At 38.8% G+C, this 121,896-nt stretch overlaps 7 protein-coding genes and 1 non-coding gene across 10 annotated transcripts in view; 2 read left to right on the top strand and 6 right to left on the bottom strand.

Annotated features, from left to right (window-relative positions):
- LOC122007954 overlaps positions 1 to 684 on the bottom strand; it is a 2,959-nt gene extending 2,275 nt beyond the window's left edge. Inside the window, exons 1-2 of the mRNA XM_042563492.1 lie at positions 234 to 684; positions 1 to 111 (exon numbers count right to left, since the gene is read on the bottom strand). The exon at positions 1 to 111 is cut by the window's left edge and continues 38 nt beyond it. Coding sequence (XP_042419426.1) covers positions 1 to 111; positions 234 to 340 — 218 coding nt within the window. The 5' untranslated portion in view covers positions 341 to 684. The remainder of the gene's footprint in view (positions 112 to 233) is intronic.
- A 10,541-nt stretch (positions 685 to 11,225) lies between these two features.
- On the top strand, positions 11,226 to 14,959 carry LOC122007956 (choline-phosphate cytidylyltransferase 2-like). The gene is made up of 8 exons (XM_042563493.1): positions 11,226 to 11,609; positions 11,878 to 11,991; positions 12,946 to 13,041; positions 13,535 to 13,577; positions 13,676 to 13,831; positions 13,942 to 14,010; positions 14,379 to 14,489; positions 14,619 to 14,959. Exons 1-8 carry the CDS (start codon positions 11,380 to 11,382, stop codon positions 14,712 to 14,714), a joined length of 915 nt encoding a protein of 304 aa, XP_042419427.1. The 5' UTR covers positions 11,226 to 11,379; the 3' UTR covers positions 14,715 to 14,959.
- A 43,213-nt stretch (positions 14,960 to 58,172) lies between these two features.
- On the top strand, positions 58,173 to 59,486 carry LOC122011592. Its single transcript, XM_042567973.1, has 3 exons — positions 58,173 to 58,562; positions 58,673 to 58,849; positions 58,954 to 59,486. Exons 1-3 carry the CDS (start codon positions 58,488 to 58,490, stop codon positions 59,113 to 59,115), a joined length of 414 nt encoding a protein of 137 aa, XP_042423907.1. The 5' UTR covers positions 58,173 to 58,487; the 3' UTR covers positions 59,116 to 59,486.
- Positions 59,487 to 61,269: 1,783 nt separating this feature from the next.
- On the bottom strand, positions 61,270 to 64,588 carry LOC122007957 (nuclear speckle splicing regulatory protein 1-like). Of its 2 annotated transcripts, none has more exons than XM_042563494.1 (6): positions 64,454 to 64,588; positions 64,026 to 64,379; positions 63,836 to 63,958; positions 62,905 to 63,123; positions 62,369 to 62,801; positions 61,270 to 61,587 (listed from the first exon to the last, which is right to left on the bottom strand). In XM_042563494.1, exons 2-5 carry the CDS (start codon positions 64,188 to 64,190, stop codon positions 62,403 to 62,405), a joined length of 906 nt encoding a protein of 301 aa, XP_042419428.1. In that variant the 5' UTR covers positions 64,191 to 64,379; positions 64,454 to 64,588; the 3' UTR covers positions 61,270 to 61,587; positions 62,369 to 62,402. The 2 variants fall into 2 exon arrangements, with proteins under 2 accessions (XP_042419428.1, XP_042419429.1); XM_042563495.1 differs by having other exon boundaries at positions 64,026 to 64,220; positions 64,454 to 64,583.
- A 2,196-nt stretch (positions 64,589 to 66,784) lies between these two features.
- On the bottom strand, positions 66,785 to 71,037 carry LOC122007958 (TSET complex member tstD-like). The gene is made up of 5 exons (XM_042563496.1): positions 70,803 to 71,037; positions 68,529 to 68,642; positions 67,477 to 67,556; positions 67,263 to 67,387; positions 66,785 to 67,091 (listed from the first exon to the last, which is right to left on the bottom strand). The coding sequence occupies exons 1-5, from the start codon at positions 70,853 to 70,855 to the stop codon at positions 67,020 to 67,022; spliced, it is 444 nt and encodes a 147-aa protein (XP_042419430.1). The 5' UTR covers positions 70,856 to 71,037; the 3' UTR covers positions 66,785 to 67,019.
- Positions 71,038 to 71,089: 52 nt separating this feature from the next.
- TRNAS-GCU lies at positions 71,090 to 71,171 on the bottom strand. The gene has a single exon. It is a non-coding gene; the product is annotated as a tRNA-Ser (tRNA).
- A 1,821-nt stretch (positions 71,172 to 72,992) lies between these two features.
- LOC122007959 lies at positions 72,993 to 76,110 on the bottom strand. Its single transcript, XM_042563497.1, has 5 exons — positions 75,875 to 76,110; positions 74,194 to 74,308; positions 74,017 to 74,106; positions 73,326 to 73,424; positions 72,993 to 73,250 (listed from the first exon to the last, which is right to left on the bottom strand). The coding sequence occupies exons 1-5, from the start codon at positions 75,940 to 75,942 to the stop codon at positions 73,152 to 73,154; spliced, it is 471 nt and encodes a 156-aa protein (XP_042419431.1). The 5' UTR covers positions 75,943 to 76,110; the 3' UTR covers positions 72,993 to 73,151.
- Positions 76,111 to 79,184: 3,074 nt separating this feature from the next.
- On the bottom strand, positions 79,185 to 111,228 carry LOC122007960 (alpha-glucosidase 2-like). 2 transcript variants are annotated; one of them, XM_042563499.1, is made up of 23 exons: positions 111,084 to 111,228; positions 110,706 to 110,994; positions 110,223 to 110,291; positions 110,015 to 110,152; positions 109,798 to 109,915; positions 107,810 to 107,892; positions 107,504 to 107,599; positions 106,877 to 107,045; positions 106,658 to 106,800; positions 106,503 to 106,589; positions 106,188 to 106,373; positions 105,196 to 105,363; positions 103,795 to 103,915; positions 103,650 to 103,719; positions 96,917 to 97,004; positions 96,708 to 96,828; positions 96,171 to 96,364; positions 95,977 to 96,085; positions 93,868 to 94,023; positions 80,730 to 80,832; positions 80,384 to 80,557; positions 79,700 to 79,845; positions 79,185 to 79,547 (listed from the first exon to the last, which is right to left on the bottom strand). In XM_042563499.1, exons 1-23 carry the CDS (start codon positions 111,212 to 111,214, stop codon positions 79,354 to 79,356), a joined length of 3,153 nt encoding a protein of 1,050 aa, XP_042419433.1. In that variant the 5' UTR covers positions 111,215 to 111,228; the 3' UTR covers positions 79,185 to 79,353. The 2 variants fall into 2 exon arrangements, with proteins under 2 accessions (XP_042419433.1, XP_042419432.1); XM_042563498.1 differs by having other exon boundaries at positions 106,877 to 107,057.
- Positions 111,229 to 121,896: the final 10,668 nt, after the last annotated feature.

A 121,896-nucleotide genomic window follows, 5' to 3' on the forward strand; every position in this document is an offset into this window, starting at 1 on the left:
TCCGTCATTTCCCAATCGAAAACTGGCTCCTTGTAATCGACCAACACGTCGCCGACGGCGCGAACAAAATATCCCGATGACAGCATCGAAGGCGATCTTGGTAACGATAACCTGAATCATAGCAAGAACCAAAGACACACGGGGAAGACGAGGGGAATCGAGAGCAAATTCAACAGGAAGGGGAAAGCTTCTTCAGAGAAAGATGAGCGGGCGGCATCGCCGTTGCCGAATACCTGGGTTTCTTCTGAGGCGGCCCAGCCTTGGTCTCCCGTATTTTAAAAGACACATCCTCCAATCTCCGCCTCTTTCTTCTTTCATCGAAGCTTCTCCCTCGCATCATCGCCGCCGGCTTCCGATTCGCTCTTGGCCGCGACCACGAACCTTGTGGCGCTCCTTAAATGGCCATGGCGCTTGTCCATTGAGACGGTACGGAAGAGGAGTGCAGATCTTGAAGACGCTGCCGTTGCCGTTTCCGTTGGTAACTGAATCAGTTGAGGGAGAGCCATGGAGCAATTCGTCGTCGGCGGAGGTGCGAGGGACTCGGTCTCCGGGAAGGGAGCCCCGAGGGTTTAATTCAAGATTAATGAAAGAATCGAGGATTTTGATCTGATCTTGCCCGGTTCAAGTAAACCCTGTTAGGTTGGGCCGATATGTGGACCTTGATCCATAATCCAAGCGCTTGAAGATCCGAATGTGTAACAATTGGCAATATCAGATGTAAATTTAACAAAGACATATTTTAAAATAATAAATTACAATGCAAATATGTTAAATGGGTAACTTAGGCTATGTTTATCTCGAAAGATGGAAAGGGAAAGAAAAGGGATGGAAAGGAGAAGGAAAGGAATTGGTAACATAGGGAAAATAAAAAATTAAAAAATAAAAATTAATAATCTTAGTTAATCTCATTGATTATATTAGGATAATTAGATCAATCTCACGAAAGAGAAAAGATAAGAATATATAGGAAATGATAAAAAAAAAAAAAAAAAAAAAAAAAGCGATATGTAAGAAGGAAAAGGAAGGTAAAAAAAATAAAAAACACAGAGTTGGTCGTTCTTTTTCGTGATGCGTCGGCGAAGGAATGGCTCCTGATTGATTATCTTCCACAGTCTCTTGATCTTTGGCGGAATGTCTCTCTCGAGCTCACCGTTGCCACAATCAGGTGAGGAAGGGAATTACTTTTCACTCGATTTAAGTGGTAATAAAAATGATGAATAATTATTCATCCATGAATATATAAATATGTCTGTCTATTAGAAATAAGGAAAATATTTTTTCTATTATTTTTTTTTTGTTAGTTTTTGTTTTCTTCGTTCAAGTAAAGTAAATATATCTTTGTGTGAAAAATTTTCTTTATTTTTTTCTTTGAAAATAAGAATTTGACAATCTCAAGAAAAATGTAGAAGATCAGAAAAATAAATAATAATAATAATAATAATAATAATTATTATTATTATTATTGAAAGTGGTATGGACGCCCATTACCATGCAAACCAATTCATTTAATAGGGTATGGATACCCATTTAATATCAGTTCGTATCATCCATTCGGAATACAAGGTTAATTAAATATTTTTTTAATGTCATGTGTCTGAGTCCCTGACAGTTGTCTATCTATATGTATATCTCTCTCCATGTACAGACCGATATTGAGAGATCGTTAATGTGTTCTCCGTCATGTATTTTCCATCTGTGTATTTATATTTATCTCCTTTCATATTCGTAAGACCGGCTCTAGGGGTCGCTGATGTGGCGATTCCATATTGAGAGATCGTTAATGTAGTAGTGGATCAACATTTAATTAAAAATTTTAATAGTATTATTATACGTATTTAAGTTTTTAGATAAATTATAATGTTGGAAAATTTTCAGAATATCTAAATCATTTACTTTTATTTTAAAATTATTAAATTATATATATAATTTTATTTTACTCTTTTGACTGTTCTCATTCGATATCAATTGTTCTAGTATAACATTGATAAATTTGTCATTTTACCCATCGATTGGGAACTATCTTGTGACCGTGAAACATTCCACAAATTGATTGAATTTAACTTAATTGAAAATGAGTTTTAAAAAATCATTATTTTTAATATAGTATGCCAATTTGATATTTGAAAATATGAATATAATCATAAAAATTAGATGAACACATATAACATAGTTTCTTATCGTTCTGAGTTTTTTAGGTACATCAACCTATTTTAGTTGAAATCTAATATAGACAGCTCTAAATAACATGAAATCAATTCATATGAATTTATCTAGTTCTCTTTTTATCCATACCTTCAAATATTAATTTGATATATACAAATTATTTTTTCAACTAAATCAGATTTTTCCGACACATTTATATTCAAAAAATTATTATTCTTAATATAGTGTGTAAAATTAATATTTTAGGACATTAATATAATAAAAAATAAGACAAACGCATAATACATGGTTCCATGTTATTCCAAGCTCTCTAGGTCGACTAATTGTGATATGATTTTGGTTAAAATCTATTGATGAACTTAGAAAGTTCGCAATGATATGAAACTAAGACATATGTGCTTGTCTAGTTCTCTTGATTATATCTTTAAACATCAGTTTAACATATTATATTGACAGTAATAATTTTTTAAACACCAATATATTCAAAGATCTTATTTATGTTTAAAAAATCACTGTTCTGAATATAACGTGTCAAATTGATATTTGAGTGTATCAATATAATCAGCAAAACTAAATACACATATAGGTCATATTTTTATATTATTTTGAACTTTCTAGGTTTATCAGTCGGTTTCGGTCCAAATCGATTAATTGACTTAAAAAACTTAAAATGACATGAAACTATGTCATATGTATTTGTATAGTTTCTTTGATTATATATATTTATATTCTTAAGTATCAATTTAACGTAATAATAATTTGTTTAATACAAATCTAATTTTTTAATAGTTCGGAGAGAAAAAAAATAAAATTGGAAATATAATGTGATAATTTTAAAATTAACATATATTTCTAAAATAATCCTACATGATTAAGTAATTTGAGGAATTTTTTATTTTTTAAAAAAGTCAACTTACAGTCATCTTTTAAAATCTGTTACGGCATTCTATTTTTTAAAAATAATACATCCTATATTTTAAAAATATAAAGCTACCTTAACATACTCAAATTATTAAGTTATTATAGTTTAAACTATTTTAATATTAATTAAAAGTTGTCAAATGTTAATTAAAATTATTGAAATTTGATCACATACTATTAGATTAATTTTGATAAAAACTATTGTAATGTGAAATATTTTTCATCAAATTATTGTTATAATATCAAATAGTTAACCAAAATAGCTTAGTAAGCTTAATTAAAATTGCTCTCAAAAGAGTAGCTTTACTCCGTTCCATCTCTAGCAAAAATAAAAAAGGCAATGCGTCCACATCAATATATTTTACTTTTCAAAACTATCTGTTTTTTTTCTTTTGTTTTTTTTACTGTTACAGTCATATAAGTAGTTAGCAAGGAAAAAACTAAATATATTATTCGATCACAAAATTGATACAGAGTATAAGGTCTTATATAATTAAGTTAAGAAATTTTAAACTCTATAAGAAAAGAAAAAAGTCCAAATTGTCCTAAAAACTATAAACAAATAAATATATAATCTAACATCTCCCCTCAAACTCACAATGCTACCGCTAGAAGCATTGAGAGTTTGTCGGATAAGAAACGAAAACGTGAAGCAAAATGTGCCTTGGTAAACATATCAGCAATCTGTAACTTTGAAGGAATAAAAGACAATGCGATGGTATCAATCTGAAGATGGTGACGAGTAATGTGACAATCAATTTCAATTTGTTTCGTCCGCTCATGAAAAACTGAATTGCATGTAATTTGAATAGCACTCTGATTATCACAATATAACGAAGTAGGTTGATGAAAAGAGACACTCATATCCGCAAGCAACCAACGCAACCAAACTATCTCGCAAGAAGTTGAGGCTATGGCACGATACTCAGCTTCTGTGGAAGATCTAGAAATAACATCTTATTTTTTTACTCTTCCAAGAAATGAGGGAATCATCAAGAAAAATACAGAAGTCAGTGGTAGATTTGTGATCCGTAGGATTACCATCCCAATTCACATTAGAATATACACGCAACTCAAGAGATGAAGTAGAAGGAAATAAAAGACTTTGAAATTGAGTGCCCCAAAGATACTTGAAAATACGAAGAACAGCAACCCAATTAACTGTAGTTGATACAGCGACAAATTGACTAACCACATGAACAGTATATGCAATATCTGGACGAGACACGGTGAGATAAACTAATCTTTCAACAATAGTTTTGTACAAACTAGGATCCGGCAAAGGTGAGTCGTCAGATAGAGAATATCGAGCATTAGTCTCAACAACTCTATTATCAGTAAGACGAGCACGCTCAAACAGATCAGATATATACTTTGACTCAGATAAAAGAGAACCTTTCGAGGAATAAGCAACCTCAATGCCCAGAAAATAGCGTAGTATACCCAAGTCTTTTATAGCAAAACAATGAGTCAACTCAGACTCCAAGGAAGCAATTCCATCAGAATCATCACCAGTAATAATCATGTCATCAATATATAATGATAAAAGAATACGACTTGCACTCATACATCTAACAAACAATGTTGAATCATGATTACTATGATGAAAACCAAACGAAGTAATCACAGTAGAGAACTTCTCAAACCAAGCACAAGGTGTTTGTTTGAGACCATAAAACACTTTATGAAGCCTGCAAACTTCATCGGGGTTGTGTGAAATACCAGGAGGAGGTGTCATATAAACTTCTTCATGAAGATCACCATTTAGAAATGCATTCTTGACATCCATTTAAGATATTCTCCATTGACAAACAAAAGCAACAACAATCATAGTACAAACAGTTGTCATTTTTGCAACAGGAGCAAATGTTTCTTCATAATCCATGTCATACTCCTGAGAATAACCTTTAGCAACAAGACGAGCTTTGTATCGTTCGATAGATCCATTAGATTTAGTTTTGATCTTATATACCCAACGAGAACCAATAGTATGTTTTCCTGGTGACAATGGAATCAAATCTTATGTATGACTCTGATGCAAAGCAGTAGTTCCTCAGCCATAGCACTTTGCTAAAGTGGGTTACAAACAGCTTCTCTATAAGATTCAGGCTCAGAAAGACAATGAATAGATGCAACAAATGAAGCAAAAGAATGAGAATAACAAGAGTAAGCAAAATCTGATAGTTTAGTAGACTTACGAACATGAGTGGATTGACGACGGTGGAGAGAAGGATCATCCGCAACCTCAGAAGATAATTGGGTAGTGGCAAAAGGAGGAACATGTGGAGCGGATATCTCGGGAACTAAAGTACCAGATTCAGTTGAACAACCAGTAGGATTTGTGGGTGAATCTTCCTCAGTATCGGTATTGAAAGGATCAATACAAAGCGGATCTAATTTTGTCATATTATGCAAACTAGCCGGAATAGAAAAGAATGGAATTTGCTCAAAAAAACACAACATGACGAGAGACATACAATTTTTGACTAAAGGGATCAAAGCAACGATACCCTTTTTGACTAACACCATAACCCAAAAAGACGAAGAGCAAACCAAGAGGCTAACTTATTACGCTCTGTATGTGGACGAAGGACAAAGCAAGTACAATCAAAAATACGCAAAGAGGAATATACAAGAGCATACCTATACAATTTTTCAAAAGGTGACAAATCTGAATTGTGTGAGATTGGAATTCTATTAATGACATGAGCAGCAGTAAGGATTGATTCCCCTCAAAAGGCACTAGGAACACTAGCAGACAATAAAAATGAACGGACTATTTCAACAAGATGTCTATGTTTCCGTTCAATCATGTTATTTTATTCAGGAGTATCTGTATACAAGGTTTGATGAATAGTACCATCAGAAGCAAGTAAATGTGAAAATTAATTCGAAGTGTATTCACCCCTCCCCCCCTCCCCCAAATCACAACGAAAATACTTTATGACACTAGAATGTTGAGTTTTCATAAGAGCTCTAAAGTTATTGAAAATTGCAAGATAATCAGACATGTGTTTCATAAGATAGATCCAAGAGTAACGAGTGCAATCATCAATAAATGAAATATAATACCTTGACCCACCCTTTGTAGGAATAGGAGAGGGTCCCCACATATCAGAATGGATAAGATCAAATAGAGAAGAAGAAAAAGGAAAACTTTTAGAAAATGGTAAGGCAGAAAATTTGGTCAGTTTACAACCACTAAATTAGAAATATCAGAATTTTTTAAATGTCCTAATGCTCCTGTATAGACTAAAAACTGCAAATGAGGTGCTGAAACATGACCTAACCGAAAGCACCACAAATAAAAATCAAAAGATGAACGAATCAGATGAAAAGATGATAAATCCACACTCGAAGCTACAACTTCTGGTAATTTGAGTTGATCTAAAACATAGAATCCTCCTTACTTATGGTCTGTCCCAATTAGCCTCTGAGATTGCGGACCCTGAATATAACAATTGGATGAAGAAAAAGAGATTAGTATCCAGACTCACATAATTGACTAACAGAAACAAGATTTAAAGTAAGACTCGGAATATAATAAATATTAGTAAGAGATAAAGAAGATGTAATAATTGAACCAACACCTACTAATGACATAGGAGTACCATCAGCAGTCACAATAGATATAGATGAACTAGGAGAAAAAGAAACAAAAGATGACAAATTGGATGACATATGATGGGAGGCAGCAGAGTCCAAAATACACAAGGATGAAGATATACCTGAAATACCAGACGACGACAAACCTATATAAGAGGAAGCTGACATGGCAGAGGGCTATGAACCAAGCAACTATTGAAACTGCTCAAACATATATGAATCAGATTTTCATGAAGCATCTGCACGACTAGGCATGATAACAGAACAAATAATTCTCAGAATAACCAAACTGTAAGGATATATATTTGTATCATCCGCAAAAATTGATGTCAGGACGACCCGTGATCACACAAAGAATATAAGGCAGAAAAGGATGTCAAATGTAGAAATTAGTAGTACAGGGCGTCGGTGTCAAAATCAGTAGAAAATGACGTCAGTGTCAAAATTGGCAGCATAGGGCTTCGACACCGAAATCGGTAGAAAAGAGCGTCGGCACCGAAATTAACAGGACATCGGTGCCGAAATCGGCAGAAAATAACGTCAACATCGAAATCGGCAGAAAATAATATCGGCGTCGAAATCGGTAGGGCAGGACGTCGGCGCCGAAATCAACAGCAACAAGACAGAAAATAGATGTTGACGCTGAAATCAATAACAGTAGTAGGAGACAGCAACGACAACAACAACAGGAAGCAATAACAAGGGGCGGTAGAAAAAATTATGCCAGAGAAGGAGAACTTGACTTTGATACCATAGAAATTAAGAGAAGGAAAAAACTAACTATATTATTGGATCACAAAATTGATGCAGAGTATAAGGTCTTATATAGTTAAGTTAAGAAACCTTAAACTCCATAAAAAAAAAGAAAAAAAATCCAAATTACTCTAAAAGCTATAAACAAATAAGTATATAATCTAACACGGCATTCACCTTTCAATTTTAATCAACACAATATAACTACCTTATTTTTATCAATACTAGTCAACATTATATTGTAATAACACTTTGGTTTTACAGCAACACTAATAATACTGTGTTATAATAACTAAATACTTTATCTTTGATCAACATTAGTTAACACAAATCAACATCATATTATAGTGGCAAAAGGTGACTATGTTCGTCCCAGCGCTTCCGGCAATCTGTCCTAAGGCCAACAAGGAGATAAATCACGAGTAGCTACTAGCCTTTGAAATAATGACTGGCGTATAAAGGAGACATTTACCTCGGCGAATCTCAGACTTCGTGATGGCAACACCTCATGCACTAATCACTTGACCGTCCCGAGGAGACAAACAATGTTGACCAAAAATAAAGTACTCACAGATTGTCGCAATTATCAACTATAACAGATACAATATAGTTTATTTGTGTTGATTATAGCAACTATGAATCATATTTCATTTGCTACAAAATAGATAATTTTTTCTGATCAATATTATGTTGTAGCAACTATGAGATCATAATTATAATAATTGTGTATTATAACAAATATGATTTTGTAGTTATTATAATATGAGTATTTTATCTCCTGTCAACACTAGTCTACATAATATTACAATAACACTTCGACTCTGATCAATACTAATAATATCTTATTATAGTAACTATAATTCATAGTTTTTATAATATAGGCATTTTATCTCTAGTCAATATGAGTCAACACATATCAACATTATATTATAGCAATTATGCATCATCTATGCTATATAGATGATTTATTTTTTTGGTCAATACTAATCAACATTATGTTGTAGCATCTACAATATATAACTACTATATAATTATGTATTATTGTATCATAACTACTGTATAATTATGTATTATTGTAGTTATGTAGTCATAATTGTTTTAATTGTTTAGCCGTACGTTATAATTTCGTACATAGCAGTTAGAATCCGTAATTACTACAATAATACTAAAAAAAATAAAAATAAGAAGAATCATTTTGAAAAATAAAATGTATAAAGACGAGATGAGATGCCATTTTATAATAAATTAAAAAAGGACATCCCCTTGAAAAATTCCAATAAAAAGGAAAGCCCTTATAATGTTTGCTTAAAAAAAATTACACAAGAGGAGCTTAATTAAAAGGTTGACTCTATGTTATAATTAAAGCTTTTTTTTTTTATAATTCATGTATTCAAGTTTTTGCCCTGATTAATCTCAGAGATGGATAGCATTTCCTCTTGTTTGCATCGGATAAATCCAAAAGAACAAGTGGTAGCGTCACCTAGCAACCGACTTTGTCATCACGACGAGCTCATTCCATGTCTTCCTGAGAATCAACCCCTAACTATCAAGTTGTCCACTGTGTGTCTTTATCGCTACACTAAACTCAATGGCATAATTAAAACATTTCTATAACATATAAACTTGGCAAATTGCATAAAATATATTTAAAGACAAATTAAATCAATTAAGTGCATACCTATTTGATGCAGGAGCATCCAGAAACACTATCAATTTATATCCTGTGATATAATTATATTTCCTTTTGAGCTATGACGAGAAAAAAATGAAACTACCAACCTCTCTTTTGTATTTTTAAAAAGGACAATCAAGACTATTTATAAGGAAGATAATTAACCTATAGCCTTTTGAAATGATTGTACTCTATTCAAAGTCTAGACAAGACGGAATTACCTAACTGGATCATTGAGACTACTTAAAAGGAAAATAATTAGCCTTCTGACATGGTTGCACTTTATTCGAAGTTCAAACAAGACTGAATTGACTAACTGGATCATCGAGACTAATTACAAGGAAGATAATTAGCCTACAGCCTTCTGACATAGTTGAACTCCATTCTAAATCCAAACAAGATGGAATCAACTAACTAGATTATTAAAATTCTATAATTGGTCTTTTAACTTTTCTTTTATTTATTTTAAAATTTCAAGATTAATTTTATTTTCTAAAAATTAGTTTAGATTTTATTTTTTTTTAATTAGGTTTCTTTTATTTTTCTTCTATTTTTTGCTACTTTTTCCTATTTCTTAAAGTACTTAAAGAAGGATTAGGATTCTTGAAAAAATATGTTAAGTTTGATTTTGATTTGAATAAAATTTATTTTCGTTTAAATCTATTGATGACTACACTTTCTTTATAAATTATCTTTCTATATCTTTCTCAAACCTCTAATTCTAACATCACATCCGGAATTTCTTCCCTGCGTCACTATTGAATTTAAGGCGTCTAACAATTTTAACTAACTAATAAATAACGGAGTAAATATTAAACAAATTAAAGTGAATTACATGTAAGCATAAAATTAAAATTAACCAATAAAAAAACCAAATTAGCTATTAATATTTTGTGTCGGCAGATTAATTTGATTTATTAATCTCAGTATTACATTATAATTAATTTAATGATTAAGTTAAATTTAATAAATATCCATAGAGAGTCCTAATCAATGAAGCTGCCAAATTACCATAAAATACACGTTAGCATATCATTCATTCCAAGTTTATCCTAATAATTCTTATAATTAAATTTGGATTTCCGTGCCCACAAGTGAAAGAACATAATCATTAATGCTTTAATCAACTTGATAAAGAGTGCTTTAACATATAATTTATAATACTTAATAATTTTAATTGAGTTGAAATATTTTTAGTTAATCAAATTTATAGTGCCGTTTGTCTCTCGCTGTGATTGCGTGGGCGATGAGTTGAGCTGCTGAAAAGGCTCGTCACATGTCAAACACGTGTATCGTCACATGTCAAACACGTTTCCGGCTTACTTACGTAGTCCGTGAACCAGGTAGACGGGACCACGTCCTCTTAAAAGGCTCTTGTGTCTCAAGTCCTCGACCTCCGTATATTTGCATGACTGCCACTCTGCCGTACCGCTTCCTAAAGACTATTTAATCGAATATAAATAAATAAATAAATAAATAAATAAATATAACGTAAAATACAGAACCAAATTATTGCTGATAAAAGAGGGATGGTAAACAGAGCGCTCTTACTTTATTAGACGGCATTTTTTTTGTTTTTTTAATCGAACGGCCCATCACACTGTTATTATCTTCTGTGATAAATTCAAATTTTAATAACTATAAGATAATTCCATAATTATTACAATATAAATATTATATGAACAAGTCAGTTATAATAATTATGATTTTCTAATTATTATAATGTAAATATAGATGAATGTATTAAGGATGGCCTTATACTCTATTATAACGATCTTTCTTTTACATTAAAAAAATTAAATACTCAATAAAATATTTTATATTAATTAAAAACTAATTTCAAAATATATTAAAACAATCACTTATCGGATAGCCAACATACGAGGCAACTGTAGCGAATGGTAGCCTTCGTTTAAGGTGGGGGATTGATATGGTGGGGGTGCTTAAAGAGGTGCTCCTTTTAAAATTCCTATAAAAAGAGACGCGCTTTTTATTGTTGCCATTTAAATTTTGCTATCGTTTGAGCGATAGTTTGGTAATTCTCTTATCAGGAAATCAATATTTAGTAAAATATCTTGACCAGTTTGATTGCGTTTGTTTATTAGGTTCATTTTTATTGGGAAAGGGCCGAAGTCAACCGAGCCACCGTTCCTCTGCGTGCGCTTTCGCACGCTCGCTTTGTCTCCCGCTCCGTGCCGTCGTCTCCTCCGCCAGTCCGCCTTGGGATTCTCGTAGCTGGAATTTGCTCAGATTGCACGCCTCCGATGACGAGGTTGCAGAGCAAACGCCAGGGTGACGCTGTGCCGCCTGGATTGGCCGAGGAACCCCCTGCGTCTACCGTCTCCGAGTCCGAGCCGATGGAGTATGCAGCCGTGCCGCCGCCTCAGATCCAGAAGGAGGTTCCTTCGGATAGGCCCGTCCGCGTCTACGCTGATGGGATCTACGATCTTTTCCACTTTGGGCACGCCCGGGCTCTCGAACAAGCCAAAAAGTCGTGAGTTTTCTTTTTTGCCTTTTGGCACCGAACATCTCGATGAGGACGATATGTTGAAAGTGGTTGTGGTTGATTTCTGTTGCAGCGATTTTTAGGTTTGGTGATTTTTAGGTAGCATGACATAATTTCGGTTATTGCCGACGATTCTGAAATTCCATGAGCAAGAAATGTTATAAGGATTTTGATAGAACTGAATGTTTATATGATTTTGACTTATCGGTGCTTCTGAATGACATCTTGATTAACTGAAAAATCATTTTATCTTCAGATTTCCAAACACCTATTTACTCGTGGGTTGCTGCAATGATGAAATAACCCATAGATACAAAGGGAAAACGGTCATGACAGAATCTGAGCGCTATGAGTCGCTTCGTCATTGCAAGTTTGTACCATTTCATCCTTCTTACACTGATTTTTTTTTTTTAATCCAATTCTATATTGCTGCTATTGTTATGAGTACTTTGGTGTTATAAATCTAAAAATTATGGACTTCAGGTTGTTGGCGAATTGTAAGAATTTAGAAACAAGGATAGAATGTAAGAATAACAAAGAAGAGTGGATTCATTCTGAGGGATGAATTGCTTTCTGTGTTAACATCTAATTATAGTCTTTTCCCATACAACTATGTTCAATGGCTATTATACAAATTGGTAAAAGGGCAACAAAAACTATTGAAAAGACAACATATACTACTTGAATATTAAGTGCTTTAGAGCTGTTATATTGGGTGACTGGACTGCTGCTATGGCTGTTGTAGCCTTGTAGCGATATTTGAAGTTTGATACTCCCTCTCAGATTGGACGTATATATTAGTTATGCTAAACTCGCATAATGAAAAAGCAAAAATTATTTCTTCCTTGTGCCTTGGTAAGATACTAACTATTTGATGGTTGAGATGTGACTTATGAAATAGCCTACGAAGTGGTAGTCAATTTCAAGTGGTAACTATCAATCATAAAACACAGGATTGGCCACAATGTTAGAAAGGGCTAGCTAATTACAATAAAGGCAAATTGATTGTGGATGATCAACTCTGAGCAATGCCTTTATCCTTTTATCCGTAACATTTTTCTTGTCATTACTGCCATGGAATTTTTCACTTTGCTTCTGTGAGAATTTTTAGATGCTTCTTAGTCTTTAAGAAAATAGGACAACTTCTAAGTGTGATAAAGAATTATGAGAAAGAACACTAAGTCAACAAGCAACTTGCCCAATTCAAGCCATGATTGGTAGGCAACTTCAAGGGAAGTCAACTTTGAGAACACTCGTGCATTGCTACATGCTTTATATTTTCCCCTTCAGTTGCATTTGATTCATTACAATGTTGTCGTCTTAGGTGGGTGGATGAAGTGATTCCAGATGCTCCATGGGTTATCACAAAGGAGTTCCTTGACAAGCACCAGATTGACTATGTTGCTCACGACGCCCTTCCGTAAGATGCATATCATCTTTTCTTAATTAACAAGTTCATAAAAGTGTTGTCTTTTAGCTTGGATCAATCATGTATGCTTCTTGATTTCATCATAATATGCAAGATCACACCATTCATGCAACATCTGCAAGTGAATTACTTGCCTGTAGTTTCTCTGCTAATGGATTGATTTATGTGATTTCTTTTGCTTAGTCAATGTGATTACTGATGTTGCTTTTCTTATTAAAATTCTGCCATCAGGTAAAGATAAGAGTTAATCAAATTGATAGGCTGCACCGCTTATTATCAACTGCAGTACCTGAGTGAATTTTACGGACTAGGAATTGTTCCATTTCATGTGAACTAAACTTTTTGTGCCCACAAGGGCATTCTCCATGGTGTTTGAACTCCTAACAATATATTGCTAACCATGCAATGACTACTGGCCAATTATTTATCATCAAATACCCTATAATTATATTTTATTATTGCTTATCATGGTGGTACTTTGCAGATATGCAGATGCAAGTGGAGCTGGAAATGATGTTTATGAATTTGTTAGTTCTCCTGTGGAATGTGCCATAAATTCAATCTAATTATAATAAATTTTGAATTCAAACTTTCACTGGATAATCATAAGTATATTCCTGTGCAGGTTAAGTCGGTTGGAAAATTTAAGGAGACAAAACGGACAGAGGGCATATCTACCTCAGATATTATAATGAGGATTTTGAAAGATTACAATAAGTACGTGATGCGCAATTTAGCGAGAGGATATACAAGGAAAGACCTTGGTGTGAGCTATGTGAAGGCAAGATATTGTGTTTGTAGCCCACTTCATTTTATACCGTTGCCTTTGCTGCGGTGTTATCTTTATTTCTTTGCATTATTCAATTGATTCTATTATCTTACTACTGTCAGGAGAAGCAATTGAGGGTGAACATGGGCATAACTAAGTTGCGTGAAACAATGAAGGCTCAGCAAGAAAAGGTATTCTGAATTGTTAGTTATTTGGAATTAATCAGTAAATAGTTTGATATAGTTGATGTGCCGATTTTTCTTCAAATAATTGATCCTCTGGGAGTGTGTTTCATTCTTATATGTCATATTAGAGAAACATGCGATATCCTTTAACCATCTTTTTGAATACAATGAATTTTCAACGCATAAAGGAAATGGATATGCACGATAATGCCTACACTCTTTATTATGTTCTCATTTTTCATACTGAATCTACACGATAATGCCTACGAATATTCATAGTTTACTGTCTAAAACTAATCTGCATGATGTAATAAAAATGCTGGGTTTGCCAAATTCTGTTCGGAAATCTTACAGCGTTCAACTTCCTTCTGCAGCTACATATAGTAGCTAAAATTGCTGGGATGCATCGGGATGAATGGGTAGAAAATGCCGATCGTTGGATTGCAGGATTTCTTGCAAAATTCGAGGAACACTGCCATATCATGGTCAGTAATCTGATCTGTCTATCAATTTTCTTTGACAAAATGGTTCGCCTCGGCTCTGCAAAATGCCTTTCTTTGTTCTCTCTATATGACACTTGTGTATACTAATCTGTCGTCGGATAAACACGACAGGAGACCGCCATCAAAGACCGAATTCAGGAGAGGCTCAGGAGACAGTCAAGCAAAGAGATGGATGCCGATCTTCTGCAAGAACCGTTAGCCTCATAGGAATAGTATGCTTGAGTAAGGTTCCCTTGTAATTGAGTGGTGTTGATCTGGTTGAATGACCACGTAATGCAAAAGCTCTAGGAAGAATCAGTTAAGAGTGCATCAGATACATATAAAAATATGTGAGTGGCCACTTGCAGGGTCTATCGCTGTCATTTTTTTTTCCTTCTCCCGCTACAAGAATAACTCACCGTCACCATGTTTACGAATGACAATAAATAATGATATAGTTTTTTTTGGTCTAATTTGTGCTCTTTGTCATTCTTTCCAACAGGAGCCCAAATGCATTGACCTGGTTAGCCAGTTTCTACATTCCGACAGCAAAGGAAATATTTTTTTTCAAAAAAACAGAGGTGATAATTTGCCACTCGAAAAAGTAGCCCATGTGTTAGTAAGGGATGATAATAGGACGGGATAGATTTGTCCTCTCCACTTTTGAATTGTATCTCCGCCTCTATCCCCTACCCCAATCTTGGTTTTACTTAATCAGAGAATTTTCATCCTGGTCCCGTCGGATTAAATCCCCATCCTCGTCTCTATTAATGTTTTAAATGGTTGCCTTGGTCAAAAAGATTTTAAATTTTCAACCTCTTCGGTATTAACACAAGAAATTAATTATAAAATATTATATTATACTATATTATATTTGATACGATGATGATGAAGAGAGGTCCATCAAAAATAGATCAAAAAAGGGAAGAATGACTGATGTGGAGATCAAAAAATGTGGAACCGCCACATCAGTGATCCCCTAAAGCCGGCCCATGGTTATGAAGGGAGGTAAATGCAGGTACACAGCTGAAAGCGCATAACCGGGACGTTAACCCCAGGCAATGACACCCCGAGAATTGAACCCTAGACCTGACTGATGTGGAGATCAAAGATAAGACTGTAAGAAGCCTAAATTCACCGGTCAAGCGTAGTTGGCCAAACGGACCCCGAGGTCGGAGGGACGTAGCCGTCTAGACAGCCATCCACGGAAAACCTGTGGTTGTGGTTAAGAGACAAACAATAAATCCTGCGGAACATCATCTCGGCCGATCGGACGTCACGACCGGTCGAATGAAAAACAACCCTCCGACAACAGGAAAGCTGAGTGAAGGAAAACGGCTATGTTCGATGCAACTAAGCTGGGATGTCCCCGTCGAGTGGCCTCTGTCCCCATCGAGCGGCCTCTGGTCGGCTTACAGGGGGATCCACCTACATATCTCTTCGTACTTTTTTCGAGGTTTGTGCCACTGACAATTGAGCATGTCTAGTAAGAAAATCGTACTTTAAAAACTTCTAGCTTGTCACATCATAGATTTATGTACTCGCTTAAGGAAAGGTGTTAGGGATACTTTTTAACTCGTCTTTTCTTAGGATGCTTTGGAAAACATGCATACGCTTTGAGATATATGCATAGACGTTACAGTGACACTATAAAAGGCGGTTCCAATTCACAGGAGGACGTATATGATATCTTGTGATTCTATATGCTCTACTGTTCACTACTGCTATTTTTCTCCACTAAGTGAAGGAGAGACGAACTTGTGAGAGACGTCGAACCGACACACAATATTTTGACATAAGAATTTGATAACCATCTGTTTGGTTATCTTAGTGAATGGCTCAGCCTCTACCCATTTGAGAAGTAGTCCATAGCTATGAGCAAAAATTTTCTCTGGCCTATAGCTATGGGGAAAAGTCCGATGATATTTATACTCCACTGGCCGAACGGACAAGAGACAATGGATGCTTTCAGTTCTTCTATAGGTCGATGTGGTATGTTCTAATATCTTTGACAGGATAAGCAAGTTGGTCTGTCCGGGTGGCATCTTCTTGCAAGGTAGGCCAGAAATATTCAACCAATAAGATTTTTTGAGCTAGGGAACGATCGTCTAAATGACTACCACAAGAGCTTCTTGTTAGATGTATTGAATGTCTTCTTATCCGATGCACTTGAGCAATGGCCTTGAGAAGCTCTTTTGTATAGGTGATCTCTAATTATCATGAACCGCATGACTCTCTTTTTCATTAACCAGCCTACTCTCGTTCAGCCAGTACGCTGCCCGATCAGAGGAGCTCAATAAAGGTGTCCTCCAATCACTTGAGGCTCTTATTTCAGCTATTCGCTCGATGTGAGCTACTAATATCACTTGCTTGATTGGCTTATCCAACACTACAGAGCTTAAAGAACTGACTAACTTGGTCAGTTTGTCCACATATTGGTTGTCTTCCTGGGGGATCTTTTGCACAACCTCTTGAAGTCTCGCCTTTCACTTCTCAAAAGCCTCAGCATATAATTTCAGCCTAGCATTATTTATTTCGAAAGTACCTAAGAGTTGTTGGGTTGTGGACTCTCAGACCAGTGTCGCTCAGGCCGGTGCCACAGGTGTTGGGACTGTTAGGATCGATGGTCACGGCTAGAGAGGGGGGGGGTGTGAATAGCCGCCCCAAATTCTTCGTTTCTTTCTACAATTAAGGTTAGCGCAGCGGAAAATAAAACAAAGAAACAAAGACAAGAAGATCAAACCTCAACACGCAGTGATGTAACGAGGTTCGGAGATAAACTTCTACTCTTCGGCGTGTCCGTAAGGTGGATGAAGCCTACCAATCCGTCGGTGGATGAGTCCCCGGAGAACCAGCTAATAAATACTCCTTGTGGGTGGAGAAACCTCGCCACAATAGCTTGCAACAGCAATATGGAAGTATAAGAAAGAGCAAGAACAAAATACACAATGAATGTACAAATACTCGCTTGCCTTCTCGTCGACTGAAGTCCCGGATGAAGCTCCAACTTCACGGATGAATGCCAACAAGCACCTCAGTCGAAGAAGCTCACACGAAGCTTCGGAGCTCAGCAAATCTCAAGAGCACAGCAGAAGAAGAGAGAAGAAGCAGAAGCTTCGGAGAGGTAGACACAGATCAGAGCGAGTCCACTGTAGAAGCCCTCAGCCCTTTTATAGCCTGCATCCACCTGCGAGAAGAACAGAGGCCAAAGACAGCAGAAGAATCTAGCCGTTGTCTCTCAACGGCTAGGGCCAGACCGATTAGGCATCACCCTGATCGGTCTGGGGCTGATCTGATCGGTCGTGGGGACCGATCAGGCTCTATGCTGATCGGTCCCCAGACCGATCCCACCTCTCTGTAAGAGAGGTGGCTGCGTCTCTGATCCATCGTGGAGACCGATCAGGCTCCCTGCTGATCGGTCCCCAGACCGATCAGTTCACTCACAGAAAGTTAGCTCAACTCCTCTGATCGGTCTCCAAACCGATCAGATGACCTACAGAACTCTTCTGTTTGTTATCTGATCGGTCACCAGACCGATCAGATACTCAGGCGTATCGCTGGATCGGTCACCAGACCGATCCAGGTTTAGAGCTCCAGCCCTAAACTCTAAATGGTCCTGAGAACGAGCTACCGAGCCCTCTCTTGACCTAGTCCGGAGAACGAGCTACCGAGCCCTCTCCGACTTCGTCCGGTCCAGAGAACGAGCTACCGAGCCCTCTCTGACCACAGTCCGGAGAACAAGCTACCGAGCCCTCTCCGACATTCCGTGCCAAGTCTCCAACTTGGTCTTCTCCGTGCCAAGTCTCCATACTTAGACTTTTCCCGTGCCAAGCTCCCTGCTTGGACTTTTCACCAGATGTCTGGTCAACCTTGACCCATCTGGATTTCCCTTGTCTGGCTTCACTCACCAGGACTTCCAAACTGCCTAGCTTCACTCACAAGGTCTTTCCCCTGCCTGGCTTCACTCACCAGGTCTTCCTAACTGCCTAGCTTCACTCACCAGGACTTTCACTTTCACCCAGCTTCACTCACTAGGATTTTCACCTGGCTTCACTCACCAGGATTTCTAACTGCCTGGCTTCACTCACCAGGACTTTCCAACTGCCTGGCTTCACTCACCAGGACTTTCCCACTGCCTGGTTTCACTCACCAGGACTTTCACCTAGCTTCACTCACTAGGGTTTTCACAACTGCCTGGCTTCACTCACCAGGACTTTCCCACTGCCTGGCTTCACTTACCAGGACTTATCCGTCTGCCTGGCTTCACTCACCAGGACTTTCCGAATTGCCTGGTTTCACTCACCAGGACTTTCTGAACTGCCTAACATCCCAGTTAGGACTTCCCAGTCAAGTATCCGGTCAACCTTGACCTACTTGATTCTTCTTCATCCGGTCAACCTTGACCTACTTGATTCTTCTTCATCCAACCTGATCAGACCCTGATCAGTATCTCTCCGCATGGACAACTGCACCTGCATTATTCATGCCTACATGTCTTTCTGTATTGTCAAACATCGAAACCATGACCAAGGTTTACGCTTGGTCAACTAGGTCAACCTTGACCTACTGGAAATTGCACCAACAATCTCCCCCTTTTTGATGTTTGACAATACCTTTAGGTTAGGCTAATCTAATAGCCTCAACTTTCTACATGCCACTAGGTAATGAAACATAAGTTACAACCTTACATTCTCCTTCTAAGAAGGCAACCTCCTTCTTAGATAATGAAGGCCTAACTTAAACCCTTCATTTTCCGCCTATTGGCACACATCAACAAACTCTCCCCCTGAAGAGTAAGTTATCGTTGTTCACAACTTCACTCGTCGTGATCAACAAACTCTCCCACTAACTCCAATGTTCTTCCTTGAACATTCTCTAGACATTCTTCCCCTTTTTGACACACATCAAAAGGAGTGAATCAAGGTCAAGAGTTTCTTCCTAATGAAAGTCTCATACCTTTCATTGAAACCCTTAATTTCCCCCTTGATACTAAATTCAACAATCAACTTAGTGATAATCCCATATCACTCGTCCTCAAAAATTTCGACGAGTAAAAACTCCCCCTAAAAGTCAACTCCTCCTTGACTAATAGGTAAAACTCCCCCTAAAGGTCAACTCCCCCTTGACCATTGCACCAACAATGTCTTGGAGAGTTTCAAACCTTTAGAACTCTAAAACACCACTTCCATAGCTGCAATTTCAGACAAACAGTCGAAATTCAGCAGGTTGACACGCCCTGATCGGTCACCAGACCAATCAAGCTCCCTGGATCGGTCACCAGACCGATCCAGCCTTCCCTGGATCGGTCCCGGGGACCGATCCAGCATCCCCTGGACCGATCAGAATCCCCTCTGATCGGTCCCCAACTCTGATTTCTGATTTCTGAATTTTTCCTCTCCCGAAATTCAGAAACCTCTAGAAAATCACAGAAAATTTCAAAAATTATAAAATTTTGAGGATACATTCCTCATAACATATACTATCATGGAAAAATAATTTTCTATGAAAATAATTTTCAATCTTGATACAAAGTTCACAAGTCTTTGAAATAGCTCAAAGTTAATTCATCTTTGTATCACCTTGTTCAATGATGAATGCTATCACTAGAAAAGTTTCATCAAGGTTTTTCAAATCAATTTTACAATGATTTTAAACCGTTTAATTTAGGACCACAATCTTAGGGCTAAATGTACATGACTTGTACACAAGCTTTCCCTATGATCCCCAATCTCGAATTAGGCTCATCTAGGTACAAGAACTATGCACCTTGATCCTAACTCATAATCCTAATATCTCACACACATCTAAGGTGTATCAAACACATCCAAGTCAATTTTGATGTGAGATATGGATTTAGGTTATCTTAACTAGGTTCTCATGCATTTTCTAAACTACAATTTGATCTCCATATCAAGTTGTGTTTTTGTCCTTAAATCAATTTAATTGATTATACATGCAAGAGATGATGACATGGCATAAAATAGTATCATAAATGAAAACATGTGCCAATGTCATGATGTCATGGCATAAAGTGTGAAACTTAAATAGAGCATGACATTTAACTAACCTAAGCATTATCATGACATTTCAAATGATAATAAATTAAATATGATGTCATGACATGGCATATGATAAACAATATATGACAAATAACATATAAAGGTATAAAAAATACCTAATTCTAGCTTTAGTTGCCATTTTTGATAATTTTTTATCATTTTGCCATAAATTCATATTCCTAAGTGTATTAGACCTAAAATCATATACTAAGGATTTTTAGATCACTATGTGCCAATTAGATTGACCCTAGAAAATTCTTCAATTGTGATTGGCACATCCTAAACACCTTAGGAATAATTTTCCATTTCATTTCCAAGGCTTGATCACACCTTGAAAATTCCTAAAGTGTCACCTTTTGCCATGATTAGGTTAACTACCTATTCAAGTAAGGTTGGCACACCCTAACTCATCTAGCGTGATGAAATCACGCTCCTAGGAACCCAATACCTATTTGAGCTCATTGGGTTCACTAAATATTCACTAGGGATGACTTCCCTAGCAACCCTCCTAATGACCCTCCTAGGCTTTGAAGCCTTGGTCATTTGGGACTCATCAAGATCAACTCTAGGGGTGACTCCCCTTGTGACCTTGGTGATGGTCTTCCTAGCCCTAAATTTTGTTCCATAATCGAATGGAACATTGTGATAAGTGGGCTTGACCACTTGGGACTTAGGTTTGTGACCCAAACCTTTCAGGTCCTTGGACTTGGGTTTTTGACCCCTAGACCCTAGAGTCAAATCCTCAAGAGCCTTTTCTAGAGAGTCAAGTCTTGATCTCAAGACTTGATTTTCTTTCTCTAATACCTCAAGCTTTAGTTTATCATTTTTCTTTGAGGTATTCCTAGGCATATGTCTAGATGATTTGGGATTTATACCTAGATTTTCCTTAACCTTAGATGGGTTAATTCTAGGGTTGTCATTTCTAGTATTATCCTTATCTAGGTTAACATGTTTGGCTCCTAAGCTCATGTATTGATTTCTATTGTTATCATGCCTATCTTTATTGACAATTGCAACAAAACTACTATTAACATGTGTCCTATTGCAAGAATGAGACTTAATTGTTACCTTAGGGTTTGCCTTAGCTCCCCCTATTGACGTGCTCGGTCTCTTGTCCTTGTGAGATTGCCTCCCCCTCGGACATTGGCTCCTATAGTGTCCCCTTCGCTTGCATTGGAAGCACACCACGTGTTTCTTGCCCTTGCGTGTTAGGACTCCGACTTCCTTGACCTTTGGGGCCGGTGGAGTCTTTCTAACCCTCTTTGGACATTTACTCTTGTAATGTCCAAACTCCCTACACTCAAAGCACATTATGTGTAATTTATTTGAAATTGAAATGCTTGAGTTACCTAGGGTTGAGGATGGATGAAGACTTTCTTCTTCATCCCTTCCGGAGGTAGAAGCTTCTTCCTCTTGCTCCATTCTTGAAAAAGAACTCTCCTCCTCTTCTTCCTTAGATGTTGAGTAGCCCTCAACTTCTAATTCCTCTCCTCCATGATGTGAGCTACTTGGCTCACTTGACTCCTCTTCATGACTTGAAGTGGAGTTCTCCTCATGGAACTTTGCCAAGTTATTCCACAACTCCTTGGCATCGTTATATCCACCTATCCTACACAAAACATCATTAGGTAAAGAAAATTCAATGATTTTCGTTACCTCATCATTGATGGTTGATTGGTGGATTTGCTCCTTGGTCCACTTCTTCTTCTCGAGTGGTTTTCCTTGCTTATCCATTGGAGGCTTGAAACCTAATTGAACACAACTCCAATTTTCAAGGTTAGTCATAAGAAAATACCTCATTCTTACCTTCCAAAACGTGAAGTCGTCGCGATCGTAGAAAGGTGGAATTGTGACGTCTTCTCCAAATAACTCCATTCTCTAGCTCGTGCTCCCCCGGGTGTTGATCCAACAAAGAGCGACCTTGCTCTGATACCACTTGTTAGGATCGATGGTCACGGCTAGAGAGGGGGGGTGTGAATAGCCGCCCCAAATTCTTCGTTTCTTTCTACAATTAAGGTTAGCGCAGCGGAAAATAAAACAAAGAAACAAAGACAAGAAGATCAAACCTCAACACGTAGTGATGTAACGAGGTTCGGAGATAAACTCCTACTCCTCGGCGTGTCCGTAAGGTGGACGAAGCCTACCAATCCGTCGGTGGATGAGTCCCCGGAGAACCGGCTAATAAATACTCCTCCTTGTGGGTGGAGAAACCTCGCCACAATAGCTTGCAACAACAATATGGAAGTATAAGAAAGAGCAAGAACAAAATACACAATGAATATACAAATACTCGCTTGCCTTCTCGTCGACTGAAGTCCCGAATGAAGCTCCAACTTCACGGATGAATGCCAACAAGCACCTCAGTCGAAGAAGCTCACACGAAGCTTCGGAGCTCAGCAAAGCTCAAGAGCACAGCAGAAGAAGCAGAAGCTTCGGAGAGGTAGAAGCAGATCAGAGTGAGTCCACTGTAGAAGTCCTCAGCCCTTTTATAGCCTGCATCCACCTGCGAGAAGAACAGAGGCCAAAGACAGCAGAAGAATCTAGCCGTTGTCTCTCAACGGCTAGGGCCAGACCGATCAGGCATCACCCTGATCGGTCTGGGGCTGATCTGATCGGTCGTGGGGACCGATCAGGCTCTATGCTGATCGGTCCCCAGACCGATCCCACCTCTCTGTAAGAGAGGTGGCCGCGTCTCTGATCGATCGTGGAGACCGATCAGGCTCCCTGCTGATCGGTCCCCAGACCGATCAGTTCACTCACAGAAAGTTGGCTCAACTCCTCTGATCGGTCTCCAGACCGATCAGATGACCTATAGAACCCTTCTGTTTGTTATCTGATCGGTCACCAGACCGATCAGATACTCAGGCGTATCGCTGGATCGGTCACCAGACCGATCCAGGTTTAGAGCTCCAGCCCTAAACTCTAAATGGTCCTGAGAACGAGCTACCGAGCCCTCTCTTGACCTAGTCCGGAGAACGAGCTATCGAGCCCTCTCCGACTTCGTCCGATCCAGAGAACGAGCTACCGAGCCCTCTCTGACCACAGTCCGGAGAACAAGCTACCGAGCCATCTCCGACTTTCCGTGCCAAGTCTCCAACTTGGTCTTCTCCGTGCCAAGTCTTCATACTTAGATTTTTCTGTGCCAAGCTCCCTGCTTGGACTTTTCACCAGATGTCTTGTCAACCTTGACCCATCTGGATTTCCCTTGCCTGGCTTCACTCACCAGGACTTCCAAACTGCCTAGCTTCACTCACTAGGTCTTTCCCCTGCCTGGCTTCACTCACCAGGTCTTCCTAACTGCCTAGCTTCACTCACCAGGACTTTCACTTTCACCCAGCTTCACTCACTAGGATTTTCACCTGGCTTCACTCACCAGGATTTCTAACTGCCTGGCTTCACTCACCAGGACTTTCCAACTGCCTGGCTTCGCTCACCAGGACTTTCCCACTGCCTGGTTTCACTCACCAGGACTTTCACCTAGCTTCACTCACTAGGATTTTCACAACTGCCTGGCTTCACTCACCAGGACTTATCCGTCTGCCTGGCTTCACTCACCAGGACTTTCCGAACTGTCTGGTTTCACTCACCAGGACTTTCCGAACTGCCTAACATCCCAGTTAGGACTTCCCAGTCAAGTATCTGGTCAACCTTGACCTACTTGATTCTTCTTCATCCGGTCAACCTTGACCTACTTGATTCTTCTTCATCCAACCTGATCAGACCCTGATCAGTATCTCTCCGCATGGACAACTGCACCTGCATTGTTCATGTCTACATGTCTTTCTGTATTGTCAAACATCGAAACCATGACCAAGGTTTACGCTTGGTCAACTAGATCAACCTTGACCTACTGGAAATTGCACCAACAGGGACCTTGACGCCGCTAGAGGGGGGGGGGGGAGGTGAATAGCGTCTCACCCAAATCGTCACTTCCTATACTTGTTAGTATGCAGCGGAAAAAAAAATACAAACTAACAAGAAGAAAGTTAAACCCTATAAACAATAAGAAAAGACAAAACAAACCGTAACACAAGGTGTTTACGTGGTTCGGAGATTAGGGCTCCTACTCCGCTATCCGTAAGGTGGACGATCCCGATCGGTCAGTGGATGACTCCCCGGAAACCTCCGGCTAACTCAAACCTCCTTCTTGGTGGAGAAACCTCACCACAACTTTGATCCAAACACTCTTAGATCACAAGAAGAGCTTGGAGGCTTTGGAAGACAACTAATAGGGGTTAACCACCTCTATTTCGTCAATTATGCCCAAGCACCTTGAGCTCTATTAAATAGAGTTTGAGAGAAAAACACTAAGTTTTTTCCCGCTTTCAGTCAACTGGTGTATGCACCAGTCGACTGGTCCTTTAAGTGAAGCTGACGATTACTCAACGATCGACTACCAATCGACTGCTACAGTGCACCAGTCGACTGCTACAGTAACCAGTCGATTGCTACAGCAACCAGTCGATTGCTACAACAACCAGTCAACTGCTACAGTGTTGCTACAGTGTCGCTGAAGTGCTGCTGCAGTGTCACTACAGTAAATCCTAAACACATAGAATTTTACCCTGAGTACAATCACTCAGTACTCGTCCTCGCTCGACCAACCTAGACCTAGCCTTCTAGCCTCCTCCATCAGCCTCGCATCCCTTGGATGTCTCTCCATCCTTCACGTCTTGCCTTTTGGAGCTTCCTTTGGCCTTGTCCATATTGTCGGGTCTTCCTTTGTCAAGAGACTCCTCTCTTCCGGGACTTCATCCATTGTCAAGTCACACTTGGACTTACGTTGCCTAGACTACATGCTTGGACTTACACCGCTAAGACTCATCCTTAGACTTTCCTCCTTTGTCAAGATCATACTTGGACTTTCCTTATTGTATCTATATCCTGCACACTCACAATGCATATCAAATACAACAATAAACCTAACTTAAACCTTTACCCAAACATCAAAACCTAGGGTACTCAGATTGCTCCAACAACAGGCACCTGGGCAGTCCAAGCGCCCGAAGTTAGTCCAGGTGCCCATACCAGAAAAGTTATCTCGAAGCTGAGTTTGAGCGCGATGACTGGCCGAACCCACGTCAACAGTTCAGGCGCTCGGAAGTGGATAGACTTCACGGATAAAGTTTCGACAAGAGATCGCCATGTCAGCAATTGGTCCAGGCGCCCGGAGGGGTTACAAACGCCTAGAATGAGCTTATATAAGGGCCTTCGACCAGCTGCTTGAGAACATCAGCTGCTATGACTTTCATTCCTGCGTTGCACTCCAGAAAAGCTTCTACGATGCTGTAAAGCTCCTTTGACAACCGGCGATCAAGATCTATTTATTTTCTCTGTTGTTGGTAACATTTTTTATAGTTCTTGTACTTAAATTTTGTAATCATTCAAACTATTAGTGGATTATCTAATGAAAGCACTTGACGAATGTGAACCTTGGAGTAGAAGTCGTCGAAGACTCCGAACCAAGTAAAAAACTACTTGTGTTAGCGCTTGGTTTTTCTTTCTCTGTATTCTTTATTCTACTATGTAATTTGATTTTAATTTGTAATTTTCGACGATCGTTACTCACTCCCCCTCTAGTGATTTTACAATTCTCCAAACAAGTATATCCAGAGCAGCTAGCCGGCCATGGGCTTTGCTAGTACAAGTAAATAAGTGAAATAATTCTTGAGTTCCTCTAGCGCCCTATCACATTTCATGTCCCATTGAAACTTCATAGCTCGGTGTAGAATTTTAAAGAATGAATGGCTCCGATTAGACGACTAGGAGATGAACCTTGACAAGGCTATAATCCGTTTGGCTAGCCGCCGAGCTTCCTTTAAATTGCGTGGCGGGGACATGTCATGTAGCGTCTTCACTTTGCTTGGATTAGCTTCGATCTCCTGCTCGTGACAAGGAATAAGATAATGTAACAGACCTACACTGCCTAAATAATAAAATAAATAACTATAATTAAATGGTTACCGACACTAGGAAGTCGAAGTGGAATGCTCATGTGCCGATGTTCGGTCTACTAGCAGTAGTCGAATGTAGCAAAGCAGTAGCATGACAGTAGCACAACGTAGTCAGAGTTGCAAACTGATCGTAGTAGCTCACAGAAGAAATGTGTCCTTGCTACTAATCGAATAGACCTTTTAATTAAGCAATGTTGAGGGCGCCTCCAACCTCCTTGAAGGCACCTCTAATCGCAAAACTAATCGCCAAAACTTTGGTCACAATAAGTTGCATGAACTTCAGCTTCTATCCACTTGAGGGTGTCTTCCAAGCGTTCTTAAGCGCCTCTGAAGCACTCTAAGGCGCCTCCAGCATATTTCAGGGTGCTTACAACGCATTTTAGGGTGTCTTCCCGTCGCGAGAACTTTATCCTCAAAGTTTATCCACACGAAGGTGCCTCTGCTAAATCCAAGGTGCCTCCGCACCACTCAGAGGCGCTTCAGATTCTGTTCATCCGAAGCTGATTTTGCACACTAACTCCTACAATGCATTTTAGTCAAAATAATAAAAGATAATTTGTAAAACAGAGTTAGCATAATAAAATAAATGATTATTAATTATATTTATCTTTCCTAAACCAGGATCTAGTCATAGTCTCAGCTTAGATTTTTTGAATAGATCTAAGCAGCACCAACGCCTAAAGTCCCTAATTGAGACTTGTCCTCACTGAATTATTCTCCTCCAGTGACTTATCTTACCATGCAGAATCGCTTGACTCTCCTTTGACCCACTAGGTCTTTCTGTCAATTGTCAGGTCCGTTGACCCAATTGAATTTCAGTCAGCTATTAGGTCCATTTCGGTCAGCTGTCAGGTCCCGCGAACCTAGCCGAACTTCCGTTAGATATCGAATCACTCCTTGATCTATCTATACTTCCCACTAACTATCAGGTCCAATAGACTTTACTGGATTTTAGCCTAGTATCAAGTCCTCCAAACCCGTTAAATTCTACATATTTGGTAATAAGGTTAGATAATATAACATCTAACTTTAATTCATTCATCATTTATCAAAATATTTAATCATGGGTACTTACTACACCAACCGTTACATGTAACACCTAATATAATATATTATTATAGTAGTAATTTAGTAGTTTCTATAATTATTTTAAAATTATTTTAATAAAATTTAAGTAATTTTGATAATTTAATAAAAAATATTTAGATATAATAGTATATAAAGTTTAAAATTTAAGATTTAAAATTTAAATACAAGTGTGTACCAGTTGATACAACTTCTCATAATTATCGAGCAGCTATTATAACATAATGTAAAAAATCATCTATTTCATTTTAATAAAAATAAATCATAAATAGTAAATTCTAAATTTAAAATTCAAAATACATTACAGTAGCTATATAGAGTATTTTCTATCCGTTATAGTATAATTACCGATAATTCGTATAATCATACTGAAATAATGGGTATTTATTTGATAAGGCGTCTCTTTTAATTATTTTTTTAAAATTTGATAAGTCGTCCCTTTTAATTTTTTTTTTTAAAGAAACGTTCGATAATACATACAAGTTGGGATGTCCTTTTCATGTTTATACAAAATTCATATATCTCAATTATTAAAAATAAAATATTATACTCCTTTAATAGATCAGACTATTTATCCGTCCATTGACAGAGAGACACGTGGGTTTTCTATTGGAGCCAGCCTATCAGTTTCACGTGCTGCCTTCATATTCACTCTTGTTTGATGGCCTCTCACTTTATTCTCATCGTTATTAAATAAATACTCTAAAATATTGTCATTTCCATATATAAATAATTATTAAAAAAATATTAAATTTACCGAAAAAATATTATTTTATCAGTATTTATTCGATATTATTGATAAAAGTTAAATTCTATCTATAATTATATTAATTTATAAAAATAAAGATACTACTAATAGAATTTTAACCCAACCAACAAATTTTTTTGAGATTCTCGACGGAATCCCAAAATTATTAGGGCATCCATGCCCTTCTTTCCTCTCGCGCACAAGTCTCTTCTCTCCAGTGATGATTTCTCCATGCAATCTCCTTCCCTTGTTTTTTTTCTCCTTATATTTTGTTATATTATGTTTTGTTTAGATTGTGTTAATTTGTTTATATCTATTTTTCTATCCATAATACTATTTGTTTGTTTGTGATATATGAATTGTTACAATTGTGTTAGTTTATTTGTATATATGGATTGTTATAATAGGTAAAATATGATTTTATGTATAGATTGTTAGGATGTATAAAATATAATTGTATGTATAGATTCTAAAATGTAATATTTGTATGTATGAAATGGCATCGTCATGATTTTATATAGATATATAAATTGGAAAGAGGGTAGATCCTGAATGTAAACTGTTTTATTTTATTTTTTTATTGATGGAATACTGATGGAAATAAAGCTTTCATCGGTAATCGGTTTCCATAATGAGAGAAAAGAATCTGAAAAATTTTGGAAAGAAATGAGAGAGAAAAAAAAATGATGAAGTTGTTGCGACCTAAGCAAAGTTGTTTACGATTCATAGCCGCATGAGGTGGTCTTGTAGGACTGCCTAAGGCGGTCATGTAGCTAGGGAAGTAGGGCTGATTGTGGTTCACGGTCGCGCGAGGCGAGAGGCCATACAAGCAATGGCATATGTTGAAATTGTAATATGTCCGGGCTAAGAATGATCTATGAGTGAGCCCCTAGGTTAAAGGTCATTTCTTTTGAGTTGGAAATTCAAAACCTATGTAGTGAACGGTTAAAATTAAAATAATCTCCAGCAGACCCCGAGCTAAAGCACGGGTAAAAATATATCTGCTCCGCCCTTGCGCGTTAGGCTTGTTGGTTCCTTCCCAACCGATTAGAGGGGGATGAATAGTTCGTATAGTAAAAAATAAATAAAACTCTTCGAACTTTACAACACTATTAGTCTAACATTTGCATACAAAAAAAATAAGAGACTGAAAAAGAAAAGACACAAAAGGGTTACTTGGTTTGCAATTAGGGGTTTACTAATCCAAGGAATTTGATGCTCACTAAACAATCTCCTTTAGGAGGAGAAGCCTCTTATAGCAGTTGAACCACTCAATTACAGAACAAAACTAAGAGGAATCAATTACAAATGTTGTGTTGACCTACTGGAATCAGGGTTGCATTTATAGCCTTGGTCGGAGCATCTAGAAGGGGTCCAGCGCCTGGAGGAGGATAGAATTCTATCCCCATCATAACAAATCATGCCACGATGCGAAATGATGAAGTTTTGATTTCGGACGCCCGGACTAGTAAAGTCAACTTCTAATTGACTTTTTGATTCAGGTTTTCCGCTCTGGTTCCGTTCACTTAGGTGATTTCGGTCATCCGGAATAGGGCTCACCCGAACCCATTTTTCGGCCTTCTCGAGCAACTTTACACTTCAGCTTCTCATCCCTCGGATATACCGCACCCCTCTTTCTCGTCCATCCACGTATTCTTCCACAACACCTCGTCCCTCAGACACACGACTCTCTCCCGTGTTATCCTTCTCGCTAGCTGCACCTTTCGCTCAACTTCCCGTGCTCCTAAGTTCCTGCACACTTAGACACAAGAGTTAAACCACAACAGGACTTAACCTGACTTGATTGATCACATCAAAACTACCTTGGAGTACTAACAATCTCTCTCTTTTTAATGTGAACAACCTCAAGTTAAGTTAGGACAAATTACAAACAAATAACAGTTATAAATCTTTACAAGTACAAAAATTATTAAAAAAATTATAAATTGTACTATCCTCCCCCTAGACTTAACCTTCACTATTCCCCCTTTGATCACATTAAAAATAGGGTACTTTAAAATGTTACTTGGAAAGTCTAAACTGAAAAGTCTAAAGGAACACTAAAAAAAAAAAAAAAAAAAAACTGAATGTATAAAGTTTTTTTTTTAAAAAAAAAACTTTGAAAAAATATTCTTAAAAAAAATTGAATAGAGAGAAATGACTCTCAAGCTAATTTCTAAATTCAAAAAGTATGAAAAAAAATATAGAGTAATAATGCTTTAAAAAATTTTGAAAAAATTCTTTTAACAGAGAATATGATATATTTTAGAGAAATATAAATTTTACTGAATAATTAAAAAAAATTAACATTAAAAAATTTTAAAATTTTTCCTACAAAAAAGTGATAAAGTTATTTTTCTCGAAAAAAATTAACTTCTAACTAATTTCTAACAAAAATTTTCACAAACATTTGAAAGCATTAGTTAACAATTAAATGCTTCACAATTAGTAATTAAACATTTATTTTAGTAATGAGTTTCTAGGCTGTAGCAAGACACTAAGCCTTCATAGTTATTGGAACAACAATCATTTCTAGATAAAGCCTTTTAATGGAAGTAAATATTTAATTTTTTATCTAAAGCAAAAAAAAAATAATTAATCTAGATATGATTTTGGAACCCAAAATAGATTCCTTCCTACCAGATTATTCAAATATTTCTTAAGAATATATTTTTGTGATATTTTCTTAATTTGATTCTTATGGTATTTAAAATGTTAATTTAAACCATTATATCCTTCTAACATTTTGAATGTGTGAGCATGCATGATCTTTCAAATATTCTATTTCTATTTTTAATTTTTAATTTTTTAGTTTTTATTTTTATGTTGTCGAGATCTTCTAATCGATAAGATATAGCTAAGGTTGATTTTAACTCTATATTTTCTTTTTCTAACTTACAACAATTTTTTGACAATATTTCTATGAATTAAAATAACTTGTCAGGAGGAAGAGACTATACCTGACTTACCTTGTCGATCCCGTAATCTGAATCTCCCCTTGAAGTGCTGCTTTCTTCTTATGTCGCTCCCCCTTCATCGATGCTCATTTCAGACGAGCTTGCTTTCTCTTTGTCTTCTTGGTGACTTGCCACTAGCGCAAGTCCGACGAGGACTTCTATCTCTGATTCGGACGACGTTTCGTCCCACATCGCCTTTAGATTTCTATACTTGTCAGTTTGAGCTGGCTTTTTGTTCTTTTCCTTGTCCTTGTCCTTGTTCTTCAATTTTGGGCAATTATCTTTCATGTGCCCTTCTTCATTACAGTGATAGCATCTTACTTTTCTTTTTCTTCTTGTACTCTGCACTTGATTAAATTTTTTAGTTTTAAATAACTTTTTTAAATTTTCTTACCATGAGTGTCATTTCGTCGTCATCAAGAGAAGATTCAGAATCATATTCATTCGTTTTTGCCTTTAAGGTAATGTTATGTTTTGACTCATTCTTCAGATATGCACATCTTGTTTCATGAACTTCAAATATTGAAAATAATTCTTCTAAAGTTCTTAATTCTAAATCCTTAGATATATAATAAGCATCTACTAATGATGCTCATTTAGTAGTCCTAGGAAATGTGTTAAGTGCATTCATTAATGAATCTCGGTTGCTTATCTTTTCTCTAAGATTTGTGAGTCCAGTGATGAGTTCCTTTATTCTTGAGTGATTGTGTGCAACAGTTTCTCCTTCTTCTAATTTGATGTTGTTGATCTGGTTCCTGAGCATATCCCGTCTCATGAGTTTTGCCTCAAAGGTTCATTCGTGTAATTCCAAGAATTTCTCCCAGAGCTCCTTGGCAGACTCGTAGGCTCTGATCCGATTGACTTCTTATAGCGATAAGATGCTCAGCAGATGGAACTCTACTTTGTCGTTTGCCATGAAGTCGGCTTTCTCCTTCTTCGTCGATTGGTATACTTCTTTACCCTCAAGTGCTATAAAACTAAATTTCATTATTAAAAGAAATCAAAATCTATCTTAAAGAATACTTCCATATTTTTCTTCTAGCTTGTGAATTCCCCCTCGAACTTCGATGGATTGATGCTCGGTCCGACCATCTCTTATGCTTCATTCGGCGGTTAGTCCTCCTGAAGCTATTGGACTTTGATGTCACTTGTTAGTCCTTTGTCGATTGGCTAGAGGGGGGGGGGGGGTGAATATCTTGCACAGGAAAAGCAAACAAAACCTCTTCTCGAACTTTACAACTTTATTAGTCTAACACTTGCATAAAAAAAATAAGAGACTGAAAAAGAAGAGGCACAAAAGGATTACTTGGTTTGCAATCAAGGGATTACTAATCCAAAGAAGTTGAAGCTCACTAAACAATCTCCTTCAGGCGGAGAAGCCTCTTACATCAGTTGAAGCACTCAGGGGGTGCTTGGTTGGAGGGAATGAGAGTGGGGAATGGGAAAGGGATTGAAAGTGGATGTTTGGTTAGGAGGATTAATGGTGGGTCCCACGGATTCATTACCCCAAACATGGGAATGAATCATTCCCTAGCAAAAGGAGGGGAATGGGAAACCCCCCATTCCCATTCCCCACTTCTATCACTCCCATTCTCATTCACATTCCCTTATGTGAACCAAGCACCCCCTCAATTACAGAACAAAACTAAAGAGGAATCAATTACAAGTGTTGTATTGACCTTCTGAGATTAGGGGTGTATTTATAGTCTTAGTCGGGGTACCTGGAAGGGGTCCAGGCGCCTAGAGAAGGATAGAATTTTATCCCTGTTTAACGATTCATGCCATGTTGTGAAATGATAAAGTTTTGATTTCAGGCACTCAATAGGGTTCTAGACGCCCGGAGTCCAATCACAATCGGTGTTAACGAGCTAGCTAATTTGGCTAAGTCGTCTGCCGAATGATTGTTTGATCGGGGGATCTTCTGTACAACAACTTCCTAAAAACTTGCCCTCAGTTTTTCGAAGGCTTCTACATAGATCTTGAGTCGGGAGTTGTTTATTTTGAATGTCCCTGACAACTGCTGAGCGGCTAGCTGAGAATCCAAGTGAATGAGGATCTTTGTGGCCCTGACATACCGCACTGCCTGTAAGCTGGCAGTTAACGTTTCATACTCGGCTTCATTATTGGTGGCCCGGTATTCAAGCTGAACGGAGAGTTGTATTCGATCTTCTCTTGGTGAGAACAATAGTATGTTGATCCCGCTTCCTTGCTGAGTGGAGGAACCGTCCACATATATTCTCCAGGTTGTTTCTGGTTCCATGTTCTAAACTTCTTTGACCAAATCAATTAAGGCTTGTACTTTAATCACTATTTGGGGTTGATATTGAATGTCAAACTCACTTAATTCAATTGTCCATTTGATTAGCCGCCTGGACGTCTCTGGGTTAAGAAGGACTTTGCCCAAGGTACTATTGGTCATGACGATGATCAGGTGAGCAAGAAAATAAGGGTGGAGTCTCCGAGCGGCAAGCACCAGAGCGTAAGCTAACTTTTTCATACTAGTGTAGCGAGATTTAGCATCTTTCAATATATGGATTAAAAAATATACAGGCTGCTGTTCGTGGTCATTTTGCTTGACTAATGCTGAGCCGATCGCATGCTCAGTAGATGACAAATAGATCCAGAGAGGTTCTCCAACAATCAGCTTAGCTAACATAGGCAAAGAGTTAAAAAAACTCTTTGAGCTCTTTTAAAGCCCGGTCGCACTCTGTGTCCCATTGGAATCTTGTAGCTCGGCGAAGCACTTTGAAGAAGGGCAGGCTTCGATTGGACGTCTTAGAGATGAACATTGAGAGTGCGGTGATCCATTCGGTCAGTCATTGGGCCTCTTTCAGGTTGCAAGGTGGAGGCGTGTCTTGCTGGGCCTTCACCTTGCTTGGATTTGCCTCGATCCCCCGCTTGGTCATAATATACCCGAGAAAATGACCGCTCCTCGTGCCAAACAGGCATATGCTAGGGTTCAACTTCATTCCACAAGTTCTTAGTGTTTGGCACGTTTCCTTAACGTCCATACAGATGTCGGTCGTTCGGAGGAATTTTAACAGTATGCCATCGACATAGACCTCCATATTTCGGTCGATCTGCTTATGGAACATTTTATTCATTAGCCTTTGATAGGTTGCTCCAACATTCTTCAGTCCAAACGGCATAACGTTGTAGCAATAGGTTTCATCGGTCGTGATGAAACTGACATTCTCCTAATCTTCTCAGGCGAGCGACACTTGATGGTAGCCCTAGTATGCGTCAAGCATGCATATTAATTCACAGTCCACTATGGAGTCCACCATTTGATTTATCCAAGGCAGCGGATAGAAGTGTTGGATCGTAGAGTCTCGCTAGAGGGGGGGTGAATAGTGATTTAAGACTTTCGAAAGAGTACGCAGCGGAAAAAGAATAGATGACACAAGAAAAAGGACACCAAGATGTTTACTTGGTTCGGAGCCTTTGGCGACTCCTACTCCAAGACCCGCACACAAGGGTACTTTCGATGGGCAATCACTATCAATTCGTAAATGATCACAAAGATGTGTTGGACCGTGAGATTCGATAGAGGGGGGGTGAATATCGATAAACAAAATCGTTCGAAAAGAGTTACACGCAGCGGAAATAAAAGGACAATGCTAACACAAGCTGGTTTTACTTGGTTCGGAGCCTGTGTCGACTCCTACTCCAAGGCCCGCACATAAGGGTGCTTTTCGGTGGGCAATCACTAGCAGTTCAAAAATTGTTACAAATTAAAGTACAGGAAATGCTAATGGAAATAAAGCAAATACCGACAAGAATTTAACTAAGAAGGGAAGAAGCGTGTTGTCGGAGCTTTTGTTAGCGTCGTAGGAGCGCAGAGCAGCAGAGCAAGCAGTAGAAGACTTTCTTTCTGGTTGTTGTTTCAGCTCTGCCTCCACCCCATCTTTTATATGAAGCTCGGGGCGTCGTGGATCCCTTCCGGGCGCCCTGGTGAGACGTAGCAAGTCCAACCAGCGAGCTCCAATTGGCGACGCGCGATCAGGATAATTTTTGCCTCCCGGGCGCCCGGGTGCCTCTCGGGCGCCCGGACCACCTTTTTCCAGCGAACAGCTTTCCTGCAAAACAAGGTTAGTCCGAGACAAATAGATCCTGCAAAACAAAGTGTTAGCACAGCCTATGAGTTCAGTATAAGAAGTATGACTTAAATTCCGTCTTTCCGAGACCGGAATCTAGTCACGATCTCGACTTAGATATCCGAAATGGATCTAAGCCGGATCAACGCCTAATGTTCCCTTCACGGGAACGCGTCCTCGCAGTCACTCCCCTCCAGTGACTTACCTTACTTACCTGCCAGACGTCCGGTCAGCCCATCGACCCATCTGGACTTCGTGCCAGCTATCCAGTCGGCCTGTCGACCTAGCTGGACTTCGTGCCTAAGCGTCTGGTCAGCCCGTCGACCCGCTTGGACTTCGTGCCAGCTATTCGGTCAACCCGTCGACTTAGCTGGGCTTCGTGTCAGACATCCGATCAGCCCGTCGACCTGTCTGGACTTCTCCTGCACACTCGATCAGAGTGTTAGACAACAACAGACTAACTTAACCTGATTTGTCATTCCATCAAAACCTTGGTTAAATCGTTAGTGTTAACTGCACCAACAAGATGAAGTACAATTAGAAAACAGTAAAGTATACCAACGAAAAGAAAACACAGATAAATTGAATTTTCAAAAATGTAAAATGTAAAATCCAAATATGATTTTACAGTAGAATGTAACCTTTTAGATAAATTTTCAAAAGTATGTTTTGAAATCCAAATATGATTTTCAAAAACTGAAGAATCCAATTTTCAAAAATAATTTTTTTAACACTAAGTTTGCAAGGTTTAAATCAGAAACCAAGTTTAGAAGTTGTATTTTTCAAAATTGAATTTAAAAACGTAACTAATTTTTAAAAAATTCCAAAATTAACACATAGGTTTTGTAAAAAAATAATTTTCAAAAGGTGATAAATAATTAACCTCCCCCTGAATCTGACATTACAAAATGTGTCTAACCGGTTAGCTACTCACTGACCTGAATGACTTAACTGAATTACTAAGCATCAGGTAGTGTTTGACTAAACTGAATGACTTAACTTGATTAATATCTGTTTGATATTTAACACCCAGACTTATGTCGATGCATTGAAATAAGCATCTTAAGTCAAGGCAATTCGCCTATGTATCTCACCCCTTTCTATGTTTGATAATCACAAACAAGGGAATCCTAAGGTGTTGGTGAGATGCTCAAGTACTAGCCCTAGGGGAACATGATTTCTAAGGAATTATTCTATTCTAAGGCTAAAACTATTTTAAAATTCTAAAAATAGGAAATTTTGAAAACATAAAGGCATTTTACCTTAGAATTTGAAAATAACCATTTTTGAAAATAATTTTTAAAATTCCTAATCTATTAGGCACATCCCTAATTTTCTACGTACATTGTTAAATTCACTTTCAGGGAGGGGTTTAGTAAATATGTCAGCTAAATTATACTTTGACTGAATGTACTTGAGTTCAATGTCTCCTTTATTGACATGATCCCTGATAAAGTGATGCCTAATTTCAACGTGTTTGGTTCTGGAATGATGCACTGAATTTTTTGTTAAATTAATTGAACTAATATTGTCAATTAATACTTTTAAATTTGCAAGGTTTAAGTTGAAATCTTTTAAAGTGTGCATCATCCATAATAGTTGTGCAACGCATTCTCCTATGACTATATATTCTAACTCAGTTGTAGATAGAGCAATACAGTATTGCTTTCTACTGAACCATCTCACAAGTGATGGACCTAGTAGTTGACAACCACCACTTGTGCTTTTGCGGTCTAATTTGCATCCAGCATAATCTGAGTCAGAATACCCTATTAATTCAAAATTATTAGTTCTAGGATACCAGATACCTACATTTATTGTTCCTTTAAGGTATCTAAAGATTCATTTGACTTGAGTCAAATGAGATTCTTTAGCACAGGTTTGATATCTAGCATACATACTAACTATAAATAAAATATCGGGTCGACTTGTAGTTAAGTACAGTAGACTACCTATGGCACTCCTATAGTATTTTAAGTCAATTGATTTTCCATTGATGTCGTCATCTAGGATTGTGTTTACTGCCATAAGCGTTTTTATTTTTTAGTATTTTCCATTCCAAATTTTTTAAGTAATTCTTTAGTGTATTTTTGTTGATAAATATAATTACCTTCATTTGTTTGTTTGATTTGTAATCCTAAAAAGTAAGTTAATTTGCCTACTAGACCCATTTCAAATTCTTGTTCCATTAAGTTTGTGAATTCTTCTAAAAATTCTGAATTAGTTGAGCCAAAAATTATATCATCTACATAAATTTGGGCTATAAATATATCCTCTTTTATTAATTTAACGAATAGGGTCGGGTCAATTTGACCCTGGTTAAACCCTTTGGATATAAGGTAAGAGGTTAACCTTTCATACCATGCTCTAGGTGTTTGTTTAAGTCCATATAAAGCTTTCTTTAATTTAAATACATAGTCAGGATATTTTAGACTTTCAAACCCAGGTGGTTGTCCTACATAGACTTCTTCTTTTATTAATCCATTTAGAAATGCTGACTTGACGCCCATTTGATATAATCTAAACCCTTTATGGGTTGCATAGCTGAGTAATATTCTAATGGACTCTAGTCTAGCTACTGGGGCATAGGTTTCATCATAGTCAAGTCCTTCAACTTGACTAAACCCCTTAGCGACTAGCCTAGCCTTATTTCTAGTGATTTCCCAAGTTTCACTTAGTTTATTTCTAAAAACTCATTTCGTTTCTATTACTTTTTTATTTTTGGGTGGTGGTACTAAGTCTCAAACTTCATTTCGCTCAAATTGAGCTAGTTCTTCCTACATAGCTATGACCCAGTCTAGATCAAGTAAGGACTCAGCTATGATTTTAGGTTCGATTTTTGAAATTAAAGAAATTTGACTTAGGTTTCTAAAGGATGACCTAGTCTGAACCTTTAGGTCTGGATCACCAATTATCTGGTCAATTGGATGATTTGGGTTAACTCTTATTGTTCTAAGAGGTTGACTTACTTGACTTCTTTCTTCATCTTCATGATTTAAGTCTTGAATGGTTTCTTCTTGATTACTATTGCTTTGAATGAACTCAATTGGCTGAAGTTGGGTTTGATCTGAATTTGGTTTGGATTCATCAAATTTTACATTGGTAGTTTCTTCAATTCTTAAGGTAACCTTATTGTATATTCTATATCCTCTACTATTGAGTGAATATCTCACAAAAATGTCATTTTCTACTTTAGAAGTAAAATTTCCTAAATGTTCCCTAGTGTTCAAGATGAAGGCTGGACATCCAAATACTTTAAAATACCTTATATTGGGTTGTTTATTATGATAAACTTTGAAAAAGGTTTTATTATGTATTTTATTTAGGGTTGTTCTATTTTGCACGTAGCAGGCTGTACTCACAGCTTCTTCCCAAAAATACTTGGGAAGATTATATTCATTTAACATAGGTCTAGAGACTTCAAGTAATGTTCTATTTTTTCTTTCTACAATCCCATTTTGTTGAGGAGTTTTAGGACACAAAAATTCGTGATGATAGTCATTTTCAAGACAAAATTTGTTAAAGTTATGATTTTTAAATTCTCCCCCATTATCACTTCTAATTCTTTTAATTTTAAGATCTTTTTTGTTTTCAACTTTTTTACAAAAGTTTGTAAAGATTTCAAAGGTTTCATCATAATTTTTTAAGAATTTTATCCAAGTGAACCTAGAGTAGTCATCTATTATTACTAGACAATATAAATTACCGTTTATCAATTTGACCCCATGGGAGTCAAACAGGTCTAGATGTAAAAGTTCTAGTATTGAATTAGTTTGAGATTGATTAATTGGTTTGTGGGTAGATTTTGTTTGTTTGCCTTGTTGACAAGCATTACATATGGTTGAGTCTAAGTTGGGTAATTTTGGTAAGCTTCTAACTAATCCATTTAATTTGCTTATGTTTCTGAAATTCGTGTGTGACATTCTTCTCTGCCATAACCACGTTTCTTCTTTTTGTGTTAAATAACACTTAATTGAAGAAGTGGTTAAGTTAATTATATAGATGTTGTCTTTTTTAAACTCTTTTAGACTTATTTTAGAGTTATCTAGGTGCTTGATTAGACATTCTGAAGATAAGAACTTGACCTTATACCTAGTATCACACAATTGACTGATACTTAGAAGATTATACTTGAAATTTTCAACTAGTAAGACATTTGTGATAATGAAGTCAGATTTTAGCTCAATGTTACCTATACCAATTACCTTGAGTTTGTCATTGTTTCCAAAGGCAACTGTCCCTAAGCTTTTATAAGTAAGTTGAGTGAATTTGGTGTGATCTCCAGTCATGTGTTTGGAACAACCACTTGTTAGTTAGAGCCCTAAAGCCAATCATTTGATGATTGTTGTATGGACTCGTTGTATCATATTCTTATATATATAAAGGCATTTGTTTATGGTTATTATGCTTACTTGTATTGGTGCCAAATAACTAAGTATAATAGCATCCTTGAGTAGAAGGTTCTTACCTATATCAATCGGTTAGTTGAATCGATAGTGAGATGATATAGGGAACACTACTCTTAATCATTCCTAGTCAAATATTAGCATTTAGGGACAATGTTAATGCGACGAGACTAGCATGTAGGTCAACTCGATGACTTGATCTCACAAGTCATGGATATAGAGATATCAAGTTGACACATGGGTATGTATTGGAGAATGTATACTGAATGACCCGCCATGAGAAAGTATCATATATCGTTATATGAGTGTCATATACTTTCTCATGTGGCTATTAGTATGACTATTAGTCCTTGGACCTGAAGTCACCATGGTTCCCTACATAAGGAGTTACATACTTTGACTTCGTCAAACGTCACCCGTAACTGGGTGGACTATAAAGGCGATTATTAGGTATGTAACAAATTATGCGGAGGGATGTGAGTGATGTAGAATCTATCCCTCTTATATGATGGGAGAGACATCGATACTCTTGATAGAGTGAGACCACTAAGTGCATGGCCATGCCCAAATGAGTCAATATGAGATGTTGAGCTCATTTGATTGAGTGAGTCTACTTGGGATTCAAGATTTAGATTGATTAGAGGATGACACAGTCTATGCCTCATATTAATCAATCTAGATGTCAAGGATAGAAGGACACTTGTCACATATTGTGAGGGGTCACAATTAGTAGTCACAAGGTGATGTTGGATCTCAACATTCTTGTAACTTGGGTAGTAATGATGTGTTGCTAGATACCGCTCATTACTTATGCTTCTAAATGGGTTTAGGAGCATTGCCAATGTTGTAAGAACCTATAGGGTCACACACAAAGGGTAATTAGATGGAGATTAGGTTCATTTGATGAACCTTAAGGATTAGGTCTATGTGATGAACCAAATTGGATTAAGAGTAATCCAAATTAGGCTAATTGAGTTGGACTCAATTTGGTTCATGTGTCAGATGAGTCTAATTTGGACTTAAACTCATTGAGTCAATTTAATTCAATGAATAGAGATTCATTAAATTAAAATTGACTTGAACCAATAGTTAGATTTGATCAACCATGGGAGAGAAGTGGTCAAGTTTGACTTGACTTGAGAGGAAGATGAAGAGTCAAGTTTGACTTGACCATTTGCCACCTCATTGGTGAGTTGCCAAAGAGTGGACCAATGATGATGCTCCACATCATCATGGTTGCTTAAGTGGGATGCCACCTCATGGGAGTTATCAAGAGTTGTGACTCTTGGTATTCCATGGAAGTTATTAACCTCTTAATGTGGTCGGCCACAATTTATTCAAGAGAGGAGTTTTTCATTTTGTGTGTAACTCTCATCTTCTTCCTCAAGCTCTCTTCTCTCCCTCTTTTCCTCCATTGCCGAGAGCCACAAAGGGTGCTAGCACACTCTAGTGTCTTTTCTCCATCTCCTTGTTCGTGTGGATACACATAGAGGAGTGTCTACTTTGACATTCTCGAGATACGACATCATTTGGACGAGCGGAATTAAGCGAAGGGCATCGCTTCAAAGGTATACCTTCTGATCTTGTAGATCTAATATAGATCTAGGAGTAGAGAAACTCGTACACGAATTTTAAACTTCGCACGGATCCGGTGGCATGGGATTCGGGGTTTCCGTAACGCAAAAAGGCGATTTTTGCGGCTCGAAAATCCCTACACCACTATCCAAAATCCACTTGGTTTCCTACAATAGATAGGAACTAGAATTAGTCTAATTTTAAGATGATAAAATTTTAAGGTTAGTTTTAACATAAACCTTAAGTTAATTAAAGTTTTTTTAAAATAATTTTTAAAGTTTTTTTAAAATTTATTTTAATTTAATTTAATTTTAATTTAATTTTAGTTTAATTTAATTTAATTTTAGTTTAGTTTAGTTTAGTTTAATTTAATTTTAATTTAATTTAATTTAATTTTAATTTAATTTAATTTTAATTTAATCCTTAGTCATCTCACCCGATCTACGTTTTCAATCAGGGAATCCTATAATTTTGTGAGATGAATTAGGTTCAATTTTAAGGTTTGATCTAACTTTGTGTTAGATTCAGGTTTAGCTTTGGGTCTAACAAATAGACATTCTCTGGATAAACTTCTGGGCTATGATGAGTCACTTGGACATCATTAGAGTAACCATGCCATGTATTTTAAAAAATTATTTTTAACTTAAAATGTATCTTAAAAATCCTTTTAACTTAAAATTTATTTTAAAAATCTTTTTTAACTTAAAATATTTTAAAAATCTTTTTAACTTAAAAAATTTTAAAAATATTTTTAACTTAAAATTTATTTAAAAATCCTTTTAACTTAAAATTTATATTAAAATCTTTGTAACTTTAAAATGTTTTTAACTAAGCAACTAAAGAATCATGCTAAGTAAAGTTATAATTGAACTCAAACTCATCCTACGCCCTATCTATGGTAGGAAACCAAGTAGATCTTGGGTAGTGGTTGCTCCAAGCATATGACTGGAGATCACACTAAATTCACTCAACTTATCTACAAAAGCTTAGGAATGGTTGCCTTTGGAAACAACGGCAAACTCAAGGTAATTGGCATAGGTAATATTGAACCTAAAATTGATTTTATTATTACAAATGTATTACTTGTTGAAAACTTCAAGTATAATCTTCTTAGTAGTCAGTTGTGTGACACTAGATATAAGGTTAGATTTTTATCATCGGAATGCTTAATCAAACACTTAGATAACCCTACGATAAGTCTAAAAGGATTTAGAAAAGATAACATCTATGCAATTAACCTAACCACTTCTTTAAATAAGTGTTATTTAACACAAAAAGAAGGAACTTGGTTATGACAAAGAAGAATGTCATACACAAATTTCAGAAATATAAGCAAATTAAAAGGTCTAGTTAGAGGATTACCAAAATTACCTAATTTAAACTCAACAATATGTAATACTTGTCAACAAGAAAAACAAACAAAATCTACCCACAAACCAACTAATCAACCTCAAACCAACTCAATACTAGAACTTCTATATTTAGACTTATTTGACTCCCATGGGGTTAAATCCATAAATGGAAGTTTGTATTGTCTAGTAATAATAGACGACTATTCTAGGTTCACCTGGGTAAAATTTTTAAAAAATAAGGATGAAACTTTTGAAATTTTTACAAACTTTTACAAGCAAATTGAAAATGAAAAAAATGTTAAAATTAAAAGAATTAGAATTGACAATGGAGGTGAATTTAAAAATCATAACTTTAATAAATTTTATCTTGAAAACAGATACCATCACGAATTTTCGTGTCCTAAAACACCTCAACAAAACAGAATTGTAGAAAGAAAAAATAGAACACTAGTTGAGGCCTCTAGGGCAATGCTAAATGAGTATAATCTACCTAAGTGCCTTTGGGCAAAAGCTGTTAGTACTGCCTGTTATGTGCAAAATAGAACAACACTAAATAAAACACATAACAAAACTTTCTTCAAATTATATTACAATAAACAACCCAATATAAAATACTTTAAAGTATTTAGGTGTCCAGCCTTCATAATAAATACAAGAGAACATTTAGAAAAATTCACTTCTAAAATATAAAATGGAATCTTTATAGGATATTCACTAAATAGTAGGGGTTACAGAATATACAATAAGGTTATGCTAAGAATTGAAGAAACCACAAACATAAAATTTGAGGAATACAAATAAAACCTAGAACAAATCCAAATTTAGCCAATTGAATTTATTCAAGGTGACAATAATCAAGAAAGAACCAATGAAGAAGAAGAAGAAGAACCTCAAGAGAATCAATCACCTCAAACTATAAGAGTCAATCCAAATCATCCAATTGACCAAATAATTGGTGATCCAGACATAAGGGTTCAGACTAGGTCATCCTTTAGAAGCCTAAGTCAAATATCTCTTATTTCAAAAATTGAACCCAAAACTATAGCTGAATCGTTACTTGATTTAGACTGGGTCATAGCTATGCAAGAGGAACTAGCTCAATTTGAAAGAAATGAAGTTTGGGATTTAGTGCCACCACTAAAAAATAAAAATATAATAGAAACAAAATGGGTGTTTAGAAATAAGTTAAGCGAAACTAGGGAATCACTAGAAACAAAGCTAGGCTAATCGCTAAAGGATTTAGTCAAGTAAAAGGACTTGACTATAATAAAACTTATGTCCCAGTAGCAAGATTAGAGTCCATTAGAATGTTACTGTTGGTCGCTACTTGGAATTTCGGTATGCTTCCCCTGTATAAAAATTTATACAAGCACAGACCTTTCCTAACAACCTATATGTTCTTTATGAGTTAAACTTGAATTGGAAACAGAACTTAACATTTTTACTTCAAGTTTAACTCGTGTGTTCTTCAGTAGTTAAAACTTGGATTGCAAATGATACTTAACATTATTAATACAAGTTCATCCCATGTTACAGAAGTTGATTAAATATATATTTCAAGGATTGACTTCCAGGTTAAATATAGCGAGGCACTCGGCCTTCTTGGGTATGGGATCATCCACCACTTCCTAAACAAAGTCTTTCAAAGAAATTAGATATTTAAACTTCTTACAGTAACCCTAAGTTTAACTACAGAGACCTTAACAGAATCACAAGATCAAAACACTAAATCGAAACACAAAAAGAAAACATGAAATCGCTAGCCTCTTGTGTTGGTATTTCAGGATCCATACAAAGAAAAACTAGTTTCGCTGCAGAATTAATGTAACACCCCAAATGGCATGTAGATTTATTTCTGTTTAAACTACAGTTTTAGAATTTCTCAAGTACAACAGTTTCATTTGTTATAGCATCCAATCTTAGTTTGTGTAAGTATTCCCTTTCAGTTTGTTAAGCATACACTCTTAGTATGTTTAAGCGAGGAATTTCAGTTTATCTAAGCATTTCAAAGTTAGAGTTCGCTTAAACATTTCAGTTTCTTTTTAAAGAAGTATTCTTTTAGAAGTATTAACAAGTATAAGAAAGATAAAGGAAAGAAAGAAGAAGGCCAAGGCCTTAAGTAGATCCCAAAGTCAAGACTTTAGGGATTTTGGCACACAAGGTGCTAAAGAAAATGCCGAGGCATTATATAGAAGTATTAAAAGATAACAAGTATTTTACTTTTATCAGTGGCACTGTGTTGGACTCTCTGTCCTTGGGCTGGGCTCCCATAGTCGTCCCTAGGTTTAGATAACCTAGTAGTAACGGCTCGGCCGACGGTCGACGACCATAGGGTCGCCAAATGGGTCGGGTCGTTACAAAAGAAAAAGCACAGCTGCCGGGCCCAAGAAGAAGTTGATTATTATTTTGAAGTATTATAAGTATAAGTTTTTGGACAAGTAAAACGAGTTTTACATAAACATAAAGTATTAAAGATTGAGTTTAGAACAAATGAAATAAGATTCATATAGTTCTAAAAATCAGTAAGTTTAGTTCTTTATTCTACCATGTTTATCTAGTAGATGAGTAGTTTTCATATTTACCTATTAGAGGAGCAGCATGATTAACTATTAGAATTACATGAATAGATTTCTTAGCTTTTCTTTGCTATTAGTTTGACATGAGCAGTTATGTTTATGCTTTATTTCTTTTTAGAGCATATAATTTCTAGTTCTTTTCGTATACATGCACATTCGTGATTTTGTGAGTTAGATAGCGCTTACTAAGCAAATTTTGCTTATAGACTACACTTCCTCTTACTGCAGATATAGGAAAGGAAAAGATATAGCAAGGAAGGCGACAAGGTGGCGCGGATGGTGTGTGATGTTTGGACTATGGAGTAGACTAAGAGATTGAACCAGAATTTATTTAGAATGTTTTGGTTTAAGTGTTTAACGAATTTAGAACTTGTGCATGTTATTATTTGGTTTGTTTTGTCGTGTATTTGCTAGAGTTGATTTTTCCTTGGTATTGTACTTCTTTTTGAAATATAAACTGCGTGGTTGATTGATATGTGTTCCAGCCGCTTGTGGCTGTGTATATTATGTCATGTATTAATGATTATGGTCACCAGTACAGGGGAGATTTTGTCGGAATTTTTCGGTAGGGTTTCTTCGAGGATTTTAATTATACCGGTTAAGTAGAGTTAGTAGATAAGTAACGGTCATCCTTAGAGAGTAGTAGTAGTAAGAAGGGTGGTCGTTACAATTAAAAACTAGTTATACCTTTCTTTGTAAACAAAGACCTCTTGTTCTTCTACTATATTCCTCTCCTCCTCTTGGACGTCGTGTGGGTGATAATCTACCAAGATGAAATCCACCCGAACCACTTCTTCTCCTCCAAGAAATTTCGGTCACCAAGGAATGCTAAAATAGGAAACTTTCTTCTCTTCTTCTTCCTCTCAAGCAATCAGCCACCAAGTGCTCCTTTTCTATCAAGGTTCGGACACCAAGAAGAGATGGGTGCCAGCCTTAGAAAGAAGAAAGGGATAGAAGAAACAAGGTGCCGCCGACCTTAGGAAGAGGAAAGGGAGAGAGGCCGACCACCAAGGAAAAGAGAGGAGAGAAATTGTAGAGATATGTGTGTATTTTTTATAAGGTATCATTTACCTTTCTTTTATAATCCTTGGTCATGGCAAAAAAGAAAATTTTAATAATAATAAAAAACTCTTCCTTTTAAATTTCCTATTGTGATGGCTACAAAAGAAAAGTTTTAAAATTAGTCTCTCTCTTTTAAACAATGTAGAAGGCTACAAAAAAGGAAATATTAAAATTAAAACTTCTCTTTTAAATCATGGTTAAAAAAAAAGTTATCAAAATTAAAATCTCTCTTTTTAAACATTATTGATAACTAAAAAAAAGAAAAGATTTTAACAAAATTAAAATCTTTTTTTTAAACCTTTGTAGATAGCTATAAAAGGAAAAGATTTTAAAATTTAAAACTCTTTTTTAAAACCATGTGGATGACTATAAAAGGAAAAATTTTAACAAAAAATAAAATCTCACCTTTTAATCCTATGTGGTCGGCCCCTTGCTTGGGCACCAAGCTTGGCCGACCACCTCTTGGGCTCCAAGCTAATGCTTGGTCAGCCCCCTTGCACCAAGCAAGGATGTGTCCGACCCATTACTTGGGTAAGAAGTGGACTTTGTGGATACAAGGTTTTATAGAGGCTACAACAAGGACCGAGAGGAGAAATTGATTTTGGTCTCCCGATGATCTTGAGCTTCCTGTGTTCGACCTGAACACCCAACTCAAGTTCATCAATAATAACTCATACCACTAAAGAGTTATTATTGAACTACTGCACCAATCCCATATTACATTATGGGCTCCTTTTTATTATGAGTGTGTTAATCTCCCTATGTTTAAGATATCGAATGTCCATTAATTAAATGAGTTACTGACACTCACTTAATTAACATGTAGCTCCAAGAGTAGTACCACTCAACTTCATTGTCATGCCAGACTAGGTCCACCTGCAGGGTTTACATGACAATCCTTATGAGCTCCTCAAGGGGACATCATCAACCTAGATTACTAGGACACAGTTTCCTTCTATAATCAACAACGCACCATATAAATAATATTATTTCTCAACTTATCGGGCCTATTGATCCAACTGAATAAATCTCACCCATTGATAAATTAAAGAAATAAATACTAAGTATGTGTACTTGTTATTATATCGGGATTAAGAGCACACACTTCCATAATAACAAAGGTCCTGTTCTTTTATGCAGTCAGTATAAAAAGAACAACCTCAAATGGTCCTGCTCAATACACTCATAGTGTACTAGTGTAATTTTATAGTCAAGATAAACTAATACCAAATTATACTACAACCGTTCCAATGGTTTGTCCCTATTCATCTTGGTCGTGAGCTACTATTTATAATTTATAAGGAATTGATAACATGATCTTCTGTGTGACGCCACACACCATGTTATCTACAATATAAATTAAATGGACAACTACATTTAATATAAATGTAGACATTTGACCAATATGATTCTTATTTCAAAATAAATGTTTATACAAAAAGTTAGGTTTTTAGTATACATCCTAACAGTTACTCAGTTATGCATCCCATAAAGGGTTCAGACTGTATCAAATGGATGTCAAATTCACCTTTTTAAATGGACTAATAAAAAAAGAAGTTTACGTAGGACAACCACATGGATTTGAAAGTCTAGAACACCCCGACTATGTTTTTAAACTAAAGAAGGCTTTATACGGACTTAAGCAAGCACCCAGGGCATGGTATAAAAGATTAACCTCTTACCTAATATCCAAAGGGTTCAGCCAAGATCAAATTGACCAAACCCTATTCATTAAATTAATAAAAGAGGATATGTTCATAGTCCAAATCTATGTAGACGATATAATTTTTGCTTCAACTAACTCAGAATTCTTAGAGGAATTTACTAATCTAATGGAACAAGAGTTTGAAATGAGTCTAATTGGAAAATTAACCTACTTTTTAGGTTTACAAATCAAACAAACAAATGAGAGAAATTATACTTATCAACAAAAATACACCAAAGAATTACTTAAAAAATTTGGAATGGAAAACACTAAAGAAATAAAAACACCTATGGCAGTTAACACAATTCTAGATGACGATACCAATGGAAAATCAATTGACTTAAAATACTATAGGAGTGTCATAGGTAGCCTACTATACTTAACTGCAAGTTGATCCGATATTTTATTTGCAGTTAGTATGTGTGCTAGATTCCAAACTTGTGCTAAAGAATCTCATTGGAATCAAGTCAAAAGAATCTTTAGATACCTTAAAAGAACATCAAATGTAGGAATTTGGTATCCTAGAACTAATAATTTTGATTTAATAGGCTATTCTGACTCAGATTACACTGGTGTAAGCTAGACCGTAAAAATACAAGTGGTGGATGTCAATTACTAGGTCCATCACTTGTCAGCTGGTTTAGTAGAAAGCAACAATGTGTTGCTCTATCTACAACTGAGTCAGAGTATATAGTCATAGGTGAGTGTGTCGCACAACTACTATGGATGATGCACACCTTAAAAGATTTTAATTTAAACCTCACAAATGTAAAAGTATTAATTGATAATATTAGCTCAATTAATTTAACAAAAAATCTTATGCATCATTTAAGAACCAAACATATAAAAATTAGACACAACTTTATCATGGATCATGTCACTAAAGGAGATATTAAACTCAAATACATTGAGTCCAAGTCTAATTTAGCTGACATATTTACCAAACTCCTCCTTGAAAGTGAGTTTAGCAATCTACGTCGGAAGCTAGTAATGTGTTTAATAGACTAGGATTCTTAAATTACAAAAATTATTTTCAAAAATAGTGCCTTTAAATTCTAGGATAAAACTTTCAAAACTTTCTATTTTTAGAATTTCAAAAATCAATTTTAGCCTTAGACTAGGTCAATTCCTTAGAAAGCATATTCCTATAGGACTAGAATTTGAGCATCTCACCAACACACTAGGACTACCTTGTTTGTGATTGCTAAACATAGAAAGGGGTGAGATACATAGGCAAGATTGCCTAGACTTAAGATGCTTATTTCAGTGCATCGATATAAGTCTAGGCATTAAATACAAAACATACATCAATCAGGTTAAGTAATTCAACTTAGCCAAATACTAACTGATTACAATTTACTTAACCTGACTAACCAAGTGAAAGTGGTTGTCCTCTGACAGTTAGTAAGTAACTAATTGGTTAGATAATTTTTGTTATAGCAGGTTCAGGGGGAGGATTACCTATTTTCATACTTATTTTTAATATTTCCTTAAAAATATTTTAAATCTATTTTAAATCTGACTTTTTCTTGAAAATTGGGTTTTACAAACTTAGTTTTGAAAAATAGATTTTTACTTAGTTTTGAAATTTAAATTTTATAAACTTAATTTTGAAAATTAATTTTATTCACTAAGTTGAAATTGAGTTTTACAAACTTAGTTTTGAAAAATAGATTTTTACTTAGTTTTGAAATTTAAATTTTATAAACTTAATTTTGGAAATTAACTTTATTCACTTAGTTGAAATTTGGATTTTACAACCTCAGTTTTGAAAACTATATTTTACTTAGTTTTGAAAATTAAATTTTATATTAGAAATTAATTTTATCCACTAAGGTGAAATTTGGATTGTACAACCTTAGTTTTGAAAAATAAATTTTACTTAGTTTTGAAAATTGGATGTTACAAAATTAGTTTTGAAAATTTTCACTTAGTTTTGACAATTTGATTTGAAAATTGGACCCACTTTTGTAAAAATAGTGGTTAAAAGATGCAAAGCTTACTTTGAAAATTAGGTTAATTTTACAAAGTTTATCTTTCTAAAACTTAGCTATTTTGAAAAAAAAAAATTGTTTACAAAAGTTTAAAAATCTCTCTATGATACAACTCCCCCAAGTCAATCTGACCTTAATTCAAATATTTTATTGCACCGTCTTCTACTTCCTTAGATCGATTATTTTTGGATGTTCTGTGTTACTTTTTGATGAATGTCAAAGGGGGAGAGTTAGGTGGTTTAAGTTAATTAAAACAAACCAACGAAATACCAAATAGAAAACAACTTTAAAACCTTGTTTTAACTTGTATATTTTTCACTAACTTAACTCAGGTTGTCATTGCATCAAAAAGGGGAAGATTGTTGTGCGGTTAGCACTAATAGTCTAACTCAAGTTTTGATGAATGACAAATTAGGTTAAGTTAGTTTCATATTGATCTAACACTTTGATCAAATGTGAAGGAGAAGCCCAAATAGGTCGATGGACTGACCTGACGTCAGGCACGAAGTCCAGCTAGGTCGACAGGCTGACCTGATAGCTTGCATGAAGTCCAGACGGGTCGAAGGGCTGACCGGACGTCTGGCAGGTAAGTTGAGGTAAGTCACTAGAGGGGAGTGACTGTGAGTACGCGTTCCCAGGAAGGGAACATTAGACGTCGATCCAACTTAGATCCATTTCAGAAATCTAAGTTGAGATCGTGACTAGATTTTGGTCTCGAGGAGACGGAATCTAATTAGTACATTTATTACACTTATAAACTTAACTGTGCTAACACTTTATTTTGCAGGATAGTTTTGTATTTTGCCTCAGACTAATGTTTTTTTGCAGGTTGCTGAAAAAACAAAGGTCCGGGTGCCCGAAAGGGACCCGAGCGCCTGGGATGCAAAGTTTATCCCCATGCCACGTCGCCACATGGAGCTTCATGTTTGGACGGACTATGTCACACTCCAGGCGCCCAGAAGGGATCCGGGTGCCCGGAGCCTCCTATATAAGGAGGATGCACACTGGAGCAAAGTACAATGAACAACAAGATTTTCCAATGCTTGCTCTGTCGTGCTGCGCTCCTGCGACGCTGCGAAAGCTCCTCCGACAACGCGCCTCATTTTTATTCCTTTTTGTTGTCGGTATTCTTTCTTTAAAGCAATTATAATTTCATTTATAATATTTCGAATTGCTAGTGGATTGCCCAACGAAAGTACTCAACGAGTGCGGACCTTGGAGTAGAAGTCGACCAAGGCTCCGAACCAAGTAAAAAAATTACTTATGTTAGCATTGCTTTAATTTTAATTTTTCCACTGTGTACTCGATATTCTTTTCGACTTTTTAAATCAATATTCATCCCCCCCCCCTCTGTCGACTTTCACAATCCAACAGTCATGGGCAGTAAGTTGCTCTAGTCGATTTACAGTTGATCAAATGCTTTCTTAAAGATGATGTTTACCGAGCTCCCTGTGTCAATAAAAGTACGTTGAATAACATAATTAGCTATTACCATTCGAATAATCAAGGTGTCGTCATAGGGGATCTCTACCCCCTCCAAATCTTTCGGACCAAAGTTGATCTCAAGTCCCTTGGTCCTCTCCTTGCTACAACCAACTGCGTGAGTTTCGAGCCACCGCGCGTGCAACTTTCTCGTTCGATTGGAATCACCACCGGTCGGCCCCTCGGCGATCATTCCTATTTCACCCAGGGTTGCGTTGCTCTTATTTTCTTCCTCTCAAGCTGAGTGTCGTCTCTACTCAGCCTGCTCCCAAACAGAACTTGGACTGTTCCATCGTTGAGATTGATGGTGGCGTGGTTCAACCACTGTCTTTTCGTCTTCCCTTCGCCTAGCTGATCTGTGCCTATATCTTCGATCGGGCGATGGTGACGATGCTGCCTTCTTGGGGTTAGCCTACTAGCCAAGTAGCAGTCTCGTGTATTATGAGTTGTCGACTGATGGAAGGAGCAAAACGGTGGCCTCCATATTTTGCCTCTGGAGGCTTTTGGGCGTCCAGCCCCAACGTGTTGCACGACATGCATCCTAGACTCATGTTGTAGTTGAGTTCCTCCATATTGAGGCCCTTTAGGAGGCTGATGGCTGCTCGGTTGACGTCGCTCAAATGTCATCGCTGGTTCGGCAAGTTGTTGGAGTGTATGCTAAAAGCCTAATTTTTGTAAACATTTATTTTTGAAATAAAAGAATCACATTAGTCAAATGTCTATATTTATTTATTAAATATAGTTGTTCAATTAATTTATAAAGTAGATAACATGGTATGTGGTGTCACACACAGAAGATCATGTCATCAGCTCTTTATAAATTATAAACAGTTGCTCACGACTAAAATGGAAAAGAACAAACCATTTGTATAGTTGTAGTGTAATTAGGTATTAATTTATCTTGACTAATAAATTATACTAGTACACTCTAAGTGTATTGAGTAGGACCATTTTAGGTAAGTTCTTTTTATACTGACTTAATAAAAGAACTAGACCTTAGTTATTATGGAAGTGTGTGCTCTTAATCCTAATATAATAACAAGCACATATATTTAGTAATTATTTCTTTAACTTATCAAAGGGTGAGATTTAGCTCGATAAATCAATAGGCCCAATAAGTTGGGAAATGATATTACTTATAGTGTGTGTTATTGATTATAGAAGGAAATTGTGTCCTAGTCATCTAGGTTGAGAATGTCCCCAAGAGGAGTTCATAAGGATTATCATGTTAAACCCTGCAGGTGGACTTAGTCCGACATGAAAATAAGGTTGAGTGGTACTACTCTTGGACTGAAATATTAATTAAGTGCGTTGTCAGTAAGTTACTTAATTAGTGGGCATTTGTTATCTTAAACACAGGGAGACTAACACACTCATAATAAGAAGGAGCCCATAATATAATTTGGGATTGGTGTGGTAGTGCGATAATAACTCTCTAATGGAATGAGTTATTATCGATGAACTTGAGTTGTGTGTTCGGGGCGAACATGGGATACTCAAGCTCATTGGAAGGTCAAAATCAATTTCTCCTCTAGGTCCCTGTCGTAGCCTCATTAAAGCCACAAGTTCATCCAAAGAAAGACCCATCTTGGTGTCCAAGAAGGGGGCCGGTCCATTACTTGGTGACCAAGCAATGGCCGGCCACATTATCCTCTTAAGGGGTCGGCCCCTTGTTTGGTACCCAAGCAAGAGGGGGTCGGCCACATTAATTCAAATAAGGAGGGGTGTTTTGAATTTTTAAAATCTTCTCTTTGTAGAAATCTACAAGTTGTAAAAGAGAGATTTTAAATTTAAAACTTTCCTTATTTGAATTAGGTCACATGTTTTTAAAAGAAAGTTTAAAAGTTTTAAAATTTTTCTTTTTTAACCATCCTCATGGTTTAAGAAAAAAAGGAAGAGAAGTTTTAAATTTTAAATTTTCTATCACCATGTTAAAAAAGGAAATTTTTGAAGAGAAGTTTTAAATTTTAAAACATGGTTTTAATTTTTAAAAGCTTTCCTTTTTAACATCCACTTTAGGAAAGAGAGCTTGTAAAATTTTATAAGAGGATTTATTTTTGTAAAATTTTATAAAAAATATATATATTCCCTTCCTCTTAAGGGGGTCGGCCACCCTTGCTTGGTGCCCAAGCAAGGTGGCCGGCCAAATTAAAATAAAATTAAAATCATCATCCAATGATTTGGTGATTGATTCAATCAAGAGGAAAGAAAAGGAAAATAAAAAGAAAAAAGGAAAAACAAGAGGAAGATTTTATTTATTGTAAAAATTCTTCCCTTATTTGTCTTGGGCAAGTAATATAAAAGAAGGGGTGAGGAGGCCTCATGAGATACAATTCTTATTCTCTTGGTGGAGTCTCTCTAGGTGGTCGGCCCTCCCTCTCCCCTCTTCTTTTCCCTTTGCTCTCTTCTCCTTGGTGGTGGTGGTGGCCGGATTTTAGGGGAAGAGGAAGAAAGCTTTTGGGTGGTGTTCATCTTGGAGGATTGTCGCCCACACGACGTCCAAGGCGAGGCGAGGAATACGACAGAAGATCTCGAGGTCATTAGCATACAAAGAGAAGGTATAACTAGTATTTTTCTTCCGTATCATACTAGTTATTTTTCTTTGTAAGAATTCCAAACACAAGAGGCATTAGATCTAGTTTTTCGAGTTTGTGTTTTCTTAATTTTTCAAATTTGTGATTCGATTGTTCTTTTTGGTTAACCTAGAGTTATTTAAGGCAGTACTGGAAGCCAATTTTGGAAATTAATATTTAATGGAATTAATAACATAGGTGGATTTGAATCAATAGTGTTAAGTTCTGCTTGCGATCCAAATCTAAACCATCAAGAACAGATAAGTTAAATTTGGAATCAATGATGTTAAGTTTCGTCTGCGATTCCTAATTTAACTTCTAAAGAACACAATAGGTTATTTAAGGAAAGGTTCGACACTTGTACAAAATTTTATACAGTGGAACCGGTACGATTTTCCTAGGACTAACCAACACAAGTGCCTCCTTTTTCTTGGTCGTCTGGGCTTCTTCTACTTTGATGTGTTCATTGGCTCTTTTTTGTAGATGGCTAAAGTCCTTTGGCGGCTTTCGAATGAGTGATTGGAAGAATTCTCCTTTAGTGAGTCCCTGAGTGAAAGCGTTTACCAATACATCCGAAGAGACCGTCGAGATGTCCATCGCCACCTAATTGAAGCGTTGGATATATTCCCTTAAGGCCTCTTGCGGCCCTTGCTTCAGTGAGAATAGATTCACGCTCGTCTTCTAGTGGCAGCGACTGCTAGCAAAGTGATGTAGAAAGGTTGCTCGGAAGTCTTTGAAGCTGTGGATCGAGCCGCTCGGCAAACGTTTGAACCAACATTGTGCAAATCCAGATAACGTGATAAGGAAGACTCAGCATTTTACCCCGTCCGTATATTGATGCATCGTGGTTGTGTTGTCAAACTTGTCCAGGTGGTTGTCATGGTTAGTCATCCCATTATATTCCCCAATCGTTAATGGGTTGTAGTGCTTCGGCAGAGGGTTATTTAGAATCCCCTCTGAAAACTGTTGGTTGACATGTTCGAGCGAGTCGTCCTCCTTGGGTTTCTTTTTTCTTATATTTTAAATGGGTACCTCATCAGAGGATGATTCCCGATCTCTGTCAACCCGGCCCCTCTCTTCTGTCGGGATCTAAAACGACGTTCGGCGTAGGGGGGGCGGCACATGAGGTTCTTCCCCATAGGTGTTGATCAACCTCTTTCCATTCGGGTCCCAAATGGAAAGATGTTCCGTTCGGTCTTCTCGCTCAGCCCGGCGACCTTTCGTGGAAGCTACAGGCTCCTGTACTTGCCGTTCGGCCAGCGCCTATTGTTGTTGTTGCTCCAATATCTTCATCACTTGAGCCTGTATTAATGCATCGAGATCCTCTCGTGTCAGCGTCACTGTTGTGAGTCGTCCAGCGTCTTCCATCTTCTTTCTCGGATGCAGGTTAGATTCTCACAAACGATGTCAAAATGATCCTGTCCGAAGGCGTGAAGTTGGAAAGCCGAGGAGATGGCAATTTTGCTGACTAGAGGAAGACCTCGCTCTCTGCAAAACAAAACCAAAACCAGGGAAGAGGTCTCTGGCGTTGGCCCTCCGACGCTCAAGTCAGAATCAGGAGAGGAAAATAATGAGTACTAAGGATAAAGATTTTCTTGCCTTCTTCATACCGGCGTGCCCTTTTTATATCTTTTCTGGTGACCCTCTATCTTCCCCTATTTAATGATATTGATTGCCGACAGAGGATATCTTTATTTTGACTTCTTCTTATTTAATGATAGATGAAGTGTTCTATTTGATTTTCTCTTTTTCTTATTAATTATCCATTTTATTGCTTCATTAAGCATAAAATGTCAACGTCATTCTTTGAGTCAGACGAGTGGTCCGCTCGGCTCAGGCTCCCAGCTCACATAGCTTGTTCTCCTGCCGATCGAATTAATTATACTTGTTTACTCGGATAGCCGATCGGATAACAATCCCTCCGATCGGCCGATAAACCTTTTCCTGCTCGGATGTCGTAGATCCTTGCTTAAATCCTGATGTTGACCGTCTTGACTTTGACCTATACCGTGACAATTGACTCGTGTCAAATAGGCTCTTCTTTATTGTCGCATCATGGGGCATTATTTATTGTGTTTCCATCCAATTTGAACGGATGAAAATACCACAAAATTGATCTATTACGAATCCATCCATTCATTATTAAGGGAAAATTTTACTTAGTTCTTAAATTCATCCTTCCAAATACATAGGAATAAAATTTATCTTTGAGGTCCAGTTAGCTGATGGAGTCTGATCGATGAGTAGGAAACAAAGCGAGAGTATGGGGCCACAGGAAGTCAAATTAGAGACGACGGAGTGTGGCTGGCTTTGGCACCGACTCACCCTTTCTCTTTATTTCCGAGGGCTGATGCCCCACCATGAATCTCAGTACCGTACCCATCCCGGAAGTAGGTAAGTTGAAATTCTGATGGTAAAACTACCACACAGGAGGAAGGTTCAAATTCTGAGAGATTCATTTTCTAAGAATAAATTTCTAGTTTCTCCCATTCGATAAGACTTTGAAACGGACCATTAAGCAACTGTAAATTGAGCGTTATCATGTTTTAACGCATATTGATTTTGTCTTAAAGTCAGGAGTAAGATGGTACACTGGTTAGGTGATTGCGTGATTATGAGAAGATTTTGAGCAGAAGAAACCTAGTGCAGATGATCATGCATGTCAAAAACAAGAATTGAGAGAGATAAATGTTAGTAACCACGTCAAGGAATGATCTCGACGTAGACACTCTGACACTCAAGTTAGGTAAATGGTAGAAGATGAAAATGAAGAGCAGGGATGATGAGCAATGAACTCTGATGACGAAGCTTACCTGTATTTGTAGGTGGAGACCCCCTTATATAGTATTTACTTTTACTCTCTACACAAATATTGATGCATTATCAAAATAGAACCGACTATTATGTCATTTTGATAACTTTCCTAAAATAGACCCACCATTTATATGCTTTTTGTGACAAAAACTTCTACCGTATGACTTGTGCAGAGCATATCCACTTGATTCTCTGACAACGGTTATACAATATGTCAACAAGAAATATTAGGTCATTGATCTGATGAGTCATTAATACGTTTTGTCGATCGGCCAGCCGAGTCCCCTTTAATATATGCTCGGACCTTGTTCTCGAATGGGGTCGGGTCGGCTAAAGAGTGTTGACCATCTCGATGACTTAGCTTCTTTGAGGATTCGGTCACTTGGAGGACTCAGCTCTTTTAAGGCCTCGACCCTTATGAAATCTCGGCTTAGGATTCCGTGAAACCTGGAGGACTCGGGATCCAATCTGGGAAAATGTTCGATTGGTCGGATTATTTTGTTGGCCTATGCAACCATGCTACTTGGTTTTGAATTAAATTAGGACTCGGCTCGATATTTTTCGTCAAATTGGGAGAACTCAGGGATCCTATCGGACAAGAGGTCCAATCAGTTGGAATATTCGATCGAGCCATACATTCGTGCTGGCTACGAGTGTTGACTCCTTAATCTGGACCGTCATATCAACTAATTTTCTTGACTTCGGCCCTCACACGAGAGCCAAGATCTCTTGGTCCATAAAAAAGTGGATCAGGAGATGGACCAATCGTAATTGCGGTTAGATCGTGACCATGATCCAGTCACAATTAGTTGTGATCCCTTTCATCGTCTCCTTCAAGTTATAGTTTGGATCTAGGCGGATAGCCGGAGCCCAACCCCACTCAGCGTCAAGCTACCTGGCCACTTGCCCACTATCGACGGTCTCTGGGTGGCCTTCGGTCATCCGTCCCGACTCAAACTATAATCTGAAGAGGACGGTGAACCGAGAGAGGGATGTAACAAATTGTGATCCGATCGCGACTAGGGTCAGATCATAATTACTAGTGATCTATCTCCTGATTATTTGTTTATGGACGAATCTGCCCTCCCCCACCTTATCCCCGTATCACACGCATGAACCTCGTTACCGTGAAAACTAAACGAGCCCACAATGCTGTTTGGTGGAAGGACATGCCAACTCCTGACGCATTCCGCCTGCTGCTTGCTTCTTCAACTCGTCTATTCTCCATCCGACATTAATTGCTTGCCCAAGGGCCGGTGGAGCAATCACTCCTTCCTCTCTCTTCGCTGCCATTACGCTCTGCCGGGAACGGCTTCCGTTAGCTTTGATTAGGCAACGAATCTGATGCAGACATCCACATGGAGCTGGTCGCCACTCCAAACGTTAGCAGGCGACAGGCTGAGCGGCAGGACAACCGCCGTGTCCACCTCCTCCTCTGTCATAATTCTCATTCAAGCCACCGATCGAGATTGAGCGATCCCATTCCTGATGCTGCACGCCTCGCTCGCGGCTCCTCCTTTAACCGAACCCCTCGCTTGCGGATTTCTTTGCTTCGACTCCGATGAGGGAGATGGTCGGGATCTTCTCCCGGTTCGCCGCCGGAAGGACGGGCCACCGCCGGACGAAGAGCGCGACGGTGAGTTCCGCCGACAAACCTCCCAAAATCGCATCTTTTACCATCTCCCATCGGAAAGATCGGATCTTGATGGATCTTTGACGAAATTTCGATCGCTTGAATCTGATCAGGAAACTAGGGGAACGCAGTCGTCGGCTTCCATAGAGACGGGAGACGAGTCCTCGACTTCGACCTGTAAAGATAACGATAACTCGAGAGCGGAGTTCAAACCGATTGAGCACCCGCTCGAGCCTTCCAACCATGATCGACCGATCAGATGCCCACTACCAGATCCTTCAATACTAAATGCAAGTGCTAGCTCTATGATCCCTTTAATTTATATATGTTTCATATATATTTTATGATCCAAATTAATCTTTTCTTAAAAGGTCCTCGATCGATCTGATTCCAGGATGTCATGGCGGGGAAGGAGAGGACATCGTCTTCCTCCATTGAAGGGACGAGTGCAAGAACTAGAGCTGATGATGGCCCCAATATTCCAAATTCTATCAGCGAACCAGAGCACCACCTTATTACTGCGCCGGAAGATCACTCTAATCCTGCTCGTGGATGATGATGATGATGATGGCCTTGACTGCTTTGCTTCTTCCACTCCATTCCAATTAAGTGTGTTCTTAATTTTCTTCTAATAGATCGAGATCTCCTACAAAATTGTTGCCGCGCGTGTAGTAATATTTCTATAGTATTAATTGTATATATTGAATGCAATCTTTAATGATTAAACTTGTGGTGCATCGTCTCACTCGCCGCCGGAGTTCCGGAGCTCGTCCATCCTCGGATGGATGATGATATTGACGATGTCGAGTGTCCCGCGGGCCGACGCACTCCGTCGTAGTTGGGAACACCTCCGACCACTCAGCACCAGCCTCCTCTGCCGTCTATCGCTGGCGACGAAGATGGCTGGAACGCCGGCGATGAGGCCAATGGAGAGTAGCCAGCGGAGGTGGGACGTGCGAAACGAAGACGGCTGGGACGTGGCGGCCGAGAGAGTCTTCGGGGCCTCCGGCCGCGGTGTTAAGGACGAAGTCGCATCCATGGAAGTAAAGAATAAGGGGGAGGGAGGAGGTGTCGGGCACGGGGGAGATGGTGAAGAGGCGGAGCCCGAGGCGGCGAGAAGGGTCAACGGTGTAGTCGGAGGTGGAGACGCCGTGGAGAGCGAATGGGCTGGCGGGCGTGGGAGGGTCGAACTGGTGGAGAGCGGCGGTTGATGGTGCCGTCCGGCAGCAGGCGCGCTCGGAGAAGGAGGTGACACCGGAGGTGCGGAGGCGGTTCTTGACTTGAGGGGCCGGTCCCAGAATTAATCGGTTCAAAAAATAAATAAAATAAAATAAAATGAAGCAGAGCGGAGTGAGTGGAAGAACGATTAATTAAAATCAAATTTAAATTGAAAATTTATTTTGATCGATTCATCCTATTTCAAAATCAAATTGAAATATCTTATTCCCTAAATTTAAAAAAAATAATGATATATAGAAGAAAATCTTAGAAAAAATTTAGAAATAAATTTATGATCCACGTACGTGTCTATCAAACTTTTCTATAAATTTTTGTCTTTATTATTTTTTATTAAAAAATTAGATTAATTTTCTCGACCTAAGCACGTGACCATATCATATGCAACCCGCTATTGTTCGCTCTTAAGAATCTCGTGACTTCTTTATGGTAAGCCTAACATGGCCGACCACTATTTGGTCGGAGAGAAAATGAGATACATTTTTAGCATATGTTTTTGTAGGATTTTTTTTTTATATTTTCAATAAATAAAAAACATTCTTATTTAAATTGACCTGAATGGTAAAAAACTAAAAATTCTTATTTTGAGTACATTCTTATATAAAGAGGAAGTACACTATCCGTTGACCGGAGCTCTATGACAGTAAATGAATCAAGTATTCATGAATAAATTTAATTTTCAATTTTATAAAAATTTATTTATATTCATTTAATATACATAATATTAATTAAATAAATAATCTTGAATAATTCATTAAACTAAATAAATAAACTTGAACACATATGTGTTTAGCTCATTAACGTAAACAATATTCACGAATTATATTTATTAATAAAACTCTTTTCAATATGTTAAATAAATAATAAAATAAAATAAACAAATAAATTTAAATTATCAAGCTCAATAACCAATCAAATAACTAAAATTTTTAAATAATCAAACAAGTTTGAATTGAAAGCTCAATAACATCTAAACAAATCGAACTCAAACCAAGCTCATGTCAAACTTGAATTGAGAGCTTGATAACATCTAAACAAATCAAACTTCAAACAAACTCAAATTCATAAAAAATAAACCAAGTCAAACTTTAACAATCATTTTAAAATTTTGATTTATTTTAAATTCAACTCAATTCAATTATTTTATTAAACAAATTTAAACACTCCAAAATTCGACTCGCTCGTTTATAGGCCTACATGTGTGGTTGTGACTGACTGTTTCACATTCTTTGTTTTAATTCGCCCTCCGGCAGAATGCTCATCAACTATATACAGGAGAATTGCCGAGAGCAGAATAATGTTAACTGGTCAAGACACGGCAAAGGTTTAATGCACGGTCCCTCTGGCTCAGCTATATGACTCCATTAATCAAAACTCCTCCCACCTATAAACTAATCAGATGTGACAATCTAAAATAATGACACCATGCATGTCTGATTCACGGGCACAGGATACTTCGATGCACACTATATACTATGAATAAACAGGCTGCAAAGAAATCGATAAACATCTTGAAGCATGACAATTTAATGTGGTTTCTCAAGGCAACTCTAATAAACAAGGTACAACAGAAACAAAACTACACTCGGATAATCAATGATGAAATTGTTCCTATTCTCCGCTGCAGGTGGGAAATCACACCAACATGGTGGTATCGTGATGCTTAAACAAACACAATTTGTTGAACACATTGCTCAGCTGACTTTTGTCCAAGTGACTACCTTGTGCCGCTTTGGAAAGGTCCAAAGGTCTCCAGTTCCAAGAACAATAGTGTGCCAAAGAGAGCCAAATTCTGAAACATATTATAGCGAAATGAGTCAATTTGATAGAAGTCCTTAAAACCAAAATACAAAGCGAAGGAGAAAAAAAATGAAAGCCCCAGGATAAACTTGCTTGTGTTGGGGTCAAATATTCAGCACCCAAATTAACAGCTAAGAATCCAAACACGACTTTTAAAATCTCTTTGGAACATCTAATACATGTAATGAGTTATACTAATGGATAACCATGTTGTGATGTTGACCATAAACACACTAGTTCTTATATGGTTAAATTATAAATTGATATAGAAGCCAATCATACACTATAGAAAACTTTTAGAAAGGAACACATATCTAGTTGTGTTATGTGCGTCGAGCAAGCAAACTGAGGGGAAACTGGCAGCAAATTATCTTATAGAATTTGAGTTAAATCCTTCGAATGGATAAAGTGAATAGCAAGAAAGTGACTAAACCATAAGTAGAAGCTACGATGTTAAAGAGAAAGCACAGGTATGGAGAAAATGCAATGGAAGCCCACACTTCCTGAGTTCCAAATTTCTTTGAATGGATTATGTTTCAAGAAACTTTCCAAAATAACATAATATAGCTTCAAGACTGACCCAATGACAAGCTTCAATAAGATTCTGGAAGTGCATAGTTTATGATGAACAACCAAAACTAACCAAATTAAGGACAAAGTTTATAAGAAAAATAGCAATGTTCTACAGTGTAGGCAAAAGCTCTCTATTTTGGGCAAAAATGCTTCCTGTCAGGAAAAACTCATCAAAAAGTTTGCATTTGCTCAAGACATACCAGGAGATTTGAATGAAGAATTGGCTCCGGTGCTCTAAATTTGCACTCTTGCCCTTTTTCGAGCTAGATAACGCTCTCTGGCAGCTGCCACTGCATCCTCATTTCTCTTGTACTGCTCATTGTTTGTAACTGGAGCTGCAGGTTCATTCTTTCCATCTAAAGCTGTGGACTGCTCACTTGCATGATCAGCAGCAACTTTATTTGATTTGTAGGGTGAATGACTAGAAGACTCAGCTTGAGTACCGTCTTGCTCTCTGTTTTTGCTATTGTCTCTACTTGCACTAGTTTCAGTAGGGCTATAATCAGCTTGCTTTGGAGTATCTTTTGCCGGCTCTCTTTCATGCATTTTTGTGGTCTCTGCCGATTGAGCACCAAAAGCTACATTCTTTTTGAGACCAAAGTAAAAGTCACTAAGATCACTCTTCTTTGTTACCTGAAGAAAAGCCAGAGATATTCAATGTGCTTGACTGGAAACCTTGTTTATTAGAACAAGAAAAGACAAAAAAGGAGCAATTTAGAAGAGATGAACTACTTACATCTTCCCTTTCCTCACGAATTTTGAGCTGCCTCTCTTCTTCTAACCATTTTGCCTGTTCTGCTAGCTTTTTCTTGTAGGCACTGGTTACAAACTTCTCCTTATCGGCATAAAGGTGATCTTCTTTACTTCTCTCTTTCAGCAACTTCCTTTCATATACAATTTCATGTTCACGCTCACGTTGTTTTGCCTTCTCCATAAGTGTTTCTATGTATTTTGACTGCAACAAAGCCAAACACAGGAATAAACTTTTTCAGATGCATCAATGTGAAAAATCGATGGACCTAATCATACACAGAAATTGTGAAGGATCCATACAAGGGCATCAGCCTTCTTCAATTAGGAAACGCATACATTGTAGCCCATGACAATACATGCCAAGTGATACAAGAACAAAATAAATAAACAAACAACATAAGAAGCACCTCTAAATTGCTAGGGGTTGACACCACAAAATTTTGGGTAGAGTAGAATTGCTGAGAATAGAAAATTGATATTGTACCAAAACAAAAACAAACAAAAAAAGTGGGTCGTGTTATTTTAACAAAAATACAAAAACAAAAACAAAATTTGCTAATTTTCATTTCATATAAATTTCTAGAAAATGCAATCGAGGTTGAAAAACAAAATCAAAAAATAAAGAATAGTTAATGAATTTTATTGTTTCGAAATCATGAGAATTTGAACTTCTCAGCAACAATGGATTTATAAAAGGGATTAATTATTAGATTCAACCTACAATCTCAAAGATAAGGTGAAATGAAACTAGTTTTCCTGCCTCTTCAAACAGACAAATTACGATTTGATTTCTAGAGAACTTTACAGATTAGAAATTTTACCTTACCATTTATTGACTCCAGACAGGGCGGGTCTATTATAATCAAATTCTTCTTATAAATAATAAATTCAAGTTTTCAACAATAAGGTTGTACCTTTCTATCGGTCCGATCTTGAATCTTAGGGCGTGCAGCCTGCTCTTTCATCGTATCATAAACCCCATCGTAGTCAAATACGGAGGGATCCTCTTCCATGGCCTGTTTGTGCTGCTCCTCAATCTACCAAATTCCACCCTCGATTAGACAATATGAAAACCATTAACATCCTGTCGATGAAATGCAATACCTTCTGCAGAGCCTTATTCTTGGACGCTTGTCGAGATATTTCTCTTTCAACGTCATCCTCATCGTCATCACCAAAACCGAAGGCAGGAGGTGGAGGGCGAGAAGGAGGAGGCTTCGAGGATTTGTTCGCCGGTGGAACTCGAAGCTGGAGTCCATACTTCTTCATATTGAGCCGCCGCTGTGGCGATCCTCAAGGCTGCAAGCAATTTGAAGAGGTGAGGCGAAGAGAGAAGGGGCCTCGTTCGTCGGAACGGACGTGGAACGGTCGGAACGGACGTGGAACGGTCGGAACGGGCGTTCCGGCGCGGGAACGAATCACGCCGTTCTACAGTTCCGGTAAATAATGGGGCTTGCTCTGAAACGACGTTCTTTGACGTTATAACAGTAAATGAATGGATCGGAAGGCCGGAACGGATCGGAAATTATTACCTCCGGATGAATCGGACAACGACGTCGGGGGCGCTCCGGCGTGGCCTGATCGGGAAGTGGCGCGCTGTCGAAGAATAAGCGGCGATTTAGGGTTTCGAGGTGAGAGAAGACAGAGAAGACACAGGTGAATAGAAATTTAGAACTTAGATTTTAATAAATAAATTTCATTTTCTAAAAATATAATCATTTAATATATTATATAATAAAATATAATAAAAATCATTTTAATTTTTTTAAAAATCTAAAAAAAATCTATATAATCATATAATTTTTTTATTAACTATTATTTTTTTTCTAAATAAATTTAATTAGATTAAATTTTAATTATTACCATTATATATATAATAGATTTATTATTTATTCTTATTATTACGTTGTTTAGTATTTTAGGTATATCCACAAATAATTAGTACATTATTAAATATTTAATATGTGTTATTTTTATAATTCTTAAATTACTAATATACTAAACACAAATTATAAATTTAAAATTTTATTAAGTCAAAATATATATATATATATATATATGCGTGCGACCGTTCTATGAAATGATATTGAAATTGGAACGGTAAAATCTGTAACAACTATCACGACCGTTTCAACAAATCATGCTCAAAAGATAAAAGGGGTAGAAGGATTCTCCAAATCTGAGTTTAGGATTTGGTGGTCGGAAATCGTGAGGTTGAGGGAAAGACTGAAGAGGGAGACAGTATTATTTTTTAATTCAGTTAATTCGTTATTAATTTTGTATAAATTTTTTCAAATTATTTTTTAAATAACTTTAATTAATTCGGTATTAACCGAAATAATTAATTTTTAATTTGATTTGGTAATTTGATTTTTGATTAATTTAGGGGGCGTTTGGTTTAGGGTAATAGGAGTGGGGAATGGAAATGAGAATCATTTAATGTTTAGATTATAGGAATAGGAATACAAATAAGGGAATGAATCATTGATTACCATTGTTAATTTATGAACCGAATTAATCGAATGCTTATCATTATATGTGACAGATGAGACAGCCAGAGATATGTGACAGATGAGACAGCCGTAGACTATTGGACACAGGAGAGCAGATCCTCTGGTCCGCAAATTGCGGATCAGAGGATGGTCCATTGCATGAGGACCCTTGATTTAGATGGACCCCATCTTTAAATAGATGAAGTCCATCCAAATCAAGGGTCTACATCAGTGGACCATCCTCAGGTCCGTAATTTGCGGACCAAAGGATCCCTTTTGTGGACACAGGGTTGTAAAATTTTGACATTTATAATAAATTATTTTAAAATAATTAGAAGCTATAGATTTTATTGTTTATACACTTTGATTATTGTTTTTTAATTTAAGTATCTAGTTCCTAATCCGGGTAGTCAATCCAATTTGGTGAAAAAATTTTATCAGTCATTCTTATAAAATTAAGAAGTACTCAAGAAAATCATCTAAACACGATGTTCTTTGATGTATGATATCATAGTTAAAATTCAAATCTTAAATATCTAATTAACCACTTACAAAATCCAACTGCTAATCCAACACTCTCTTGACTTCGATCAAATGGTCGACTGCGTCTAAATTATCATTCACCCATAACCCTTTTATATACCTTACTTCCCTCACAATTATATAATCTAGTACGACATATTTTAATTTCTTTCAGAAATACATTCATTCATATATTTGTATTCATATCTTTTAAATTTAATTTAAAATATGTAAATTAATTATTTATATAATAATAATAATAATAATAATAATAATAATCCAACCATATCCCACTATTTTCTTCAAAATTGTTTGATAAGTATATTTATCATAATTTTACATGACCTAAATCTAAATATAGAATCATATTATCTTAAATTTAAATTAATTATTTGTAAAAAAAAATAATTTATATATTCTAATATATTATTAATATTTTACTAGATTTAATTAATAAAAAATGGCTCTTAAATATTTATCTAGCTCCAAAAGCTCCCAGAACAAAAGAAAAAAAAAATAAAACATGATAATATGTTTAAAAGATTTTTTTTTTTTTAGCCCGGGCTATAGTGAGCGGCAAAATATTCATATAGTGTCCCAACCACTAATAATTACATGACATTTTCTTTCAGTAAAATAATAAATTTAAAATATTGAGTTGTTTAACTGTCAATTATGAGCATTTTTGAATTTATCTGAATGACCAATCAATTTAGAAGCGAATTTATCTGAGCAAGAGAATATAACCATCTATATATCACGGTCTTATTATTTAAACAAATCAATTTAGAAGCGAGAACACGTAACGATGTTTTAGACTGCGAATATCACTTTAATAATCTTAATATCTAAGCAAATAAATCGTGAATGCCATAATTTAGAAGTGTAATTCAGACATGTTTTTATCACAAACTGTTTTTTTTTTTTTTTTTGTGTCAATACAATGGGAATTCAAATCCGAACGCATCAAAGCAGCAATATACTACGCATACGTATCTGGAAAGCCATAACTTGCCTTAATCTACAACAGTAATCTTCCCTCACAAATGCCAGTAAAAGGTACGACGGGCAAAGCAACTCCATTTTATATGTCAGCGGGAGCCTTTAGCCTTATCAACCTTCGAATCCTATCCTTATCCGTGTTCTCCAACATCCCCTGAAATGCAATGCATGTGAAATGGAGATGTTACAATCACAATACACTAGGTCATTTAAATAGAAACATGTAGGAGTTTGCATGGCTATTGTTTAGTTAACTAGTCTTTTCTTTTTTGTGCGCTCTTTATAGTGACAGGAAAATAAAGGCATGATATAAATACTGTCCTACCTTCCAAATAATCTCGTCCAAGCACAGGCATATCTTCCCATAATGATCAAGGAATAGCCGCTCACTTGGAGGTTTTCCGCACACATCCTTCACCGATGATGTGATAACAAAAATCACTTCTGCCACTAGAAGAAATCAAATACAACAATTTACGACAACCGCTAATGACTTAAGTTAACCATAATCCATATGCTTATTGGGCCCAGATACTCACAAGCAAGTTCATCGTACTCATCCTTGCCAATCACATAGATGCAAACATCACCAAGCATTGTGTAGACGACAAACACAGATCTAAAGAAACGGGAGAAGTTAACTTTGAGTGGGAGCAGCAAAACTGAAGCGCAATTATAATGCAGTAAACAGAAAAATGCATCTTCAATCCACCTAAGATGATGTTAAATTATCACAGAATAACCTGCAAAGACTGGTAATTAAAAAAATCACATTGCCTTCATCAGTACCTTGGCAAAGAACTATAAAGTACATTAGAAGATAGTATTTTAATAAAACAAGTGACAATAACAAACCCCCTTCATCGAGTGCTGTGCTTGATGGTACAAAGTACAAAAAATGTGATGTTCAATCTACTGTGAACATGGATCCAGGAGCAGCTGAGAGAATAAACACAATTGATGGCCTAAATGACTTGTTATATGACCTTAATCCTAATTAGTGATTGTTTATCTATGTGTATACACCCTCACAATTTGTCCACTGTTTTTCAGTGTTCGATCAAACCATAGCGCCAATAACCTCCTCTTAGAAGTTTCTATCTCATGAAAGCCAAAAAACTTTAGATTCACTTTCTTATGACAACTATTTATCATTCTTCTCAAGGCTCATCTTTCAATTCCATTTTTTATCACAGCAAGAAGATCAAATACTGGCATTCAGCGAGACTTATGCTGGCATTCTTCTCAAGTCTTAAAAAATTAGCCTACAAAAATCATTAGTCTCATGCATGACACTTATTCTGGCATTCAGCGAGATGAAAGCATGCTTTGATAACTCGAATTAATATTTTAATTCAATTTTCCAATTAATATAGGTTTATATTTAGATAAACAAATAAGTGAAAGCGGATTAAATGAGGGGTCTTGGTAATTACCAATACTGCATGCAAACTACTTTGGAAAGCAAACCACATAATGTGTTCTATTTCCAAGATATCTTCTATTAACCAAAGGCTACAGAAAAAATATGCAAATGATAATTGATTAATTTTTCACATGGAATTTGACTAGTGCAAAAAAAATTACATACTTGTGAGAAGCAACAAGGAGTTCTTCATTTTTGGTTCCTTTAAGATTCTCTGCACCTAGTTTTACTAGAAAAGATCGCCAATGTAGTCGCTCCTCAGATGGAACTCCATGAAAACTGCAGAAATTTCAAACTAAAAAGCATTAGTTTCAATGCAGGTTTGAAAATGTAAATAAATACCTGTGCTTATCCATTACTGAGACAGACTACCACCCAATTAGAAATCAGACAGCATCTACAGTTGGAAGCTCGATCAAAAAGAAAGAAGTTAAGAAATCCATAGCAGAAAATGTAAACATACAGCATCTACAGTTGCAATTTGTCTATTTTATTCTTTCAAGTGACAAAAAAAAATAATGCAGACCATAGGATGAGATCTATAAACTTTTCCAGTAATTAATACAATAAGGAAGAGAAGTTCCTACATATATTCCATTATTCACAATTGTTTGAGAGAAAGGGTAAACACTCAAGTTGATATCTGGATCCAAATGGATAAGTTAAACAGATACTGAAATTGAAGGTGTTGAAATATTTGCAGTGATGAGAGTCTCTTCATACTTTGAAAATCTGCACAAATTTTCAGAAAAAAAATATGAAATACTGTGGATCAAATAGCTGGTACAGCTGATAAAAGAGACCTTGCAGGAACCAAAGACCCTGTTAAAAACTCAAGTAGAGGGTGCTGAAGGTCCCTTTCTCATCCAGTCTTACCTACTTCAGTTACGGCAGAAAAAAAACATGTTTGAAGAAAATGCAATGAAAAAATTGTTTCAGAAATAGAGCAACAGACAAGGAAAAGAATGGAACTCATATATCCTCATTAACCTTCTTTGTATCTTTGTCTTGTTAACTTGTCATTTGTCCCACAAACATAATTTTCTAGACATGATTTTGTAGGACACCACTACAAGTAAACAAAAGTGAGACTCGCCAAATAAAACTTAGAACCTATATATATTAAAGCATCAACTAAGATGGCAAACATATTCTAAAACTAGGTGGACATCTTTATGAAGAAAATTTTAGACAAGACAAAAGGATAATATCCAAAAACAGAAGACTTCAAGAATTAGTGATTGTATGAATTAAATGAAATTGTGAAACTCATGAATTGTACCTCTAAAACTTAAAGGAAAATTCTATAAAACCGTAGTTAGACCTGCTATATTATATGGAGCTGAATGTTGGATTATGACTAAAGCACATAAGCAAAAGATAAGAGTTGCAGAGATGAGGATATTAAGGTAGATGTGTAAACATACGAGAATGGACAGAATAAAAAATGAGAGCATTAGAGAGAAAGTCGGAATTGCATCTATTGAAGGAAAACTTTGAGAGTCACATTTAAGATGGTACGGGCATATACTTAGGCGGCCAATAAATGCTCCAGTTAGGTGAAACTATGACAAACACGCATATCAAACGAGGAAGAGGAAGACTAAAAAAAACTTGATTAACAATAAAACAAGATAAAATTTATTTAAATATAGATAATGATATAGTAGGAGATAGAGCTTAATGACGTAAAAAGATCCATATAGCCAACCCCGTGGGATAAGGCTTGCTTGTTGTTGTTGTTGTTGTTATGTTGTGAAACCCCATGAATTAAGCATCAAGTAAGATGGGAAGGGCATCCTAAAGGTACAACTCTTAGGTAGCACTGTGGTCTTTATAACATTCATAATGAAAGTTCAAAGACAAGACAAAAGGAAAATATTCAAAAACTAAGGATTTCAAGAAATTAGTTAGTTAACCAGGATAAAGAACGTAAACAAGGGGAAATCTACAAAGCGAGATTTTGTCCCCATAAATTATGCCTACGAATAATGTGATCAGGAATTCTTCATTCTTCTTCGACTCACTCACATCACATAAACAAAAAGACATTCTACTGACATGCCCCAAAGTAGATCACGATTAAAAGCCGATGTTGAGTATAAAATCTACACAATTATTCAACGGCATGCAACTTTCCAGTTCTTTAGAACTACTGCTAATATTAGATGAATACAATACGAACGAAATTAAGCAGGATGGCCACAAGATATAATGGTACTACTAACTTTTCTAATGTGTCGCAATTCGATCATACTAATAGATCTAACACCTTTAGAAGCCTCCGCAGGACGCCATACACGAACAAAATACTAGATACTGACTGAAGGACGAAAGATCTGATATATTTGTTCAAGTTCAAAAAGGATCCGAACGGTAGGAGCAGAGGAAAAATGGTTTACGGAAGAACTAGGACAAATCGGAGAAAGAGTGGCGTACCGCTCGACTAGGATGTTGCCTTCGGTGTTGGTGAAGAGAACTGCCAGAATCATGGCGCAGATCTAGGGGATCGATCAAAATGGGATGGGAGGCGAGGCGACTCCTCTCACCGATGGCGAAACGGCTCTCTCTGCACCTCCTCCGCTCCTTTCTCCGTTTCTCGTGTTCTGTGACCCTGGTTCCGGAAGGCACGCGAACGGGCTTTGGAAGAATGGGCTGCGCGCTGTCGAGCCAAGGCCTTCTCCCTATTAGTTATGTGCAAAAAAGTCAAGAATAAAAAAAACACACGTCGCCTGAGAGATTCGAACTCTCGCGGGGAAACCCCATGTACTTAGCAGGCACACGCCTTAACCACTCGGCCAAAGCGACAGTATGACTCGTATTTGTTTTAATATTTAATGTATGTTCAAACTTTGTTTTGCTTAATTTTGCTGGCTTTATACTTTTTCTTTTATGTGAAAAAAGCTCAAAATATGAACAATCAGTTTAACAGCCTGAGAAACTTACACGAAGGTAGGATCATAGTTTGTAGAAAAACTCTTAAAATTTTATTGATTAAAAAATTTATTTATATATAAATAGATAATTAATTTTGTATATTTATATAATCATTTATATTTAACACCTCATATTGTATTACTATATGTATAAATTTAAATTAACTAATAATTTAACTATCATTATTTAAATTTAACTTAATTTATTATTTTAGGAGTTGAATTTGATTTGAATTGAATTTGATTAAGAGGTATCAAACTTTCCATTCACATTCTAAATTTATTTAATTGATTATTAAGTTTAATAATAAAATATATTTTAATCCTTTAAAAAAAATTATTTATTCATTTAATATATTAATAAGCATTAATGAATTGAAAACATGTGTGAATCCGTCCGCAAACATCGGCGAATGAATTATTAATGAGTTGTCTTTGTTGTCAACTTTAATCGTCAATCACTTGATGAAAATAAGGATGATTTGGTTCTATGAGCCTAATGACATTAAACAAGAAATTAGAATTACAGTCAGGAGTTCTTCAGCGTACCCACTCCGATGCTCAAATTAGAAAATGAAGAAGAATATTAGAGTTTTGATGTGCCTATATGTGTTTGTAACTTGATGCCGAAAAGGGTTATCTTTTATAGAATGACAACATACTCTTTCTTCCGTTACAATCTCGACATTATTATTATCAAATTTCTTAAATAATACAAGACTTATTCACATTGTTGTCTTTTTTCCGAAATAATCATTTATATGATGATTATCTTTTTCTTGAAATAATCCGATATTTACATAATAATTTTTCTTTTCCTGAAATTATATGAAATTTATGCGATGGTTGTCATTTTTCATAAAATGACCCTACATTCTGCGTCGAGTCACCAAAAACACAAGAGACCAAGGAGTCGAAGTGCGCCCAAGAAGCTAAGATGCGTCCAAGAAGACAAGGTGCAGCCGAGAAACCAAAATGCACCCGAAAAGTCAGGATGCGCTTAAGGAATCCAAATGCGCCCAAGAAATCGGAGTGCGTTCGAGAAGTCAAGGTGTTTCTAAGGAGCCAAGGATCGACTAGATTTTCCCTTTGTGGAAACCATCATCTTAGCCAAGGTCGTCAACTTCTCTTATCTATGTAACACCCACTAATTACACTCCCAATCGATCTGCATTCAAAGTTATTCATTTAATTTAATAAATTATTTAAGCTTATTTAATTAATTAATCTTATACGTATTAAATGAGCATAAATAAACTTTTAGCCAACTGAACACAAATTTATTCACAAATATTCAATTTATCAAACTGAAGACAAATTTATTCACAATATTCGATTCATTTACCATTCTACTTGAGCAACACAGTCATGGGAGGAAAGCTTTAAATTATCATGAACCCAGCCTTTGTCAATGTTAACCATGCAACGAACTATAAAGTTATGATTTCTAACAGGTTGGCCTATGAACAGATCGATAGAAACCTTGAGGGCGAACGAATCACTTTATACCACCATGATTTCTAATTGTCTAGAGAAGTAGGCACTGAGGAATACTAACTACTAACCCTGTATGTTCATATTAAGCGTCGATAGATTATTAAGATCAATAATGATTCAAGAATTCATAATTCAGCATATAATCTATAATATGAATAAACAGACTACATAGATGATAAACAAGCAATAAGCATCATGAACCACGAAAAATTTAATCTCTAGTTTCTCAAGCCAATTCAACTCAACTATGACAGGGTACCACAGAAACAGAACTACATTTAGATAAATGATGATGATATTGTGTCCCTAGTCTCCACAACAGGTGGGAAAATGGCACAAACTGTGAACACACTACCTAGTTCACTTTCGCCTTGGTAACCTTTTTCTTCTGCCGCTTTGGAATGGAGTTTTTCATGCCCAGGAAAAAAAGTAGTGCTCCGAGAAGTGCCAAATTCTGAAACGAATCGGTGAGAATCAAGTAATGACCAACTATAGAACCAACCAAAGCACAAAGGATAGATGAAATAACCTGAATAAACTTGCTGAAAAGCTGCATGAATTCAGGCTTCTCGATGTCATAGTTGTAGAAGTCGTAAATGACAGGAGTAGTGAATGCTAGGAAAAGAATCTGCACAGGGATAAATATTCAGTTTGGTGTCAGTCAATGCGCTAATACATAAACTTATAAGCCATTAAGCAGATATCAAGTAAGCATTTTCTTTAACGGTCATACTCCATGAGTTCAGCAAATATACCAAGGGAAAATAGGCAGCAAGTTAGAGGCATCAAGTTAAAAGATTTATATAAAATCCTTCAAATGGGTATCTGAAAAGACAGAAACACAAGGAGACAGGATGTTGATGGAAAAGCTTGAGCATTGAGACCATTCAACAGAGTAAAACATATCTTGATTTAATTTCCAATTTATTTTGGAAGGAATATGAATAATGGTCATATTCAAGAAATCGTATAACAAAATAATCAAAATCAGAGAAATTGTATAACAAAATGAACAAGGCTCATTCAGTATCAAGCCTCAGTAGGATTCTGAAAAGTCTGATGTTTATTAGGAAGAACCAAAACTAACTGAACTAAAGACAAATTGATAAGGATACTGGCAAAGATTGATACACTTTAGGTCAGAATTTAATGTTTTGAGCAAAATGTTATCCCTTCAGGCAAAAACTAGGTAACAAAGCCTATATTCATTTAAGACATACCAGCAGATAAGCTCCAAAAGAGCTGCTGAAGATGAACAGCAGGCCCCCGAGACCTTTAAGAAAAATTAGACCAGCAACAATGTGCCTCATCTGAGAAAAAGGAATAAAATCAGTTCAGTAAGAAATATTAATTGACAGATATAAAATTTAAGGAATTAGAAAGACAAAGATGGTTACTTGCACATGAGGTGCTGAACAGCCAAAATGTGAAGAAACATGTTTCATCAAAAGATCAAACTTGGGTTTGAGAGCTTTTGCGGCTGGTCCACCATCAACTCCGAATTCACTAAATCTGTGAAATGCATCTCAAAAGAAAATAAAGAATAAATTATATGTGCACAAAATTATGGATAAGAAATGAACATAAAATGGATAACATATCAGCTAATATATCATGAGAACTCCCAGCTGAATTTACTAGATATCATCACCGTGAAGATGTCTATCTCCACGACCACAAGTTAGACAGAATAGACATCCCCATTAATATTGGAGCAGAGATTAATCAGAGATTACTAACAATCACTTAGGCAAACATGATGAAAGCATAGCAATTCACAAATAAGAAAACTTTTCAAATTCTTTTCTGACAATCATTATTATCTCATAACAGGTTGCAGCACTACAGGTCAGGCAGAACGTTCGATAAGATTTGGTTCCCATATATATGTGCAAAGTATTTTAAGCTGTGTATTGTCCTAGAGAGTCCATAATTTTACATGGAACTATTTTAGTTATTCCATGCCAATGATTGTATCGTGTGCAAACCTTTTACATACTGATCTTAGCGGAGTCACTGATGAAACATATTACTTTTCATATAACGAGTGACAAAAATTGTCTTACCATATGAGACCATTAAGATCTAACAAATTAGATAGTAGCTCCATCCTTATGCAAGGCTCTTAACAAAATGGTAACAGCAATAATCTCAAGTCGTCTATTTAAGGTTGCAAACTTGATTGTTTATATTTCTGAGATCAAATTTTGATGAGTCATATTTCTATTATTCTATTCAGCATAAACCTCATACAATAAGACGTCAAATTCAGAACAACAATTATAGAATCACAGCGAAATAAAATTATAGTCAGATATAAAACTAAATTCTTCACTTAACAAAATCTTGTCACTATCCAATTAGTCATTCTTTGCATAAAAATTATTATTATTTATTTATAGAGTAGTCAAAAGAGCCTGAAAAATAAGCCTTTATTTTTTTATTTTCCAGATTATTTTTCATTGGAAAAAGGAAAACTGGAAAATTTTGAGAAAACAAAAACACTCCCAAAATCTGCAATATAAACGATCATAACTAATTTATCATGTATATTTCATCAAATCTAAACTCAAAATCTAGATTTTTTTCTTATGACAAAATATTCACTCTCGGTGCTTATACATGTTCATTTAATGAAATTCCAATTGTGACTGGAGCCAAATAAATTTAAATAAAATAAGTGAGATCTAACTTTCACAGACGTCACACAGACGAAGTGAATTTTAACAGCGCAAACATTTTAAAAAAAAAATTCCCTGCAGACCGACTAATAGAACTACAAAGATCAAAGCAATAAATGGATGCGAACAAGAAGGCCAGATAGCCAAGTAAGCAATTGTCAGAAAGCCTAGCTATAAGAGACAAACATAAGCTCAATGGAACACTGAACGTCAGCGACCAACAGGAGAATATCAAGCTAACGAAAAAGTTCAAGCTTCTAATGCATAAAAGTCGAAGCAGGATACTTTAAACCCTAATCAAACAAATATGGACCCAAATAAGAGCATGAACAACCAAACTGGCGGAACTTAACATGAAAACGAAACATAAGTAATCGAAAAAAAAAATTGTGCTTACTCCTGGTAGGCGGCCAGGAGGAAGACGGAGGCGAAGAGGACTCTCCCGGCGAAGGACATGAACCCCATCACACCTGAAGGGAACACGAACAAAACCTCGGATCTAAAGGGGAACAGAGAGCGAGGCGCGACGAAATCGCAGTCGATCTCTCTCAGATCCGACGATTCTTGAGGGGGCAACAAAGGATCGGGCTTAAATAAAAAGTCATTTTTTCCCCTTCGCTCGCCGGTCCATTACCAACTACGATCGAAAAGAAGCTGCGTGGAAAAGACAACAGCTAAGACGACCGCACGATAATGTATACAGTATGGGACCCGCACCTCTCTATCCAATCTTAGCCGTCCGTTCGAGAAAGGGTAAGCGAAAGTGACATTTAAAACCAGCCTTCCTATTCAAATTCAAACTACCCTCGACATAAAACATAATATCCGAATTGCCACTCCGGTCCATCACAGGTCGTCACGGGAGCGCGTAGACTTCCAGATCCGCACGTTACAATCTTTACGACACCCTCTTGCAATCATCCTGACCGTTCGTTATTTACGTCTCGTTCCCGCGTTTCTAGTGAGGACAGAGGCCTCTCGACAGGAGATTTGAATTTCGAGGGTAGGGATCAACGATCGCCGCATTGACGGTCGAGATAGACTGCATCAAGCGACGTGGATTTGGGTTTTACGGCGAAGGACTTCCGCTCGTTGGAAAATTTGACGAGATAGAAAGTCAATTCAAATTTTGAATTTGTAAATTTACGGGGAGATTTTTGGAATTTGAAAAAAATATAAGATTTTTTTTCTCCAATTGGAACTGCACAGAGAAAATATATTTCTTTGTGAAGTCAATTTTGGTGGCCGGATTTTGGTAAAAGAAATATAATTTAATTGAGTTTTTTTCCTTGAAAAAAAGTTTACTCCATTGATTAAATTGATCTGAGTTGACTGACTAAATTATACTGAATTTGTTTGTAAATTATATATTTAAACAATAATATTAATTAACTTGAAACAAAGCACTAAGATCGCCCGGACTACCAGGCTAAAACTATCCAATGAGATGAGTGATCGAAGCGTGAAGAATAAACAATAATGAAATAATGAAGCACGCTATGAAATAATGAAACAATCGGAGCTATTTCATCTTTTTTTTTTAATCAAAAAGTTAATTACTTTCTATGGGTCATTTTTCTACAACGCCGCTGCGACTGAGTTCGCATCGATAGCCATTTTCTACTGGGAGGAGACGAGTCATTTTGGCTGGCAACAGGAGAACTAAAAGAGGAATAAAAAAAACTATTATTACTTACAAACAGGGCCGGCACGGGGTATATTATATATATATATATATATATATATATATATATATATATATATATATATATATATATATATATATATATATATATATATATATATAAATTAAATATGAATATTAATTTAAAAGCATAGGAGTATGGATATTAAATATTTAAAATTATGATTAAAATAAAATTTAGTTGAAATTTATTTTTATCGGTAATTATAATTTTTTACTAGCTAAATTATATTTGGTCAAAAATTTTAAATTTTTTATAGATTAAATTTGGATCATGTTTATTTTTTTTACTAAAATTTTAAATTTTTACTATTAAAATTAGATTTAGTTAGTAATTTATTTTTATTTTTTATTAAAATTTAATTAGTAATTTTAAATTTTTTAATGATATATTTATTGATAACACTTAATTTATATATATATATATACACACTTTTAATAGTCAAAAACATATTGAAAATGTAGAATTATTTCTTTCTTAAATTTTATTTTTATTTCATTTTTTTTAATAATTCACTATTAATATTTTCTAGCTAAATATTTTTAGATAAATAAATTTTATTAATAATTTATCAAAGTTAAAATAAATAAAAAGACAGTTTAGTTCACGAAACTCCCGAGGGATTCCGAGGAACAGTCTATTATACATAATGACTATATTTAATACTCGAACATATTTCTTCTAGGTCATACAATAATTTTATTGTTGTGTCGAAACTTTCCTACCTCGAAGTTAAAAATGATTGATATTTTTTTTAAAAAAAATTATAATTAAAATGTATATTAATAGTATTACAATAATTTATTATTATTTCTAAATTAGATAACATAAAATATTTTTTATTTTTAAAATTTTACTAATAATAAAAAAAATGAGGTTTGACATAAGATAAAGTTTTTGGGGCCTAGTTAGTCACTGCTACTAATTGTATAAATAATTATTGACAATATATGAAACTACCCTTTTAAATTTTACTAACAAAATTAAATATCACCCCCGGGATATGGTTGAGTTGGCTATACAGGTAGATATTGTTACAATGAGTAAGGTGTCGAATCTCGGCAAAGTCAAGAAAAATGCTCTCTCCACAATGGCCAACTGCAGCTTTCCGATTTACCTCCTCACATATGGTCGTAGGATTGATCGTGTTTAGTGGCGGATCCAGAAATTCAAGCATGGAGGGGTGATTTTTACATGAAACAAAGGGTAGTATCTTCTATCTCCATCGGTGAAACCCCATACTACTAGGGATTCCATTTCCGGCAAGGGGGGGCGACCGCCAATGCCGCCCCCCCCCCTCTGGATCCGCCCCTGTTGGCTGATAGTGGCGGATCCAGAAATTCAAGCATGGAGGGGCGATTTTTACGTGAAACAAAGGACAGTATCTTCTATCTCCACCGGTGGAACCCCATACTACTAGGGGTTCCATTACCGGCAAGGGGGGAGGGGGGCGACCGTCGATGCCGCCCCCCCTTGGATCCGTCCCTGATCGTGTTGGGCTTTTAGGGTGACAAATTCTACCTTTTGCTATAACTAATAAAATTAAATATTTTTAATATTTATTTTAAAAAATATTAAATTCTTTTTTTGCCTAGGGCCTCAAGAATAGTTGAGACGGGCCTGCTTACAAAGTATGAAGGATCTTTCTTTAAACTGAGAAAGCTACGCCAAAATTTTGTTGGTTATGGACTACAAGGCCGGCATTCAAAAAACATTAATGATCACTTTAAACTTTTTAAATTCAAATAAAAAACATATAATTATCAGATGACGATGTAGCATAACTAAAATTTCATTACAACATAATAGTAGCTGAACTGGTGAGAAGTTATATCATTATTTGTAGATATAGCACTATAACTGCGCGTTGCAAACAAAACACCTTAAAGATGACTATTCAGTGGAATCTTCTATTTCTAGCAATACAATAACTCTAAAATTGCTTGAATTATAATTCTAAATGCCGTGTAATTCTAATTTAAAATTTTGTAGGCAGCATCAGAAAGCGGCACTAAAGAGTGATTAATAATGGTGCATAATGAAATTACAGCGTGGCATAGAAATTCAAGGAAAAATATGTCCAGTAGGGGTTTAAACCGTCCTCTACAAAGATGGGACTTGACTTTTGTCAACGGGCTTAAATTTTGTAACTAAAAAGGTAGTCTCAAAGTCATGAGAGTTGCCTGACCTCATACTCATGGCAAATTTCCAAAGGAGTGTCTATAGAAACAGGCCTCTCCTCAGACCACAACTCCAAGTTGACTGTTCCAGCTCCCCATTCCACCATACATGTGTTCACCTGATGGAGATCAAAACGGTTGACTAAAGCTAGTCCTGCACACCTGTCCACCAGCATCCATTCACCTGGGAAAACTAATAGAGTCAATATGGGAATTTATCAATGTTACAAAGAGTGTAGCAATTGTCTCAGAAAAAAAAAGCAATATTTGTAAATGTATCACAGTTGAGGAAAAGGATAGGAATATGTAGTATCTGAGAAGTGAGAAATTAGATACCATTGGGGCGATTGTTCCCTTCAAATGACAGTTCTTGAGATCCGTCAAAGATTTCATGCTTTGAACCATCGATGGAAGTGAATGCAATGTGAACTTCAGTGGGATGCAAAAGCGTGAATGTCGGATGAATCCTTAGGCAAACCAACCTTCAAAAACATAAGAAAAAATTGAGGCATTTGACCAAATTAAAAACATAAATTACTAATAATAAATAAAAGGATTAGATTCCGGTTACAAGAGGAACACTTGGTTATATACAATGTTTATCCAGAATAAGTACACACAATATCACTGAGTAACGAAACAGAATTGAAGGTCAAATATCTAGCATACTATGTCAATCAGTTTCAGTATCCCTAAAATAACACAACCTATTTAAGTTACATTACTTTTGGTATGTTTTCAGTTTTCATAATAGCAAACCCAAAAAAGGAAGGACAAGTATAGCTAGATGATGATGACTTGCAGCCAAAGTTGAAGCTCTGAAGCTTACATTTGGCATTTTGGAGCTAAACACTTGGTAGATCTAGTTTTCAGAAAGAATAAGTATACAAAGTAGATGAAGAACCAATCACTTGTGTATTGCTGATCCCACCTCAAAATTTGGTAGGTCAACATAAGACATGAATAATAATATTTTATTTGTTGTTGATACTCATGACTAAAAGGTTGGAGAAAAATAACCGTGAGAATCCACCAGAACCGGCTCCAACATTGCGTGCAATGATGCTTGAATCAACACGTAGAATTTTAGGATTTCTTTTAACAATAGAAATTATCCGTTGGATAATCAATCCTCCACCGATATCCCCTTCCATGCCAAGTGATTCTTCCTCTCCAGACTGCTCAAGATCCCTCCTAAAGAAATATACCAATTCTGTCAATGTGATCATTGAAATTGGATTCGTGTTGAAAGAAACATATAATTAACTGTTTTTTTTCGGAGAAAAAATCATAGCAGTTACTAAAGATTTCCTGAATAGCAAGTTTGAGAAGCTATCTTTTACAGAAAATTGTAAGATAATCCTACCCGATAATTTTATATTCCTCTGAGCAGCCAGCAGACCGGTATTCAATACCGCTATATTCTTCATATCCGTCAATTTCAACTCGGCTGTGCAGCCACTGTGTACCTAAAATAACCATAAAAATATAATTGCTTACCCTCAAAGTATCTATAAATAGACAGTTCGTATTCAAGATTCTAACATGTAATCGCAAAGATTTACACTGCATGTGAGATCAGCTTGACATTTTGAAATTTCATCATTTACTTACTATTATTATTTTCCAGGTTTCCAAATTGAATCTTAAACTGAAAGGGTAAAATATCCCCTTCAAATCTTAGATAATAAAATTCTTACCCTAAAACACAGGGTAGACCATCCTCAATGATAACAACAGCCATGGCCAGACTATTTGGCGCCATACATGATCTTACAAAACATATAAATATATTGTTTGGAGGAGAAAAGTGCTTTGGTGTATAGTCTAAGGAGCTCATCTTCTGCTCTAAAAGGAAAAGAAAAAGTAAAGGGAAATCACAAAAACCTTTCTGTTTAGAGAACACTGCAGATTATCCACTTTAGGTTTCCAGATTGTACTAATACTCTTTGTTATTCTAGTCAATTTTCAGCAATAGGTCTAAATTACGTTGCACTTAAATAAGAACATCTTGCCCTTAGCATCCCAATGATACACCAACATGTTCATCATTTAATCTCTAATGCCCAAGTTCATCAAGCCAATTTGTATAAAATTTTGTTTAAATTGCTAACTAAGAAACCAAGAGGATGAGTGCAACCATGAAATGTAAAGGATTAATCCATTAATCTCTCCTAAATATATTATTGGGTGGCAATTAAATTTCCCCCAAAAATATGCAAATTACGGACCAAAAGAATAAAAATTCAAATAGGAGCAGATGTGAATGTAATTAAATTCAGACAAATAATTTTCTGAGCGAATGGCAAATTTTTTTATAATGTCTATATTGCTATGCCCAAGAGGTAAACATGATTTTGAAAACCGGACTAAATTGCCCAGTTCAACAGGGAACCAGCCAGTTCAACAATCTGATCTTGTCTCAAAACTGGTTTCATTAAAAACCTGATCAAACCAGAATAAAAACCAGGACCATTTCAATCAAAGATTGAATCCGCTATTTAATCATTGTCATCCTCCGATCAAATATTCAAAGTTATTAATAATCACAGTATTAAACTGGATTAAGCAGTTTAAAATATAAAGCATAACCTAAAGCTTTTATTTGAAAATTTTTATATTTAAATTCAATTGAGATTGTTAAATTTCATTCATTATCAAGAACCAGGCCACCTAGACCTTGTTTTTAGGAACAGTCTTCTTTCATTTTACGCAAGGGAATCCCCACCTCTTATGGACATGGGAGGTAGCCCATTCGGATTCCCCTCTGCTCAAGCACCTACTGCAGATACGTAGTCTTCTATTATTGGTTGTCGGCTCCTCGGAGGGTGCTGGACAATAACTAGCAAAGTGGGTTGCTCAAGATGGCGGGGTGGCTCGGGCATGACTTCTTTAGACATCCTAATCCTAAGAAGATATGATCCCGAACAGTGTGAAAGGCCTACTTACCGTCGAGTCATGCAGTCACACTTTGGATGTTGGCAAAGAGGCGTCTTTCCACAAGAGATAGACAAGATTACATGGAAGATCAACAGTGGTACGGGAATCGCAAGAACACCTACTCTTCGGGTACCCCCTATTACAGAATTATAGAAGAGGATTTGGAATTGGCTACACATGCAATAGAAGATGTGCACCTACCGAAAGACATTGAGAGTCTTCGGAAAATACTATTGTGCGAGTTGAATGTTGACAAAGGCCCGGCATCTTGCCTTGTCCTCTTTGGTCCACTATGTGCAAGAAATAGTAGTTTCTTTAATGAGGTGTAGTTAGACTATGAGAAAATTTTTAGAAGTGTACAAATGTACTTCAATCCTTAAGAGTGTACTCTAATCTAACACTTTGTCAATCATGAGCCGCTACTAAAGTCTGTGATCCTGTCCGAACCAAGAGTCAGCGGACGCTGGGCACGTGGCACTCTCTGCTGGATCCTCGAGTACTCCGGCGAACCTGCAACAAAACCGAGCCGGGAGGGGTGTCCCGGCGACGGTCCTCCGACGCTCAAGTCAGGCGAGGAATGACAAGAAGGTAGCCTCAAGATGAAGACGTGCATACCTCCGGTGAAGAAATGGAGGCCTTATATAGACCCCTCGAAGAAGCCTGGGCGCGCCAATCAAAGCAGCCACCTGCATTTGACCATGCCCAAGCATGGGTCTGTCAGAAGGGCCATGCCCAGATATGGACCCGTCAGAAAAGGCGTCCATGAGGCCATACTGCTACTGTATCCACCTTTCCATGATGTGACGGCAAGATCCTCCATCGTGCGATCTTATGTACGGCCTAATCATCAGACATGCTTCTGCCGATATTCCATATCCCGAGCCGAGCGCATAGGCCGCTCGGCCACCTTTTTCTCCCCTCGCCCTTATTTTGTCCGGGCGGGTTGCCCGCTCGGCTCTTTGGCCCCTGCCGTTCGGGCTCCCGGTCGGCCCTTCGATCCTCCTGCCTTGGCGTCGGAAACCCAAACCCATGGATGGGTTATCTAACTCCGCTCGGACATACCCGGATGATCGGCTCGGCCATTAACCGCTTAGTCAGCCCTTCATCGGTTCTCAAGCTGAGACCCTTCAGGAAGTGGGTTCCCCATTCTTACTGCCGGATCACTTGCCTTCCCTTCAAGTCTAGTCGAAGGAGGCCGTGAGTCCGACTGACTGGACTATATGTGTCCGAGCGGGCGGTCATCGCCTTACCGTCGCCTATAATATTCTTTGATCCGTTCGGCCCTTATGGCGGATTCAGCCGCTCGGCTCTTCGTTTTGAATGCCTCGTCGGTCAATGTGGATGTTTGCTTGTCTAAATCTTCTCGAAAATTGCGCAAATCCTTCCCATTAAGTCGCAACACGCGCGGTATGACGCGCATTAATTGTGCCTAGTGGCAAGGCGCCACGTGGCTCTTCCCACGTGGCGGCGATGCCTAGTACGATGGGACGCGATTGCTTTGAAATGGACGGGCGGATGTTGGCCTCGCCTTTCGTGACCTGCATCCGACGGCGGAGGCCGACCAGCCTCGGCAGTATAAAATCTTCTTCTCCTCCCTTCGCCGCATGCTTGCTTGCGCGTTGCCTTCTGCTTCGTTCTGTTGCTGCGGCCTCCGGCGATCTAGCGTCTGTTTTTAGGCGGCGATCACCTCATCGGTGATTCTTTTCACCCGTTTCCTTCCCAGTGAGTCTTCTTCCTTCACTTGCTAGGTCTTCTCTGCTCATTTCGCCCCTTTCGTTTCCCTGACTTTGATTTCTTGCTATTCTCTTGCCTCTCCGAGATGGCAAGTTCCTCTGAACCCATCACTCACGTTCACGGTCCCTGGTATATGACCATGGAGAGTCGGTTTGATGAGGAGGGTGCCCGGCGCCTCGTTCGGACGTATGGGATCCCTGATGACCACGAAATAATTATAGCCAGCCCGTCCGATCGGCCCCATAACCCGCCGATCGACACCATTTGCTTTTTTCTAGACCAATTTCAGGGCGGCCTTAGATTTCCTACCCACCCATTCATTTTGGAAGTTTGTAATTATTTCCGCTCGGCCAGCTTGTGCCAAACTCCTTTAGGTTGCTGAGCGGGTGGTTGTCCTCTTTAAGTTGCATAGTATCCCACTTGACCCCAAAATATTCCACTTCTTCTTCTACCCCAAACAATCCGAGTTGGGCACTTTCATTTTCCAGTAGAATAGGCTTCAAATTTTTGATAATATGCCGACCTCCAACAAGCACCGGAAGGAATTTTTCTTCTACATCCGACTTCCGAGCGGCATTTCAACCAAATGGCGATCATTGCCGACTCACCGGAGCTCAAGTTCAATCCACCTATCTTCACGCAATGAATTGGTTGTCCGTCACGATACAAGATCGACCGCTCAAGGTGTTATATATTTTCGTTATCTCCGTTCGGCCAATCTTCCCTACCGTATGGGTAAGAGACTCTTTACTCCCTTTACCTTTTTATCTAATTGATTTTAATTTCTCCTATTGCAGTTGAAGTCATGGCTACCGCTCATCTGAAACTGAAGGCCGTGGAGATCGAGGCGGCCACCAAAAAGGAGCTCGCCGAGCGGGGTCTCATCCCCAGCCGCCCGGCAGATGCGGGAGAGGGGGGGGGGGGGCGCAGTCCGCCCCTGAAACAGATGCTGCCCCATCCGCTTCAACGGAGGTTGAGGCGGATCCTGTTTACTCGGCTCCCGCCGAGCTGGGAAATCCCCCGTCCGAGGATCCACCACTAGAACTTCGGCGAAAACGTCGAAGAGACTCCGGTCCTCCGCCACCCCAAGAGGGGGAACCACACGAGCCGATCGGCGTTACTTCGTCCGATCGGCCCTCAAGTCCCGTTCACGAAATAACCTTGACGGGTCCGCTTGCCAAGCTTTTTGAGGACGCGCAGATTCAAGCGGCCCTCATGACGCCCAAGCAGCTCGGCGACAACAACATGCAACAGGCCACTCAGGTATTCATTTTTCTTCCTGTTCCATGCCACTATTTGATTCCTGATTTCGTTATTTCCTTTACAGCGCTGGGCTGAGCAAATCGCCACTAGCCGTCGGCTAGCCGAGCTGGAGGGTCTCCTGGAAAAACTTCAATTGTCGGGGGGTCCGTCGGCCGAGCGGGGGAAACAAACCCTCGAGGCCGAACAGAATTGGTGAAGAAGCAGGACGGGGACGTGAAGCGCGCCAGTGGCCGGAAGAGGCGAGCGATTGCTGATCTGGATAAAATGAAAGTCGAAGTCCGGGCCCTAGATCAGCAATCTAAGAAACTAGAGGCCGAGCTGAATGCCGAGCGGGAGATCCGTTCGGCAGAGCGCACAAAGGCCGAGGTGGACTTGAAGGTTGTACAAGACACCTTAACCGCTTCCCGAGCGGCCCTCAGAAAATATAAAGAGGGAGAGCCGAGTCGCCTAGCTGCAGCGCGCCAAGAATACCTCCACTCGGAGAGGTTCGGCGTAAAATTCGGTGGCAACGTCTCTTCCACCAGCGGTCAAAGTCACGATGACATACTTGAAGAAAGGGGGCCACCTTCCCGAGGGAATGCATATTCCCGCCTCCGACCTGGCGGCCATGATTGATGCTATTCCGGACGCCTTCTTCAACTTTGAAGACCCTGAGTGAGGCGGGTTATTTCAAGTACCTTCTGTATTTCATCCGCTCGGCGGATGCAAAATTTTTGTACCTGCCGTTCGGCATAATTCTTCTAATGAAACTGTTCCTTTGCTTGTTTTCCTACTAATCGTCCCTGATGTTCTTTGGTTTACTTATCGTTGATACTTAAGAGTCAGTCCTGCTCGTAAGAGTTCTCCTTCACGCGTCCGATCGGCTTGGCATATTGCATAGAGCCCGAGCGAGGTGGCCTACTCTCTTTGCATGTATCCTGCCTTTGTGAAGTCCACAAACGCCGAGTATCGAAGGACCAACTCCCAATCGGGCCTGAACGTTTTAATATTTGTAGTTTCCACGATTTCTTACTCTGGCATTCGTTATTCCGCTCGGGATGTTTATAGCCGATCGGCGCGGCTCTCGATTTTTGACGGTGCTCGTCGGCGCGGATATTTATAGCCGGTCGGCGCGGCTCTCGATCTTTAACGACGGTGCTCGTCGGCGCGGATATTTATAGCCGGTCGGCGCGGCTCTCGATCTTTAACGACGGTGCTCGTCGGTCTTCCGCGCGGGGGTTTTATAGAGGAGTGCGCGTCGATTGATCTTTAGCGACGGTGCTCGTCGGCGCGGATATTTATAGCCGGTCGGCGCGGCTCTCGATCTTTAACGACGGTGCTCGTCGGCGCGGATATTTATAGCCGGTCGGCGCGGCTCTCGATCTTTAACGACGGTGCTCGTCGGCGCGGATATTTATAGCCGGTCGGCGCGGCTCTCGATCTTTAACGACGGTGCTCGTCGGTCTTCCGCTCGGAAGGTTTATAGACGCCTGCTCTCTCGATCTTTAACGACTGAGCTCGTCGGGCGGATATTTATAGCCGGCGGCTCTCGATCTTTAACGACGGAGGATGAGACGCCGGCTCGCCTCTTGATCTTTAACGACGAGCTCGTCGCGCGGATATTTATAGTCGGCGGCTCTCGATCTTTAACGACGGTGCTCGTCGGAGCGGATATTTATAACCGGTCGGCGCGGTTCTCGATCTTTAACGACGGAGCTCGTCGGCGGATATTTATAGCGGTCGGCGCGGCTCGATCTTTAACGACGGTGCTCGTCGGGCGGATATTTATAGCCGGCGGCTCTCGATCTTTAACGACGAGCTCGTCGGCGCGGATATTTATAGGGCGCTCGATCTTTAACGACGGAGCTCGTCGGCGCGGATATTTATAATGGCGGCTCTCGATCTTTAACGACGGAGCTCGTCGGCGCGGATATTTATAATCGTCGGCGGCTCTCGATCTTTAACGACGAGCTCGTCGGCGCGGATATTTATAGCCGATCGGCGGCTCTCGATCTTTAACGACGGAGCTCGCCGGCGGATATTTATAGCCGGTCGGCGGCTCTACGGCTTAACGTCTGGGCTAGACTAATTTTGACACTCGGCGCACCTTTCACCCACTTGGATAATGCCGTCCTGGCCGAACGGCTCGGGATCTACTTCGTCGAGTATTTTGGCTCGGATAATATACCTCCGTCCGAACGGTACGAGGCCTTCGATCCTCGAGCGCTCGGTTTTTACCCATCCGAACGTCACGGGTTATTTGCTTACAAGTCTTAACCATATAAACCTCCCGGCCGATCGGCTCGGGGGCCTTCGCGCTACGATGATAATGCCTTATATTCGCTCCTTTGACTTTTCATCTCTGCATTTCAAGTATTTAGTCGAAAAATGAAATACACAGGGTGATTTACAGTGATACACCTTTCACCCCGCCCGGTAAGGCTGGAGGTGGTTCGCGCTCCACGGCCTATCTAGCTGTCGTCCGTCCTCCTCCAGATAATACGCGCCCGAGCGGAGCTTTTCGATGATTTTGAAAGGGCCTGCCCATGGCGCTTCCAGCTTGCCGACGGCTTGACTTTCTTCCAGACAAGATCGCCGACTTGGAACGATCTGGGAATTACGCGCCGGTTGTAGTTTTGCTTCATCCGCTGACGGTATGCCATCAGCCGAACGGACGCCTTTGCCCTCTCCTCTTCTACCAAGTCCAGCTCCATGTTTCTTCGTTCGGTGTTGTCATCATCATAGCTCTGGATCCTGGCTGACTCAACGCCGACTTCGACCGGTATGACAGCCTCACCGCCATATACCAAATGGAACGGTGTGACTCCCGTCCCTTCTTTTGGCGTCGTTCGGACGGCACTTCATCCGGCCAACTCCCTCCCAAATGGTCGAGCCGAGCGCGCAGAATACGAAGAATCTCCCGGTTGGTGACTTCAGCTTGACCGTTGCTCTGAGGATAGGCTACGGACGTGAAGTGTTGCTCAATGCCGTAGCTTTTGCACCAATCCTCTAACATCTTCCCTGTAAACTGCCGCCCGTTGTCGGACACTAGTCGGCGAGGGATGCCGAACCGACAAATGATGTGTTGCCAAATGAATTTTTTAACCATCTGTTCAGTGATCTTTGCCAGCGGCTCGGCCTCCACCCACTTGGAGAAATAATCTACCGCCACTAGTAAAAATTTCCTCTGCCCGGTCGCCATCGGAAATGGACCCACAATATCCATTCCCCATTGATCGAACGGACATGAGATGGTTGATGCCTTCATCTCCTCTGCCGGTCGGTGGGAGGAGTTGTGATACTTCTGGCATGAAAGGCATGTAGATACTGTCTGAGCGGCATCTGTTTGTAAAGTTGGCCAAAAGTATCCGGCCAAGAGGATCTTCTTGCCAATGAGCGCGCCGGATGCCCCCGCATGATCCTTGATGTACTTCCTGGAGGTAAGGTGAGTCCTCCGAGCTTACACATTTCAGCAAAGGGCGCGAGAAAGCTTTCTTGTAAAGCTGATCTCCGATGAGTGTGAACCGACCGCCTTCTTCTGAGGAGCCCGGCTGCATATTCATCGGATGGTGTGTGCCCGAACGGAGGAATTCTATAATGGGTGTCCTCCGGTCACTGAAATGTGAGGCCCTCCATCCGATCGACACGCGCCACCGAGCGTTTTTCGATTGGTTGAACGGCGACCGTTATCGAGCTCGCTAGTTCGCTAACTCATCGGTTCTCCGCTCGGGATCTTCCGAATAAGCACCTCTTGGAAAGTAGCTTTGAGTTTTCAAAGGCCTCGGTAGAGTTCGAGCCGAACACGCTGATTTCAAAGGTGCCGAAAGTTCTTTGAGCGCCAACCGTGAATCGAATAGAGTGTCACCCGAGTTGCTCCCACATGCTGCCTGCAATCCGGCTATGAGGGCCTCATACTCTGCTTCGTTGTTAGTAGCTTTGTAATCTAGCCGGACGGATAGGTGCATCTTTTCTTCCTGAGGTGAGAGTAGTAATATTCCGATCCCACTTCCAAGCCGAGTGGAGGATCCATCCACATATATTCTCCACATAGCTTCAGGCTCTGGCCTTTGCACTTCGGTCACAAAATCAGCCAAGGATTGGGCTTTAATCGCCGAGCGGGGCTGATATTGGATGTCAAATTCACTCAATTCTGTCGTCCACTTGATAAGCCGTCCAGACGCTTCCGGATTCAACAGCACTCTTCCAAGTGGACTGTTCGTCCGGACAATAATGGTATGGGCCAAGAAATACGGTCGCAGGCGCCGAGCGGCAAGAACCAAAGCGAAAGCCAACTTCTCGAGCCCGGTGTAACGAGATTCAGCGTCTTTTAAAATATGGCTTAGAAAATACACCGGCTGCTCTTCGCCGTTCGCCCTCACAAGTGCTGAGCCCACAGCATACTCAGTTGACGACAGATACATATAAAGTGACTCACCCCCGATCGGCTTGGCTAACACTGGCAGAGAATTAAGATATATCTTCAACTCTTCAAATGCTCGGTCACATTCTTCATCCCACTGGAACTTAGCAGCCTTGCGCAGAACCTTGAAGAATGGAAGGCTCCGGTCGGCGGTTCTGGAGATGAATCTGGATAAAGCAGTTATCCGACCGGTCAACCTCTGCACTTCTCTAGTATTTCTAGGGGACGGCATGTCTTGCAGTGCTTTCACCTTGCTGGGATTTGCTTCGATTCCCCGCTCGGTCACTATGTACCCCAAGAACGCCCTCCTAGCTCCGAACAGGCACTTTGGATTTAGCTTGACTCCATATTTGCGCAGTGTTGGAAGGTTTCTTCCATATCCTTGAAAAGATCGGCCGCTCGGACGGATTTGATAAGAATGTCGTCAACATAAACTTCCGATTCCCCTATCTGCTCCTTGAAAACCTTGTTCATCAAGCGTTGATAGGTGGCTCGGCATTCTTCAATCCGAACGGCATCACATCATAACAATAACGAAGCTTACTTTTTCTTGGTCTTCCCGAGCGAGCGTGATATCCTTGGTAAGCATCAAGCATGCAAATTAGTTCGCACCTGGAGTCCACCAACCGATCTATCCGGCGAGGATAAAAATCTGGGGTACCTTGTTTAAATCTCGAAGTCGACGCACCCTCCACTGCCGCCCTTGAGACCAAGACTACGCTGCCACCACTGGGAACCGCACTCGCGATGTGGCCGGCCTTGAAGTTTTTCTACTCCGTCCGGATGATGGCATTCGCCGCGCGAAGTCCCTTTTCTCCGCTTCATCGCCGAGGTCCGGACATGCAATTCATGTTGCGCTAGGCTCGGCGAAATTCCGTGCGACTAGACGAAGACATCATGATTTCGTTGGAGGCATCGATCTTCTTCCTTTTCTTTCGCCGGATCGAGGCGATAAAGTCGTGGCCTCCGATCGGCCTGGATGGATCTGGACTTCCTCCTTTTCATCATAAATTAAAGCAGGAGGTTTCTGGTTATGGCATGTACCTCAATTGGGAGCCTTCCGAGCAAGCCTCGCCGGATCATCTCTATATAGACCGCCGAGTGCTAGCTGATCTCCCCGCACTTCTCCTACTTTGTCCTCCACGGGAATTTTATCTTCTGATGGAAGGTTGAGACAATCGCTCGGAATTCGCCGTCGCCCCAAAATGACGTTGTAGGATGAGGGAGAGTCGACCACCACGGTTAATCTGCCCGTCCTCCCGGCGGCTCTTCTCCCGAGGTGGCCACCGGATTGTCCGACCTGAACCGTTACAGTAAACCCGTAGAGCGGGGTTGTCATGGCCAGCAGCTCAATTTGCAGCCGATCGAACGCCTTCTTGAATACGATGTTGACCGAACTCCCTGGTCAACAAATACGCGGTGAATGGTGTAATTTGCTATTACCGCTTTAATGAACAGGCTCGTGGGGCACTTCTACTCCTTCTAAGTCCTCGGGTCCGAAAGTGATTTCGGTCCACTCGCGCTCCTGGCTGCAACCGACCGCGTGGATCTGAAGTTGCCGGACGCCCGCTTGGCTCGGTTGGAGTCTCCTCCGGCCGGCCCACCAGCAATGCTGATCTCGCCGGGAAGTATTGCTCCTATTTTCCTCCTCCCGAGCGGACGGCCGTGACCGTTCTCTGGACGCCCGGCGATTCTCCTGCCTCGGGATCGGTGCCGATCGGGTGTCTGCTGATGTCGCCGGTCGGCTTCATGAGTCCTAAGTCTCCTGCCGGTGGGAGGAGACCGTCGCTCGGCTTTCCGGGAACAAGATTGGACACAAAGGGAAGGCTTCGCAATCCCTCGTGTTATGCGTATCCGTCTGGTGGTAAGAGCGGAACATGGGGTCCACCTCTTCTTTGGCTTGAGTCGAGCGGACCTCTTGTACGTGAGATATGGCGTGTGGGGATCGGATTGCTTGACCTCGGTCCTCTAGGCGGGCGGCTTGCTTCCGCGATGAATAGGTGCCCGCTCGAGGTTCCTTTTTCCGAAGCGGCTCATGCTTCTTCCACATTTATGTATTCGTTGGCCCGATGCAGCATGTGATCATAATCTCGGGCGGCTTTCGGATGAGCGATCGGAAGAAGTCCCCATCCACAAGGCCTTGCGTGAAGGCATTCATCATTGTCTCCGATGTGGCGTTGGGATATCCATCGCCACTTGGTTGAATCGCTGTAAGCTCGAAGCGATTCTCTCGGCTCTTGCTTGATGGCAAACAAGTCGACACTTGTCTTCTAGTGTCGGCGGTTGGTGGGGCCGTTCGAATTCCTTGAAGCTCGTGATGGATCCGTCCGAAACCTTGAAACCACCGTTGAGCCGATCCAGAGGGTGGTAAGGAAAACTTACACTTTACTCCATCCGTATGGAGCGTGGTCAGATATCGAACTTACCGGATGATCATCCGGTCCGTTGTTCCATTGGATTCGCCGATCGTCGGAGGCACGTAGTGTAGGCAGAGGGTCTCGTAGGATAACCTCCAAAATTGACGATTGATCCGCTCGGGAGGAGTCCGGGGAGTTTTCCCTTCCTGTCATCCCGCCTTGGCATTTCATCCGAGGAAGATCCTCTATCTCTTCGGGCTGGTATGGCTTCGGGTGCGAAACAAGGCCCGATGGAATGCGACGGTGCCGCTCGGCCACGAGACGCAGATGTTGCTTGTTGCTCCGCCCGCTCGGCGGATGCTTTTTTTTGCTCCATGAGTTTGGCGGCCCTTATCTCGACCAGGCGTCGAGTTCCTCTGCTGAAAGCGTCACCGTGCAGCCTCGTCCATTGTCTCCGATCGGATGCGGAGCGTTCCCACGACGGCGCCACTTTGATCTGTCCGAACCAAGAGTCGGACGCACGTGGCGCTCTGCTGGATCCTCGAGTACTCGGCGAACTGCAACAAAACCGAGCCGGAGGGGTGTCCCGGCGACTCCGACGCTCAAGTCAGGCGAGGAATGACAAGAAGGTAGCCTCAAGATGAAGACGTATACCTCCGGTGAAGAAATGGAGGCCTTATATGACCCTCGAAGAAGCTCGGCGCCAATCAAAGCACCACTGCGTTTGACCATGCCTGCATGGGTCTCGAAGGGCCATGCCGATATGGACCCGTCAGAAAAGGCGTCCATGAGGCCATACTGCTACTGTATCCACCTTTCCATGATGTGACGGCAAGATCCTCCATCGTGCGATCTTATGTACGGCCTAATCATCAGACATGCTTCTGCCGATATTCCATATCCCGAGCCGAGCGCATAGGCCGTTCGGCCACCTTCTTCTCCCCTCGCCCTTATTTTGTCCGGGCGGGTTGCCCGCTCGGCTCTTTGGCCCCTGACGTTCGGGCTCCCGGTCGGCCCTTCGATCCTCCTGCCTTGGCGTCGGAAACCCAAACCCATGGATGGGTTATCTAACTCCGCTCGGACATACCCGGATGATCGGCTCGGCCATTAACCGCTTAGTCAGCCCTTCATCGGTTCTCAAGCTGAGACCCTTCAGGAAGTGGGTTCCCCATTCTTACTGCCGGATCAGTCTGCTTATTGTACACTTTGTCAATGCTATATATAAAATTTTACTTATCCAAAAAAAATTAAACTTTTTAAGTTTAATAAAAATTTCCAATCTTGCTTTTCAAATCAATAATTTGTCTATTTATCCCTCCATGTGTGTCAATTCCAATATCAAAGACTGTGTATTTTGATATTACATCGTAATATCACAGTCAAATCTCTGTTTTGCTCAGTTTGTTTCATTCCCTCCAACTGTGGACTGCTTCATCGGGCATCTGCTCGGAGACCAATTTTCTGACACAAAGTTGTCTTCCACGGCCACTTCCCAAGCAAGTTGCATCTAACACATCACACGTCGCAAATGTATATATTGTGGAGATGATGACTTTAATATATTTGTTGGCAATAAGTTAAGGATTATGTATTTGAAATATCTAAGGATATTTATGACAACATTTCCAAGTCAACTGGTTTGATGGTTCAATAGTTTGAAGAGTTGAACAATCGACCAATTAGCCTTGCTGATTCAATCTCAAGTCCGATTTTCAGAACATTAGCGGTAAACAGATGGTAGTTTTAAAATGCAATATCAATAAAACAAAGAGTGCTATTGGTTATTTTGAGGCATAAATGTAATTGTTTACCTGAAGGAAGATGATTCATAGATACAATTCGTCCACCAATCCAGGGCACCACCTTCAAGGCCCAGTCACCACTTTTCAGCTCCACAGGAGTCTTTGAGAGCTCAAATCCCTTCTGACCAGTAAGTCCATCTTCACTTGGGATATTCTTGGCGTTTTCTGCATAGATCAATGCTCAATAAATGGGTACATCTCAATCACATCTGAATGGCATAAAATTGTTGCAATTTGCCCCGAAACACTTTGGGCACCAATTAGAATATGAATGCTTTAACAAAAAAATAATAATAACAGTGTTTTAGGCAACATCTCATCATTATTGTATCTATAGTTTAGGCCCTTGGCATTTTATGTTTAAATAGAAAATTGTTTTAGGGTGCTTATTTAAGCAAGTCTGACTACTCTTAAATCTATGTATTGGTTATAATTCAGATTCATGACCACTAGCAATTTTCAACAGTCTAGGCTTCGAGGAACTGAATGGAAAGAGTTATGAGCAATTATACTGTAATTATCACATTCAAAAGAATTAAATCCCACAAATGCAATCCTCATTTCACATTTCTTAAATATCAATTAGGCTAATTTGACTAAACTAATCCACATTATAAATAAAGAATTAGACATTTTCTTCAGTAGAATAACACGCTTGGTTGAAAAGCAAAGGACAGCATCATAGCTGATGCCAATGACTATCAAACAAATTTTAACCAAGATTTAAAAGGTCATTCTATGTTGTAGTCAGGTTAGCCATGAATAGTATGATTTTGGTACCATATTATAAGATTGAAAAGAAAAGGGCAGTGGCATAGTAGATGTCCACGACTATCAATCAACTTTTAACCAAGATTTAAAAGGTCATTCTGTGCTGTAGTCAGGTTAGCCAGAATAGTATGATTTTGGTACCATATTGTATGATTGAAAAGAAAAGGACAGTGACATAGTAGATGCCTATGACTATCAATCAACTTTTAACCAAGATTTAAAAGGTCATTCTGTGTTGTGATGTAGGTTTCTTGATAGAATAGTATAACTTTGATACCATATCAATGCTAACAGTTAGCACACTTCAAATTGTTTCAAGAACTCAATGAATTTTAATCCTATGATCTTTACAGAGCTTATTTCCTTACAAATATAAACCTACAACAACTACAAAGCTAATTGAAATTAAAATTTTAGAATAAGAAATTATAAAATTATAATAACCATCGTAATTAATGATTATATCTTCCAAATACCAAAATGCTTGCATCAGAGTATTAGTTCTGGTAAGCACCCTATTGAGATTAATCTTCTAATTTTTTTTTTCTAAGACCAAATTAAATAATACTCTTAGGACATCCAATAATGGAATTGATTCCTCCACATATCCTTAGATATATCTTAATTAACCCACTTCAAGTAGGAGTTGGACTAATACAGTCGAAATGTGAACACCTATAGGCGCAAGTACAAGATATGAATTTATTTCGCTTTCTTGGACTCTTGCATTGCTCCTCTTGCTACTGTCGCTCCGGCTGTGTGCTGTGCTTCTAATATCTCCTCTTTCCTTCCCCTCTTATTTTAGTGTTTCATCTCCTCTCCATAACAAAAAAAACAGTCATGAAAAAAGAATCTTCCTGCTAAGTTAGCATAAAACAAAAATGGGTACTTCTCCTTTTCCCCATTCTGCCTTTCTACTCCACGTGGTTGACAGATGTTATCAAAGGAAGTCATAAAACAGACAATTTTCCTATCCCAGTAGACTATAGACGGAACTGACCAAGATAAATCATGTCTCTATCGGTACTATCAAAATTGTATCGGCATGAGCTACAAAGCAACATTTACCCATGCAGTCCTAGTATCAATATCGAGTGGCAACTGAAATGACATATTTTAGTTGCAAAGACTACTATTAATCAACATTTGCAGCCATACCAAGAAACAATTTTGGACATTAGATGACTAAAATGCAACTGCTAATACATGTTCCGGTAGAGTCAATCTACATTAAGTTCATTAACCATTATGCTTTATTTCTAATAAAAGTTCCCATTAACTATCAGATAACTGAGTAAAACTTGTACAATGATTTAGTGACGTTCTCATAGATGGTGAGATAATTACTCATTTGTTTTCTGTACCAATCTTCACTAGCTGATACCAATTTAACCACTTGAGATTCTGAAGGAATTTCCAAGTGCAGTTCCTCTCCATCAATGCCTCGTGCATCAATCTGAAAACAACGTCAAAGGAAATAAGCTTGTCGCATAACTTTAAAATCAAGTGGTTCAATCATATTGTTGCAAGGAATAATTTACCATAGCACCTCCTCCAAGCAATAATTTTACAAGCAGAGGCCGTTTTGGCCTCTTGTATGACCCTTCCGATTTTGAAACTTTAACTGTTAAGTTTGAAGAAACGATTTCTGCAGAATAATATGTCAAGAGATAATTGCCTTGGGTGTATCCATACCCATCACCATCATCTTCATATAGAACACCTTCGGCTTTACCTGGAGACATATAGTCAAGGGTGATGACTATGTATAACTGTATTTAATAGCATCCTAGTACACAGAATTAGATGTCTAAGAAGATGCCGTGGTTTAGCCAAAAGACCCATATGATTGGTCATTTTATTCTTGTTTGAGAATTTTGATCAAAATACTGAAGAAAGTTTTTGTAAAGTTGTATTTGTAGTGCAAAACTATCTTGTATCTTCGGTGATGCCCAGTTGATTTTTGACAAATGTACCAAAAAAATAAAAAATGGAGCCAACCAGATCAATATTTTCTTCAATATTAGAGTAATTATTGCCTTGATTAAAAGAGAAAAATATTTGAGTTGGAAGGGTACCATTTTCATCTAAAGAAATAAGAAGTGAAAGTTCATCTGTTGGGTTTGTTTCACCAACATATTGTACAGGTTGGCCCACAGGAAGTATTGATCCACCTCGCAAGTACAAAGATGGAAGATCCTGACATTAGAAAGCAGAAAGTAGCATTAGCATAAGAATGAATGAGCTATTAGTATGAACCAGATCATTAAGTTTTTAATAAACATACTGGGTGTGAATCACTGAAATCAAAACGTTGCCAAATTCCTTTTGGCATGATACATGCACATTCATGTGACCCTTGATCTGGCATAGTGCTGATTCAAAGGAGAAGAACAAATCATAAGCAAACAAGATAGTGACTCAAAGCTTCCATTTCTTTAAAAAAAAATATATAGTCAAACATAGACAATCTAATACAAGAAAACTAGTAGTGCAGTTTTGCTAAATTATTCATTATATGTTTGTCAAATTTTAGTACTAGTGTAGGATTGACTCGCAATATTGAACCCATTAGAGTAACTTTTTGCTAAATACTAAAATCAACAAATGACAACAGGAATTGTTCTATGTACAAACTTTATCTTCACCAAGCGTGGGTTTATTTGAATAATTTGAGTTTTTTTTTTCTATCTCGGACATGTCTCTTTGCTTTCACATAATACTGGAGATTATAAAAAAAATTGCACCATTTCTGTAATAGATAAATAAAAGCACTAAACCAGAAAGAGACTTTCAGAAAACACTGCAATGTATAGTCCTTTTCGTATATACAACGAATTAATACAGGCTCATATATTTATATTTATATGTTTTTAAAAGATAAAGATGAAATAGACAATAAGATAAGATATGATAAGATATGGTAAGATAAGATATAATAAGATAGTAAGATAAGATATGATAAGATAGTAAGATAAGATATGATATTCTACACTTCCCCTCAAGCTAGATGGTATATGTTATACATCCCAAGCTTGTCTATTAACCAGTCAAACATAGGCTTAAAGAGAGCTTTTGTAAGAATGTATGCAGCCTACTGTGTGGTAAGTATGTAGGAGACTTCGATAATGCCTTCATCAATTTTCTCCTTAATGAAATGTCAGTCAATCTCAACATGCTTCGTTCTATCATGATGGACAGTGTTGTGTGAAATTGAGATCGCAACTTTGTTATCACACCAAATAATTATGGAACTTTGCTTTGATATATGTAGTTCTTCAAGGAGTTGTTTCAGCCAAAAAGCTTCACATATACCAAGAGCACTGGAACGCTTGGCCTCGGCACTACTTCTTGCTACAACAGACTACTTATTTCACCAAGTGACCAGATTTCCAAACACAAAAGAACAATAACCCGAAGTGGATCTCTGATTATTTGGACACCCTGCCCAACCAGAATCAACGAATACTTCAATATTTCTTGTGGCGTTTTCCCTAAACATTAACTCTCTGCTAGGAGTTCCCTTTAGATACTTCAAAATACTGTTTGCATCATTCAAGTGACATTGATATGGTGAGTGCATAAATTGGCTAATACAACTCACCGGAAATGCAATGTCAGGTCTGGTGTGCGCAAAATAAATCAATCTGCCAATAAGTCGCAGAAACATGCCTCGATCTACTAGTGAATCTTCTGGATGAGTCTCAAGTTTTACATTTGGATCCATGGAAGTATCAACTGGTTTACATCCCATTAACCCGATGTCTCTTAGCAAGTTCAGAATATATTTTCGTTGTGAGACGAATATTCCTTGCTTCGAGCAACTTCCATTCCAAGGAAAAATCATAGTTTCCCAAGATCCTCCATTTCAAATGTTGTTGTAAGATGTTTTTGATCCTTTCTATCTCTTCATGATTATTACCGATGATTATAATGTCGTCTACATAAACAATCAATATGCCAATCTTATCCTTTACTCCATGGTGAAATAGAGTATGGTCGGTGTGAGCTTGCTTGTAACCGAGTTGCTGAACCATCTTGGCAAACCTATCAAACCAAGCCTTAGGAGATTGCTTTAGACCGTAGAGAGCCTTCTTTAGATGACAAGTTGAGACTTCTTTATTCTTGTTGAACCTAGGTGGCAGATCCACGTACTCCTCTTCTGCTAGATCGTCGTTGAGAAAGGATTATTGACGTCCAGTTGGTGAAGTGGCCAATCTAAGTTTGCTGCAAGAGATAGCAATACCCGAATAGTGTTGATCTTTGCCACGGGAGCAAAAGCTTCTTGGTAGTCAATTCCGTAAGTTTGAGTGTACCCCTTGACCATGAGACAAACTTTGTATCTTTCAACCAAACCATCACTCTTGCACTTAATCGTGAAGACCCATTTGCAGCCAACTAGGTCTTTTCATGCTGGTCGATTGACTATGTCCCATGTACCTTTTTTTTCCAAAGCTTTGATCTCTTCATGGATCATTGTACGCCAATGTTTGTATTGAAGAGCCTCGTCAATATTGGCTGGTACTATTGTTTCTGAGAGACTGGTTACCAACGCACGCATATGTCTAGATAGATGAAAGTAACTTAAAAAATCTGAGATAGGATGTCGAGTACACAAACGAATACCTTTGCGAAGTGCAATTGGCATATCAATTGTGGCAACTTAGTATCATCATGACCAGAACTTGAGCCAGACAAGTAAGGTGTCGGAGATATCCTACTATAAGTCAATGAAAAAGGTTCAACTGGTCTGGAAATTCTAGGCACTGGAATGATACGAGGAGATATTTGTGGCTTTTTTTTGTGGTGATTGTGGATTTTCCTTCTTTGGAATTTCTGGATCTACAAAAGGGTAATCTTGAATTTTGGAATTTTGAATTTCTAGGTCTTTGGAAGTAAGATAGATTCCTGATTTTGTGGAGTTAAGATCTCCCCCCTAGCTCGATTAGGAGGTGGATTTGTTTTCCAAAAATATTCTCAATTAGTTAGAGAAATATGAGATAGGACCCAATTTTTAATCAGAGACTCCCCCTAGAAGATTTCGAATAAAAAGATTGGTGTTCAAAAAAGGTGACATCTTTAGAGATAAATATTTTCTTTTTGAAGGAGAATAATATCTATAACCTTGTCTCGATGAAAGAGTACCCAACAAAAACGCAATTGTGACTTCTATGATCTAACTTAGACCTAAGATGATTATGAATATGAACGAAAACCTAGCATCCAAATATGCGTAAAGGAAGATTGGAAAAGATATGAGATTTTGAAAAACATTTTTGAAGAGTGGAAATTGGGGTTATAAATTTTAACACCCGAGTTGGTAATCGATTTATCAAATAGCAAGGAGTTAAAATAGCATCCCTCATAAGTGTTTATGTAAATTGCTAGTAAAAAGTAGTGTGCGAACAACTTCTAGAAGATGACGATTTTTTCTTTCGGATACACCATTTTGTTGTGATATATCTGTAGGACCGTGATTGTTCGATAGAGGGGGGGTGAATATCGATTCGAAAACTCGAGTGTAAAAGTATGCAGCGGAAAAGTAAATGAACACAGTTGATTTTACTTCGTTCGGAGCCTGTGACGACTCCTACTCGAAGGCCCGTGGTCCTTGACCATTTTCGTTGGGCAATCACTAGCAATTCGAATATGATTACAAAAGGAGTACAAGAAATGCTAATGAAACAAAGTGATACCGACAAGGAAATTAACCAAAGAAGAAGGAGCACTTTGTCGGAGCTTTGTTAGCGTCGTGGGAGCGTAGAGCAGCAGGACAAGCAGTCGAAGAGTTCTCAGTTGTGTCTGAAGCTCCACCCCTGGGGCTTCTTTTATATGCTGCTCCGGGCGCCTGGATCCCTTCCGGGCGCCCTGGTGCGACGTGGCAAGTCCAGTCAGGATGCTCCACGTGACGAGGCGACGCAGAGGATAAAAGTTGCCTCCGGGCGCCCAGACCACCTTTTTCCAGAGATTCCTTCTCCTGCAAAACAAGATTAGTCCGAGGCAAAATATACCCTGCAACACAGATTGTTAGCACAATTTATAAACAGAAAAAGTATGACTTAGATTCCGTCTTTCCGAGACCGGAATCTAGTCACGATCTCGACTTAGATATCTGAAATGGATCTAAGCCGGATCGACGCCTAATGTTCCCTTCCCGGGAACGCGTCCTCACAGTCACTCCCTTCCAGTGACTTAACTTTACTCACCTGCCAGACGTCCGGTCAGCCCTTCGACCCGTCTGGACTTCTCGCCAGCTATCCGATCAGCCCATCGACCTAGCTGGACTTCTCGCCAAGCGTCCGGTCAGCCCGTCGACCCGCTTGGACTTCTCGCCAGCTATCCGGTCAGCCCGTCGACCTAGCTGGGCTTCGTGCCAGACATCCGGTCAGTCCGTCGACCTATCTGGGCTTCTCCTGCACACTCGATCAGAGTGTTAGACAACAACAGACTAACTTAACCTGATTTGTCATTCATCAAAAACCTGGGTTAAATCGTTAGTGCTAACCGCACCAACAATATCGACACAAAAGCTTTGATGAATAATACCCCCTTTTTGAAGAAAAATCATTTAGTGAGGAATTAGAATATTCAGTTTCATTTCCAGTTCGAAGAATTTGGATACGAGAGTTAAATTGAGTGAGAATCATGTTATAAAATTGCTCAAATATATGCGCAACTTCAGATTTTTCACTTAAAAGAAAAATCCAACAACTACGAGAATGGTCATCAATAAAAGAAATAAACCACTTTTTATTTGAATTGAAGAAAATCGTGAAGGACTGCATAGGTTACTATGAACAAGGGAAAAAGGTTTCGAAGCATGATATGAATGAATGGAAAAAGAAACCCTAGTGTGTTTAGCTAATTGACATATTTCACACACAAAGTGATCTGAAGAAAGAAACAACGTAGGAAACAAGTGACACATATAAGAGAAACTAAGATGGCCAAGGTAGTGATGGAGTAGCTTTATTTGGTGGTGGCGGTGGGAAGAGACTAAACCATGAACAACTTGACAACAACATGCCTAAGAGCTAGCACATAGAAAGTGGTACAATCCAGCCACCTCATCAGCACGCCCAATCGTGCTCCCTGAATCCCGATCCTGAAAAGCACATGACTTTTAGAAAAAATTAACCACACAATCAGAATCACGAGTAGTTTGCTAATTGAGTGCAAGTTATACGACAACTTGGGAACAAATAAAACTTTATGCAGCAAAAGATTGGGACTAAGAGTCACATTTTCAATTCCCACTACTGGTGAAACAGATTCATTTGCCAGAGTAACAGAATGAGTAGAGTACCAGAATATTGACTGTATGAAGAAAAATAGTACGAGCACCTGACATATGCTCAGAAGCACAAGAATCAATAATCCAAGAATTACCCAATGTGGCTGACTGATTCATAGTAGAGGAGGAAATACCATGAGTCATCAAGGATGTAGAGGATGAGAACATTTGACCAACCTGATCGAGTTGGGGTTGAGTGAAGGTCAAAGATGATAAGGACGCTGCATTAGATTTGGCTGCAACCGCAGGCATGGATCCGTCGTTCTTGTGTTAGTTGCATGGGACCCAATTTATGGATTTGCTGTGAAGCTTCCAAGAGGTTTCTTTGGTGTGGTGGGACCAAAGCGACTCGCGAGTGCTGCGAGAGTTAAGGTATTAAGCAGCCATGGCAAAGGCGTCGAAGACTTGGAGTTAATGGATGAAGCAGAGGCCATGGAGGAGCCACCAAGCATAATGCGGCAGCGTTCTTCTTCACGACGAACCTTCAAAAAAAATAGCATCAAGACTCAGGAGCGGTTTAATGTTTAGGATGCAACCACAAACATCATCGAGACCCTGTCAGTCTAGGCCGGCTGAGTAAAGAGATCAAATTCTGACCCGAGTTTGGTTAGAGAATTGAAAAATATTCAGTGATTGTACCGTCATCTTGTCGCAGATTTCTGGAACAATGTCACAGATCAAACATCTGTGAAGAGTCCTTCAAATCCAAATAGGCCAAGGTGGTTGCGTCCCATATTGCTTTCGCCGTCGAGTAGAGGAGAAATCTTAGCGATGATGTTGTCCATCGAGTGTAGGAGCCACGCCATTACCATAGAGTTCTGGATGTCCCAATTAGCAAAGGAAGGGTCGGTTGAAGATGGCTTAGGAATAGAACCATCGAAATAGCCAAAACGACCCTTCCCTCGAATGATAAGTTGGACGAATCTAGACCATTGAAGGTAATTCTAGCCAGAGAGCTTAAAGTTTTATGAGGTTTGATTGATCAATGTCCGAAGACATGTCAGAATCATTCATCCCGGTCACTCCTAAAAACCGAGTTTCCTCAACAAAAGAATGTCTTTATCGCCTTGATACCATAAAAGCACTAAAACAGAAAGAAACTCAGAGAAAACACTGCAATGTGAATTCTTTTTTGTATATACAATGAATTAATACATGCTCATATATTTATAGTTATATGTTTACAAGAGATAAAGATCAAATATACCATAACATAAGATATGATAAGATAAGATAAGATATGATAAGATAGTAAGATAAGATATGATATTGTACAATAAATGTCTTTTCTCCATAAGTTGTTGGAAATTGGAATTATTCATAAGAAGATATTAGCTACAATTGAAGAGATTTTCTCAATAAAATTTGCATTTATCAGAGGTCTGAGCATAATTAACACTACAATTCTATAGTTCTTTTCATTACCCTTAGGGTTTGGGGAAAATAACTCACAAACTAAAGGAATTGTATAGCACAAAATAACATAAAATAAAAACAAATGACCGAAATTTCACTTCTATGTGAATATTTGCTATGTGAAATTTGTTCTCCATGCTATGTCAATTGGTACTAGGGCCAAACCTAGTTTTTTATCATGGAGATTTGTTCTCCATGATAAGTATGCTGCAAGGAAATCTTTCTACCATCTTAAAGAATAATACTTTAAGTGCACTATGTAGTGGGGAAGATGTAATTTAATTCACTTGATAAGAAATGCTATCTTTACCTTGCACAAATCAACAGTGGCCCTAGCAAAAATGAATTTTCAACATTCCTCAATTTTGCATCTGTTGAATCTGCATGTGCTAACAAACAATGAAACTCTGATGCATCAATTTCCATATCTACAAAGTTTTGACAGAGATTCTTACCGGCAAAAAAGACAGGAGTTGTGACTGGAGTTCCTTTTGTATGAGCCAGATAGAAAAGAGTATATATATGAGGTAACAACCGATACCGCCTAAGCAAAGCAAGACGGCATATTTCTTCACACTAGGCAACACCATAGTGTTAGAAATGTTCCCACTAATCTTATTGCAATAAAGACAAGTTGGAAAATTCAATTTACATTCCTTGTTTCTTGATGAATTAGTCAAAATATTCAGTTTTGATATCCATTACACGTTGTGGCATCTTCACTATTGAATGCCCCCACGGATTGTCGCAGTTAGTACCTCCAATATGTCTTGGGGTCAAATCCCAGTGGGTGCTAAATGTCTTGTTGGGTGTGTAACCTCCCCATTCAAAGGGTCGTTGCACTAGGGCAAAATGTCCCTCATGATTTACCTGCATGTATCTTATCATGGGGCTCGCTTGGGGTGAACGATATCACCTTATCCTCCAATCCAAAAACATATAAACTTCTCCATTAAACAAGAATCTTCGGTGTTTTAAAGGATAAAGAGTCTTGCAATGGTGAAATCCAGGTCCAAGCTACTAGGCAAGAAGAATTGACTATGATGTAACTTAGTAAATCTAATGAAGTTAATTTACGACATTTAGTGTTTTTATTAATAGTTGTTTCGCTAACAAAAGGGTTAGAATGCCTTGAACAGTTTTTTTGGCATGATAGGGTAGTGTATCCAATCCATCCTCAAATAAACACAGGTTAGCTTTAAGTACATTAACAATAATCACCACACAACATATCCATGCTAACAAAAATGAGACTCTTTAAGGAAAGGAACTTTGGATCGTGCCAGGACTGTGTCAAACTCAAAAAGGAACTTTATTTTGGGTAATCCTACAATGAGATTTATGACATGGTTCACAGATATTAATCTGGCTCCTCTACAGGACTTCTCAACAGAACTATACCAGTCTTAAAACAAAGTAACGACTATTATGGTTTTCTCAATCAACTTCATTAAACAGTTTTTTTTAAAGCATAACATAGTGCAGAAATCTGGGCATGTTCTTTCATATATTCATAATTTCTAAAGCTAGCATGAATTTGTAGTTTTAACAGATCCCTCATGAACCTTCATTTTTGACATATCTACTTCCAATTTTGTAATGAAATATTTGCTGAAGATATTAGAATCACTGAGAAAATTTAAGATGGTAATTCAAACTAGATGAAATTGACAAGGTACCAACCAATATGCTTCTGCATCAAGGAAAACAATGGCCAAAAAGACAAATTTGAAATGGCAATCTAAAAAAATGGAATGTCATCACAAGGTTTAGGTTATAGTTGAAAAGGAAACCTAGAAACCACATTGAGTCTATGTAATATATTGCATGCTTAATAAGATAAACATATAACATACCTCTACTCCAAAAGACCATGGTTCATGGTCTGCAGTTCTCTTTTCAGAGTGACCACGACAAAATGGAAAAAATGAAGCAAGTCCCATCCACCTACCAAAGAGTTTTGGAGTAGCATTACCAGCAAATCCACCTATATCTGGTCCAGAATATGGCTGCCCACTAAGCCCCTGAAGCACAAATTTGAGGCAGGGCGTAAGCACAGATTACAGAAATCTACTCCCATGCTATTAATTTTCGTAGTTACGGTTGAATGCCATAACTTCAGGATATACTCTCCACAACTCAGAAGTAGCATTGGGAAAAAAACAAATGTTCAAAGTTTAGTAAAGTAGATGCAAATTTGTCAATGATTCTGCATATTCAGCCATCTAAATATGGACAGATATGGAAAATTCATAAGTAACTTTGGCACCTGAATTTATTTGAGATCATAAACTTAGAAATTTGTAATTTGTGCAACACCTTAACATACGATTTAATATCACAAATCATTTAGATAACCAGAAATCGAAATGTTAAGGAACCTCATTATACATATAGTTGGCCAATGAATGAAACACTTCGTTTCAATGATCATAATATTTAAACATACCCAAAGCATCTTCACTAGCAAATCATGGGCACAAATAACATACAAGACACATGATGTTTGAAGTGAATAGCTAAGTGATAGGGGAAGGCTAGTGGCCTTCCCTATGTGGGAATCCATCATTTAGATATTCTTAATTCAAAAAAGACTGCTCTGATACTATGTTAGATAAAATATTGCATTTATTGATTCAATATATATCTCTAAATATGATTAATTCTACCTAAATGAATAATTAAATCTCTAACTTAGGCATAAGATTAGTTATGCAATAGACCAAGCTATCTCTTTTATTTTATCTAACAAATTTAAGCATCTAATATTTGGTTAGGTAGAGTGTTTATCAAGAAGTGAAATAACAACTATCATTAATCCCACAATATTATAAAAAAAATGACTCACCAATTGAAGAACCATTGAAAGGCTCATATGTAGGTGTTCCCAGTTTGATAAGTTATCACCCGTCCATGTTGCAGCATAACGTTGGCTTCCTATAAACCCAGCTCTGGTGAGCACAAATGGCCTTTTGTTACTATTCGCCATTTTCATTCCTTCTTGAGTTGATCTTGCCATCAACATGCCATAAACCTGCAAGGAATTGAAATTTTACTTCATGCCTCTAATAATGACAATAAAGTGTATAATCAACAAAATTGATCCTTGTACCTATAAACTAAAATAGGAAAAAAAAACAAAAAGGAGGATACTTGAAATTACATTGTGATAGTGAAAGTGATTTTGACAGCCACCAAGCTCAGGATCTCCTCTGTGTATGTTACTCACCGGCATTGTTTTTGTTACAGTCTGAATATGGTCACGTCTTTAGTGAGTGAGGGGGCAGAAAGATTGAACTTTTATTTCAAGAAACTTACTTTAAATACAGCAGGCTCATTCATATCATTCCAAATACCATCAACTCCATTGGATATGAAGTCCTTCACTAAATTGGCCCACCACAAACGCGTGCTTTGTTGTGTGAAATCGGGGAACACACAAGGACCAGGCCACACCTCCCCTTGGGTGCCAATAGATATCAAAATGACCACCATTCAGAGAACTTGATCAAAAATCAAATGAGTTAAGAACCTTACCGACAAAAGGCTCCCCATCTGCTTTTTTAATCCACACATTATTTTCAGACCCACTTTCATAGACAAAATAACCATCTTCCTTTTTAATCCCAGGATCAAGCATCCAGATTGCCTTGAAGCCCCTTGCATGAAGATCATTTACCATAGATTCTGGATCAGAAAAGTGTTCCTGGTCATATGACTAGAGAAGTTATAATGTGTGCTGAGGAGAATAAGATCACCAGCCAAAAAAATTAAGTGATGATGTAGTAATTTCAGTAACACTGAGATTTACCATTGAATTACAAGGTACAGACAACAAATTGCCAAGCAAGTTAGATGGCCATAAATGCTCATACATCCATTTGCTTTCAATAACTAAGAATTCAATGCCCAATTGGTGCATCTTTTTACTTTTTAATCTTGTTGATCCATTAAGTTAAGGACCATGGCACATTTGATGTATTGGAAGACAAGAAACACTAGTTATTGAGATGTGGTTAAAACAGATTTTGTACCTACTCTGAATAGTTGGGTGTGACTCAAGCAAACATCTATTTAAGGGGGAAAATAATCTAAAGAATTGATGAGTGGCCTTTGCAAGAAAAAAACACATACCCAACCAATGACTAGCCGGAGGACACTTACTTTGTCAAATGTGAAACACCGAAAACCATCCATGTAGTCAATGTCCATCCATATAACATCACAAGGTATTCCTTTGTCTCGAAATGTTCTAGCAATCTGTAAAATGCAAGACCCACAAGCAAATGTTGGTACATATTAGCTAATATACTTTTGCTGGTATACAAATATGCTGAGGTAGAAATTCTTTCTCCTAATACCATTTTGTAAAGGAGTAGTTGAAGGCCTGTTCTTAATTAAATGGCATAAGAAATCAACCAAAACATATATCGTGAAGTTGTAAGAAATAATTTACAAGGTTAGTTGTACCTCCTTAACTTTCTCAGCTGATTCATAGCTCCACCGACATTGATGATAACCAAGTGACCATTTTGGTGGCATGAAAATGGTTCCTAAATTTGTAAATAAATCAGTTGAAGTAAGATTGACAATTAAGTTAGGCCTTTGGCATTCCTTTTCCTTGTAAGGAAAAAAATTATAGCAGGGTCAACAAGTCTCTCACATTTTCTAATTTGTGCTTGTACAAACAATATCACACGTCACAGAAAATCTAGCAATGGAAACTTTAAACTACAGCATCTAGGTATCTAAGAAGTGGAAAGCCATATTTAACCAAGATGAAATTGAAAAATCATATTCAACAAGTGTAAATTGAAAAATCATATTCAATTAACATGAAATTGAATCAATGGTCATTGAGTGGTTGTCCAAACATTGTGAACTCGGATAATTATATAACCTGATTTTGCTTGAAGAGGACATGAGATTAAAGGCAGGAAAGATATTCAAGCTGTTCTCTAGTGAATTGATTTGGAGAAAGGCTTTATAAGGAGAATTTTTCAGACCAAATCAATCTTAATAGTTATCATGTGTTTCCTTCCCTAATCTTTATTCAATTTATAGCCTTTGATAACATGCTTATGCAAGCAAGAGAACAAAAATAACAATGTAGCAGCTGTGGGAGGCAGCGTGCTTTCACTAAGGAAATGTGAAGAATTGAAGACGAATGAGGAATAAGAACAGAAAGAAATCTCATTTGTCTATCCCGTCATTGGAAAGTCTTCGCCTTGCATTTGGCATTGGTTTACTCAATGCTATTGCCTAGAAATAAACAACGAAACATTACAAAAAAAAGGAAGTAACAAAGGAATAGAATATGGAAGAAAGTAGAAATAAAAATAATAACTTAGTACTATAAGAGTACTTGTTTTACAATTTTTATTACATGTCAAACTCAAGAGGAAGCCTAATCTGACCCAATATGCCAAGACATTTAGTTAGAGAACATCTTGGTATTTACCATGTTTAAACCCTTGCATTTGAAGATGTGGCAGTAAGAGGTGAAATTTTACCCACTCCTAACTTCCTATTCTCATTACCATGTACCCTTAGACCCAACATCGCTATCGATAAGGAACTAGCTTGCATACTATGTTAAAGCCCGAAAGAGATCCCAATCAACCAAAAATTTTAAGGGACTTAAGTGCAATCTAAACCTTAGAGGAGAATTTTAAAAAACGCCTAAAATTCTAGGAGGGATTTTAAAGTTTTCCCTAATGGATAAACTAATTGGCAAATTCCTCACCACATTCCCATGACACTACCCACACACCCTTCTCCCTCCCCCTTCTTCCTCTCCCAATGATGCCAAAGCCTCCACAAACAATGTCATCAAACTCCCCTCCCTATTTACGAAACAGCTATCAAACTCTCTTTCCTTCCCCACAGCAAGCAGCCTGCTAAGCCCAATAAGCGGCAGATAAGCTTCTCGTTGGCCACATTCTTCTTCCTGTTTCGCTTCAGATGACCCTCGTGTTGTGTCAGGTCAACACAAGTATGACGTGTATCTGAGTTTGAGTAATTGAGACAAAATTATAACCTAAATGTTGTATAGAATTCAAATATCTTTTTGTCATTGAAAAATAATAAATGGGATGATGTCATTGGAATCTTTTTCTCTACCCACTTAAATTATCAGAGGCTATCAAAAAATCATATTTAAAGTGCTCATGATGCTCACAAATGTTTCTTAAAGTACAATTACTAGAATATGGCGAAGACAAGACTCCATTTATGATCATCATAAAAAGTATTGAGAAAAGAATAAATTTGCATCACACTTTTCTATTTAGAATTAAGCATGTTAAATTTATCAAGAATTAATCAGTCTCGGAATTCAGTCAGACAAACAAAGATATGGTTGGGTTTTTTGTCAACTTTAGCGCGTGAGAATGAAAGTTTAAAACTAATTACTAGAAACTAGGAAGAAGAAAATAAAAATGGAATAGGAAAATCACCAATTGCATGAGAAAGTGACATCAGAACTTTAGTTGGCGAATTGCAGGGTCCAAAAGTAATGATAGGATACACTGCAGCAGATACAAACTTCACAATGGTGGCTATCCGTAAGTCAATCTGTCAAATAAAGCATTTAAAAAACATCTAATTAATTAGTCACCATAAGCATAAATATCCAAACTTAATTAAAGATCAACCACAGGAATATTTGATGACCTCGCAACGGCGTGTGGTGTCAGCAAGAATACCAAATGCCTTTCCATCTGGCAGAACAGCCAGAACCCAAGGGTGAGATTGATACAAGGATGTTGTTCCAGGACCAAACCCCCACGCATCAGTGTTCCATGTAAAGATCTGGGATGCCGCGTGGAGGTTACTCTCCATGATTCAAAGCATACCATCGGCAACTAATTAAGAAAATTACCCGTTTCCCAGTTCGTTCAAGCGGGCCACTGACTTCTCCAGTTCCATAGAATGATGTCCCAGAAGGAAACTGCCACAATAAACGAGAAATCTGCTATATTGTAGTATCTAAAATAGATAATGCAGTGTCATAGCATCTACAAAGTTTGCGGTTTAGAGTTGGTATAAAAGGATGCTTAAATGTAACAAGAAAGCATTCCCCTATCGTTACCAAATACCAGGCTAAGTGATTCGCAGCTATCATATGAGATAATACTCTACACAGAAAATAGCAAAAAAAAAAAAAAAAAGGTTTGTCTTTGAATGAACTCAAGAGGATATAGCATCGCAAGAGATTTTCTCGCACAGCCACGTTGCAAAATATTGCAGTGTTTCGCACTTTTTAAGCTCTCTTGAGTGTAGTAAGTATTCTTTGAGCACACTGCATCGCCCTCATTAGCTATAACCTACTATACTTGTGATCGTAGCCATCCACGCAACGCACCTGAATCGTGACGGTCTGCTGGCTGTCACAGCGCTCGAAGGTGGGAACGAACTCAGGAAGCATCTGAGCCTCAATGGATTTCTCCCTGGCTTTCGGATCAGCGAACGAAAGGCTGGGGAGCACCGCAGATCGATCGCTCGCCGTGCAATCGAACCGAAAGACGCCGGCCTCGAGGATCGGCTGGAAGACCATCTTCCCGGAGGCGATCCGCTGTTCGTCCATTTCCAAGTCCAACGAAGCTGATCGTCCACCAATCCGACTGCGAGCGACGCCGATGGATCTGTTCCACCTGCGGCCAGATCGCGCAATCGATCAATCGCCGGAGATCGATGAGAAACAGAGAGAGTGAGAGAGATATTAAAGTCGGGAAAAGCGGACCTCGAGATGGGGAGCCCAAGGGAGAAACGAGGCGAATCGATTCCCTTGATGGGAATATTTATTAGCTGGAAATGGCATCGCAGAGGGGGAATCGTACTGCATGAGATATTTGAGTTAATGGAGACTGCCATGATGTTTGAATGTCAGAGATGCTAATTTTTAATCTGTTTCTGTTTTATTTATATTTCGCTATTGGTCTTTTCTGGAAGTAACCCAGAGCTCTTCTCCACCGTCCACTCGCGGCCAGAGCTTCATGAAACCTGACGGCCACCACCAGGTGCATGATTTATCTTTCTTTATTTCTTTATTTCAGTATTATGACCGATGAATAGCATTATCTTACTATTTCAAAGTTGAGTAGTCATGATTTATTTTTTTTTTGTGTGGATTTCATTACCAAAAATGCTGGAAATGAACACAACGATGAAGAGCATTGTCAAATTTCATCTTTTCAGAATTATCAAATTTTTTTATCATTTTATAAAACTGATCATCAAAAGAAAAATGAGATAACTTGACTTTTTATTTTAATCCAGTTATTCATTCAACTTTTCAAACTGAATAATTTTTAAAAAAAAGTTAATTCGGTGTTATGAAAATTTCTCGTCAATTATTTCAGTAAATTGAAAACGCTCAGATAACTAAATTCTTAAATTTATCCTCCTGCTTACAAAAAAAATATTTATAATCTTTCACAAGTGAAATTCAAATCGTAGAGGTCTGATTAATTATTTAAAAGGTCTAATAGTTATATTGCAGTCTCAGGTAACTTATTATATGCATGCGGAGACAAAAAGTTAACTTTTTTTTAATAATTAATTTAACTGACGCAGATCATAAGTGGAAAATACTTACTTTTGTATTAATTAATCAAGTGCTAATGTGCTTAATGACAGAGAATATATTTGGATCTAAAGAACCTTAATTGGACGATAAAAGCATACTCAAAGTGCTTGTTAAAGCCATAAATGGTCTTGAGCTTGCAAATATATACTCTATACAGAGAAGTAGCAGAAAACAGACTTAAGTGGGTATGCTATAAAGATAGTTTATATAAGATGACGCTATAAAGATAGTTTATATAAGATGACTAAGAAGAATGTATTCTAAATGTCTAAATATTACTGATGGGAACTAATAGCTATGGTTAACGATGGAGTCCTTTGCGCTTGGGCTGCTCTTCCCTTTTCTCCTTTTTGATTCATAGCTGCCTCTGCCCCGGCCAATTGAACCTCGATCTCTTATGAGTCAAAATGTGTCAGTAGACACCAGCCAGGCCTCCGACAGATAAGTTAAAATTAGATTGGAAGGTGAGGCTTGTGGGTGCGCAAGCACGAAGAAGAAGAAGAAGTCAAGAGACAAGAGTGACAGAGTGACTTCTATACATGAGAAGAAAAAACATATCTTCATCTATCGTCGTCTGACCTTATATAGTCAACAAAATAAAATATTCACATGGTACTAGCACACAAGCGACGCAAATTACCATACATGCCACCTAATCTGCCATGCACGCAAAGCGTTAGGAGTCGGCTGGCCGAGCTAAGCGAGGTCGGGCGTTAGAGGGGACAACGACAGTGTGATACATCCTAGTGTGGTCGGGCCATTAGCTAGGTGTTGCGCTCAACTTCAACAATCTCACCCGGGACGGTTCTAGGCAACAGAGTATGGCGGCTACAACTATCAGGAGTTGTCGAAGATTAAGGTTGAAAAAGATGTACTCGGTAAGAATTTTTCTATGCAGAAAAGTCACTATATATGTTCGAACGGTTGGTGCAATTATTATAATATTAATGGTCAAATTCGAATTTTGATAAATGACAAATGGATTAAAAGACCTGACATCAGACTAAAGCCCAATTAGGCCTGAGGACCTAATAACTGACACAAAGTCTAGATAGGTCAAGGTGTGACATGATATCTGACAGGAAGTCCAGCAAAGTCTGCGAGATCTAACAGCTGTCTAAAATCCAGTTGAGTCTACAAACTTAACAATTGGTGAGAAGACCTGGTGGATCAAAAGATAAGTCAAGTGACTGCAAATGGTAACTGAGATAAGTCACTGAAGGAGAGTAATCCAGTGAGAATAAGTCCCGGTGGGACTATAGGCACGGTCTAACTTAGAGCCATTTTGAAAACTTAAACTAAGACCATGACTAAATTCCGGTCCTGGTAAGACATTCTTTATTGTTCTAACTCGGTTTTACAAGTTACTTTTCATTATTAGACTAACATGAACTTGCAGGAGCTATGCGCAAAATCTAACCTCAGGTGAATAGTGATCTGAGGCGCCTCCTATGCTTTGAAGGCGCCTCGATTGCGTTGGCTGCCTCGGCTAAAGACTCTGCGCAGAAAGGCTTGAAGGCACCTCCTATGTCGCGGAGGCGTCCTGAAGCTTGGCGTGGAGGTGCCTCGGAGCGCTTAGAGGCGCCCTCGCATGGATAGAAACTGAAGATATCAGAGGCTATCAAGTCCGAAGTTTCAGAGATCAAATTCAAGGTTGAAGGCTCCTCGGATGGGGTTGAAGGCACCCTCAATACTCCTTAAAAGAGCTGTTCGGCCAGCAGAAAAAGCACAACTCATCCTTAAGCTTCAAAGATCCTTCTGTTGCTCCGACCACGTACAATCTGCTGTGTTGCTACTGTGCTACTCCGTGACATCCGACCTTTGCCAATAGACCGACACTGACACACGAACTTACAAATTCAACAATTCCATGTTGGTGACAAGTTATTCTAAATTATTTACATTATTGTTAAGGCAGTGTAGGTTCTTATATTGTCCTTTATTCTTATACTTGATTCTCTTTTACGGTAGTTTCGGAAGAGGTTTTTAGTGGATTGCCCATTGATACGGTCCGAGGGATCATGGGTCTTGGAGTAGGAGTCGTTGAAGACTTCGAACCAAGTAACCGCTTGTATTCATGCTTTTTGTTTTCTGTTTTATTTTTAATTCCGTTGTGCGCTTGCTTTTATAAAAAACTACAAGTATCAACAATATGAAACATCAAACAAACATAGAAGGTCAAGCAACATAAAAATAGGTATTAACGAAATAATAAGCCAAAATATCAACTTAATTTTTAAAATAACCTCATTTTAATTCTCATATGAATTCACATATGCCCCGGGGCTATGGTACAGCGGTAAGGGCGTTCAGTTTCCTTCAAATGGGACTTGCACTAAGGGATGTTGGGCTTTTGGACCGCTTGTCATAAGTGCTTCCTGATTTACTCTGGTGGCCGGTGAGAAACTTCCGTGGGTACCCTGCCTGATTAATTATTTTTTTCATATAAACTCATATGTGAACAGGAAATAATATCAGTTATTTACTTTCAACCATTTTATTATTTTAAGTCATTTACTGTTTGTAATATCATTTTAATCCCCTTTTTAAAATAATTACACAAGTATATATATAATCCATTTATCTCTTTATTCCTAAACAAGGAAAAATATGTAAGAGTCGATGTACCTAGTCTAGATACTCTAAAATCTTTGAGTGAATCCCATGGGGTTATCCGAGATGGTAAATGGTGGTTATGTTTGTAGCTGAGAATGCGAGGTCGAACCACAGGGATGTATGTCGGGGGGCGTAAATCTCCGAACCTTGTGTACCTCACCCCACCCACCACTTGTCCTCTCAGTTACCATGATTTACCTCCCTCGTGATGGTCTTGGGTTGGGTGTGGCGGGGCGCTGGGGGCAAGCGATTTCGCCTTTTGCAGTCTAAAATCTTTGAGTGCTTATAGATCACCGTGCTCCACTCGAACTTGTATCTTTAAGTATAATACGAAAATAATTCAAATACCAAAAATGATATTCGATGTGGTGATGATGAGGGACCCCACCCCGCAACCACGATGGGCGGTCAACGCGCAGATAGCATCGGTCGATTGGGCGAAGCATGCCCCAACCGGGGGAGAAGGCCCCGATCCGCCGCCGCTACCTTCGACACGGGGTTAAACGACCGACGCTCAATGGATTATTGGATGCCGATCGGAGGAGGCGGCGAGGTGTAGAAGCCGGGCTGAGCGACTACCCCTCTCGGCCAGACAACAGAGCTCGACATTGGCAGAGTTCAATTTCGACCGAGCAGCTACCCCACTCGGCCTGACAACATGTCTCGGCAGTGGCAGAGTGGAACTTGGGACGGACGGACACGCACAGGAGTAACGAGGTTCTGGTCGACCGGGCGGAACATCAGAGTGGAGAAATTTCGATCGAGCGGCCAACCCGCTCGGCCTAACAGTACACTCCCTCTGATATCCATCGACATCCTTTTGGGAGTTGGTGTCGTTGACACCGGGCATGGGCAGTTAGAAGATCATACGACGGAAGCTTCCACTGTCACTTCAGAGATATGCTCGGCCCGTTGCGGTACTGTGTCAAGGACACTTTACTGACATGTCTTTTCAGAGAAAACTTTGGGAAGTGTGCTCATCTTTAGGAGCGTGCACGCATGCTAGAGAAGCTCTATATAAAGGGGGTCCAAGCATTAACGGAGGTATGCGATATTCACTGTTTGCGCTACAAACTTCTTGTTCCCCCACTTTATACTTCATCGCCGTCGACTAACTTGAGCATTGGAGGGCCAACATCGGGGACCTCTTCCTTGGTTCTGCATTGACGTAATTTGTGTTGCAGGTCTGAGCGGAGTCTACAAGCGGTCAGTGGGAGTGCCAAATCCCCGGCTTTCCATCTCTTCAACTTTCGGATAAGATCAATATTCAATTAACATAATAATACTATAATCATCAAATCTAGATCCTACTATCTCGTAAGTTTCCTTCAGTGATGAAACAATGAGGATGTTTCATTGATATAAAACACTCAATCCAATTAATCCAATTCAACTTATTTAACTAATCATCGTTAATTAGAAAATGCGAGCGGACCTTGGATGATGATTTGGTGCTCGAAAGCTCAGGATGCAACGCCTGTCGACTCGCACCACTCTTCGATCGGCAGGTGAAGAATCGTCGTAATATGGCATGGCTGGTGTCTACTAACACATTTTGACTCATAAGAGATCGAGGTCCAATTGGCCAGGGGACAGAGGCAGCTATGAATCAAAAGAGTAATGATATGCTGTGGGAATAAAAACCACGAAACGCTGCGGAAATGAGTCATCCATTCCTACATGGAATAAAAATTGCACAAACCCTTCTCTCCCTATCCACCTCATCTTGACTCATTTACTCTTTGACTAAAACCCTAAACTGTGCTTGTCCCCCCCCCCCCCTCCATTTCTCTTCCACAGAAGCTGCCCCTCTCCTCCGATGTCTCTTCCACGCCCTGTCCTCCGAGTGCTCTTCCACACAGAAGTTGCGCCTCTCCTCCTTTTTGTCTTCTGCGTCCCCCTCGCCTCCTATTTCTCTTCCACACAGAAGCTACGCCTCTCCTCCTTTTTGTCTTCTGAGCCGCCCTCTCCTCCTATTGCGAGCTTCGCTTTTCCAGTGTCACTGCCCTTGTTTCATAGGGTTTCCCCAACACTAGGAAAGACTCAGCCAACCCGCGCCGCCATCCATTTCCGAACGATTTCGAGATGTCCTAGTGCTGATCTCCTCCTTGGAAGGACGTAAGTGATCCCAAAGACTCATTTCACCTTCTCTGTTTCGCCCCTTTTGCCTTCTCTGTCTCATCTAAGTTTGGCATTCTGCTGTTGCCGCCTCTAGAAGTGACGAAGTAAAAAACGAACGAATGCTCTGTATCAAGTTTCGCATTCTGGCCCCAAAGCCTCCTTTTTAGCGGATTTATGCTGTGTTTTGTAAATTTGTGATTCGAGATTTTTTTTATATGACTATGGTCTGATTTATGTTATTGTTTATTTATTTAAAATTCTTACAAAATATCTCTTGCTGTTGAGATTTTGTTATTCATGTCACTATGGTCTGATTTATATTATATTGTTTATTTATTTGTAATTCTTGCAACATATCTCTTCTTGCAGCATATCATTTCTTATAGCTTATCATTTCTCTTCTTTGTGCACTATATAAAAGTTTGTTAATAGCTATTTTATTTGAATTTAGACTGTAAAATTATTATGGAGCAAGAACTATTAATTGAGGGTAATTTCCAAGTGTTGGGCGATTCGTCAAGCTCAAACGGAGTTGATACTTCACAAGTTGGGATGTGTTTTTCAGCTGAGGAAGAAGTTCATGATTTTTACAAATCCTATGCCCAGAGTCTTAGTTTTGGTATTTCAAAGTTGGGTTCCAAAAAAGGAGATGATGGCCAGCTGAAATATTTTTCGTTCGGATGCTCTAAAAATGGTAAGACTGCTCCTAGAGTGAAAAATTCTTTTCATCCTAGACCCTGTAGCAAAATGGATTGCAAAGCAAAGATTAATATTACGGTTCAGAATGATGAATTATGTGGCATTACGAGTATTCAACTTGAACACAATCATGCATTAAGTCCAAGGAAGTCAAGACATTTTAGATGTAATAAAGTGTTAGATTCCCAAACTAAGAGGAAATTAAAGTTGAATGATCAAGCGGGAATAACTTTGAGTAAGAGTTTTCAATCATTTGTTGTTGAAGCTGGTGACTATGAAAACTTATCGTCTGATGAGAGAAAGTGTAGAAATTATGTGGCTGAATTAAGGAGATTAAGGCTTGGGAATGGTGATGCAGAAGCTTTGAATAATTACTTTTGTCATATGCAAAGTAGAAATTCAAATTTCTTTTATGTGATTGATGTAGATGAAGATTCTCGCATAAGAAATATATTTTGGGTTGATGCAAGATCTAGGGCTGCATGTGATTCTTTTTTTGATGTCATTACATTTGATACTACATATCTTACCAATAGTTATGATATGTCATTTGCTCCGTTTGTTAGAGTAAATCATCATGGTGAATCCATATTACTTGGTTGTGATATGATATCTAAAGAAGATTCTGAAACTTCCATTTGGTCATTTAAATCATGGTTGACATGCATGAGAGTACGAGCTCCACGAGCTAATATTACAGATCAATGCAAAGCCATGGAAATTGTAATTGTTGTGGTATTTCCGGACTCTCATCATCGTTTATGTCTTTGGCATATTATGAAAAAACTTCCAGCCAAGTTTAGTAGTCATGCCAACTATAAGTTGATAAAGAGAAACTTGAAGAATATTGTTTACAATTCTATGACATCTGAAGAATGTGATAGCAACTGGAAAAAATTGATCGAAGAATTTAACTTGAAGAAAAATGATTGGTTGAATTCTTTATATAAAATTCGTCATAAGTGGATGTCTGTATATGTGAAAGATAAATTTTGGACAAAGATATCGACAAGTTAAAGAAGTGAAAGTATGAATGTATTTTTTGATGATTATGTTCATTCAAAAATAACTTTGAAGCAGTTTATTGAACAATATGACAATGCTTTGAAAAGCAAGATTGAAAAGAAAGATAATTCTTGATCCGGTGGTAAGAACAGGGGACCCCCGTTCTGGGGAGTCAACGCCACGTGGAAGTCAAAGGGCCAGGTGGTCGATAGGAGAAGGATGAACCGACCGGACACCCGAGAAAAGGTTGGATCAATAGGCCGACCGGAGAAGGGTTGGCTGATCGCTCGGCCGGCCAACCAGTGTCCAACTGATGGCAAAAGGTGCCCCGGCGGGAGTCGGGGTTCCGGCGCTCGTTGAACAGGATCATAGGGCCGAGCGGATGGCACGCTCGGCCGAAGATATAAGGTAGCATACTGCTAACAGTCTCCACAGAGTACATTACCGAGAATCTCCCAAGTAGATCACTATATATGACCGGCCAAACGTAAGGCGAGTGCTGGCCGGCCGGACGACCGACAGGGAGTAAGGAGAAAAGGACAATGGACATCTTCTGACAGCGGGCATGCTCTATAATCTGGTCATACTTCAAATCTTACGACAAGGGGTTCCACTGTCCCATCGGAGACATACTTGGACTGTAGCAGTATGGTGTCAGGTAAGCTTTCTGACAAGTCCTGACTGAGGTATGAGCTGGGGACACGTATTTGCCTCGGTATGTGTGCACGAGCTCCTTCCCAGCTCTATATAAGGAGCCTCGCACTTCACCGGAGGTACGCGATCTCATATATTTGACGCCACTTTCTTGTTCGCTTACCTGACTTGAGCGTCGGAGGGTCGTCGCCGGGAACCCCTTCCCGGCCCGACTTCTGTGCAGGTTCACCGGAGGCCCGTGCGAACAGTCAGGAGATCTACGTTAGCCGCTTGGAGAGTGCCACGTGCCCAGCGTCCATTGATTCAGCTTTCGGACAGGATCAATTTGGCGTCGTCTGTGGGAACGCTCCTGCATCCGATCGGAAGCAATGTACGAGGTTGGACGACCACACTCGGTGATGCTCTCCACAGAGGAGCTCGACGCTTTGATTGAGACTAGAGCAGCCAAGCTTGTGGAACAAAGACAAAAGTCACAGGCCGAGCGGATTGAGCAGCAAGCAACATCAGCATCAGGTGGCCGAGCGGAAGCACCACAGGCCACAGTTCCATTCCATCGGGCCCTGTTTTGCACTCCTCCTGAAGCCGCAGCAACTAAACGTGATCGAGGATCTTCTTCAGACGAAGTGCCAAGACGAGATAGCAAAAAAGGGAAAGCCCCCCGAGCGGACGCGTCTCCCGAGCGGATCAACCGTCAATTTTCAGAGGCTATTCTACGAGACCCTCTGCCAAAGCACTATGTGCCTCCAACGATCGGTGAATACAACGGAATCACCGATCCGGATGATCATTTGGGTAAGTTCGACAACACAGCTACTCTTCATCAGTACACAGATGGAGTGAAGTGTCGAGTTTTTCTTACCACCCTCTCGGGATCGGCTCAACGGTGGTTTCGGAGACTGCCGGACGGATCTATCTCAAGTTTTAAAGAGTTCCGAATGACTTTCCTTCACCACTTCGCAAGCAATCGGCGCTATCAGAAGACTAGTGTCAGTCTGTTTGCCATCAAACAAGAAGCCCGCGAATCACTCCGAGCTTATATCCAGCGGTTCAACAGGGTGGCCATGGATATTCCAACGGCCACCTCGGAGACCATGATGAATGCCTTCACACAAGGCCTCGTGGATGGGGATTTCTTCCGATCGCTCATTCGGAAACCACCCCGAGACTACGATCATATGCTACACCGGGCCAATGAATACATCAACGTGGAGGAAGCTCAAGCGGCCCGAAGAAAGGAAACCCCAACCGAGCGGGCTCCCCCGGCCGAGCGGAAGCCTCACATTGCCCATCAGCCGCCCAGAGGACCGAGGGCCGAAGCAAACCGCTCCCCCCATGTGAGGTCCCACGTGCAAGAGGTAGCTGTCGCACAGCCCAAGCCAAAGAAGAAATGGACCCCAATATTCTGCTCCTTCCACCGGACGGACACACATAACACCAGAGATTGCCGGAGTCTTCCTTTAATCACCCACCCCATTCCCCGGAGTGGCGGCCGTAGATCGCCATCAGCCGACAGGTGACAGAGGCCTAGTGAAGCCGATCGGACGATAGTCGACCGGCGACAACAACCGATTCTCGAGCGATATCACACTCCGAGGCGTGAGAATCCCTGGATGTCTAGGGAACGACCCCGACCGTCCGCTCGGGAAGAAGAAAATAGAAGTAATACTTCCCGAGGCGAGATCAACATTATAGCTGGCGGGCCGACTGGAGGTGACTCTAACCGAGCAAGGAAGGCAAACGTCCGGCAGCTCCAGATCCATGCGGTCGGCTGCAGTCAGGAACGGGCGAGCGGACCCGAAATCAGTTTCTGGCCCAGGGACTTGGAAGGAGTTGAAGTGCCCCACGATGACGCTCTTCTCATCAAAGCGGTAATAGCCAATTACACCATTCACCGCGTTTTTATTGACACAGGAAGCTCGGTCAATATCATATTCAAAAAGGCCTTCGATCAACTACAAATTGATCGAGCTGAGCTGCTGCCCATGACAACCCCCTCTACGGGTTTACGGGCAATGAAGTTCAGCCGGTCGGACAGATCTGACTGGCTATTTCGTTGGGAGAGGAGCCGCTCAGAAGGACGCGAACTGCAAACTTCGTCGTGGTGGACTCTCCATCGGCATACAACATCATCCTGGGACAACCGGCTCTCAGTGAATTCCGAGCGGCCGTCTCCACTTTCCACCAAAAAATCAAGTTCCCGGTAGAAGACAAAGTGGGAGAAGTACGAGGAGATCAACTAGCGGCTCGACGATGCTATGTCGAGATGGTCCGAGCAGAAGCCAATTCCGCTCGAAAGGCGCCACGGATCGAGGTAAACGCCATAACTGAAAAACCTCTCTCTTTGGTTTATGAAGAAAAAAAGGAAGTGCATATTCACCCGACCCGATCGGAAGCCACAACTTTCGTTGCGGTCGATCTGGAGGCAAGCCAGAAAGAGGAAGTGATCAAATGCCTCTAGAGAAACTGTGATGTCTTCGTCTGGTCGACGCATGAGCTGTCCGGAATTTCACCAAGTATAGCGCAGCATGAGCTCCACGTCCGACCGAACGCTCGGCCGGTGAAGCAGAGAAAGAGGGACTTCAGCGCCGAACAAAATGCAATCATCCGATCGGAGGTCGAGAAACTCATGGAGGCCAGCCACATACGCGAAGTCCAGTTCCCTATCTGGTTGGTGAATGTCGTACTAGTCTCCAAGCCAGGCAATAAATGGAGAGTGTGCATCATTTTCCGGGACCTTAACAAGGCGTGCCCAAAAAATTTTTATCCGCTGCCCCGAATCGATCAGCTGGTGGATTCTACGGCCGGCTGCAAGTTGATATGCATGCTCGACGCTTATCAAGGCTATCATCAAGTGCCGCTCGCCCGAGAAGAT

This window comes from Zingiber officinale, chromosome 8A, assembly GCF_018446385.1.
Source record: "Zingiber officinale cultivar Zhangliang chromosome 8A, Zo_v1.1, whole genome shotgun sequence".
In the NCBI taxonomy this organism is placed as follows: domain Eukaryota; kingdom Viridiplantae; phylum Streptophyta; class Magnoliopsida; order Zingiberales; family Zingiberaceae; genus Zingiber; species Zingiber officinale.

What these genes read in the sequence shown, in the direction of transcription:
- LOC122007960 (XM_042563498.1), bottom strand. Translation starts at nt 111,214, where the DNA reads ATGGCAGTCTCCATTAACTCAAATATCTCATGCAGTACGATTCCCCCT. An exon ending in ATTTCAGTGATTCACACCCA is followed by an intron (nt 96,829 to 96,916) that starts GTATGTTTATTA and finishes TTCTAATGTCAG; the next exon opens with GATCTTCCATCTTTGTACTT. An exon ending in AGGGAACAATCGCCCCAATG is followed by an intron (nt 79,548 to 79,699) that starts GTATCTAATTTC and finishes TAGTTTTCCCAG; the next exon opens with GTGAATGGATGCTGGTGGAC.
- LOC122007958 (XM_042563496.1), bottom strand. Translation starts at nt 70,855, where the DNA reads ATGATTCTGGCAGTTCTCTTCACCAACACCGAAGGCAACATCCTAGTC. An exon ending in CTCCTTGTTGCTTCTCACAA is followed by an intron (nt 67,557 to 68,528) that starts GTATGTAATTTT and finishes CCGTTTCTTTAG; the next exon opens with ATCTGTGTTTGTCGTCTACA. An exon ending in TGAGTACGATGAACTTGCTT is followed by an intron (nt 67,388 to 67,476) that starts GTGAGTATCTGG and finishes GATTTCTTCTAG; the next exon opens with TGGCAGAAGTGATTTTTGTT.
- LOC122011592 (XM_042567973.1), top strand. Translation starts at nt 58,488, where the DNA reads ATGAGGGAGATGGTCGGGATCTTCTCCCGGTTCGCCGCCGGAAGGACG. An exon ending in GCCGGACGAAGAGCGCGACG is followed by an intron (nt 58,563 to 58,672) that starts GTGAGTTCCGCC and finishes GAATCTGATCAG; the next exon opens with GAAACTAGGGGAACGCAGTC. An exon ending in CAGATCCTTCAATACTAAAT is followed by an intron (nt 58,850 to 58,953) that starts GCAAGTGCTAGC and finishes ATCTGATTCCAG; the next exon opens with GATGTCATGGCGGGGAAGGA.
- LOC122007957 (XM_042563494.1), bottom strand. Translation starts at nt 64,190, where the DNA reads ATGAAGAAGTATGGACTCCAGCTTCGAGTTCCACCGGCGAACAAATCC. An exon ending in AGAATAAGGCTCTGCAGAAG is followed by an intron (nt 63,959 to 64,025) that starts GTATTGCATTTC and finishes GGAATTTGGTAG; the next exon opens with ATTGAGGAGCAGCACAAACA. An exon ending in AAGATCGGACCGATAGAAAG is followed by an intron (nt 63,124 to 63,835) that starts GTACAACCTTAT and finishes GCTTTGTTGCAG; the next exon opens with TCAAAATACATAGAAACACT.
- LOC122007956 (XM_042563493.1), top strand. Translation starts at nt 11,380, where the DNA reads ATGACGAGGTTGCAGAGCAAACGCCAGGGTGACGCTGTGCCGCCTGGA. An exon ending in CTCGAACAAGCCAAAAAGTC is followed by an intron (nt 11,610 to 11,877) that starts GTGAGTTTTCTT and finishes TTTTATCTTCAG; the next exon opens with ATTTCCAAACACCTATTTAC. An exon ending in TGAAGGCTCAGCAAGAAAAG is followed by an intron (nt 14,011 to 14,378) that starts GTATTCTGAATT and finishes TTCCTTCTGCAG; the next exon opens with CTACATATAGTAGCTAAAAT.
- LOC122007959 (XM_042563497.1), bottom strand. Translation starts at nt 75,942, where the DNA reads ATGGGGTTCATGTCCTTCGCCGGGAGAGTCCTCTTCGCCTCCGTCTTC. An exon ending in GTTCAGCACCTCATGTGCAA is followed by an intron (nt 74,107 to 74,193) that starts GTAACCATCTTT and finishes CCTTTTTCTCAG; the next exon opens with ATGAGGCACATTGTTGCTGG. An exon ending in TTTTCAGCAAGTTTATTCAG is followed by an intron (nt 73,251 to 73,325) that starts GTTATTTCATCT and finishes GATTCGTTTCAG; the next exon opens with AATTTGGCACTTCTCGGAGC.